The sequence below is a fragment of the Lactuca virosa genome, chromosome 4 (genome assembly GCF_052849685.1).
Source record: "Lactuca virosa cultivar CGN04683 chromosome 4, Lactuca_virosa_CGN04683_v6, whole genome shotgun sequence".
NCBI lineage: Eukaryota > Viridiplantae > Streptophyta > Magnoliopsida > Asterales > Asteraceae > Lactuca > Lactuca virosa.
The window spans coordinates 457,003,402-457,147,580 of NC_136429.1; positions in this window are offsets into that span (position 1 = coordinate 457,003,402).

The window sequence follows — 144,179 nt, forward strand, 5'->3', positions numbered from 1 at the left end:
GACAGCTGTTTGGATGGTGAAGGCATCGAAAGCAAGAGGAGGAGGATGACAGGTGAAGGGTGGGGTTGAAGGGTCAAAACGAAAGAGGCGTTGATATGTCTAGAGCAGTAAAGAGAGTTTTTTTTAAGGTTTTGAATAAAGTGTGCAGACCTTAGAAGACTCAAGCCCAAGTATGTACCATGAAGACCGCGCACAGATGTTTCTATGTCTGTGGACTTTTGAAAAACAAACAAGCTACAAACCCTTATGTCTACGCATGGTCTGCGTGGCGCAAACAAAAGAGGTCACGCAGATCTGCATATAAAAAAAACTAAAAGCCCCTTAATTTTTGTCAGTTTGCTTTGAAAATTTTGTTTTTTTTCTTTCACACACACAAAAACACAAGTACTTTATTTATTTTGCTTTTACCAAAGGAGTTTATATAGCTTGATTAACTCTTTGTATCTAATGTTTACAAGTGTTTTCTTGTCTCGTTATCCTCTGTCACACCCCAAAACCGGAACGGCGGAAACGTTCGGGGGTGGAGGACGTCAAGCTTAGTATCACGAGATATGTATATGGTAAGCAAGTAATGAACAACCATTTCATTTAGAAAGAAAGTGTTTACAAGGTGTGCGTTCACAAAATATAGACTTCATAAACAAATAACAAAACAAGACTTGAAGCTATAATGCTCCATCTACTGATTTCCCAGCACGAGCACCTGTCTAATAGTCTCCTGAGAATACAAGTTATTTGAAAGAGTTGATCAGCAATTAAGCTGGTGAGTTCATAAGATTTTAGTGATGTGAGTAAGCTGTAAAATGTGGTTGAAAATGTATATGTAAAAGTGGTGTAAGCTGTAAGTTCTGTTTTGAAAAGTTCGCCTGTTCCTCTAGAAAATCCTATATTTCCTACTTGAATGAAAGTTAAGTAAAATGACACTACAAGCCTTTCTATGGGTACTAAGTGGGTACAAGTTATATAAGTCTCGGAGTAAACAAACAATCGATTGTGCGCATCTGCCCTAAGCTCACAATCCAACGAGGAACAGAAAGTAAGGCGGATAGCACACATCCCATTGGTTGTTAGATCGTTGTCATATATAACCCTGGTGTATCCACTTGTTACTCATGGAGTTAATTGTAATGGTTCCTTTATATTTAATGAAAAGTTCTTTAAGAAAACCTATATTTCTTATAGTAAAAATGGTGACCACAGTGACTACTTTTATAATAGCTTAGTTTATACTGCTATATATAATCTATTATCGAATAGAAAGTTAATTGGATGAATTTTCCCTAAGCCCACAACCCAACGAGGAACAGGAAGTAAGGCGGAAAACAAACATTTAACTACCTATAGGGTATTAGTTTTATATATAAACATGGTGTATAAACTAAGGTATTATAGAGTTACTCACCTAAAGTCTTTAAAATTGTACCGGTTTAATAAAATGGATTAAACCCTATTCTGGGAAGTTTCTAGTTTTGTATACCAAAAGTACTGACTTTGGAAAGTATGTTTTGTACTAGAAAACCGTGCTCGACTCTGTGTCCTATAATCTGACCCATACCTGGTACCCTTATGATGACTTAATGTATACTAAGCATACATATATATAATCAGGTAGATAATAGATTGGGTGAATCTGTTCCAAGCCCACAACTCAACGAGGAACAGGAAATGAAGCGGAGAGCACACATCATATTAGCTGTCGGACCCTATTAGTATATATGTATCCTGTGATGTATTCACTAAGGAATCATAAGACTAGCATTATGGTCCTACCTTTAATCGTATCCTTCTACCACGACATCTTCTATTATGTGCTAGACTCGACTGATCCATCTGTCGATTGGTAAAAAGTATATTTTCCCTCGTTTATAACTCTAACATAGTTTGAGTCTAACTTTCAAGTGGTACCGTCACTTTATGAAAGTAATGGGAATTTTAAGTACACAACTGTCGTTTATAATGACATGCGGATGTACTAATAACCTAAAAACATAAGTGTTTTATTACGGTTATAATGTGAAAGCTAGAACCCTTACTATACGCTCTCCCTGTCAAGAGATTAGGGGAACCAAACACGACCTCTGCAAATTCTTGCAAGCCATGTAATTCACATTAAAGTATATGATCATGTATACCCAATATAACTATCACCTTTTGTTTAAAACAATGAGTTAGTGATTCATTGGTATAATTAGATCCTGTATGTGTGTTCTCATGCTATAGCAACTGTTAGAACAAAGTTCTATCAGGATCGATAGATTCTATGCAAGCTAATGATTAAGAACGTAATAAAGAACACGAGTATGGCTTTGAATATGTCGTATGATTAATGCTTCAACACCTCAGAAGAGCTCGATAAAGAACCTCGACCGTAGAGGTGTTTAGGGTTACAATAATAAACGTAATAATCAACAACGTATAATGCATACATGCATGCATATGTATAGTATAACCCTACTAGCTAATCTAGATAATCACGGATGGACAGGCCCAATCTGGATGCAAAACGTAAGGCCCAAGACGCAACATAAACGTACTCAACAATCTCCCCCTTTGCGTCTTTGGAGCTGAAACCTCAATTCTGTTGAACAACAGAAATCTTCTTCACAGTTTTAAACACCTTCGGTATGATGGCTAAAAAATGATAGCGAAATGTAATGTACCACCGAAGCATGTCTGTAAAATTCTTCTTGTCAGCCTCTGAATTCTGCTTGCACCGATGTATTATGTTGATGATGTGCTCCAAGCAGTCAGTAGAAAATAAGTGCTTATCTACCAGAGAAAACAAAAATCTGTGAGTTTCACCTTTGGCAAACATCACAGTGAGATTTGTTGAATCGATTTGGCCCATCTTCATCTTATTCACATCCCCTGGTTTGGTGTAGTCTTGACTGTTGGCTTTTTGTTCATAACCTTTGCTATCTCCTGATCCATAGTAGCAACTTCATGGATGTAGGAGGCCAACATTCTCTTCAAGTGTTCTAGAATAGGCTCATATTCCTTCGGATTAGTGAGCAGAATGTTGAACAGCAAAATCCAATCATGGGGATTGAGATTAGGAAGGTCTGCAAGAGAGATAGTCGACACTGTGTTTGCTGTACCACGAGTGAACTTGAAATTGACATTGATAAATCTCCCAGCAGGTGAAGGTTTGAGTACCTTGACTGTAGTGATTTTCTGCGCACTCCAAGTCAAGTATTGTGGTTGCCCATACTTCAGATAGAAGTCTATCAGCTCTCGATCAACCTTCGGATGAGGAAAAGGAACCTCAGCAGTTGAATCAAAATCGTGGAATGTAAACGCCTTTTTTGTAATTGGCATGTCAAACTGCGAGTCCTTTGAATTATCATAGTCAAATGAAGCAACAGGTTCCAACCAATAAACTGATGGAAACTCTATAGCTTGATTGACAAGTGCTTCTTTCGTCCATAAGGGAAACAAGGCCTTTTTGCAGTTCAAGGCTTCTTCTACTTCCTTGTTTCTCCTTTCCCTCTCCTCTGCTTCCTTCGCAACTTTCAAATTCTCATCCAGCTCTCGGTCTCTCTTCTTTCTTTGGAGAGCCTCAGCAATTGTTTCTTCCACATCACTTTCACTATCATCATTGATCTCCTTTCGCTTAGTTTGGGAAATAGAACCTGAAGCTACATTATCCTTCAGTTCGGTTGTGACTTTCGGTTGAGCACCTTCTGTCTTTACAATCACTTTCGGTTCAACAACATGAGCACCTTCTCCCCCTTGTTTCGGAGGGTTGAACCTCTCAGAAACACCCTTCATTTCATGCAGCATTGCAAGGGCAGGAAGCAGTTTAGTTGTGAGATGATTTCTGATGGTGAGAGTTAGAATGGGATCATGAGCACCAAGGAGATTGGTCAACATGTCCTTTACATATCCTGCACAGCTCTGAAACACAGACCGTTGAGTCTTTAATAAAGAAATCTCTTTTTCTGCTTGGGCTAGCTTCACCTTCTGGACTTCAATGGTAGAAGCTTGTTTGGCAAGATCTGCCTTCAAAGCACTTTCAGTTGCCAGGTCAGCGTGAAGAGAGGCAAAACGAGAATTCACTGAACTCAAGAGAGAAGCGTTCTCGGTTTGGAGAGATGAACACACAGCTTCAAACTTGGTGCTTTCTTCCTGAAGGGACTTAGAAAAGGAATACACAGAGGCTTGTACTTTCGCTGCGCTTGTATTAGCATGAGCTTTTAATGATTCAAGAAAAATCTGAGTTGTATGAACAATCTCAGTAACATCATGGGTTGCCTTTTTACAGGAAGAAGTAGACTCATCAATGGCTTTAGTAGATTTTTCAATTGCCGTTGTGTATTGTTCTATGGCAGTTTCCAGGAAAGCTTTAAGAACCACACCTCCATACGCCTTGCTGTCTTCAAGCAAACGATCCAGCTTTTCATGAATTTCCTGCAAGTGTTGGCTATTGATAGGAGCATCATTATCTTCATCAGTTAGAAGGCGATATGGACTGAAGTAGGTAGAGTCAAACTCATCATTCTCTCCACTGAGAGTAGCACCGGCATCAGTTGAGTTGGTAGGTGAAAGAGGTTTAGTGATGACTGGAGTGTCTGTTGCAGTAGTTGCCCCCGTATTAGATACGTTGACTCCCACTGTTGGATCAGGAATAGTGGTGGTGGTCGATTGTGAAATTATAGGAGGTGGTAATGGAGTTGTAGAAATTGGAATGGAAGTAATAGGTGGAGGTGGTGGTAAAGAATTTGTTTCTTGTGAAGTGATAGGTGGAGAAATAATAGGAACAGAGACAAGAACTGTCTGTTTCGGTGATTGCAGTGGGGTTGGAACTTTGTTATGAGGAGATTCGGTTGGAGTAGGAGAACGGGGAGGAGTGTTTCCTCTCGGTGAGTCTTGGCGAATTTCCTCTTCCTCATTTTCCTCTTCACGTTCTGAGCTGGGAGGAGTTGGACTTTTGGACCTTCTTGCCATCCTTTTGATCTTCTTCGGCTTGGAAGTATCCCCAGCATCAGACTTTCGCTTTGATGACTTAGAAGACTTAGATTTTCCTTCCTCAGTTGGCTCTTTCTTGGAAATCCTTTTCCCTCGGTTGTTAGGCTTATCCAATGCATCCAGGACTGCCTGCTGTTCTGGAGAAAGTACTCTCGGTCCAGTAGGAGTAAGTTTTCGATAGTCAGCCATGACGTGACTCTCGGCTGTGACACACTGATACATCGACTCAGGAATTGATCCATTGTGAGGAAACTTGAGAGGATCAGAGAGAATAATCTTCTTGGTATGAAACGTAGCAATCGACGCAACCAGGGCATCCTTTATCACAGGAATGTCCAAAGTGGTAATCGCCCTTCTTGTTATAAAAGTCCAAAAACGTCCACACGAAATCTCAGATTTCCTTGTAGAAGTGTTGAGACTCTGCACCACTTGAGACCAGATAATCGTCCCATAATCCAGATTGATACCGTTGTAAAGACCATAGAGAAGAGTTAGAAAAGCTTTGCTAGTACCATCTGATCCACCACTCCGCTCTGCCAAACTCTTAATGAGAAGAGTAAGCAATCCATTCCACTGTGATGGTAAACAAGTCTTCTTAACCTTTGTAATAGTAGTGAGCACATCCGTATACCCCATCTCGTAGAGCATCGAGAACAACTGAGACGTCGTGATAAAATCCAGCGAGATGATAGAGGAATCCACAACAAGATGCATTAACGAACAAAATCTCCCCTTTGAAATCGAAGCCTTCTTGTTATGTAATTGAAAGTAGATGCGTTCTTTGTTCTTGTCATACATGGCAGTAGAGTAGACCTGCGATAAGAGCGACATTGGAACTGCTTCAACCTGCGTTAGGGCTAAAACTAGCGGTGAATACTTCAAACATTCAACGACGTCCAGCATATATTGTGACAACCCGAAATTTCCATTCTGTACAACTTATCAAGTCAATAGAAGTCAAAACAGTTACTGCTAATTTTCAGACTTTTTGGAATAAGTTTGAGTATTTTAGGATTAACACTTTAGGAGATATCAGGAGAGAGGATGCCATAGGGTTTATTGTGCAACAATAAAGTCCCGACACATCAAAAGATTGGAGTTTACGGCCTAAACAATGGTGTTTACGACCGTAAACCCCAAGGAAGGGGGTATATAAGTGACACTTAGTCATTTATACCATTTTTTTCCACCTTTCAAGAACAAATCTCAAACTCTCTCAAGTATCATCCAAAGATTTCTCAAGATCTTCAATCTAGTAAGTGTTTCTAACCCTTTTAAGTTAGTATATCACTTAATCTAGTGTTTTAACACACTTCTATCCATGAAATCTTTCCAAAAGGTTCAATCTTCAAGTTTCACCAAGAACACCAAGAACACACACTAGTGTTCTTGGACTTTTAGCTCATTTCAAGCTTCTATATTGTAAGTACTTCTATCATAGAGTATCATAGAGCTTGTTATACTTCCATACAACAAGAAAACACCATTGAAACCCAAGATCAAAGGTGTTTACGGTCCAAGAACACCTTGGACCGTAAACCCTAATTTAGGGGCCAAAGTGACCCTAGTCCCTTCCTATGCCTTGGTAACTATCATAGATCCCTTCATTGATATGTTAAGGACTTGAAAACATCAAAATACCATAATCCATAGGGGTTTACAACCGTAAACCCAAAGGGAAATGGTCTTAGGATCGTAAACTCCATTTAGGAGTGAAATGGTGCCCTAACCTCTTCCATAAGCTTATACTTCAAGTGGAAACACTTCTAAGGACTTATAAGGCTTCAAATCAACAAATGGTCAAAGAAGTATGAGTTTACGGCCGTAAACACATGGGTTTACGACCGTAAACTCAATGAGTTGAGGTCACAAAACCGTAAACTCATGAAAGGGGTTCCCTTGAACCCTAAACTCAATAGCTTTGTCCTACAAAACTTAGATGCAATCCTTAGCACTTATAACACCTATATAAGGTGTTTAACATGTCCTAGGATGTCTTAACTTTGTTAATTACTTGTTTAAAGACTAATTGGATACATATATGTGTTGTATTAGATGTCTAAGCCCATAACTATTATTGGTATGTACTTGACCCGAGAGTAGCATGGTCCATTTGGGTTGCATATCATCAGGACAATTTGTTAGGATGGACTTTTGAGAGAAGGTTATTTATGGTTTATTAGTATATTATAGGTTATAATATATTAATATGAAATCATATGATTTAATTAGTATCGATCAAGAATTAATTTGGAATTAATTTAGTGATCAAAAGAGACTAATTAAATCTATGGGGACTAATTATGATAATTAGTTATATTTATATGTGTTGGGCTTATGATCCATGTTGGACCAAGTTTATGTATGGATACATAAAGAGTTGGGCCACATGAACCATGGATCATAAAACCCATGGGTATGGATTATGGGTTATACCCATGACCCTTGGAATCCTACATATAAATAGGTTACTCCATAGCCAAAATCACCACTTCTTTTCTTAGAGAAATATTGAGGTGTTTTGGTGCATGGAATTATCTCTCAAGAGCCACCTTTGTCCTAGGTGTGTTGTGATTCCATTTGAGACATTTCATACTATTGGTGCTAAGCTCTTCAGGCCAAATACATCAAGACTTCAAGCCACATAAAAGGTATGTTTCCCTAACTAGTATATTATATGGTTTATGTCTAATGCATGCTAGTTATAGGTTTAATGCCTTGGAAACCATTTGCATGTATAATAGAGAAAACATAGATCCAAGGTATTTAGGGTTGTATGTGCACCATAGGATGTTGTAGTATACTAAAACCCAACAGTGGTATCAGAGCCATGGGTTGTTTTCTATTATATTTGATGCAAATGTATTTTTTTTTCAAGTTGAAGGAAAAAAAAAAGAAAAAAAAACATGAAGTTTGTCAAATTTTATGATAATTACTTGATTTTATGAAAAACAAATTATTTATAAAATTTGAGTCACTTTACTACAAGAGTTGAATTAGGTCAATTTATTAAAAGATAGAATGATATGATTATTTTATTTGTTTTAAAAGTTTGATCTAAATGGTTTTAAGGAGTTACAAATTTTGTCATAAAATTTTGGAACTCAAAAGTTTTTTTTAAAGTTATGATCTTAAGAGTTTTGAAACTTCCATAAGTTATGGATGTGAAATGTCTCATTTATTAACTCTTTAGGTTATGAATTCCAAGAGTCTTCAAAGGATAATTGTCAAAGTTTCAAGATTTGTATTAGTTTATATGATTATCTAATTTCTTGAAAATTGTTGATGTGAATTATCTTTACTTATGAGTTTAATCGAGATCATAGAAAAATTATTTGATTATTGTGTTAATTGGAATATTTGATCTTAATGGTTTTTATGAACTCCATAACTTGTCCTCAAGTTATGGAAAGTGAAGAGTTTTTCTTTTTAAAGTGTCATTAAGTCTCATAGGTTATGAAAATAGAAGAGTCACTATTTTTAATGTCATCATTAAATGATTTAATGACTTCCATAACTTGTCCTCAAGTTATGGAACTTGAATTTTTTTTTCATTAAACCTTAATTAAACTCATAAGTTATGAAAAATCCAAGAGTTTTGAAAGGTTTCAAACTTGTCCTCAAGTTTTGGAATTTGTAAAGTTACCCCCCATGTATACTTTAATTCCAAACTAGACCTTAGAATTTTAAAAGTTTAAAATTCAACCCTTATACTATTATTATAATTTTAATTATATAGATATGTATAAGATAAAGTCGTCTTACCATTAGTAGGCCTCATTCACGAAGCCGGTCTATAAGGGGGGTATAAGGTTACTGCCTATAAAATGGCAGTTTAATGGGTGTTCACTCTCACTCACCGCTTCCTTGACCGGTGGAGGGTCGTTAGCCCAACAGGTAGGACAATGACTATAATTCTCCCTTCATTATAAGTATAATGATAAATACTAAGTAACTAAACACTTATAAATTCTCAATCTTAGTTACTTAGGAAAATGTGAATAAGGTGCTAATCCATGAAATTACACTTTGCACTTTGTTTAAGCTGTTAGTGGAGCGTGTGTGGTTAACCGGCACACTAACCTGGACTTAACAAGGTAGGCAAAGGGTAACTTAATGTTTATCATAGTATCGTTTGAGCGTGTGTGGTTAACCGGCACATCGATTGAGGGGTAAATATTAAGGGTACCAAGTATATTTGCATGGTTACCTCACACCTTGTTTTGTGATCCTCGGCATCCCAGTCACAAAACCTGAAGGGCACACTCGAGATTGAAACATGCCATTGAAAAGTTCAATGAATCTCAAAAGAATATAGGAGTTTCAAAACCAATTAAAACCTAATAATACATTTCGTTTATCTTGGTGGAAATTGGTGAATCGTCATTCACCTACCTTCAAATATTTTATAGCTTGGATTACGGCATCCCTCTTCCAAGTTATAAAATAGTTTGTTGGGTCCTAGCCTTAATATATCATATTGGGGGTTATATTAAGGACTTAAATCAACTTTACGTGAATTTCTCCCATTGTTGATGTCTGGTTTAGACAACAATGATCTTCCCAAACCAAGCTTTCCTAATGAATATGACTTCCCGAGTTTGGCTCATGGAAGTCATACTTCTATTCCTCCACCTCCTCCAATTATTCTCCCTAACCCACAAGTTCAAGGTCACTCAAGCCCTAATGGCAAGCAAGGTCTACGTGTGATCACATCTTAGAGATGAAGTCACATATTGAAAAGCCGGGAGAGTTGGGTGTCAAAGTCTTGAGAAAGTTGGATGTTCAATCACTTTCTAAGTCACATAGTGAGTTCCTTTGGGACTACTATGAAACAGACTATGACATGAACCTTAATGATCATATCTATTTGCTTGGTGCTGCTGAATCAACAATGATTTGGAACGATAGTAAAGCAAATTTGATTAGAAGATCAACTTCCCAAAAACTTTATGGACAGTGACAATGGTGACACTGGAAATCCAGAAAAAGCATTCTCTTCCCAATGGAAAAGGATTGGCCATAGTCAACCCGGTTGACCAAATGGTAAAGAGAAAGGCTAAGTCTGAGATAGTCCCATTACCAAAGGGTCCATATGTTTATTTTGCCAAAGGAAGGGGCGTTGATTGCAAAGCTGCCAAATTTACCTAAGGATGTTAAAGTCAATAAGTTTGACTCTACATCAGATGGAGCCCATTATCTAATTCTGTTAAGTTCTATTCTGAGATCATCATTACATGATGTGATTGGGTCACATGTTGATGTTTTAAGAATCAAAGAATAGAGAGAAATCTTAAAGGAAGTATATGCTGATTCTGATCGCGAAGGTGGATTTCGATCGCATCAGAATTTTGAGCAGTTGCTTAAGAAGTTATGATATATTGCTAAGGAATAGATAACAACAATTTTCCATGTGGATTGTAAGGATAAGTTTTTCCGCAAAGTTTTAAAATAAAAGAAAATTGTTTAATTTTATTTATTTGAAGTATCCTTACAATGGCATTTGTGGAAAATTGTTGCTTATATGATTCCACTGACAGCAATATTGGAAAATGGATTTGATTCTTTCATTTCTGGTAGTGTCTAAATTTACCAAATCAGGAAAGTTCCTCATCACCCAAGTTTCAATTGGACCGAAACTTGGAATCACGCAAGTTGAATAGTATGATGAATGAGAACTTTCAAGCATTGGAAAATCAAGACTAATTACTTGTTCACATGGACGTGTGAGTCAAATGAAGGACTAAAGGGATCGAGTACACATTCTTGTGCACTGGTCATGTCCACCACAAAGCTCGTTAAGACTATTTGATTTACTAAAGTTTAGTAAATATGGTTATACTTACAAGTTTAAGTATAATTCTGAAACATTGGAAAAGTCTCAATGTATGGCAGAACGAATGGGAAGAATCAAATTAGGCAGAAATATAAAAGTTTCTCAAATCTGAAATGATGGGAGAGTACTTTAGTATCATGTTTGTGATCATCTTAATGATTTAGAAATCATATCACAGTTAGTCCTCTAAAGGTCATCTTAGTGCATTCTTATGACTAAGAAGAGGAGTCATGAATTGTTGAAATGGTTAGATCAGGAAAATGAGTCATACTTCGTTCCAAAACAATTCTTAGAGTCATACTCCAAGATTGTAACTTGAGTGACATATCTTAAAGAAAGGTTTAAAACACTTGTCAAATGTAAGAGTAAAAGTGTCCTACTCTTGTACATTTGAAATTGGTAAGTTGTGATGTTTTGGATAAAAAAAAGACCAACTAAGGCCAATTGTGTGAAGTGTTTGTCTTGATAAAGAATCCGTACTATCTCTTGAATATTTGGCAAGATAGTCTTATATGTCAAGAGGATAGTGAGAGTCTTAAAGATCCTAAAAAGAATTTCAAGAACTAATCAAGAATAAAACCTGAGGTTCTTCATTAGCACACGACTTGAGGTTTATAACCTATCGTGTTGACATATTCTATGCCCATTCCAGTTAAAGTTGGCTTTGCATAGGAGTTCTGAAAGTTCTCAATTGGTTGCATAACAACTCGGAAGCAATGGCAGGCCTTGTACTGCCAGGTGGCAAGAAGTTAAGATTGCATAAGTTCAGTCCATATGAGTTTGGATTTGTCATTATCCTTGTCTTGTGACTATGGTTTTGACGATTCACATGGATAAGAACACATACACCATAAAATCTAAGGGTCATAAGGTTTCTCTCCGATTCATGAAAATGATGGTGAGGAAACACTTCCACCAAGTAGATTTGAAGCAGATGGCAAAAGGTCTAAACAATTGAGACTATGATTACGACATCCCTTTTCATAGTTCTGAAATTGTTTAGACACACATGCATGCTATCTAAGGAAAGGTGTATGATTTTGATAAAGTTTTATCAAAGCATCTCATATCAGAAATCTGAACTTTGGTAAGAAAGTAAATAAAGTATTGATTTCTAGAAGTCCAGCTGATTTCTGAGTACATGTCAAAGCTAGTGGGAGCATAAGTGTTATGCCAATAATCATCATGTTAGTGGGAGCATGATAATTATTGTTAGTGTTGCAAGTTAGCAATGTTAATTATAGAAAACAAAAGTTTCAATTCGTGAGGCTGCAGGGATTGAAAAGGTTGTTTTGCTATAATTAAGGGAGAGGATATACTTCATTTCAGTTCTAAAGGCTTAGATTGAGACCTTAATCATCTTTAGTCAAGAATATATATATGATTTTCATGTTGGATTGGTTCAACTTAAGGAAATTCTATATATTGTGTTCTCAAAATTCGATTATGATTACGGCACCCCTCTTCATAGTCAAATTTTGAAAACATGGCAAATAAAAATATTGTAGCAAAAGACTGGTCTAGAATCATGTCTTTATGTGAGACATCATGAATCGTGTACCATTTGCTTTGGGTACAGGATCGATTGCATGTGCTATAATATTTGTCATTTCTAAATTTTTCCAAATACCAAGAGGCATTAAGAAGGGAAATGGTCTAGAATTGGATATGACTAAAATGATTAAGCAATTGTCGAGGACAATCTAAGGTTTACCAAAGATTGGTTGCTCAGGGACAGTTGGAAGTATAATGCTAATTTTGGAAGGACCATATTGACATATTCTGAAAAGAGGCATCTCTTATTCAGAAGTGATAGTCAAAATGAGAATATGGAGTTGTCTCCATAGGTGGAAGTTATCTGTGTAAGATTAGAAAACTTAATGCAAGAAGCATGTCCAAAGAAATGTACTTTGAATATGAGACTTAGTTTCCATGGATTTGATCTCCATTGGAATACCTTATAATGACTGTTGACAAGTCTTTGTTACTTTGTACATATTCATTACAGGAGGGTCAGTGCATATAAGTTTAAAATCTAAACAGATTTCGATAAATGATAGGAATTTGAAATTCTCACATTTTTCGATAAGGATTTGGGAGTGTGAAATTAGAATCATTGAAATTATGTTCAATTGGTTTATTTCACAAAGTAAGGATCATAGACAAACATAGAGTGCATACATGGTGTATGGCTAAGCTATTGTTTAAGAAAAACATAGTGTACATGCTTGGAGCATGGGACAACTAGTGTTTTTAATTCAAGTATAAAGTTGATAAAACCGAAACAATGAATAATGAGTAATCAGTATGGTGATAAATAAAAGTGTTTATTTATATTCATAGGTTTTGATACCATATTTGATTCATTTATTCTTGTGTTTCACTTTGCATGTTTTGACTTCCAGAATAACTAAGTCGCTCTTCCTGAATGATTAACTTATTCAAACCATCCACAGTCGGTCATATGTTGGAAGTAGATATGAATCAAGACTGTCATGGGTTGGTTTGTAGAGGTCCAAATTGGTGGACAAAGTTGTGCTACAACACTCATGAGTACTCATAAGTTCTGAGTATTAGATTCAACCCGCGCTCATTTGAATCACTTCATGGATTTTATCACGAGTGATCATGAGACGAGAATATCTTATATTCTTCAAACCTAGAGATATGAGTTGGTTATACATTGATTGCACGAAAAAGCATTTGGTAACTCGATGTTATAAAACGTGACTTTGTGTATGATTCAACAAGTAGTAGAACAAGCAATATGAGTTGAAGTTTATCCATTCCTTTTACCTTCGGGATAAAAGCAATATATGTGGGCCCCTCGATGATTTAGCGATGACACATGTGAGTGCTTGGCCAAGCCAGGACTGATTTGATTTGTTCAAGCAGTCAGTCATCATAAATCGAAAATCAGGAAACAACAAATGGACAGAGAGAATGATTATAATCCATGTCTCAGTCCATATGATATCTAGAATGGAGGAATATATGATCCCTTATCTAATGGACGCGTCATTGATTTGTTCAGAGTTCGACAACGGCTTTAAGAGCTACGATTTCTAGTCGGGTTATGAAGTCGTACTTGCAATAATAGTTTAGACTTATCCAAGTGGGAGACTGTTGGATTAGATGTCTAAGCCTATAACTATTATTGGTATGTACTTGACCCGAGAGTAGCATGGTCCATTTGGGTTGCATATCATCAGGTCAATTTGTTAGGATGGACTTCTGAGAGAAGGTTATTTATGGTTTATTAGTATATTATAAGTTATAATATATTAATAGGAAATCATATGTTTTAATTAGTATCGATCAAGAATTAATTTGGAATTAATTTAGTGATCAAAAGAGACTAATTAAATCTATGGGGACTAATTATGATAATTAGTTATATTTATATGTGTTGGGCTTATGATCCATGTTGGACCAAGTTTATGTATGGATACATAAAGAGTTGGGCCACATGAACCATGGGTCATAAAACCCATGGGTATGGATTATGGGTTATACCCATGACCCTTGGAATCCTACATATAAATAGGTTACTCCATAGCCAAAATCACCACTTCTTTTCTTAGAGAAATATGGAGGTGTTTTGGTGCATGGAATTCTCTCTCAAGAGCCACCTTTGTCCTAGGTGTGTTGTGATTCCATTTGAGGCATTTCATACTATTGGTGCTAAGCTCTTAAGACCAAATACATCAAGACTTCAAGCCACATAAAAGGTATGTTTCCCTAACTAGTATATTATATGGTTTATGTCAAATGCATGCTAGTTATAGGTTTAATGCCTTGGAAACCATTTGCATGTATAATAGAGAAAACATAGATCCAAGGTATTTAGGGTTGTATGTGCACCATAGGATGTTGTAGTATACTAAAACCCAACAATATGTACTACTATATGTCAACTAGGATCATTGTGTGTGTTCAAGTCTTTCACTTGACACCTAGCAATCCTACTTCGTCAGTTCATCCAAACCACTCACTACAGGTGAGTTCATACCCCTAATTAACCTTTTAAGTGTTTTTAAATGTTCTTATTGGGGGGATACAAGTTGATCTATTATAGTTATTATATCAATCACATGTGATTAATAACTACCAAACAAGTGGTTTTCTTACTTTTCATCTGTTTTACTAAACTGTTTTACATCAAAATGTTTTACAAACTCTTTTACATAACAAATGCTTTTACTTAAACTCTTTTACACTTATATCCTATCAAATGCATGCCTATATATGTATAGTTATATAAGTAATGTTTAAAGGACTTAGAACGGCTAGCTCGCCTTGTTTCCTTTTCCTCGTTGGGATGTGGCTTTAGGGTATCGGTTATCCGTCCGAAGGTCGTCTAAATATTAGTTATATATCATGTATACATATATAGTCATAAAAGTTCCTTCCAGTCAATTCAATACCCTTGGATAGCAAGGGTATACATCTACAACATATTACTAGTAAGCTACAATAGGCGTAGTTTAGGAAGTTACTAATACTATTACTAGAATAACGAATCATACAATGAGTCAGTTCATTCAAGAGTCAATACAGCTAGTACACACAGTACATTACAATACAATACAGAGTGATGAGAAACAAAGCATACAGGCTAGACAGAGGGAGAACATATAATACAGCTAGCACATTCATTACATATACAGTTTTTCAGTTATGTGAGCCACGTACGGGGCATGGCACTACCTGCCATGATCGTTCATGTATCCAGAATCTCCTTAATTAGGGAGCGTATGAGTTTGCGTATAGCTATACTGGATTGACTATCCTACACCTTGCTGCTAGCTACAGTGAGACTTTCCAAGTCTACGGGTGCCAAATGTCATTTTTCTCCGACATCTTACATTGTCGCGTACTATAGTCGGTAGCAGGATACAGGCCGATCACATGGTACTTTAAATTATAGTTGATTTAAGGTAGTTAGTACAGAAATACTTATTCATTATAATACTATAGTACTATTTCATTTTCCCGTTGCATTCACTTTGTGATTTTCACACAATAGACAGAATTGCTAAAACTATATTTTTGATAAATGATAGCCAGATTTGGGAAAATACACATTCTTACAAGAGACACATACAGATACTAGATGCCTTGGTAGAAGGCTACTTTCAGTAGGAAACATAGGGTTTTCTAGGATATTCAAAACTTTTACATACTCACACTTCACATACTTACAAATACATTCTTACAAATACATTCTTACAAGTACAGACACTAAAATACTTATGATCTCACCAGCTTGAAAGCTGATACTCGCTTTTAAAATAACTTGTATCCTCAGGTCGTCAGTAGATAGGTACCGATGCAAGGTTTAGAGAAGATGGAGCTCGTTCAGGACTCATCTTTCATTTTGATTTATATTTTGGTGTCTATAAACTTGACAGAACACACTTGTATGAAATTATATTATAAATGCAATGGATGATGTTGTTGCTTGTTTACTACTTTGCATTGTTGTGATACTGTACATGACGTCCTCCACCCCAGAACGTTTCCGCCGCTCATAGGTTTTGGGGGTGTGACAGATTGGTATCAGAGCATTGTTTATAGTGAATATAGTATATCAACCCATGAAAGATATACTAACTATAAATACATTGGGATTAAAACACTCTGACCAAGAGTTTATGCTTTTAAGTAATAAAATATTTAAGTAAGTATACGTGCCTGCATTCATACTAAAATCAGTGTCACAACGACAAGAACAAAAGTATTACGATTGTTGAATATCACAAGTAAGCTTGGGGATGTATGGTCAGTCCTGGGAATGGCATAACCTGATCAACTATGCTGGTCCGAGGAGTGATTAGCCCATGCCGAAGAATGGTTGTGATGTGGCAACAAGTCTAAAAACTTACCAACACAACCACAAAGAAATACCATAGGGGTATTTGGTCTTACTGTAATTACTTATCTGAGAACTAAATAGATTTTTAGTAGTATGTCAATAGTCGTTTAGTGGATACACTAAAGTTATATGTACTAGGATGTCATAGACTTAGAATCTGTGAAATCTTTGCTTTATGTCCTGTCCTCATTGGGTTGGGGGCTTAGGGTTAGGGTCCCTTATTCGAAGGTCTATCCTATCCTAAATACACATAACTGGTATGCACAAAACAAGTATTAAAGCAACTGATAAAAATCATCTTATAATTATCCTAGTTAGTTCGTCTATTTAGTTATTTCTTATATCCCTTCTCTCGCGTAGATATCAAGGCTGGATTCTATCCCCACGGTGACCCGTACTTCCCAAACCAAGGCAATGCTGGATGGCTAGAGGAAGAACCAGAAGATGATCACCCAATCCCTTTGGATGATCACCATGCTGAAGGCTTTTCTAATGGTTCTGACTCGGAGCCGGAAGTCAACAACCAACCCCCAGCTGATCAAAACCCAAACCCTCGTCCAACATTTCAAGGACCCACACCCCTGTGGGCCACAAACTTGAATAGATGGAGTCAGAACAAGGTCAACCCATTCCCTACAATGGAGACCGAAGCTTCTACAACCTCACTGAGGGAGGTTCTGCTGACAGGGTCCTACCCATCATAGTTCGAAGGATTGCTCGGAACACAGATCAGGGTCGAGCAGCTATCGGCCGAGTCGTGGAGATCGATGCCAACTCTGGCGTTAACACAGTCCGGATTCGCCAGCTAGAATCTGCTCATGAAAGTATTCTGGTCCACAATGCAGCTCTTCAGAGGGAACTCACTGAAACCCGAGCTGAAGTCAGGGAACTTCGAGCTCAGCTAGCAAGATTTGATAGGTGCGTGAGAGACATAGAACGTCTTCTGTCGGAGTCAAGAACTAACTTTGGTAGTTCTCGTCGCCGATAGTTTCTCACCAACTTCTGTTTTGGATATAACCTAGTTAGTGTAAAAACTCTAGTATAATTTCCTATCCTTGTAAACATTAGAGCTGTTAAGGTCTTGATTAGGTTGTAGTTCTGTCAAAAATTTTCCCATCTTGGTTGATGTAAGACCTACTTCTAGGTCATTTTTCCCAAACTGGTTACATCTGTAATTCCAATATCTTTGACAGATATCTAATCTCACGGAAGTTATATCCAAATGCTTTCATACTTCAATCAATCATATTATTCATTTGTGTTGTTGGGCTATGGAGAGTTAGTCCATGAGTCATTCTCATCAATTCTCTCTAACTTATTCTTATCAATATCTTCATCGTTGTAAACTTATAGTTCAAAGATGCCTCCACGTAAATCAACAAGACGCAATCCTCCCGCACCAACACCACCTACTCCTCAGTTCGACACAGCAACCCTAAATGCTGCTGTAGCTGCAGCTGTGGCTACAACCATGGCTCACTATCATTCATCAGGTTCCACTGGAGGAGGAACCCCTGTTCAGTCTATTCAGGTCGAAGCCCCTGTGCACTCGAGAGAGTGCTCCTACAAGGACTTCACCAACGGTAAGCCATTGTCCTTCAAAGGGACTGGCGGAGTCATTACCCTCTCGCAATGGTTCGAGAAAACCGAATCGGTTTTCGAAATCTGCTCCTGCCCAGAGGAGAGCAAGGTCAAGTTTGCTGCTTGCACCTTTGAAACAAAAGCCCTAACATGGTGGAATAGCCATGTTAAGTCACTATCTCTTATAGTGGCAAATGCTATGGGTTGGGATACCTTGAAAGACCTCATGATTGAGGAGTACTGCCCGAGGGGCTAGATCTAGAAATTGGAGGAAGAACTGTGGAGCCTAACCATGAAGGGCTCCGACGTAGTAACTTATACCGCCAGATTCTGTGAACTGGTGGCCCTCTGTCCCAATATGGTTCATTCGGAGGGGAAAAAGATCGAGAGATATATATGGGGGCTAATGCCACCATACCAGGGGAATGTTTTGGCTTCCCACCCCACTACATTTGACAGTGCCAAGCGATTGGCACAGCGGCTCATAGACCACGGGGTCCGTACCCCGGCCGCAACAACGAACCTGGCCATCTCAAAACCCGCCAGAACCGCTGATTCCAAACGGAGGATTTGGGATGACAATAAAAAGAAGAAGGCTGCCAAGAAGCAACGGATCGTGGTAGTTCATGCTGCGATAGCACCTGCCACTGCTGCTGCTGCTGCTCCGGCAAAGCAGTACTCTGGAAGTTTGCCTAAGTGCAATCAGTGCAACTTCAACCACGTTGGGGCCTGTCGTGAAATGCAGTGCTCTAACTGCAACAGGAAGGGGCACACTGCCCGCTTCTGCAAGGCTCCAGCAAAACCAATCACCCAAGTCCCCGGAGCTGGTGTGGGCCAAGCTTGCTACATTTATGGCGATGTGGGCCACTACAAGAGGAACTGCCCGAAAGCAGGAAACGCCGGTGGAATGGCAAGAGTTCTGGCCATAGGCCACGAGGAAGCGATTGCCGACCCCACGGTGGTCACTGGTACGTTTCTCCTCGATAACTCTTATGCATGCATACTATTTGATAGTGGAGCAGAGAGGAGTTTCGTGAATCAAAAGTTTGCTCATTTACTTAAGCAAAATTCACGAGCACTTAAAGAACCGTTCACTGTAGAAATGGCTAACGGAAAGACAGAGAGCACTATCAGGGTATACATAGGGTTTACCTTAACTTTAGATAGCCATTCGTTTTCGATCGATCTTATGCCGGTCTCAATTAAAAGTTTCGACGTCATCATCAGCATGGATTGGTTGAGTCTTCATCGTGCCGACATCATGTGTTACGAAAAGGCTGTACGCCTAAATCTGTCGTCTGGCGAAACTCTAGTAGTATATGGCGACAAACCCGCACGAACCTTCGTATCATCTCGAGCATTCAAGCTCAGAAATTCTTGCGAAAGGAATGTCGCGCATTCCTTGCTCATGTGGTTGATGTGAGCCAAGAAACGAAACCTATTCAAAACATTCCAGTAGTACGCGACTTTCCCGACATCTTTCCAGAAGAACTTCCCGGATTACCTCCGCAACGTCAAGTCGAGTTCAGAATCGACTTAGTTCCAGGGGCTACTCCCGTAGCCAAATCGCCCTATCGTCTAGCACCTGCAGAGATGCAAGAACTGTCCTGTCAACTTAACGAACTGCTCAGCAGGGGCTTTATAAGACCAAGCTTCTCACCCTGGGGAGCTCCAGTCTTGTTCGTCAAGAAGAAAGACGGATCGTTTCGTATGTGCATCGACTACAGGGAGCTCAACAAACTGACCGTCAAAAATCGTTATCCTTTGCCTCGGATAGACGATTTATTCGATCAACTTCAAGGGGCGAATTTCTTTTCAAAAATTGACTTAAGATCCGGATATCACCAACTACGAGTGCTAGGGGAGGATGTTCCGAAGACAGCCTTCCGAACTCGTTATGGGCACTACGAATTCGTAGTGATGCCGTTCGAATTAACAAACGCGCCCGCTGTATTCATGGTCTTAATGAATAGGGTGTGTCGTCCTTACTTGGATCAGTTCGTCATCGTCTTCATCGATGACATACTTATCTACTCTCGTAGTAAGGAGGAGCATAGTCAACATCTGCGACAAGTCTTAGAAACCCTGCGTGCGGAGAAGCTTTATGCGAAGTTCTCGAAATGAGATTTTTGGATCCGACGAGTCGAATTCTTAGGGCACGTGGTTAGCGAAGAGGGTATACATGTGGACCCTTCCAAAATTAAAGCCATTGAGAGCTGGTCAGCATCGAAGACACCTACAGAAATTCGTCAATTTCTAGGCCTCGCTAGCTACTATCGCAGGTTCATTCAGAACTTCTCCTGTATAGCGAAACCTCTGACAACACTGACCCAGAAAGGCATGTCCTTTGACTGGGAAGAGAAACAGGAGAGAGCGTTCCAAACGCTCAAACGAGCCTTGTGCACCGCACCAATACTATCCCTCCCCGAAGGGATAGAAGACTTCGTTGTCTATTGCGACGCGTCAAACCAAGGGCTCGGATGTGTTCTGATGCAACGAGGTAAGGTCATCGCCTATGCCTCGAGACAGCTGAAAACACATGAGGTCAACTACACTACCCACGATCTTGAGCTAGGAGCAATTGTGTTTGCTCTGAAGATCTGGAGACACTACCTGTATGGCACAAAAGCACGATCTTTACAGACCACAAGAGCCTACATCACATATTCGACCAGAAGGAGCTCAACATGAGACAACGATGGTGGGTCGAGCTACTCAGTGATTACGAATGCGAAATTCGTTATCATCCGGGTAAAGCCAATGTAGTAGCTGACGGCCTAAGTCGGAAGGAATATTCTGGTCGTAGAGTCAAATCATTGACTATAAATACCCATTCACACCTGTCTACACAAATTAAGGAGGCTCAGCTCAACGCTTTGAAACCTGAACATGTGGCGGGTGAATCCCTGAGAGGAATGGATAAGAACATGGAGGTTAAGGGTGGCAGAGCTTTTTATTTCATGGATCGGATCTGGACCCCGAAACTTGGAGGTTTCCAAGACTTGGTCATGAACGAGGCGCATAACACTCGCTATTCCGTCCACCCGGGTTCAGATAAGATGTATCTGGATCTTAAAAAGTTATACTGGTGGCCTAACATGAAAGCAGAAATTGCTACCTTCGTAAGTAAATGCCTTACTTGCGCGAAGGTCAAGGTCGAGTACCAGAAACCCTCAGGCCTCCTACAACAACCTGAGATACCGGAATGGAAGTGGGAGCGGATCACTATGGATTTCATTACTAAGTTGCCCAAGACAACGGGTGGACTTGATACCATATGGGTCATCGTCGGCAAATTGACCAAGTCCGCACACTTCCTGCCTATCAAGGAAACAGACAAGATGGAGAAACTTACACGAACTTACATTAGGGAGATTGTACGACTGCACGGTGTTCCCATATCCATTATCTCGGACAGAGATAGTAGGTTCACTTCTAGGTTCTGGCAGTCGCTACAGAGTTCCTTAGGAACTAGGCTGGACATGAGTACAGCCTACCATCCGCAGACAGAAGGGCAAAGTGAGAGGACTATCCAAACCTTGGAAGATATGCTGCGAGCCTGTGTGATCGACTTTGGAAAAGCATGGGATACTCATTTACCCCTTGTCGAATTTTCCTACAATAACAGTTATCACACAAGCATAAAGGCTGCTCCATTCGAGGCCCTCTATGGCCGTAAGTGCAGATCCCCTCTGTGCTGGGCTGAGGTGGGTGATACCCAGTTAGCTAAAGGACGAGTTCCTGAAAGCACTCTCACAGGTCCGGAGATCATACGGGAAATGACGGAGAAGATCGTTCAGATCCGTGAACGATTGAAAGCCTCCAGAGACCGACAGAAAAGCTACGCTGATAAACGAAGGAAACCTTTGGAATTCCAGGTGGGCGACCGTGTTTTATTGAAGGTCTCACCCTGGAAGGGCTTGATATGCTTTGGAAAGCGTGGAAAGCTAAATCCAAGGTACATAGGGCCTTTCGAGATTCTCGCAAGAATCGGCCCTGTAGCTTACAAGCTTAACTTTCCACGCGAACTCAGTAACGTATATTTTACTTTCCACGCGAACTCAGTAACGTACATAGGGTCTGTCCGACGAGACTCTTGTAATCCCACTCGACGAGATCGAGATCAACTTCGTGGAAGAACCTGTAGAGATCATGGACCGGAAGGTCAAGCAAACGAAACAAAGCCGTATCCCGATAGTGAAGGTTCGCTGGAATGCCAAGCGAGGACCGGAATTCACTTGGGAGCGAGAGGATCAGATGAAACTGAAATATCCTCTTATTTTTACTTAGTTATTTGTAACTACTTATTTGCTTAACTTCTAATTTCGGGACGAAATTCCTTCTAAGGAGGGGATGATGTGACAACCCGAAATTTCCATTATGTACAACTTATCAAGTCAATAGAAGTCAAAACAGTTACTGCTAATTTTCAGACTTTTTGGAATAAGTTTGAGTATTTTAGGATTAATACTTTAGGAGATATCAGGAGAGAGGATACCATAGGGTTTATTGTGCAACAATAAAGTCCCGACACATCAAAATATTGGAGTTTACGGCCTAAACAATGGTGTTTACGGCCGTAAACCCCAAGGAAGGGGGTATATAAGTGACACTTAGTCATTTATACCATTTTTTTTCCACCTTTCAAGAACAAATCTCAAACTCTCTCAAGTATCATCCAAAGATTTCTCAAGATCTTCAATCTAGTAAGTGTTTCTAACCCTTTTAAGTTAGTATATCACTTAATCTAGTGTTTTAACACACTTCTATCCATGAAATCTTTCCAAAAGGTTCAATCTTCAAGTTTCACCAAGAACACACACTGGTGTTCTTGGACTTTTAGCTCATTTCAAGCTTCTATATTGTAAGTACTTCTATCATAGAGTATCATAGAGCTTGTTATACTTCCATACAACAAGAAAAAACCATTGAAACCCAAGATCAAAGGTGTTTACGGTCCAAGAACACCTTGGACCGTAAACCCTAATTTAGGGGCCAAAGTGACCCTAGTCCCTTCCTATGCCTTGGTAACTATCATAGATCCCTTCATTGATATGTTAAGGACTTGAAAACATCAAAATACCATAATCCATAGTGGTTTACGACCGTAAACCCAAAGGGAAATGGTCTTAGGACCATAAACTCCATTTAGGAGTGAAATGGTGCCCTAACCTCCTCCATAAGCTTATACTTCAAGTGGAAACACTTCTAAGGACTTATAAGGTTTCAAATCAACAAATGGTCAAAGAAGTATGAGTTTACGGCCGTAAACACATGGGTTTACGATCGTAAACTCAATGAGTTGAGGTCACAAAACCGTAAACTCATGAAAGGGGTTCCCTTGAACCCTAAACTCAATAGCTTTGTCCTACAAAACTTAGATGCAATCCTTAGCATTTATAACACCTATATAAGGTGTTTAACATGTCCTAGGATGTCTTAACTTTGTTAATTAGTTGTTTAAAGACTAATTGGATACATATATGTACTACTATATGTCAAATAGGATCATTGTGTGTGTTCAAGTCTTCACTTGACACCTAGCAATCCTACTTCGTCAGTTCATCCAAACCACTCACTACAGGTGAGTTCATACCCCTAATTAACCTTTTAAGTGTTTTTAAATGTTCTTATGGGGGGATACAAGTTGATCTATTATAGTTATTATATCAATCACATGTGATTAATAACTACCAAACAAGTGGTTTTCTTACTTTTCAACTGTTTTACTAAACTGTTTTACATCAAAATGTTTTACAAACTCTTTTACATAACAAATGCTTTTACTTAAACTCTTTTACACTTATATCCTATCAAATGCATGCCTATATATGTATAGTTATATAAGTAATGTTTAAAGGACTTAGAACGGCTAGCTCGCCTTGTTTCCTTTTCCTCGTTGGGATGTGGCTTTAGGGTATCGGTTATCCGTCCGAAGGTAGTCTAAATATTAGTTATATATCATGTATACATATATAGTCATAAAATTTCCTTCCAGTCAATTCAATACCCTTGGGTAGCAAGGGTATACATCCACATCATAATACTAGTAAGCTACAATAGGCGTAGTTTAGGAAGTTACTAATACTATTACTAGAATAACGAATCATATAATGAGTCAATACAGCTAGTACACACAGTACATTACAATACAATACAGAGTGATGAGAAACAAAGCATACAAGCTAGACAGAGGGAGAACATACAATACATCTATCACATTCATTACATATATAGTATTTCAATTATGTGAGCCACGTACGGGGCATGGCACTACCTGCCATGACCGTTCATGTATCCAGAATCTCCTTAATTGGGGAGCGTATGAGTTTGCGTATAGCTATACTGGATTGACTATCCTACACCTTGCTGCTAGCTATAGTGAGACTTTCCAAGTCTACGGGTGCCAAATGTCATTTTTCTCCGACACTTTACATTGTCGCGTACTATAGTCGGTAGCAGGATACATGCCGATCACATGGTACTTTAAATTATAGTTGATTTAAGGTAGTTAGTACAGAAATAGTTATTCATTATAATACTATAGTACTATTTCATTTTCCCATTGCATTCACTTTGTGATATTCACACAATAGACAGAATTGGTAAAACTATATTTTTGATAAATGATATCCAGATTTGGGAAAATACACATTCTTACAAGAGACACATACAGATACTAGATGCCTTGGTAGAAGGCTACTTTCAGTAGGAAACATAGGGTTTTCTAGGATATTCAAAACTTTTACATACTCACACTTCACATACTTACAAATACATTCTTACAAGTACAGACACTAAAATACTTATGATGATCTCACCAGCTTTAAAGCTGATACTCGCTTTCCAAATAACTTGTATCCTCAGGTTGTCAGTAGACAGGTACCGATGCAAGGTTTAGAGAATATGGAGTTCGTTCAAGACTCATCTTTCATTTTGATTTATATTTTGGTGTCTATAAACTTGACAAAACACACTTGTATGAAATTATATTATTAATGCAACGGATGATGTTGTTGCTTGTTTACTACTTTGCATTGTTGTGATACTGTACATGACGTCCTCCACCCCAGAACGTTTCCGCCGTTCATAGGTTTTGGGGGTGTGACATATATGAATCATACAGAAACGGGTTAAGTTCTATGATCATATTTTGATTGGGCTTGATCGTAAGCAATGTAGACGAAGCAGTCTGATGTTGCACGGAGGAAGAAGTCGCCATTGTTGATCGAAGAAGGAAGATGAATAGTTAAAACTTGTCTTGCAATTTGAGAGAATTTGTTGCTGGTAAAAGACAAATAAAACGAGAAACCCTTTATATACCATTGCCAGGAGAGAGAAAAATCATGATGATAATGACGCGATCACTAAAACGTCGCCTGAAAAAGTGCGATGTGACAGTGTGGTTACTCCTAGGTATACGTCAGCACGCATGGGTATAGAACCCGTTCAAATTCACGCGCCTAAATCTTATCCTTAATCGTCGTTTGAAATTCTGGATAACCCCTCTTTACTTCCATAGACAAACAGAGATCGAACCAATTAGTGACCAGAATGTGGAAAAATAAAATTTTCATGCATACGAGTGACAAATGATAAAGAAATAAAGCAAATGTGTATGGGATGTGAGTGGCATCTCATTATACGACAGAAAGCAGTGGATTCCGGGCAAGAATCGCTTCCTTCAAAGTCAAGAGAGACTTGAAGTGCTTGTGTGGTTTCCCGAAAAATACGATCAAGTGCTTATTGATAAACATTGAAAGGCTTCTTTTAATTGTTAGGCTTGGGGAAGCTTATCTTCAACCGAACTTCGAGTCTTAACATAAGACTGAACGTTGGAAGAAGTTCTTGTGAGACCGATGTGGTCTGTTGAACAAGTAGGTGAGATATAATTTAGAATGACTAAAGAGGATATAGAAATCTTAAAAAAATAAACTGGATCTTTATGGGAAGAAAAGCCTTGGTGTTAGACAATTTCATAAAAGATCACAAAAAAAAAAGATTTCAATAGGTAACTAGTAAGATCTTGAATGTAATAATTCACCGTCAATTCATTATTGGTGTTGGATGTTGGGTTTCACTCAGCACGTGGTATACGTATCTAAGATCATAAACACAGATTTTGTGCAACCATAAACCTCAGTGGTAAGGACCGAGAGTCTCAAGGGTTACAGTGGTGAACCGAAAGTAGATGGAGAATAGAAGGAAGGAGGTTAAAGAACCGAAAGTACCTTCTGCTATAAAGATATGACTAAGCAGACAAACTCTTAACTCATATGAGAAGAGTAAGGTAGCTCTAGACCGAGTTGATGTTAACAGCCTAATTGGGAAGAAACGATAGGTATAGATCGAATCATTAAGGCCTGCTCTAAGTCGTAGAGGCTTTGGTCAACATGCATCAGCATGCTTCTAGGGACCCTTAACTAGTTCTTATGTAAAAGATTGTACCTGCCTTGGCTCCAAATTCTGTTGTACTGGTACACTTGTGACCTAATAGAAAGAACAAACAAACACACCACACAAACAAAACAAACAAAACGAAAAATATTTTTGAAGATTTTCCTGAAAAATAATAAAAACAGAAATAGAAAATATTTTTGGATTTTTCAAATTTTCTGAAAAAGAATAAAAACAGAAAGATAAATTTTTTTTTGGAATTTTCGAAATTTTCTGAAAAAGAATAAAAACAGAAGGTAAAATAAATAAGTATAAACCATAGTAAAGATGAGAGAAAAGAAGTATACAACCGAAACCTTATCTTAAATGAGTGAAGCGAAATAGACCGAGCGTTCAGTTCATTTCGGTTCCTTAAAATTCCAGAGCCGAAATAGACCGATTGTTCGGTTCATTTCGGTTCCCGAAAATTATGGAGCTGAAATACACCGAGCGTTCGGTTCATTTCGGTTCTTTAAAATTCTAGAGCCGAAATAGACCGAGCGTTCGGTTCATTTCGGTTCCCGAAAATTTTGGAGCCGAAATAGACCGAGCGGTCGCTCCATTTCGCTTGTCTAACTTTTAATGCAAGATTTGAGGATTCGGTACCGACTCTGCTTCCATCATTCCCAGGCCTTGTAAAATTCTATTGAAACTTGCTTCAGGCAAGGCCTTAGTGAATATGTCAGCCAGTTGATCAGAGGATCGAACGAAATGCACTTCCACGTTCCCATTTTCTACATGATCCTTGATGAAATGATATCTAAGTGCAATGTGCTTAGTTTTTGAGTGTTGCACTGGATTGTGACAAATCCTTATTGCACTTTCTGAGTCACAATAGAGAGGAATCTTCTTCATACTCAGCCCGTAATCTCTCAGTTCACTTTGAATCCAAACCACTTGAGAAGTGCAAGATGCTGCAGCTATATACTCAGCTTTGGCTGTGGATAGTGAAACGCAGGTTTGCTTCTTGGACTGCCAGCTAACAAGTTTTCCGTCAAGAAATTGGCATCCACCGGTAGTGCTCTTTCTGTCCAGTCCACATCCTCCTAGATCAGCATCAGAAAAGGCTTGAATGAAGAAACTAGATCTTGCAGAATACCAAAGACTGAGAGATGAGGTTTGCTTCAGGTAACGTAATATATTCTTCACTGCCACCATGTGAGGTTCTCTTGGATTAGCTTGAAACCTAGCACGATAACAAACAAAAAACATAATATCCGGTCTACTAGCTGTTAGATACATAAGTGAACTTATCATTTGACGATATAGTGTTATGTCAACAATAGGTTTTTCTAGAGATGGTGTTAACTTAGTGCCAAATGCCATAGGAACCTTCACTTTTGAGTCACCCGTCATACCGAATTTTGTCAGTAATGTCTTTGTATAGACCTCCTGGTTGATAAATATACCTTCTGGTCCCTGTCTAATATTTAAACCAATGAAAAAAATAATTGGACCCATTGCGCTCATTTCAAATTTAGTCTCCATCAACTTCCTGAATTCAGCTGTTAAGCTAAGATTCGTAGAGCCGAAGATGATATCATCAACATAAATCTGAACAATCATTAGATGTTCACCTTCTTTCTTTCGGAAGAAGGTTGGGTCAACCGAACCTTTCTTAAATTTCGACATTTTAAAAAAGCGAGTTAGAGTTTCATACCAGGCTCACGGTGCTTGCTTTAATCCATAAACAGCTTTATCCAACACATAGCAATGATCAGGGTATCTCTCGTTCACAAACCCAGGCGGTTGCTCAACATAGACTGTTTCTTCTAATTCTCCATTCAAGAAGGCACATTTGACATCCATTTGGAAAACTTCAAAGTTTTTATGAGCAGCATATGCTAAGAAGATTCTAACTGATTCTAACCTAGCTACTGGAGCAAAGGTTTCTTCATAATCTATCCCTTCCTCTTGGCAATAACCTTTTACCACCAACCGAGCCTTGTTGCGAATGACATTCCCCTCTTTATCTAACTTATTCTTGAAGTCCCATTTCAAGCCAACCACAGAAGCATCCTTTGGTGTAGGAATTAGCCTCCAAACTCGGTTGCGTTCGAACTCATGAAGCTTATCTTGCATTGCTTGGACCCAATCAGAATGATCAAGTGCAGCATTTACAGTTTTCGGTTCAACCTTGGAAAGAAACGAATTAAACATATAAAATTCAACTTTAGAGAATAATGCAGTTTGTTTCGCTTTCAATTGAGAACGAGTAAGAACTTGTTCAGAAGATTCACCAATAATCTGCGTTTTAGGATGCTCTTCGGTCCATTTTGTTAACGGAGGATAGTTTGGATCATATGTTGGATCCAATTCAACATTCACTTCTACTTCAACTTCTGATAGATCACCCTCGCCTTCGTCAGTTGTACTCTCATTCTCTTTCTCCCCCTCGACTGGCGAAGTGTAATCTTTGTCAGCATCAGAATTTATATCCTCTGTGGGAGTTGGATTCTCCCCCTCGATCGAACTATTACTGGGTGGTTTTGGACCTGTATTTTCCCCTTCGGCTGTATCTTTATCAGTTGGAGAAGGATTTGAATTCTCCCCCTCGAAAGATACTTCGGTTGTCTTTGGTGGTGTAGAACTCTCCCCCTTGAATTGTGAGCCATTGCTAGGAGAGTCAGTTGAGGATTGAGCACCTGCAACTTTAGGAGGTTCGGTTTCCATATTACTGGCAGCTTCATCTATAATCTTTTTGAGATTATCAATTTGGTTATCTGCTGCTTTCGCCTCTGAGTGTGTCGCTTTCTCTGGTTCATCAACCAGCCGAATGTACTCTTCAAACAAGTTGGATATGGGAACCGAGACTTGTCCAGATTCTGGAAATATGTCACCTAAGTCACTTTCAGTTCTTTTAACTTTCTTCATGTAATTATCGTCAAAGGTGACATAATAGGTTTCTTCAATTTGTTTAGAGCGTTTATTCAACACTCTGTATGCTTTTGATGATAGCGAATAACCCAGAAAGATTCCCTCATCGGCTTTGACGTCAAACTTATTGCGGTTCTCTTTAGAATTGAAAATAAAGCACCTTGAACCGAATATGTGGAAAATTTTGACATTCGGTTTCCTATTATTTAAGATCTCATATGGAGTAATTGAGAATCTCTTGTTGAGCAAGGACCGATTCTGAGTGTAGCAAGCAGTTGCAATTGCATCAGCCCAGAAGTATAATGGAAGTGAAGCGAAACTGAGCATGGTTCTGGATGCTTCACATACAGATCGGTTTCGTCTTTCAACAATCCCATTCTGTTGTGGTGTATAAGGGGCCGAAAAATTGTGAGTGATCCCCTTGTCAGCCAGAAAGCCCTCAAAGTCTTTATTTTTGAATTCCAGACCGTTGTCACTTCTGATGTTTCTCACCGTCTTCCTTAGCTGTACCTCCACTTGCTTGATAAATGTCTTCAACTTGGGAGTTGCACCTGATTTCTGCTTAAGAAAGAAAACCCAGGTGAAGCGTGAAAAGTCATCTACAATTACAAGAATGTACTTACTACCAACGAAGCTTTCTATAGCCGAAGGTCCACATAAGTCGATGTGCAAGAGTTTAAGAGCTTCAATAATCTTTGTGTTGATTCGTGTGGGGTGGCTCTTTCTTCTTTGTTTGCCCATCTCACACGCTGCACACAGATGTTCCTTGTCGAACTTGAGAAGAGGGAGTCCTCGAACGTGATCACCAAGCACCAACTTATTAATGTCTTTGAAGTTCAGGTGCGATAATCGTCGATGCCATAACCAGCTTTTATCTGTGTTCGCCTTTGACAGCAAACAGATTGTTGGTTTCCCTCGTATGGAATTGAGATTTAGAGGATACATCTCTCCCTTGCGTTCAGATTTCAGCAGAACTTGCTTCGATTGCTTTTCGATTATCTTAGAGCCCTCATCATCGAATGATACCTTCAAACCGGTTCCCACGACTAATTGAGACACACTTATTAGATTATGTTGTAATCCTTCCACATATGCCACCTTTCTGATCGAGAAGTCTCCATTGGTTATCATACCGTATCCCTTGATTGTTCCATAAGAGTTATTTCCATACTTTACACACCCACCATCTTTCAGGGACCGAAACTCCCTCAGCTCTTCCTTCCTCCCTGTCATGTGACGCGAGCAGCCATTATCTATGTACCATTCATCATCAAACTGCTCGTCACTGATTACCTGCAAATTTAAGCAGATTTAGGAACCCAAAGTCTCTTGGGTCCTGGTGAGTCTTTCACAGAAAAAGGAATTACAGCAGAAATATCAACCAAATATGTTCTTTATACTAAAGTGGTTTGATCTTTTCTTTTAATGGTATACACCTTGATTTTAGTTTTATCTTGTGTAACTTTTGGTGCATTAGTTGGTGTGTTGTTAGATGGTTTATTATTTTTCTTTTGACTCCTAGGCTTAGCTGATGATTTCTTATTATCCAACTCAGAGTCTGGTGTTAGCTTTCCCTTTCCTTTGATGTCCTTCATTGAATTCGTTTTTCTTTGGGACTTGGAGGGACCGAAACTGGGTTTAGGACCGAAACTGGGTTTAGGACCGAAACTGGGTTTAGGACCGAAACTAGGTTTAGGACCGAAACTGGGTTTAGGACCGAAACTTGACTTTGGTCCGTAACCAGACTGGGGACCGAAAGTTGACTTTCGGTTCTGAGTGATGGTATTTGGACCGAAACTAGACTTTCGGTTCTGGGACTTGAAATAGTAGGAATTTGGACTGAAATTTTCCTTTAATTTTTCTTTTCCTTTGTCCGTTGATTCTTTCTTAGGAGGGACATATTTAGGATTTTGAGATTGCCAGTGACTCTTTCGCTCATTCAGATTCTTTGCATATATTTGATTTCTTAAGCATTTCTGTTCAGCTAGCTCCTTCTGCGATTTGTGGATATTGAAACTGGCCTTTGGCTTCTCCTTTTGAGTTTCAGTTGTCCTTTTTGGAACTTTCAATTCTTCCATTGTCTTGGTTGGAACTTTCGGTTCTTCCATTGGTTCTTCAGGGATTTCTTTGGTTCCACTTGTGCTTGGTTTGTCGAAACTCGAGGGTTTGTTGATGGGTTCAGCAACGTATCTTCCTTTAACCCTCCGTGAAGTCTGCTCAGACAATCCTATGGTTTCGTCTGCGTTGTCAATAGGGGCTGACCAGAAGTAGTCGTCGCACCCTTCAGCATTATCTTTGTCGACCAAGATTCTTAATTCTTCCGTTTGCCTTTGAGTGACCCCTGTAACTGCATAAACCTGATTTGGCACGGTTTGAACCTTTTGATAAACCATAGCCTTTTCTTTGAGTTTCTGTTTCTTGTCTTTAGACAGGCGAGCGAATTCAACCGAATTTTCATAAATTAGGGGTTTCTCATTCTCTGTTTCGCTCTTCATAAACTCAGAGCAATCAACCACGTCTTCTACTGAGATTTCACTCATCTCACTTTCCTCATCAAATTCAGACGTGTTTTCTAAGTTCATTTTATTTTTTGAAGTTAATTTGGCATTAGACAGATCAAATGATTGAATAGTGTCAGACTTAATTTTCAACCTATCATTTTCATCTAAAATATCTTTTAACATGCATTTGTGCTCCTTAGAATCGATGAAGGTTTCTATCTTGTCCAGTCCTATTTTGTAAGACATGGATGTCTCTTCTCATGACACTACTGATTCACATTCGGCTATGACCTCATCTTCCTTAAATTCAAGAAAGGGCAGAATCATCTTATGATTTTTCTTTCCTATCTCACAACTTAAATGCAATTGAGCAATATTAGTATATAAACCCTTAGCAATTAAACAAAATACATTCCTTTGTTTTAAAAACTTTAAATTGTCTCTTTGCAAATAAATACTTTCATCCCTAGCCCTAACTAACTCCGCTTCCTTCAGCTCAATCCACATCCTTCTCTCCTCACTTTTCGAAGACACCCTGCTGAGTTGGTCAGTTTGGTTAGAATTCGCCAAGCGAGTTTACATGAGACTACCACTTAAGTTAGAAAATTTAAATTTTAGTTCATTTAATTCTTCTTTATAATCTGTTATTGGAACTTTAAGTGATTCTAGGATGGATTGTACCTTTTTGATCAACCGATCGCAGTCGTTGATCTTCTCACTGACAGGCTTTGCTGCAAAACACTTGTCTTCAGTCAGGTTCGGTTCCCCACTTGCACTTTCGGTTGATGAACCGGCTGTGACAATTAAACACTTTCCAGCCGAACCTACTTCCTTTGCCACATAAGCCTTTCCATGAGCGGGCTTTCTCACCTCTTCATTTTCAGAGTCGGTTGACCAAACTTCAACGCCACCGAACTCGTCTTCATCAGCATTCTCCTGCACAATCAAGGCATTCATAGAACTGTTAGTCGCCTTATTTTTCTTGATTTCTTCCAACTTGCGCATATAGTACGCCTCATCATCTTCACCATCTCTTTTCTTAGCCATTTTTCTTAACATGCAATCTTTGGCAAAGTGGTTCTTGCCGTGACAGTAATTACAGTCGTATCCTGAGTCTCCTGCAAGCTTGCTCTCCTTCTTATCTTCATCATTTTGAGAGGAGATTTTCGCTTCATCCTTCACCTTCTCTGAGCTGTAACTTCCCTGCCAGTTTCGGTTCTTGTTGACTGGAAATTTTCTCCTTGCAAACTTCTTTGGATTGGTGACCATCATATCATACTCCTCGCTTGTAAGGTCACACTCAGACATATCAGACTCTTCTTCTTCTTCTGCAATACTTTTTCCTTTAGAGACAAGAGCCAACGATCCCACACCAGAAACCACTTTCGCTTCATTGGTTACTACACTTTCATGGGACTTAAGTATTCCCACAAGTTTCGCTAGCGAATAAGACTTAAACTGTTTATGCGCTTTCACAGTAGAAACCACAACCATCCATTCCGGTCTCAGCCCGTTCATGAAAGTCACTTTCTGCTCTATCAACTTCCTCTCTATTCCATGCTTGATCATCTTACTTAGGAGATGATTGAACCGATCGAAAGTCTGTATGAGCTTCTCGTCAGGTTTCTGTTCGAAAACTCCAAATTCTGACAGCAGCGAGGTTTGAATGGAATGTTCCAGATCTTCATCGGTCGAATAGAGTTCTTTCAACCTAACACAAATTTCTTTGGCCGTTGTGCATGAACCAACCAACCGAAAGGTGTCAGATTGCAAGGCGAATCTGATCATCCTCATGGCCTTCACGTTACACAGTAGCTTGTCTTTCTCATCCTGTGGCATCTTCTCTACATCCGTCACCAGCTTGTTATAATCCTTTTGGGACTTGACAGTAGTGTTCGTTCCTGAGTGAACAAACGGCCCAAGTGTGATAGCTTCCCAGATAAGATAGCCATTATCTTCAGATCCAACCACGTAGTCTTCAAAGTGATGTGCCCATACTTCGTAGTCTTGAGTGTAGAGAATGGGTATCCTGGTTGTAGATCCAATATTGTTTGAGATGTTGATGGGGTTTGTTTGCGAATCTTCGTGAGACATGGTGAGCTGCTAGAATCAAACTTGTAAACTTGAGATTAGGGTTTTATCAAAAACAGAGTTACCGTCGTTATGAAGATGACGGCTTCTATTTATACGATAAAAGCGGAAACCCTAAAGAATTCTGAATACAGAAGGAATTTGTATTGATCACATAGTCTCCTGCTCTGATACCAATTGTTAGAACAAAGTTCTATCAGGATCGATAGATTCTATGCAAGCTAATGATTAAGAACGTAATAAAGAACACGAGTATGGCTTTGAATATGTCGTATGATTACTGCTTCAACACCTCAGAAGAGCTCGATAAAGAACTTCGATTGTAGAGGTGTTTAGGGTTACAATAATAAACGTAATAATCAACAACGTATAATGCATACATGCATGCATATATATATATAGTATAACCCTACTAGCTAATCTAGATAATCACGGATGGACAGGCCCAATCTGGATGCAAAACGTAAGGCCCAAGACGCAACATAAACGGACTCAACAGTAACCTAACTTGTTTGTTATGTATGGTATTGTTCTGTATGGTATTGTTCGATTCTCTTCACTATTTGTTTGACTCTTGTATGAACTGACTCTTTGTGTGCTTCATTGTACTAGAAGTAATGAATAGCATTCTCCTAAACTATACCTATTATAGTTTACCAATGTTCTACTTGGACTGTTACTGAAAAGACTCATTTATCTACTAAGTTATGCTTGTACTTTAAAAACAGAGTTTTGTATAGCTAAAAAGTAACATAACTTTAAAAGAGTTTTGAAATGTTTTGACAACTTATAAGTGACATAAGTAACATTTTGAAAGATGTTTATAACAAACATTTACACAATTATCATTATGTTCAACTTGTATTCCCCCCCTTAAAATAGTTAAAATAGCTAAAAGATTCATTACGGGGTATGAACTCACCTGATGTGGGTGATTCAATCGGGTATGCGTGTAAGGATGAGAAGTTCCATGAATGAAGTCCCGAGACACAATAAGTCATAAATGACATATAGGGACACATTTTGACATGAATATAGTGTTTATAAACAACTATATGAAAGGAAACACCTTTCGGGACTAGGAAACACCTTGATTAAGTGTTGGAATCACATGTGATTCATCAAAGGGAAGTGAAATGGCACTAAAAGGTGTTTACGGTTTTGGGACCAACTCTATTTGAGTTTACGGTCGTAAACCCATGAGTTTACGGTCGTAAACCCATGAGTTTACGGACGTAAACTCATGGTACCCCTACCATTTTGTGATTTGAAGTCCTAAAAGTAATAATGAAGCATCCTATCTTCAAGTCTACGCCTTAGGAAGTGTTTGTGGCATCAATACACTCCTAAATGGAGTTTACGGCCCATGGACCACTTCTCCATGTGTTTACGGCCGTAAACCCATATGGATTATGGTCTTTTGATGTTTTCAAGTCCTAAGCACATCAAGGTTAAGATCTAAACTAGTTTACAAGGCTTGGTAGGGACTAAGGCACACATTGGCACCATTTTTAGGGTTTACGGTCCAAGAACATCTTGGACCGTAAACACCTTTGATCTTGACTTTCTTGGGTGTTTTCTTGATGTTTAGAAGTGTAACAAGGCTTATAATAGTCTAGGATAGAAGTACTTACAAGGTAGAAGCTTGAAAAGGTGCTAAAAGTCCAAGAACACTAGTGTGTGTTCTTGGTGTTCTTGGTGAAACTTGAAGATCTACACTTTTGGAATGATTTCACGGATGAAAGTGTGTAAGATCACTAGATTAAGTAATATATCAACTTATTAGGGCTAGAATCACTCACAAGTTGAAGATCTTGAAGAATTTTTGGATGATACTTGAGAGAGAATTGGGTTTGGATCTTGAATTTGTGAAAAAGTGATAAAATAACTAAGTCTCACTTATATAGTCATTATGGTTTACGGCCCTAATACTATTTGGGCCGTAAACTCCAAACTCTTGGAGTTTTTGGAACCTTAATGATGTATAATAAACACTAGGGCATCCTCTCTCCAGTCATCTCTTGAAGTACTTAACTTTAAAACACTCAAACTTATTCCAAAAAGTTTGAAAGTTAGTAGAAACAGTTTTGACTTCTATTGAAGTGGATGGTTGTACAGAATAGAAATTTTGGGTTGTCACATCATCCCCCGTTAGAAGGAATTTCGTCCCGAAATTAGCTTTCTTAGCAATACTACTTGGGGTTGCTCTCTTCTGATTGGCAGAATACTCACTCGTAGACTTGGCAACTTTGCCCTTCCGTTCATGATAGGATTCATACTTGGTCCATCTATCATTACCTCGTGTATACAAGTCGTATATAATTAGGGTTAGTAAGACGGTCGGATGTGCGACTCTGCCCCAGGTCCACAACCCAACGAGGAACAGGAGAAAAGGCGGAAACACACATACTAAGTCTGCGTAATCATAATCATATACCACCCTCGCGTATACACCAAATAGTAATAGGTGGGCTGTATCCGTCCATAGCCTTTGTGCTCGAACTTGGTCTGCTGGACGAGTGGTATTTCGTGACGGTCTGCGGACATCTGACGATAAGGCTTCGGAGAATAAAGTACTCTTCGCACGAGTACTGCGGGGTTTAGAATACAAAAGATAAAACTGAGGTTTAGGTCAGACTTTCGATACGAAGGACGAAAGTTTCGAGAACTTGCCGATCGAGGCGATAGAAACATATGAACTCAGTATGGTGAGGACCACGCCAATTCATGACGAATGAAAACCACGGACTCTTTACTGAATTAAGTTTTGGTCAAATGAAAGTAACGTCTGATAAACGACGATGTATCCCTGGTATGCTCGATACTGTAATCCTAGTATGTTCAACAAGGCACTCTTTGTAACTGTTCCCGTGTTTCTTGTTTTCTAATTGAAGTTAACACTCCTACGTATCGTACCGCTATGTGCGCATACATACGAACAAAAGTGTTCTACCAACTGGTGGGGATACTTTATACCATAATCCTCCCTGGTACCACTACTATCGCCCGTCATATACAAGTTATGAATATTTAAGATGAACCAGGCAGTCGACTGAGTATCTCTGCCTCAAATCCTCAACCAATTAAGGAAAGGGGACCTAAGCGGAGTCACTCACTCTAAGTCTGCAACACCTTAGTTGCGCACAACCCTGACGTATACGGTGAGCCATAATAGCTTCTCTAAGGGATCTTTTAGTTCTCTTGAATACTGTGACCTATTTCAACATGTGAGTTGTTATAGTTACTTTTAAGTGTTATCCCCCAATTTTAATCTTATATGAATAAAAATTAATTTTTAAAAGTAATTACTATTTCGAAAACGTACCACTACTCGTCGACGACTCCGGGGTAGATTCTCCTGCGGTGATCATCAGAATGCGTCCATCCGCGCCTGAGTTCCTGATTATCGGCCAGTCCCTCTGATTGTGTTCAGACTCACCACAGCCATAGCAGGCTTGGTTTTCTTCAGCTCCGGGGACTTGGGAGATCGGTTGAGCCGGTGCCCTGCAGTAACGGACTGTGTGTCCATTTCTGTGGCAGTTCAGACACTGCATTTCCCGACATACTCCAGTGTGGTGAAAGTTGCATTTTCCACACTTCAGAAGGTTTCCAACATATCGACTGGCAGGGGCTGAAGCAGTAGGTGTCGTAGCGGCGTACATAGTACTCGCTCGTTGTTCTTGCGGGGTGTCTTGTGTTGTTCGCTTCTTCATCCTCTTGTTCCCCGACTTCCGATTATAGTCCTCTTCCTTGGGCGGCTCGGGAATAGGGACTTTTACACCATGGCGGACTCCATGGTCGATGAGTCGTTGAGCCAGGCGTTTAGCACTATCGAACGTGGCTGGGTTAGAAGACATCACATTTCCTTGGGTCGGAGCAGTCAGACCCCAAATGTATCTTTCTATCTTCTTGCCCTCCGAGGTAATCATCTCGGGGCATAGAGCTGCTAGTTCGCTGAACCGGTCAGTGTAGGTCACTATGTCTGAGCCGACCATAGTGAGATCCCACAGCTCTTGTTCCAGTTTTTGAATCTCGCCTAACGGGCAGTATTCCTCCCGTATTAACTCTTTTAGGTTTTCCCAACCTATTGAGTTAGCCACTGATAGGGTCAGTGACTTAACATGGCTGTTCCACCATGTTAGGGCCTTGCCAGAGAAGGTGCAGGCAGCAAACTTCACCTTGCTTCCTTCTGGGCATAAACAGATTTTGAAGATCGCCTCTGTTTTCTCGAACCATTGCATGAGGGAAATGACTCCTTCAGTCCCTTTAAAGGACAATGGTTGGCATCTGGTGAAGTCCTTGTAGGAGAACTCTCCCTGGCACACCGGGACATCACCTTGAGTAGAATCAGTAGGCGTTTCACCTCCACCTGTACTGATGGAGTGATATTGAGCTATGGCTGTTGCCACAGCCGCGACCACTGCAGCGTTCAGAGTTGATGCATCGATTTGTGGAGAAGGTATTGGAGTTATCGGGGTAGCGTGTCTGGGTGATCTGCGAGGAGGCATCTTTGCTAAAAGAAAACAAAGATGAGACGGAATAAGTCTATAGCAATGGACACAAGCCGAAAGCTGAAAAGACAAGGTTATCCTAGTTCTGGATGTATCGGGTCCTGACTTCCACATGGTTCTAGAAATAATTCATAAAAGAGTCTATACCTAATAAACTCTATGAACTTGAAATAACTATCCTTGAATGAATATCTGTTTCCTGAATAACTATTACCAGCTGCATGTATGAAAATAATCTTAACAAATAATGTGAGCAGTGTTTCCACTCGCTCATTTAATTAACCAGATTATTATTTATTAGTGTGACGTGTAAGACGTTTTGGTTACTTCGGCTGATCCCTGTTTGCAAACTTCTCATGAACTTGTTCTTGTTCCTCCTGGACTCTTCTGTTGAATACTATGAGGAAGTGGTTACATCTATCTGGGCTTGTCGTGCGAGAATGAAAGTGACTAAAGAATCTATGAGCTTTAAGGTAACTTTATGGGGTGATCCTTACGGAATCCTCCTATAATTGTACAAGGTACACAAGTTTGTATATATATTTGAAGATTAAATAGGCCTTCGAATAAGTGATCCTACCCCAATACTACACCCTTAAGAGGAATGGATAGCGAAGTGTAGGCCACAGATTCTATGTCTATAAGATCCTGATTATATATAAAACTTTAGGAATATACCTTGTAAGATTATAGACTTATCCGCAAGGGTCTTTTAAGTTCTCACATAAGTTATTTATCTGGACTAAAATACTCCTATAGTATTTTAATGTAATGTACTTGGTATGTTCTAAACTTGTTATCGCGTTATAGTATCATAGAATACTCCTATAGTATTCTAACTCAAATGTACTTGTTCTGGTGTTCTCTTGACTGGTGTTCTGGTAAGTTTTAACACTGTTGCAACACCACATCATTCCCAAACACATGTCGGTCACATCTCGAATGAATATAGTTGATCAGGCTATATTGATCCTAGCTATGATTACATAACTGTTCAGGTTGACGACAGTGCCCAACCTTTAAATACTTTAGTTATGTTCTCCTCGTGACACCAGTTCTATTATGTACATGTATAAGCAAGTAGGTATATTTTTATAACTTGCAGTTATATTCTAAAATATATCATTATCCAGAGCACTTAAGCCCCATTGCATTTATAGTTGTATATCTTTTAGTGGTTGATATACTTAGTTCACTATAAACAATGCTCTGATACCAATCTGTCACACCCCAAAACCGGAACGGCGGAAACGTTCGGGGGTGGAGGACGTCATGTTTAGTATCACGTGATATGTATATGGTAAGCAAGTAATGAACAACCATTTCTTTTAGAAAGAAAGTGTTTACAAGGTGTGTGTTCACAAAACATAGACTTCATAAACAAATAACAAAACAAGACTTGAAGCTATAATGCTCCATCTACTGATTTCCCAGCACGAGCACCTGTCTAATAGTCTCCTGAGAATACAAGTTATTTGAAAGAGTTGATCAGCAATTAAATTGGTGAGTTCATAAGATTTTAGTGATGTGAGTAAGCTGTAAAATGTGGTTGAAAATGTATATGTAAAAGTGGTGTAAGCTGTAAGTTCTGTTTTGAAAAGTCCGCCTGTTCCTCTAGAAAATCCTATATTTCCTAGTTGAATGAAAGTTAAGTAAAATGCCACTACAAGCCTTTCTATGGGTACTAAGTGGGTACAAGTTATATAAGTCTCGGAGTAAACAAACAATCGATTGTGCGCATCTGCCCTAAGCTCACAATCCAACGAGGAACAGAAAGTAAGGCGGATAGCACACATCCCATTGGTTGTTAGATCGTTGTCATATATAACCCTGGTGTATCCACTTGTTACTCATGGAGTTAATTGTAATGGTTCCTTTATATTTAATGAAAAGTTCTTTAAGAAAACCTATATTTCTTATAGTAAAAATGGTGACCACAGTGACTACTTTTATAATAGCTTAGTTTATACTGCTATATATAATCTATTATCGAATAGAAAGTTAATTGGGTGAATCTGCCCTAAGCCCACAACCCAACGAGGAACAGGAAGTAAGGCGGAAAAAACACATTTAACTACCTATTGGGTATTAGTTTTATATATAAACATGGTGTATAAACTAAGGTATTATAGAGTTACTCACCTAAATCTTTAAAATTGTACCGGTTTAATAAAATGGATTAAACCCTTTTCTGGGAAGTTTCTAGTTTTGTATACCAAAAAGTACTGACTTTGGAAAGTATGTTTTGTACTTGAAAACCGTGCTCGACTCTGTGTCCTATAATCTGACCCATACCTGGTACCCTTATGATGATTTAATGTATACTAAGCATACATATTTATAGAATCGGGTAGATAATAGATTGGGTGAATCTGTTCCAAGCCCACAACCCAACGAGGAACAGGAAATAAAGCGGAGAGCACACATCCTATTAGCTGTCGGACCCTATTGGTATATATGTATCCTGTGATGTATTCATTAAGGAATCATAAGACTAGCATTATGGTCCTACCTTTAATCGTATCCTTCTACCAAGGCATCTTCTGTTATGTGCTAGACTCGACTGATCCATCTGTCGATTTGTAAAAAGTATATTTTCCCTCGTTTATAACTCTAACATAGTTTGAGTCCAACTTTCAAGTGGTACCGTCACTTTATGAAAGTAATGGGAATTTTAAGTACACAGCTGTCGTTTATAATTACATGCAGATGTACTAATAACCTAAAAACATAAATGTTTTATTACGGTTATAATGTGAAAGCTAGAACCCTTACTATACGCTCTCCCTGTCAAGAGATTAGGGGAACCAAACACGACCTCTGCAAATTCTTGCAAGCCATGTAATTCACATTAAAGTATATGATCATGTATACCCAATATAACTATCACCTTTTGTTTAAAATAATGAGTTAGTGATTCATTGGTATAATTAGATCATGTATGTGTGTTCTCATGCTATAGCAACCTAACTTGTTTGTTTTGTATGGTATTGTTCTGTATGGTATTGTTCGATTCTCTTCACTGTTTGTTTGACTCTTGTATGAACTGACTCTTTGTGTGCTTCATTGTACTAGAAGTAATGAATAGCATTCTCCTAAACTATACCTATTATAGTTTACCAATGTTCTACTTGGACTGTTACTGAAAAGACTCATTTATCTACTAAGTTATGCTTGTACTTTAAAAACAGAGTTTTGTATAGCTAAAAAGTAACATAACTTTAAAAGAGTTTTGAAATGTTTTGACAACTTATAAGTGACATAAGTAACATTTTGAAAGATGTTTATAACAACTATTTACACAATTATCATTGTGTTCAACTTGTATTCCCCCCTTAAAATAGTTAAAATCGCTAAAAGATTCATTACGGGGTATGAACTCACCTGATGTGGGTGATTCAATCGGGTATGCGTGTAAGGATGAGAAGTTCCACGAATGAAGTCCCGAGACACAATAAGTCCTAAATGACATATAGGGACACATTTTGACATGAATATAGTGTTTATAAACAACTATATGAAAGGAAACACCTTCCGGGACTAGGAAACACCTTGATTAAGTGTTGGAATCACATGTGATTCATCAAATGGTAGTGAAATGGCACTAAAAGGTGTTTACGGTTTTGGGACCAACTCCATTTGAGTTTACGGTCGTAAACCCATGAGTTTACGGCCGTAAACTCATGGTACCCCTACCATTTTGTGATTTGAAGTCCTAAAAGTCATAATGAAGCATCCTATCTTCAAGTCTAAGCCTTAGGAAGTGTTTGTGGCATCAATACACTCCTAAATGGAGTTTACGGCCCATGGACCACTTCTCCATGTGTTTACGGCCGTAAACCCATATAGATTATGGTCTTTTGATGTTTTCATGTCCTAAGCACATCAAGGTTAAGATCTAAACTAGTTTACAAGGCTTGGTAGGGACTAAGGCACACATTGGCACCATTTTTAGGGTTTACGGTCCAAGAACATCTTGGACCGTAAACACCTTTGATCTTGACTTTCTTGGGTGTTTTCTTGATTTTTAGAAGTGTAACAAGGCTTATAATACTCTAGGATAGAATTACTTACAAGGTAGAAGCTTGAAAAGGTGCTAAAAGTCCAAGAACACTAGTGTGTGTTCTTGGTGTTCTTGGTGAAACTTGAAGATCTACACTTTTGGAATGATTTCACGGATGAAAGTGTGTAAGATCACTAGATTAAGTAATATATCAACTTATTAGGGCTAGAATCACTCACAAGTTGAAGATCTTGAAGAATTTTTGGATGATACTTGAGAGAGAATTGGGTTTGGATCTTGAATTTGTGAAAAAGTGATAAAATAACTAAGTCTCACTTATATAGTCATTAGGGTTTACGGCCCTAATACCATTTGGGCTGTAAAATCCAAACTCTTGGAGTTTTTGGAACCTTAATGATGTATAATAAACACTAGGGCATCCTCTCTCCAGTCATCTCTTGAAGTACTTAACTTTAAAACACTCAAACTTATTCCAAAAAGTTTGAAAGTTAGTAGAAACAGTTTTGACTTCTATTGAAGTGGATGGTTGTACAGAATAGAAATTTCGGGTTGTCACATCCTCTCTCTCATGTCTACCCATTTTTTGCCTCTAGACGATCTGCATCTCTTCTTTCTGAAATTAGAAAGACTTGGGGTCATTAAGAATGTTCTGATTGCTTTGATTATAAAGGCAAAAGTCGGCATCAAGTCTTCTTCTTATTGACAATACCCTCTTTCTCCTCCATTCACTTTCATCGATGAAACACAATCATTGTCAATACAATGAGTCTTGCTTCCATCTACTGACCCATAATTAGGTAAAACCTCGACTTCCCTCTTGTTGAGTTTAGAAACTCGATGATTAATTACAAAGATTATAGCCTATTAACTCATAGGTTACAAAGACTAGATTTTTTTCTTCCATTTTTCTTGGTTAAGATGAAGCTTGGAATCCATCTGCAATACCTCAATGATTAAGGACATCTCATCTCTTTATATGTTGTGAATTGTGTTTTGTTTTGATCTATTTAATTATGTTTTTGTATTATTTTATAGATAATGTTGATGAGTAATATCTCGAAGAAAGGAAAATTATTTATGAGCCTTCAAATCAAAAGATCTTTAGTATCAGTTTTTATGATTCTCCTGAAAAAGGCTACACCCAGGTCTTTATGACTCTTCTGAAAAGTTGTATATTTTCTCTTTTAACTATTAATATGCTGACCATTTCTCACGTTATTATCTCTTTACCCTTTTGTCTTGTACCATTTTAAGTGAATTGATGGTGAATTTTAAATTCTAGACTGCAACATAACTTCATGATACAAAAGATAAACCACTTCTTTGATAAGTTTACATTGTTTATGATTCACGCCGATTTCACTTCAACTTGATTGAAACATCCCATTCTCTCATTTAATTTCTTCTCCACGCACCAATGATTAGGATATGTACCATAGCTTATCACACGCACCAATCCATTCTCTTAATACGTTCTTCTTTAGAATTTCATGATTCAGCGTATGAAACCAGATGCTGATGAGAATTTAAAAACTCTATGCTTATGGGTATATCACGTACCGTGATGTATTACACGCACCTACCCATTCTCTCCCAACAAATATTATATTAATGAAGTTGTATCTATCATACACTGATAAAACTTCGACATTCTTTGCCGATGGGTACATTTAAACACCAGAATGTATTACACGCATCATACCATTCTTATTCCTTTTTTATAATGAAAGAAGTTCATGATTCGGCATATCAAAGCACATGATGATGAGACTTCGCAATATTATGTAAGTGAATGATAGTATAAACACATGGTATGTTTGACAGTTGCAACTTTGATCCACTGATAATGCAACTCTGATATGTTGATCGCTTCTGCTAATAATACAACGTTGTTGATGTTAAATACGGGGAGAGATCATCATATACTAATACCCAATTCATTTTCTTAGGGGGGGACACTTTCAATACGCATTCATTCTCTTAGGGGGAGATAGTTTCAAAACACTAGAAAGTTCTTACTCTGAGGGGGAGCAAAAAAAAGGAAAAAGTTAAACTTTCAGTCTTACTCTCAAGGGGAGAAAATTCTGAAGAATTTATTAAATATTAGTTTTGACATCATCAGATAGGGGGAGATTGCAAGGTCACACCTTATGATCTAATGACTCAAACACATAACAAGCTGTCCACCAGCGCCAGCGCCAGCATCAGCTTGATCATCCAAAACATGATCCTAATAATCTTAGTGATCGTTTGTATATTAGGTAGATATACTCTGTAAATATAGAATAGATATTTGATCCGTAATCTTGGTGGTTAGGACCAGACCTTTACATAGATCGGAATATATCCCCAAAATAGTGGGATCGTCGTTTCTGTAATCGTATATAGTATACTAATACTATTAGGGTTAAACCCTAATAGAGCTTTGTGCCTCACTTTGTGTGATTCTTCTCTTTGTGTGAACCTTTTCTTAGTGAAAGTGTCTTTGTGATCATCCTTTTTCTTCTGTTCTTGTTTGCTCTTGTTTTGTTTGTTTGTTCTTCATTATTCATACTTGAGTGTATTCGATCGATACAAACCTTCATTTACAAATATTACATCTTGCTTGATCCGCTATATGTTGTACCTTGTCATCACCCACCCCAATACCATACAAAGTAGACTTATGCATATTAATTTTTAACCCTGACATCTTATAAAACTCCTCCAACACCTTCGCAATGTTACTAATCTCTAACTAAGACCGTTCTGAAACAAACACCACATCATCTGTGTACAAAAAGTAAGATATTCTAAAATCTCCACTTCCAATACACATCCCATGGATCAACTGACTATCCATGACATCCTTGATCAATATATGAAGCCCCTCCATTGCGAGTATAAGCAAGAAAGGAGAAAGTGGGTCACCCCGGTGCAACCCTCTCGCCAAAGAAAACTCACAAGTAGGGCTCCCATTTACTAGAGCAGAAGCCTTAGAAAACGCAAGACAAGCCTTAATCCACCTCATCCACATTTTACCAAACCTAAACTTGCTAAGAATAAAGTCTAGGTACTCCCAGCTGAAAAGTCATATGCCTTCTTGAAATCAATTTTAAATATCAACATCTTTGTCTATATTTTTGGCCCAAGATATCACCTCTGAAAGCATTAAAGGACCATAAGAATTTGTCTCCTTTTGACAAAGGCAGTTTGTTCACCCGACACCAAAGAATTGAGTTTTTGGAAGACAAGGATAAAACTCAAAGTTTTAGTGTTTGTGACAATTCCACAAACTCAAATTTTAAAGGGTATCACACCACAGTAGAATTCATTCATTTTTTCAGTTAGGTGGTTGATTGTGTAAGAGTTTTATCTAATTAATATGTTTATAATCTCTTTAAAAAGTTGGTGGTGTAACTAATGGTAAAAAAAGTTAAATATTAGAATGACTGATTTATTGTTAAAAACAATTATTATCAACAACAAAAAAAAAATGTAAAAGAAAGAAGGGTTATGAAATGTCAATACCTTATTGTTGGTATAATCTTTCCTAATAAATCAAGATCTTTTTGGCACATGTCCTCTCTCCTTCATTTGGACACATGACATTTTCTAGAAATTTTGAATTTCCCATTTTCCACTTGTCATTTTATTGTATTTTTCATTTTATTAAATTAAAATTACACATTTAATATGTAAGGTAATATATATGTACGGTATTTATTATAAAGGGTTTATATATGTAATGTATTCAATGTATTAAAGCCTCATTAATTCTAATAAATCAAAAACATTCTTATTTTTCTTATAAATTCAAACTTCTCAAATTGTTAAAATTTCATATTTAATTTTTTTTTTAAATAAACTCATGTAATACATGGGTCTCACACCTATTCGGCTTATAAACAAGCTGCAAACCAAAAAGAATTAGGGTATATTTGTAATTAAACTTTCAAATGTAAGTGGATTTTATCAAATTGTTACGTTGGAAAGATGGAAGATGGCAAGAAGCACATGTCTATTTCTTGATTTTTAGATGGCCAGCATGGAGCATTACTTAACCGTAGGATTATTTTAGGATTTTGGATTGTCATCATCGTATTTTTTTTAACCATAGGATTAATGTCTACACTCCAATCTTAGATTCAGACCAAATGCTTACTAAGAGCATCAGTAATGGGTTTTAATAAGAGTTGAATAGTTGATAACTAGAATTGAATATAATTTAAAAGGAGTAATGGGGTTTAATAAGAGTTGAATAGTTGATAACTAAAATTGAATATAATTTGAAAGGAATGTGAGTGATGATATAGATGAGAGTTGAATGGAAGGGTTATATATATATATATATATATATATATATATATATATATATATATATATATATATATATATATATATATATATATATATATATATATATATATCTGTGTGTGTGTGTGTATGTGTATATATATATACATACTAGTTTATAACCCGTGAGAACCATGTGTATAAAATTAATTAAACTTTCATATTAAAAAATAAAAATTATTAATCAATTATTTTAAATAAATTATTACTTAAAGAGATATTTTTTTAATTATATAAAATTATAATGTTGATTTAAATAAATATGTGAAATTATATCATCTTATAATTTGAATTAATTTTATTTTATTTTTTAATCTAATGTTATTAATTTAATATAATTAAAGTGAAAAAATTTAAAATGGAAAATCAATTATTAAGTTAATCTAATTAGTGTGAGAAATTTAAAATTTAAAATTTAAATTGGATAATTAATAGATTAACAAGTGGCATGATAGATGACATATAATACTAATGAGAAGTTCTAATATTATGACACTTGTTAATAGAAGAATAAACTTATTCATTTGTTAGAATAGGGATATATATATATATATATATATATATATATATATATATATATATATATATATATATATATATATATATATATATATAAATAAAATTAACCATATTTTTAAGTATTATATTGTTTATTGTATGATATTTTTCAGTGTCGTACTTTTTCATATAAATAGATAAAATGAAATATTTAAAAATAGAAACACGTTGAAAAAGAAATATATCCGTTAAAAATCTAATACAAACTAATTTGTATAAAATATTACATTAATTTAAAAATTACACGTTAATTTCGAATGGCATGTAAAAAAACGTTCCTAAATATGCTCCATTAAACCATGCTGAAGTGCATGATGTGTTTTGTTGTCACGAAGTTCAATGTTCCTTAAAATTTGATATTCAATTTCTTGGGTTAAAATATTACACAGTAATTTCACTATCATGTAAAAAAATTCCCAACAGGTACAAAGAAAGCCAAAAAAGCAGCTAAATTCACATAATCATCAAGTAGCCGACTCGATGAGATACTTGAAAAACATGTACTAGAGAATCAAAAATTTTATGAAAACTATCAAAGATCCGTGGATTTAAAATCGTGTTAAAAGAAGAAAAAATCAATTAAAAAGGAAAAATCAAGCATGAAGAGACGTCGATCATTTAACTGGATCTGAATACCATGTCGGAGGAGGAACGAGAGATTTGGATGAACTGTTGTGAAGAGGTCAAGATAAAATATAATTTGCAGATATCATTTTTTTTATTAATGAACTTTTAGGTTTCATATTTTTTAGTTAATGTATTTTTTAGGTATTAAATGTTTTAAAAATATAATGATGATGATATAGAAATTATTAAACTATATAGGGTTTAATGGGGTGTGGATTTTAAAGAGTAAAGTTGAATACAAAAATAAAATATTGATGTGTCAATCCATTGAACTCTTTAGGATGAAGGGAACGGTAACACTCTTAACACAATGGCACATCATTTTTTTCTGCCACATCATGTTTTTTTGTGACACCTAACTAACATTTTTCTCTTTGCATTTCATAAAGAGTGGTAGTTGGACAATTTAATAGGATTGATTTTGAGAGGGAAAAAGTTTAAACAAATAAATAAATATATAACAGCCAATCAAAGCACATCTTTTCGCAATTTCTCTCTCCTCTCTCCTCTCGTTATAGCCATAGTGACCCTTTCGTAGTGTTGTAGGTTTAATTCAGGAAAAAGCCAACAGGGGCACTTTAGGAAAGTTGCTTTTATTATTTCCGTTTCCCAATTTTAGAGTATGAGTCAAACTCTTTTTTTTGTATAAATATGCTACGTATATAGGTATTCATAATGAAGTATTTAGCAATAAAATTTTCTTTTCCACCAAGTAAATAACAACACCCGTTTTTTTTATTACCCTGTAATCGCCCATATTTCATCTTCTTCACTGTGCAGTTTTTCCTTCGTATTATGTTCTCTTTCTTTTGCAACAAGGTAGTATCATATTGATACCTTACACTTGGTATCAGAGCACAGAAGAGATAAAAAACCCAAACAATCATAGCCCCACCATGGAAGGACCGAAGATGCAATATCCTATCTTGACCCAAACCAACTATGTTTCATGGGCGATTAAGATGAAGGTGTTCATGCAAGCACATGAGGTGTGGGATGTTATTGAACCTAAAAATCCCCAAAATACGATTGGTGTTAAGAAGGATAAGATAGCTATGGCAGCAATTTACCAAGCCCTCCCGGAAGAAATCCTTTTGTCGATAGCGAAGAAGCCAACGACAATAGAGCTGTGGGAAACACTCAAGACTATGTATATGGGTGCAGATCAAGTTCGAAAATCAAAAGTTCAATTACTAAAGGCTGAATTCGAGATTCTTAGAATGAAAGAATCCAAAACGGTTGATCACTTTTCATCAAAAATCAGCAACATCCGTTCGTTAGGTGATACCGTGGACAAAGTATATGTGACAACCCGAACATTTTTGCCTTAAAAGTCAGTACAATCAACCTTAAGTCAGACTCGCTCCTGCTATCTTTTAGCACTGTTTAGAGTCTGTTTGAGTGCTCTAAGCCTAGTACATTCAAGGAATGAGTGTTAGGCAGTACCTGCTAGAGTCACTGTACAACATTCAAGCCTTAACCACCACCAAAAGGAGTTCACAGCCACAACACATGAGTTTACGGCCGTAAACTCATGGTTGGCTATAAACTCCCCCCGTAAGTATCATTTCCTTCACTTTTCTTTCATTCTTACACTTTCGACTCAAGAAACTTCTATTCTCTCTCAAGTATCATCGAGCCTTTCACTTTGATCTTCAAATATGTAAGTGATTTCTTCTTTTGTTTAGTTGATTCACTCATTGATCTAGTATCACACTATGATTTCATCCATGAAATCATTCCTTTTTGGTTAGATCACCAAGAACACCAAGAACACACACTAGTTCTTTGGGCCATATTCACCTCTTTTTAGCTTCCAAATCATAAGTATCCTTCCCATATACCTAATCTATATTAGAAGCTCTTGATTTCATCATTAAAACAACCACTTTACCATAAACATCAAGAGTTTACGGCCATGGAATCTCCCTTGGCCGTAAACTCATGTTTTGGTCCATGTTGGCCGCAAACCCTTCTCATATCCAAGCATTAGACCTTGAACCCCTAATGGATCATAAATAGGACCTTAAAACACCATCTTGTGCATGATGTTCATGAGTTTACGGCCGTAAACTCCTTGCTTGGCCGTAAAAACAAAGTGTTGGCCGTGAACACCCCCTTAGATCAATCACATGTGATTCAACACTTCATTTCAAGTGTTCCTAGTCCCTTAGGATTTTTCCTTGCATGTTAGTTGTTTAAAACACTAATTTCATGCCTATATATGCCATTATATGTCATTTAGGACTTGTTTGTTTCCCGAGAATTCATTCGTGGAACTTCTCATCCTTACGCGAGTCTTCATTTGAATCACCCACATAAGGTGAGTTCATGCCCCTACAATCAATCTTTTAAATATGTTTTAAATGCTTTTAAGGGGGGGGGGGAATACAAGTTGAACACAATGTTAATTGTGTAAATATTTACTTGGGATAACTATCATTTCAAAGAATTGCTTATGCCTTTACAAGTGGTCAAATCATTTCAAAAACTTTTTTAAAGTTATGTTACTTTATTGTTTATAAAACACCGTTTTTTAAAGTAGGATCATAACTAAGTAGATAAACGAGTCTTTCATTCAAGTCAGTAACAGTTCAATAAACATACTGGTAAACTATAATAGGTATAGTTTAGGGATTCAGGACATATTATAAAGAGAAACAGGGAGGAACATACTATAACAAGAATAGAAGGAAAACACGATAACAAGAACAAGATAACATTTATGTGAAACTACTTCACGGCTTAGCAATATAATTGTTAGGTCGCGTTTTGTAACCAGAGTCTCCTGGAGGGAGAGCATGATTTTGTGTATAGATCTATACGGGATTGACACCCCGCACCTTACTGCTAGCTACAGTTGGACTTCACGTCCAAGGGTGACAAATATCACATTCGTGTTGGCACCTTTACATTGCCAGCTTGATCGCGTGTTATATCAGTATGGTTACAACCACATCACATCTAAACCTTAATTAACTAGTTATTAAGGTCATTAGTGGACAGTTGTTGTTCTTTTCAACATTACTGTACATTTTCATTTTTCCTATTATATTCATTTAGAAAAGGACCTATAATGCTAACTTTATGATTCCTTATTTTATATTAACCTAATCCGGTAGACAGTAGAATGTGTGCTTTCCCCTTCATTTCCTGTTCCTTGTTTGGTTGTGGGCTTAGAGCAGATGCACCCAGCCTACTATCTATTCGATCTTAGTAATATATATTCCATATACACTAGGTAATCATAAGGAGTACCAGGTATGGGTCAGGTCTTAGTACACTAATTCAATACACCATCTCCAAGTATTAGAATACACTTTTTAGATAGAACATTTAGTAGGCTAAACTAGAAACTTGTCAACCAAAGGGTTTAATCCATTTTATTAAACCAATATAACTTAAAGGACCTTTAGTGGTTAATTCTATAATTCCTTAGTTTATACATCAGAGTTATATGTAATTAATATCCGATAGACAGTTGGATGTGTGCTTTCCGCCTTACTTCATGTTCCTTGTTTGGTTGTTGAATTAGGGCAGATTCACACAATTAACTATCCATTCGATATTAGATTATATATAGCTTGTATAAACTAAGTAATTATAGAAGGAACTATCGTGGTTACTATTTTTACTATAAGAAAAAAGGGTTTTCTTAAAGAATGTTTTCAACAATATAAAGAATGTTTTCATTAAATATAAAGGAACTATTACAGTTAACTCCGTGAGTACCAAATGAATACACCAGGGTTATATACATTGAAGATCTAACAAACAATGGGATGTGTAATTTCCGCCTCATTTCCTGTTCCTTGTTTGGTTGTGGGCTTAGGGCAGATTCACACAATCGATTGTTTGTTTGATCTGAATTCAATATAACTTGTATTCATTTAGCATTCATATAACGGATTGTAGAGCAATTTTCACTTTCTTTCATCATATCAGAAGATATAGGATCTTCTGAAGGAACTGGCGAACTTTTCTAAAAAGAACTTTTAACTTAACTTACATCACTAAATCTTATGAACTCACCAGCTTAAATGCTGATCTACGCTTTCAAAATAACTTGTATTCTCAGGAAACTAGTAGACAGGTACGCGCACTGGGATTCAGAAGATGGAGCATAGTAGCTTCATGTCTTGTTTTGTTATTTACTTTTGGATTCAGTCTTTTGTGAATCACTACTTGTAAACACTTTAATATTAATACAATGGTTTTTTACTACTTTGATTACTATGATACATGTGTTGTGATACTAAACATGACGTCCTCCGCCCCCGAACGTTTCCGCCATTCCGGTTTTGGGGTGTGACAGTATACGTGGTCAAGAAGATTCTACGATCCGTGACTTTCAAGTTTGTTCAAATTGCATCAACAATTGAACAATTTGCTGATCTTGATACGATGACAGTTTAATAAGCCATTGAAAGACTCAAAGCACACGAAGTACGTATTCAAGTACATCAAGAAGTAAACGAGAAGAAATTGTTCTTAACCCATGAAGAATGGTCATAAAGAAACAAGAAGCAATCGAAGAGAATCAAAGAACAAACAACTGAGTAATTCAGGAAACCGTGGGGGACGAGGAAGAGGCCGTGGAAGAGGTAATTAGAATAATTCAGGCCGTGGAAGAGGTAACCAGAATAATTCAGGTCATAGAAGAGGTGGAAATTACCATAATAGAGGAAGTCGTGGGCAAAACCAAGCTCCAAACCATGACAAATGCAAGATACAATGCTATAGTTTCCAAGAATACGAACATTATGCTTCTGAATGCAAGAACCCACGAAGAGAAAGGAATCAAGAAGCAAATCGAACTCGATAAGTCATTGATGCCAAACTAGCCCTATTACTTGCAGTTGTGAAGAGTGGATATTCTTAAGATGAAGTCATGCTAAATTTTGAAAAAATGATACCTCAATAAAAGGTTTTGTTAAATATGGGGATGGGTCTAGAGTTCGAATAGAAGGAAGGGGTTCTATTATTTTTAAATGCAAGAATGGTGAACATCGAGAACTCAATGAAGTATACTTTATACCAAAACCTTACAACAAAATTATTAGCTTGGGATAGTTAGCTTAAAATGGTGACAGAATCATCATGCACGGTACTTACCTCTGGGTTTACGATGAAAAGGAAAGATTATTAACGAAAGTCTACGCCTATACAAGATCACGCTTGAAGAAGAAGAGGTCATGTGTAAACTTGAAGAAACAATATAACCAACATGGTTATGGCATAATCGCTTGGGCCATGTAAGTTTTTCAGCCCTTCAACATATGTCTGATGCAAATATTGTGGAGGGACTACCCAAGATTGATAACCCCAACAACCTGTGTGAAGTATGTTTGGCTGCAAAACAAACACGGAAACCATACCCTGTGCAAACAACCTTTAGAGCAAAAGGAAGACTAGAACTCATGCATGGGGATCTTTGTGGTCCCATATTGCCAACCATACCAGCAGGGAACATGTACTTCATGTTGCTAGTTGATGACTACACTAGATCTTTGTGGTCATATTTGATGAAAAATAAGGAAGAAACATTACAAGTATTTAGAAATTTCAAAGTAAAATTCGAAGGGGAAACTGGTGAGAAGAAAATGGCCTAAACAATAAGCACTATACAACACCCTACTTCTCATAACAGAATGAAGTTATGGAACGACGCAATCACACCGTTGTAGAGATGATACGAAGTAGTTTAAAAAGCATGAAAGTACCTGATGTGTTATGGGATGAGGCAATGACTTATGAAATTTACATTCTCAATCGAGTAACCACTAAAGCTCTCAGAGATGGTACACCATATGAAGCATGGACCGGAAGAAAACCACGGATTGATCATATAAGAGTTTTTGGCTGCATTGCAAACATTTACGGTAACCAGAAGGCATTTAAGTAAATTAGAAGCGCGTAGCAAAAAGCTAGTACACTTTGGGGTAGAAAAAGGCACGAAAGGTTATAGATTTTTTGATCCTGATACATGATCCGTTTGAGTAAGTAGAAGATGTGATTTTTAAAGAAAATAAAACATGGGAAAGGGGGCAAGCAACAAAATTCAAACAAACATCAAATGAAATCTTCACCTTTGATATATTATATCTTGATGAAAACACCCCTGGAGATAGCGGGCAATATGGCAAAAACTCAAATAAAGACAATACTAATCTGGATAATGATATACCTAAAAGTCCGTATAATATTCCATCATGTCCCGAATCTTCCCATGAAAGTGCAACTAGCTCGACCTTGTCTACAAGCAATGTTCCAACCAAGTTTTGCATCTTGGTTAAAATATATGAAGATTGTAGTGAACTTTTGTTCTTACATGATGATGAGGAACCCTCATCTTACTCCATGGAAAAAGGAATTGATGAATGGGAAGATGCAATGAAGAGAGCTAAGTGTAATCGAGAAAAATAAAACCCAGAAGTTGGTAAAGTTTCCAAAAGGAAGAAAACCCATTGGTATCAAGTGAGTCTTCATGATAAAAAGAGATCCAAATGGAAATATCTTGAAGCACAAGGCGAGGTTAGTCGCAAAATGCTATGTACAAAAACATGGGGTTGATTTCGATGAAGTTTTCGCACTAGTGGCTATAATGGAAACTGTATGTATTTTACTTGCTTTGGCAGCCAAAAATGGTTGGATTGTACATCACCTTGATGTGAAATCAACCTTTCGTAATGGAGAATTAGAAGAAGAGGTTTATGTAACTCAGCTAGAGGGTTTTATAAACAAAGACAAGCCAAAATTAGTATACAAATTATCAAAGGCGTTTTACGGATTGCGACAATCTCCTAGAGCTGGGAACTCACGACTAGATAAATGTCTCAAAGACTTGGGTTTTGTAAGATGCCACAAGAGTATGTTGTCTACACAAGAAAGAAAAATGGAAATGTAATTATAATTGAAATTTATGTGGATGACTTAATTGTCAATGGAAATCGTATTGATGATGTAAAGTTGTTTAAACAACAAATAAGCAACAAGTTTGCATGATTTGCCTTGGGTTGTTATCGTATTACCTTGGGATTGAGGTAGGTAAACATAAGGATGGAATAACTTTAAAACAAACAACTTATGTGAAATCCATACTTGAAAAATCAGGTATGATTTATTGTAATCTGTGCAAATACCCACTGGATCCAAGACTGGAGCTAAGTAAAGATGAACAAGCAGAACTTGTTGATCTAACTTTTTATAGAAGTATAGTTGGTGGATTGAGATATTTGACACATACACGACAAGGCATCACTTTTTCAGTTGGAATGGTGAGTCGTTTCATGGAAAGACCAACTTCACAGCACCTACAAGTTGGGAAACATATTATAAGATACATAAAAGGAACAACTATATATGGTCTGGAATATGTAAGAAGCAATGAATAATATGGTGTCATAGGCTATATAGATAGCGATTTAGCTAGAGATGTGATTGACATGAGAAGTACATCAGGTATGGCATTTTATCTCAATGAGAACCTTGTTACATGGAACTCACAGAAGCAACATAGTTTGGCACTTTCATCCTGTGAAGTAGAATTTATGGCAGCTACAAGTGTCACATGTCAAGGAGTTTGGATAAGAAGATTGCTTGGAGAGTTAACCGAAAGAAGGATCAGCCCTATAGTGTTGTATGTTGACAACAAATCAGCTCTAGAACTGATGAAGAACCCGATGTTCCGTGGAAAAAGCGAGCATATAGACACGAAATACCACTTCATACGTAAATTGGTTGAGAAAGGAGATGTCATTGTGCAACATGTGGAACTACTGAACAACAGGCTGATATACTCACAAAATCTATGGCTAAAGTGAAGTTCGAAGAGATGGGAAGTTTATTAGGAGTGAAGAACATCTCGGTTCCTGAATTAGGAGGGAAAATGTAGGCGTAATTCAGACAAAAGCCCATATGGGCATTTTAGAAAAGTTGTTTTTCTTATTTTTGTTTCCCAGTTTAGAGTATGAGTCAAACTCTTTTTCTTTTAGTATAACTATACTACGTATATAGGTATTTAGAATGAAGTATGCAACAATAAAGTTTTCTTTTTCCAGCAAGTAAATCACAACTCTCCTTTTTCTTATTCCCCTGTAATCGCCCCTGTTGCATCTTCTTCATTGTGCAATTTTTCCTTCCCGGTCTATTCTCTTTCTTTTGCAACAAGGTAGTATCAGGTTGATACCTTACAAGCGCCCCCCTTAGCACAAGGCAGGGCGGTGTTTGGCGAGCGCTAGTAAACCTAGCGAGCTCATTAGCTCTCTGAAGCCTTAGAGTTCAATGGACTATTGATGCTCTAAGGAAATTGTATAAATCCATTTTTCCCTCTTTTATTTCCATCCGTTTCACAAATTCTCGGTCTCTACAAATAAATTTAAACTTCCCCTTCAATTTCCATGAACGTTCCATTGATTCGGGGAATACAACCAATGGTTCCGGAGAAAGGAATTTTTCCAGAGACAGGAGGAAAGCAGTAACCACGTTGATATAGTTCAACGGCAGCTGCACAATTTTATCTTGATGTTCTTGAATGCCTAGCTCCTTGGTTTTTAATAAAAGAAGCAATGTTACCATCAACTCTTTAATCATAATACGTAAACTACATATTTTGTTCAAAATGGGATTAAGAACTTTCAATCTATTAATTGAGGACACCGATGGGTAAAGTCCTTTGGTCTAACCACCAAGAGCTCTTTTTAGACTGCTATATAGAACTTTGAATTTTATAAAATCATTGTATTTTGAAATTTGTTCAGTAAACCTGAACAAACCTTTTTAGTATCTAAAAACCAAAACTTTTGATTTATTTTTTTTTAAATACAGACTTTAAATTGATTGGAAATTAATGTAATAGTGTAAAAAAATTAACCCTCGCCACCCCAGCTTGAAATAATGCCTTCTCTATACGTAAATCGCACCAACACCTAATAATAGACACCAAAATTTTAAAAAATAGTCAATTATTTTGTTTTTTTAACAAAGTAGGCCTTATCATATACCATTATTGATTTCTATCTACCCTGAGGATGAGGATGAGGCCTTGTTAAAAACTTTACATAGATTATAGCACCCTTTTTCTGTCTAAATTCAAAAAATTTAATCAAAAAGAAAATAAATTATTAGCTAAGAATATAAATCATTACAATGGAAAATACAAACAAACGCTTAGGTCCTTCCAACAATAAAACTCTCCAGCTCCACAAATTTTCCAAATCCTACACCCTTTTACCAACATGTATTCCTGCATAATAGTATTTTTGAGTTATGCACATAACCTTTAAAAAGAAGTTTAAATTTGCATCATATATCAGCAAGAAATATGTTGTTGTAAAAGCACATAAAGACCAAGTGGAATTATGTAATTGTTATATTTTCAAATGACAGTGTTTAAAATGGTATAAACTCAAAGTAGGATGTTGTGATTGCCACAATTTCTAAGTGTAGTGCCTTAAACTGAAATTAAAAGAAAGTAGGATGGTGCAATTGGAAAATTCTAAAAGTAAAATGCTTTAAAAATAAGTATAACTAAAAGTAGGATGGTTATTTGGTAGATTTTCGTACTGTTGGAGATTTCTGTAACAATATTGGGGCCCATTTAGCCCATTTAGCCCATGTAGTCTTGTTTTTTTTTTTTGAAACGGCATTTAGCCCATGTAGTCAACTATAGAAAGATACTTTTGGGCCTCACCAGGTCATCGGTTCGTAATCTACTTAATCCATCTCTGAAGAAGATTTAGAAACCTGTTCGAATGAAAAAAAATAACATGATTGATGATTGATGAAAGATAATATAAACACGTACAAACCCGTGGCATTTTTTTTTTATCTATAACAGATAACAGAAACATATTGTCTTCTATTGGGCATTTCCACAAAAAGTTCATGTGCACTTTCCTTCAGCTTATTAAAAGCATCTATAGACCAATTTTTCAACCGACATGTAGCCAATGTTACTGAAACACCGACATGTAGGGAGAACCGGTTCGGGTTTAAAGCAATAAACAAAAAATCATAGAAGCATATAACAGATGAAGAGTATAACTGAAGCATAAAAAAATGTGACAATCGATCAAACAAATCTCAAGCTGCTTGTACCCTAACCCAATAATTAACTTTGAATTCCAATTGTAATAGTTGAAGAAATCTTAAAAGCCAACATTTTACTATTAGACAAAACTACAACTACACCTGAAGCCCATGCCTTTGTTCAAGAACGGTTATGTATTCCAAAACATCAAAAAACAAACTACACTATAAAAAATGAAAGCGTCAATTTTCATAAAGGAGAGCAAATGATTAACCTGTACATCCAAGTCCAACCCGTTGTTTAGCGATGTTGGTTTATTTTATATCATTTGAGAACGTCCGAGTCTACCCATATACATTAACCAACAATCATCTACCAAGAGTATGACGAACCCTAGCCAATTGAAATTGGATTGAAACCAATGACACTTTGGAGAAAAAAACTAAAATTGACGAAAAGAAACGTACCACCAGGTGGGATAATTGACCATGAATAGTTTTAAGGAAGAGTTTAAGGCTAATAATTGACCAAAACTGGAGTTTTCGGCCAATGGAGGGTATACGGCCGTACACATGGTTTACGGCCGTAAACCCCTTTTGTGTTCGTGATTTGGGTCGATTTTTTTGGTGAAAATTAATGATTTCTAGTAGATATCAAGCATAGGGAGTAGATGCTTACTCTTAGGAGGCTTGAATAAGGTTTTTAACCACCAAGAACTAGTGTGTGTTCTTGGTGAGAGAGAAAATCTAGACAAATGATGAGATTAATGAGGTAGGAACATGGTTTTATTACTAGAAAAGAGATTGAAACACAATCACAGTGAAGAATCACTTACATTTTTGAGGATCCTTGAGCAAGCTCAATAATGATAGAGAGAGAGAGAGTAGAGAGAGAAAGTATTTGGAGTGTGTAAAGTGTGGAATGAAGGCCACTCATCCCTTATATAGGGGTGAGTTTTCGGCCAAGGGGTGGGGTGGGGGGTGTACGGCCGTAAACTCGAGTTTGCGGCCGTACACTCCTCTCGAAGGGGTGTTCGGATTTAATGTTGCGATATGACTTAGAAAAACTCGTTCTTAGACCCAAACCTTGATTGTACTAAGCTTCGGATATTCAGTTAGGCCCAAAATAATACTAACGAGAACCGAAATAAATTCAAATTGTATTTATTTTTAATTGGTTCGTACCAAAGAAATTTCGGGTTGTCACACCAAGGCAACATCGGATGTGGTTGTTGGTATGTTTCTATCCTTTATCTCAATTATTATATCTGTCTTATGCTTATCTGTAGTACCTATGAATAGGTACGTTCTTAGCAAACTCCTTGCCTGCGTTGGTTTTATTCGACTCGGGGGCGAGTCGGTCGTTCGTGTCTCAGACATTCAGCGGGGAGTTCAGAGTGCCTTTGGGCGAGCTAGAGTGTCCGTTGCGAGTCTCTATCGCTAACGAACACAAGATTTCTACTTCTTCAGTTTACCGAGGATGTGAGATGGAGATCTTCGGGATATCCTTCCCGATAGACTTGATTCCGATTCCCATGAGGGATGTATGCGTGATTGCGGGAATGGACTGGCTCAGTCGGTTCGGTGCCATGATTGATTGCGAGGGCCAACGAGTAGTGGTTCAAACCCCAAGTGGGGGAGGACTGGTTATTTATGGCGAGGGCACCAGAGTGGGATCAGGATTTTGTTCAGCCGCCAGGGATCGGCAGTACATTCAGCACGGGTGTGCGGGTTATCTAGCGTACGTGGTGGATATGCAGGTTAGGGATCAGACTTCAGTATTAGAGGTTCCGGTGATTCGAGAGTTTGCTGATGTGTTTCCGAAGGAGTTGCCAGGGATACCTCCAGAGCGGCAGGTCGAGTTTCGGATCGACCTGGTGCCAGGTGCGGCTTCTATTGCCAAGGCGTCGTACCGTTTGGCGCCGCCTGAGATGCAGGAGCTGTCATCTCAGTTGCAGGAACTGCTAGGCAAGCAGTTCATTCTTCGGAGCAGTTCTCCATGGGGAGCACCGATCCTCTTCGTCAGGAAGAAGGATGGTACGCACTGGATGTGCATTGATTATAGGGAGTTGAACAAGTTAACGGTGAAGAACCGTTATCCACTCTCGAGGATAGACGATCTATTTGATCAGTTACAGGGTGCATCTTGGTTTTCCAAGATTGATTTGAGATCAAGGTATCATCAGGTTCGGGTCAGAGAGGAGGACGTGGAGAAGACCGCGTTTCGGACTCGATATGGTCATTACGAGTTCGTGGTGATGCCATTTGGACTCACCAACGTGCCAGCAGTATTTATGGATCTGATGAATTGAGTCTGCAGACCGATGCTAGATCGCTCGGTCATTGTGTTTATTGATGATATCTTGGTATATTCCAAGACCCGAGAGCAGCACGAGGAGCACCTCAGGGAATTGTTGGGAATTCTAAGACGAGAATGGCTGTATGCCAAGTTCTCGAAATGTGAGTTTTGGTTACGAGAGGTTCAATTCCTCGGACACCTCGTCAACCAGGAGGGGATCTTGGTCGACCCGACCAAAATCGAGGCAGTTATGCAGTGGGAGGTGTCGAGGTCTCCTTCAGATATCAGGAGTTTCCTGGGATTAGCAGGGTACTACCGGAGATTCATTCGAGATTTCTCCATGATTGCAGTACCCCTCACTCATCTAACGAGGAAGGGGGAGGATTTTCGGTGGGGCCCCGAGCAGCAGAGGGCATTTGATACCCTCCGTCGGCGATTATGCGAGGCTCCAGTCTTGACCCTCACGGAGGGAGTGGAGGAATTTGTGGTCTTCTGTGGTGCATCCATCACGGGAATGGGATCTGTTCTTATGCAGAGGGGACGGGTTATAGCGTGTGCCTCGCGGCAGTTGAAGCCGCACGAGACGAGATACCCTACTCATGATGTAGAGTTGGGAGCAGTGGTATTCGCTCTTAAGATCTAGAGGCATTACCTTTATGGGGTTCGTTGTAGCTTATACACGTACCACAAGAGTTTGAGACACATTATGGATCAGCCCAACCTGAATATGAGGCAGTGTAGGTGGCTGGATGTAGTTAAGGACTACGATTGTGAGATCCTTTACCACCCGGGTAAAGCGAATGTGGTCACAGACGCGCTGAGCCGCAAATCAGCAGGACCTTCTTCTGCGGTGGCATGTATGAGGATATCAGTGGATTCCCCACTTGTGAGTTTGATCAGGGAAGCTCAGGCAGAGGGCATGCGGCGTGAAAATTGGAAGCTGGTAAGGATTAAGGGTGAGAACACCCGGTTTGTGCAGGATAGCCGTGGGTTGTTGACCCGTTGCGGGCGGGTCTGGGTTCCGATGTCCGGCGGGGTCCAACAGGTTGTTCTGGAGGAGGCTCATAATTCTCGTTTCTCCATTCACCCGGGAGCCACCAAGATGTATCGAAATTTACGGTTGAGTTATTCGTGGCCATGTATGAAGCGAGACATCGCATGATATGTCAAGAGGTGCTTGACCTGCAGGATGGTCAAGGCCGAGCATCAGAGGCCGCATGGCAGGTTGCAGCCTCTGGAGGTTCCCATGTGGAAATGGGAGCAGATCACGATGGATTTCATCACCAAGTTGCCGAGGACGGCCAAGGGTCGACGCTATATGGGTCATCGTGGATCGATTGACCAAGAGTGCCCACTTTTTAGCTATACGGGAGAGTTCGTCAGTAGAGAAATTGGCCGAGGTATATATCTGCGAGATCGTTGGTCGCCATGGGGTACCAGTTTCTATCGTTTCAGATCGCGATGTTCGGTTCGCCTCCCATTTCTGGCAAAAGTTCCACAAGGAATTGGGCACGCAGCTGCACTTCAGTACAGCCTATCATCCGCAGACTGACGGCCAGAGTGAGCGGACTATACAAACTCTCAAGGATATGTTGAGAGCCTGCGTTATTGACTTCGGTGGGAGCTGGGACTCCTACCTACCGCTTGCAGAGTTTTGCTACAACAACAGCTTCCACTCCAGCATAGGTGCCCCACCCTTCGAGCTGTTATATGGGCGGAGATATCGCACCCCAGTTTGTTGGGGTGAAGTTGGTCACAGGGTGATGGGCCGAACCAAGATGGTTCTGCAGACTAGTGAGAGGATTCATCAGATTAGACAGCGACTGTAGACCACACAGAGTTGGTAAAAGAGCTACGCCGACCGGCACCGATCTGAGTTGGAATTTCAGGTTGGTGATATGGTACTCCTGAAGGTTTCACCCTGGAAGGGTGTCATTTGCTTTAGAAAGAGGGGGAAATTAGGTCCCTGCTTCATTGGGCCATTCAGGGTTATTTCCAGGGTTGGCAAGGTGGCATATAGGTTGGAGCTCCCGAAAGAACCGAGTCAGATCCACAACACTTTCCACGTTTCGCAATTGTGGAAGTGCATCCTGGATGAGGATGCTATAGTTTCGTTGGATGACATTCAGGTCGATGAGCGCTTGAACTACGTGGAGAGACCGGTGGCCATTCTCGAGAGGAAGGTGGAGATCCTACGAAGCAAGGAAGTGCCTTTGGTAAAGGTACAATGGGAACATCAGAGGGGATCTAAGTGGACTTGGGAACTAGAGTCTGAAATGTGAGAGCACTACCCAAATCCTTTCGCTACATCCGACTTCGAGGATGAAGTCTAGGTCAAGTGAGGGAGAGTTGTAACGCCCCGAACCTTGCTGGTATATCTTGAAAACCCCTCTTCCTTTTATTAGTTGTCACTGTTGGTCTTTGGAGTTGGTTGTGTTGGGTCGCGAGGAGTATAAGGACTAAAGTTGCAACGTTGGGACTTGAAGGAGTACGCTGAGCGTACATAAGGGTACGCTAAGCGTACTAGGCGCGCCCTAGTACGCTCGGTGTACTTATGTCCGATTAAAACCCTAATATTCAGGGTTGAGGGCTATATAAGCATCCATATGACTCATTCTTTGCTCATCCTTAGCCTCTATACCTCAGAAAACGTTCCAAACCCTAGAGTGTGTGAAGAAATGTGAGTTAGTGTGCATTTTGAACCTTGGAAGTGAAGACATTGCACCAAGGAGCTAGAGGAGGAAAGCAAGGCTATAGATCTGAGGTTGTATTGTGCCATTGAAGCTCCAGAAGGTAAAAAGCTTGAAACTTTGTGCTTACTAGTTATAGATCTAGACATCTAACTTTATGAAAGTCTTTTGTCCCAAGAATCCCCAAGATGGTGCATGTGATGTCTTAGATGAAATGAGTTGTCCTTTTAGACCATAGGAGGGGTCTTAAGTGATAAAAATCAGTTCCCAACAGTTAAGCTTGTCCCATGCATGAAGTGAGAAGGTCTTAATTGGTTAAGACCATGAGTAAGGACTTTCTAGACGTCCAAAGTGATAAAGTCTGGAACTTTATGGTCCCCTGGCATATTTAGTCGATGGATATGGAGTTTGGGCTTAAGAGCTTAAGCCATTAAGCACTTATTAGGGTTTTGGTAAAACCCCGCGTACGCCCAACATACGAGGTCAACTCTCCCGATGGCAGTCAACGTAGAACGGCTTTACGCCCAGCGTAACCAGAGAGGTACACCCCGCGTACGCTCTCTGTTGGGCTCATGATAAATGGGCTTAGCGTTTATGGGCTAAATGGATTTGGGATTTTGTTGGGCGCAACAAATAGGATATTTTGGGCCAGGTTATGATAGGGGATCATGAGGTTAGGCCCAATAAGGAGGTTGGGCCCAATTTGGTAAATTGGGCCAATATTGGACTTTTGAGTATGGACCTTCAAGATAAGGACTTGGTGTTGGGCCTTGGCCCGACAAAAAGAAATGGACTTTATGAATTATATGGACACTTAGCCAAGGGAGTGATGGCGGGTAATAACCTAGTATTTATTTTGTGTGTCAGCTCGGGATTTCCAGTGAGGCAGCGGTTAGGATTCCAGCTTTTCGGCACTTCGAGTCAGGTGAGTTTTCCTCACTATACTCAAGGGTCTAAGGAACCAAGGCCGGCCCTTTGAATTGTTATTGGTTACGTTATGTTAGTATGATTTGTTAGATCGGTATCCTAGAGGGTAGGATGATATTATATGATATGTGGTATGATTTGGTAGATCAGTTTGTTGTCTATAGACTGTTATGGGATTATCTGTTATATATGCACATGTTTGTTATTGGTTGAGGATTATCTGCTTTATGCGAAAGCCAGTAGACCTGGGCATTCCAACCTGTTGGTTGTAGGCCTGGAGTATTCCATCTCGAGGATGACTGGACTCATAGTATGTGGGCATGCCGACCTGTTGGTTGTGGGCCTGGGGTATTCCATCTCGGGGATGATTAGACCCAAAGTATGCTGTTTATGGTTATTTTTGTATTGAGTGGGTATGGGTATTTTGAGGAACTCACTAAGCTTTCGGGCTTACCGTTTCAGTTTATTGTTTTAGGTACATCAGGGGATCGCGGCAAGGCAAGGGCGTGATCGTACAGCTCCTCACATTTTGTTTAGGTTTCTGGGAAAACTCTGATAAAGACTATTTTGAAAACAAAGATTTGTAATAACTCTTGGATTTTTAATGTGTTGAAAAGTAAAAATTTGGTTTAAATTTTTATGGGTGTTACAAAGACCCGGGGGTTAGCCCTAGGCATTGTATGCTAGTATGTTATTCCGGACCAAGGTCCGATGTCGGGGCAAGCCCGAGGAATGTTCCATGTTAGATTATGCTTGTTGTCTCCGTGATACTTGTATGTGCCTTGTAGGGGGTGAGTGTGGGCGAGGTCCCGTATCTTACCACTAGCTGAATATGGATGGGGTTCCGTATCTCGTTATTAGCAGAGTAGGGGCGGGGCCCGAGATAGGCAAGAAGTAAGTGTAGGCGGAGGCCCGTATCTCACTATCAGCAAAAGCGTGGATGGGGTTCCATGACTCATCTGTAGCAGGACAGGGGTGGGGCCCAAAGTAGGCGAGGCCTTAAAACGGGAATATAATAGTGTATGTTTGTTTTATGTATTAGGATTGATGAGAATAATATTCTCTAAGATCGATAGACTCAAACAGATATCAATAAGACAATAACAAGTAATAGAAAACGATAAACACCACGATGAATCAAACGAGTGTCGAATGATTAATATGCTCCACCTCAGAAGAATTCAATGAGAATTGCTATTGTAGAGGTGTGGTAGGGTTACAGCACAAGATCTAGTCAAATAATTATCAAGAAGCATGCTTAATATAATGCATGCATGCACTATATATATATATATATATATATATATATATATATATACTAAACCCTAAAAACAAAGCACGGCTGGACAGGCCCAAACGAGTATACAAATGGACCTATGAGCTAAGCCTAATGATGCAACCTATTAGACTCAACAATCTCCCCTTTTGCGTTAATTGGGGCGAGAGATGAAGTTGGTTGAGCGAGTGTGCTTTTCTTCACTGTCTTGAATAACATCGGTATGATGGCAAGAAGAGTTTGGCGAAAAGTAATGTACCACCGAAGCATATCCGTAAAGCTCTTCTTATCACTTTCACGGTTGTGTTTACACCTCTGTATAATGTCAAGATTGTGCTCCAGACATGAAGTGGAGAACAGGTGCTTATCGTCGAGAGCATATACGAATTTTTGACCTTCGCCTCGAGAGAACATGACGGTGTGATATTTTAAATCAATTTTGCCCAACCGCATTCTATTCACATCACCCGTTTTCCCAACCAGTTTGATAGTTGGCTTCATCCTTAAGATGCTTGCAATCTCTTGATCCATCTTTGCAACCTCATGAATGTAAGAGGCTAACATTCGCTTGATATGGTCAATAATGGGCTCATACTACAGTGGATCAGATAGCAAAATGTTGTTGAGAAGGACCCAATCATGTGGATTCAGATTCGGCAAATCAGCCAAATAGATCATATGGACCGAATTGTCAGATCCTCGGGTCACTTTGAATTTAACATTTAAAAACGAACCCGCAGGAGTCAGTTTCAATACCTTAACTGATGTAATCTTTTGATCGCTCCACGTCAGGTATTGTGGTTGAGAGAATTCAAGATAGTAATTGAGTAGATCTCGATCAACCTTCGGATCAGGAGAAGGAACATTGGCAGATGAATCGAAACAGTGAAATACAAAGGCTTTTCGGGTGATAGGCATGTCAAATTGAGAATCCTTTGTATTGTCTCAGTCAAAAGAAACGGCTGGTTCAAGCCAATGAGTGCTAGGGACTCAATCGCTTCCTTGATTAATTTATCCAATGACCACAATGGAAAGAGAGCTTGGCTGCAAACCAAGGTGCCATGAGTATCATTACCCTTCAGTTTAGTGGTGACGTTCAGAATTGTAGTTGGGAGGTTTTTGCTAATCTTCTCCCCTTGTTGCGGAGTAACAATCGGCTCCGTAACACCCTTAATTCGGCTCAGAAGTTCAAGAGCAGGAAGTAACTTCTCAGTTAGGTGGTTTCGAACTGAGAGAGTTAGAACCGAATCATGGGAATTGACCAGATTGGAGAGAATGGCGAAGACCTTAGAAACACAACATTGGATGACAGCTCGCTCTGTCTTTAGGGAATCAATCTCCTTATTCGCCTGGGTTAGCTGAACAGACTGAACTTCAAGCAAAGTAGTTTTGCGAGCAAGTTCATCCATAATTTTGTTATCCATTGCAAGGTCAGCTTGGAGTTTGTCAAGACGACTAGTGACCGAAGATAGAAAATCAGTTTGATCAGTTTGAAGAGTCTTGCGTACCAAATCAAAATTTTCTTTCTCAGCCTGAAAAGTCTTTGAAAGCGACTCAATAGCAGTGTTAACTTTGTTGGCATTAGCCTCTCCGACTCTTTGAAGAGATTCCAGAAAAATCTTTGAGTCAGAAATAAGAGTGGCTACCTCCTCTGTTGCTTTCTTACATGATCGAGTAGAGGCATCCACCGCCTCAGCTGCCTTCTGGATCGATACATCATGTTTTTTAAGTGAAGTTTCAATTAGGGATTGGATAGCAACATCGGAATAAGCTGTGGTAGAGGAAGAGGAAGATGAAGCGAGCAGCTTGTCAAGTTTTTCATTCAGATCCTTTAAGTTTCGCTTTGTAACAAGACCATCATCATCAACATCACTCTGAACCCGATAGGGACTATAGTAGAATGACTCGCAGTCGACATCATCTCCACCGAGAACTGGAAAAGATTCTATGGAAGGGAATGGGGAAAGAGGTTTGGAGGTGACAGGGGTTCCGGGTCCTGAGGTAGGTGCCCCCATATCAGATACGTTGACACGAACCGGAGGTTCGGGTGTGTTGGTTGTTGTTGAAGTTGCTTGATTGAAGATCGGTGTAGGAAGAGGTGCAGTGGAGGTAGGTTGAGAAGAAGCAGATGGTGGAAGTGGTGCAATGGAAATAGGTACTGTAGTATGAGATGGAGAAGTAGGAGGAGTTGGAATTGAGTCATTAAGTGGTACCTCGGGAGATGGTGAACATGGAGGCGTATCTCCTCTCGGTGATCCTTCAAGGTGAGCATCTTCGCCTTCGGTAGATTTCTCTTGATCGTGATCGGAAGGAACATAATCCGAATCACTAGGCGAAGCTTCCTTTGGTTTCTTAGCCATCTTCTTTAACTTTTTCTTCTTTTTCACAGAGGGAGCTGCTATTTCAGTCTTACGCTTTTTAGGCGTAGGAGCTTTGGAGGATTGTCCTTCTTTCTCCTATTTCTTTTGATTAGGCTTCTTCCCACGTTTTGCTGGCCTGTTAGCTCATCAAGGGATTTATGCATCTCAGGAGTGAGTTGTCTTGGTCCTGAAGAATGAAGCTTTTTGTATTCCCTGATCACCTTGCTTTCGGCAGACACACACTGATACATTGATTCAGGAATTCAGCCAACAAACAAGAACTTAGTCGGATCAGAGACGATGATCTTGGTGGTGTGGAAGGTGATAATTGACGATCTCAGTGCATAAGCCATGATAGGAACATCAAACTTCTCAATGGCCCGTTGAGTGATGAGGGCCCAAAATCTGCCACAAGAGATTTCAGAGTGTCGAGAAGAGGAATTGAGGCTTTGTACCAGTTGGGACCATAAAATGGATCCATAGTCTAAGTTGATGCCGTGATAAAGACCATAGAGTAAGGTCATGACCGCCTTGCTAGCTCCGTCGGACCCAGCAAGCCTTTCAGCAAATGCCTTAAAAAGAAGGGTAAATAATCCGTTCCACTGTGATGGAAGGCACGATTTCTTGAACTTGGTCACCGTTGTAGAAGTTCAGTGTACCCCATATCATAGAACATAGTGAACAACTGAGTCGTAGATATGGAATCAGGATGAACCAAGGAATCATCAGAAGCTAGCCCTAACAGGGAGCAAAATCGTACTCTAGAGACGGAAGTTTTGTGATTGAAAATCTCAAATAAAATATACTCCTTGCTCTTGTCATACAATGCCGTTGTATACACTTGAGAAAGCAAAGACAACGGAATTGATTCCACCTTCGTCATAGCGATCACAAGTGGTGAATATTTGAGGCATTCAACCACTTGGAGCATATAGGGATTATAACGAAAAGGATTCAGATCGATAAGCAGGTTCTGGTTGGGCTTGATGGTCAACAGAGTGGATGAGGCAGGTTGTTCATGAACAGATGAAGATTCAGCCATTGTTGCAGGTGTGAACAAGAAGATGAATAGTGGAAATTCGCCGGTGTGTTCTTGAGAGAGTTTGGAAGAGGTAAAGTGGTACAAGGGTACAAGGGATGTGAGAAAACCTTATACACCATTTCCAAGAGAGAGAAAGAACCCGTATTAATGATGTGACGATCTTCTGAATCGGCGCCTGAAAAAGCGCCATTTGATAGCTGTGTTTCCCTAAGAAGACGTCACCAAGCGTGATGTTAGGAACTGTTTCAAATTCACGCACCCGTTGCAAATCTCATCCAATGACTCGGTTTGAAATCTTATCTTGTTACCGCCTTTTCAACTTTGAAAACTTTTCAAATTCCTTTTCAAACTGTGGTAAACCCTTTTGCTTCATATAAGGCTGGCAAGGTTCACACCTGAACATAGTGTACCACCATAGCATTTACAACCGAAACATCAAATCTGAAAAATTGCCATTAGTACCACGAACAAGAATTGGGAAAATCATAAAGATCTTCGTGCAAGAGTGTGCCAATAGAAAAGAAATAAAGCAAAGGATTTGTGGGATTTAAGTGATGTCTATTTAGACACGAAACTGTGGATCCCGGGCACGAATCGCTTCCTTCAAAGTCAAGAGAGACTTAGAAGTGTCTGTGTGGTTTCCCGTTGAAATACGATCAAATGTTTATTAAAAAATATTGAAAGGTTTCTTTTCAAATTCAAGCTATAAGGGGTGGCTTAGCTTCAACCGAACTTCAGTACTTGACATAAGACCAAAGGTGGGATGAAGAACTTGTGAGACCAGTGTAGCCTATTAAACAAGTAGGTTAGATAATATATTCAGCGACTTAGTGATTTTTATGTTGAAATCTTAAAAAAAAAAACAGGATCTTTTGGGAAGAAATGTCTTGGTGTTAGACAATTTCATAAAAGATCACACAAGAATAAAACGATTTCAAGGTATAGATCATTAAAGTGGTTTCGTTAATTCATGGGTGAAAAACTAGAACTTTGGAGTGTTCACCGTCAATTCGTTTAAGGCATTGGATTTTGTGTCTCACTTAGCACGTGGTGAAACGAAACTAAGATCATCAACACAGATGTTGTGTAACCATAAACCTTAGTGGTAAATGCTGAGAGTCTCAAGGGTTACGATTATGAACCGAAATGATATGGAGAAATAATAATAGGAGGTTAAAGAACCGAAAGTACCTCTGCTAATAAAGAAGGACCAAGCAGATAACTCTTAACACAATGTGAGAAGAGTAAGGTAGCTCATGACTTGAGTGATCTTATCAGCCTAATTGGGAAGAAACGATTTGTATGTATCGAATCAGTAAGGCTTTACTCAAAGTCTTGGAGGCTTCGGTCGACATGCAACAACATGCTTCTAGGGACACTTAGCTAGTACAAAGATAAAGAGTATTATACCTACCCCAGCTCCATCACGTAAGTGCATCTGTGATACTGAAGTATAATATTTTTGAAATTTTCGAATTATTCAAGAAAAGAAAAGAAAAATAATTAAACTAAGTAAAAAGAAAATATTTTTGTTGATTTTAGTAATTCTGAAAAAGAAGAAAAACAGAAAAGAAAAATATTTTTGGATTATTATTTTTTTCTAAAAAAATATATAAATACAGAAAAGAAAAATATTTTTGGATTTTGGATAATTAATTGAAAACATAAAGTAGAGTAAGCAAAAGATATACATAGTATACAAAGGATATGTAAGTTGCAAACCATAAGATGAAACAATCGCTCGCTTTGAAAATTATAAGAGGCGAAATAGACCGAGCCTTTTGGTTCATTTCGGTTCCCGAAAAATCAGGAGCCAAATAGACCGAGCGTTTGGTTCATTTCGGTTGTTAGAAAATTTGGAGAAAGTGAAAGCAAAAGTTACACTTAAGGAAATAAGTGTGGTTTTGGAACTGACTCAGCTGCCATCATTCTTATGCCTTGTATTATTTTATTAAACGATGCTTCAGGTAAGGCCTTAGTAAAGATGTCAGCCAATTGATCAGAGAACCGAACGAAGTGAATTTCAACATTCCCATCTTCTACGTGATCTTTGATAAAGTGATATCTCAGTGCTATGTGTTTTGTCTTGGAATGCTGCACTGGATTATGACAAATCCTGATGGCGCTTTTAGAATCGCAATAAAGAGGAATCTTCTTCATTTTCAGGCCATAATCTCTTAATTGGCTTTGGATCCAAATGACCTGGGAAGTGCAAGATGCTGCAGCAATATATTGAGCTTCGGCTGTAGAGAGTGAAACACATGTTTGTTTCTTGGACTGCCAGCTGACGAGTTTGCCATCCAGGAATTGACATCCGCCTGTAGTGCTCTTTAGATCCAAACCGCATCCTCCAAGATCAGCATCAGAGAATGCTTGAACGAAAAATCCTGATTTAGCCGGATACCATAGACCGAGAGATGAAGTTCGCTTCAAATATCTGAAGATGTTCTTAACAGCCACCATATGAGGTTCGCGTGGATTAGCTTGGAACCTGGCACAATAACAAACAGAAAACATAATATCCGGTCTACTGGCTGTTAGATACATCAAAGACCCTATCATTTGCCGATAGAGAGTCATATCAACAACCAGTTTCTCTAAAGATGGTGTTAACTTCGTTCCAAATGCCGTAGGAACCTTTACTTTGGAATCTCCCATCATGCCAAACTTACCCAGTAGGGTCTTCGTGTAAGCCTCCTGATTGATAAATATACCTTCGGGTCCCTGTATAATATTCAAGCCAAGGAAAAAGCTAATTGGACCCATTGAGCTCATCTCAAACTTAGTCTCCATCAACTTCCTGAATTTAGTTGTTAGGCTAGGATTCGTGGAACCGAAGATGATATCATCGACATAAATTTGGACGATCATTAAGTGGTTACCCTCTTTCTTGCGAAAGAAGGTTGGGTCAACCGAACCTTGTTTCAACTTGGATATTTTTAGAAATCGAGTAAGGGTTTCATACCAGGCTCTAGGAGCTTGCTTCAAACCATAGACAGATTTATCCAGAATATAGCAATGATCAGGATACCTTTCGTTCACGAAACCCGGTGGTTGTTGTTGAAACATAAAGTGACCCTCTTAACTTAGTCTAGCGCAGCCCACAAGGATCCGCAGTCAAGCTCTCATCAGCAACCTCATCCGAAGTCATCTATCCAACCGCAGTCTTACTTACTTTACTTAGTTTAATTTTATCTATCTTTTCTGTAATACTCTTTATTGTACAGTATGCCTTGCATGGCTACTCTTAGAGAATGGATCAAATGTAATTCTTGAGACTCTATATATAGAGCTCACTCTTTCAATCAACACATCTATCAATCTAAACTATCTTCAAGTATATCAATTACATTTCCCTTACGCATCTCATATCTTTCTTACTCTCTAAATCCTCTCGAACCAAACTGATAATTACTTCTCTTCGGAGCAAGTCATTCGTGACTTTATCACTAAGCTTGATCTCACTTACTAACTTTGTTTGAATGCATTCTATGTTATGAATCAACTTATGTGTTTACTTGATATATCACATGTTGTCATTTATACTTTCTTACATTTCCGCAACTAACTATCTAACTATCTAACTCGTTAACTTATTATTGTTGAGCTTTTTAGATCCTTTGAGATTAACTAATTCCGCAACTATACTTGTTTTAACATTTGTTCAAGTGTGTCTCAAGTTTTTCTCTCAACAATTGGTATCAGAGCCATAGTGGTTGCTTTTTGAAAAACAAAACTCTGATTTTCAAAGGGCCTTCTATACCACTGAAGCTCATTTCTTTAAAAAAAAAAAGGAAAAATGGCACAAGCCTTTTCTCTGAATGTTTCCAACAGTGTTGGTGGTTCAAATCGAGCTCCAATATTGGTGGCAAATGAATACCATCACTGGTCTCAAAGAATGGAAAGATACTTAAGGAGACTTGGTAGAGATGTATGGCGATCTGTTGAAGAAGGACCACATGTCCCTGTTCTTAAACCTGTTCAAACTGATGGCTTCACAGCCAGACTAGGAAGAGGACACCTAGTCTTGAATCGTCCCACCAAAGATGATCTCGATAAAATGGAAAATGATGCGGTTGCTTTTTATAAAATCTCTTGTGGAAATCTGGGATGTTCTCAAGAACTTGTATGAAGGCTCAGAACAAGCTCAAGATAAGAAACTTACAACTACACTCAATGAATTCAACAACTTCAAAGCTCATACTGGCGAAAGTTTAGAAGACTCTTTCAAAAGGTTCAATCTGATAGTCACTAAGTTATCAAATGCTGGCACCATCCGTAGTAACCATGAAACAAACCTTCAATTTCTCAACGGGTTGGGAAGACATTGGACTACTGCTAAGATGATAGTTCAAGGAGATAGAAAGATTCATTCCCTGTCTCTCTACAAGCTCTATGGGGAATTGCAAGCACCAGAATCCACTGTACTCAAAGACTGTGCTGACTTCGGAGGACCACTTTCTCTTGTAGCATAAGCTCCTCATAATCAATGTTACTCTCCCTCGTATGACACTACACCGTAGTCATACGAAGCCGACTCAGAGTATGATGATGAAGAAGAATTTCAGAAGGCTATTGCTCTTGTTAGTAAACAGTTCAACCGGCTACCACCTCCCTCTTTTCGCAAAAATCATCAATTCAACAAATCTAATTTCAGCCGTAACTTCAACCCACAAAACAATCATTCTCATTATCCTAAAATTTCCCACCCACCACCACAATCTCAAAACACTCAATCAATGGAGGCACCGCAGTCCATTCAAACCTCTGACTCCGGTACTCCTTCAGAAGTAAAAAGTGATGTTGTAGTATGTCGCAAGTGCAACAAAGAGAATCATTTTGCAAAGGATTGCAAATCTAATGTGGTGAAAGACAGAGCATTCTACCTTAGAATGGCTCAAGAACTGGAGGAAAAGGAAAATGCTAGGGCATATGTGGCCCATGTCAAAAGAGACCATCATGTTTGGTCATCCGGAGATGAAGATGAAACCATCATCAATATCAAAGGAAAAGGCAAGATCTACATGCTAGCAACTGCTGATGATGATGGGTCTACAAAGCTGGCAAGGAACTACTGCTACATGGCAAAGGATGGAACTCTAAGCATTGTCGACCAGGTAAAACTCATGATCTAAACTCTAAACTATAACATGCATGACTGTCAACCTTTCATAGACAATCTTAATGACACATGTGCTGCCGTCCTTACAGACTACAACAAAGCCTTAGATGAGAAGAACATAGCATCCCAAGAGATGTTTCATGTGAGAGGACGACTGGACAACACAAGACTCAAAATGGCCATGTTAGAAAGAGATTTAGAGTTAGAAAAAGATGCAAGAATGTTGAGTGAAACACAACTAGAGATAGCTTTGAACCAAAGAGATTTAGCTCAGAGTGAGATTGTACGCTTATATCTATTAATAGAAAAATTGTTCAATGAAAGTGAAGCTATTGAAAATTTGGTTAATAATGGAACTGTGGACAATACATACAATTGGGGTTGGTCCAATGGATATCCTACCGCAGAGGATTCCTCACCCCGGTTTAACAAAGATCGACTTTATGTCCCTTCGGACTGAGAATTTCATTTTCCAGTCAATGACAAGACTTTTCCCGAAGATATCAGAACCCACTTCGGTAGACTTCATAATCTAAGTAATAATTGTGTCATTGAGGAAATTGTGCCTGAGGTTTTGGATCACACATGTGATCAAACTCCTATCTGTGGCACAATCAACTCAAATTCTCAGACCTCATCTGTTGTTAATGAAGAAATTGTCATAGAAATCCCCAAAGTCTTACATGACTTTCCACCTTTGTCCTCAGACCGTAGTGCCCCTCACTGCAGTCATGATCCACAGAAAAATCCCACTCCAATCACAACTCAGACTTACGCTACGGTAGCTAAGTCTTCCTTACCAAAGCCCACAATAAAAACCTCTGTGACTCTTCAGCCAATTCATCATGAACTACCCATAGAAAATTTTGAAGTAGGTCAATGCTCTCAAAACCCTGAATCTTCAAGTTCTGATGAGTCAAGCCGTCGTTGTCAAAATTTTTCAAAGGTTTCCATGAAACCGTAGTTGAACACTAACGACTGCGGTTCTCCAAAAAATTTAGCAAAAAAGGCTTTCAAAGAGAATATTCGATCTTGAGGCACAAATCGACAAACCTTTTCTAAAAATAAAAGACATATCAGATTTTCAAAATCTAAGAGTCCAGAAAAGTTTGTTTTTGCTCACTATTTTTCGAAAAACGCTCCCATCAAGAAAAAATGCAAAAAGGAATGTGCAGTTTTAACATCCATTCCTAATTCGTCTGACAAAACCCAAAAGAAAGAAAAGTCTTTTTGAAGCAATGGTTTTCAAATCTATTCCTCAGAAGACCCAAAATGGAAGGGTATCTTACCCACTCCAACACTTTTAAAATCACATCAAAATTTCAACAAGTGGAAGGACGTTTTACCAAATCCTAGAAAAAGGTCCAAGGTTTCATCACGTGCTAAATCTTCTTCAAAAGAAACTTTTTCAAATTCCAACAGCACACATGTCAGATCTTACCAACCTCGGACCAGTCACAAAACTACTACACCCTTCCGACCGCTGACCAAACAAAGTGCCAAAACAAAAGAAAAAATTTCAGCTTGTCAATGTCAATGTAGTTGTCAGAAAAGGTTAGCTCATGTCAAAATTGTTCCTTTTCAGAAACCTCGTAACTTTTCAAAAAGGCACAACACTCCAAAAACTCACAAACACCCAGGACTGTGATTAAAAGTTGACACGAAACCAGTCCCTGCAACCTCGTTTCATGCATCAATCAGAAACTCATCTGTTGTCCCAGGCTCCAAACTAGTTTGGATGCCTAAACTAACCGTGTATATTTCATGCCTTGTGCAAGGAGGAACAAGAAGAAGAATGGTTAATCGACAGTGCCTGCTCCTTGCACATAACTGGAAGGTTAGAATACCTTCGAGATTTCAGGCCAATTAGCAACGGTGGAAATGTCACATTCGGGAACAATGCGAATGGGATAATCCAAGGTTATGGAGTTCTCACTACGGGAAACTTCTCTATTCAAAAGGTTGCTTATGCAGAAGGCCTTAAACACAACCTCATCAGTGTTGGTCAACTATGTAAAGCAGTTATGATTCCTATCCAAAGCAGTATCCGAAGTCAGCTGGCTATGGCACCACAAGCTCGATCATCTCAACTTCAGATACATTAACAATTTGGTCACCGGAGAACTAGTCAGAGGTCTTCCAATCCTCAATTTCAGCAATGATACTCTTTGTCTTGCATGTGAGTGTGGAAAACAATTCAAGGCAAGTCACCTCACGGTGATTGACTCCTCAGTTTCTGAACCATTGGAACTCTTACACATTGATCTCTGCGGTCCATCTACCGTAGCCAGTCTTCATCACAAAAAATACATACTGGTTATAGTGGATGACTTCACACGATTCACATGGGTCTTCTCTCTTCGCCTCAAGTCAGAAACACCGCAGGTGTTGATCAACTTCATCAAGGAAATTGAACTTCAGATCAAGTTACCAGTTAGACGTATCCAAAGTGATAATGGAACCGAGTTTACTAACCATATTCTAAATAGTTTCTTGGTTTCCAAAGGAATTTCTCACAACTTCTCAGCTCCTTACACACCACAGCAAAATGAGGTAGTAGAATGAAGGAACCGCACTCTAGTAGAAGCTGCCAGATCTATGCTCAACTTTGCGCACCTTCCTCTCTACTTTTGGGCCGAAGCAGTGGCCACAACCTGTTTTGTCCAAAATCGAAGCATTATGTGCAAACGTCTCAACAAAACACCGTATGAGGGCCTTCACAAGCGCAAGCCAAATGTCCGATTTTTTTCATATATTTGGGTGTAGATGCTTTGTAATCAACAACAGAGATCACCTCAACAAATTCGCACTAAAGTCTGATGAAGGCATATTCCTTGGCTACTCCACTAACAAGGTTGCTTATCGAGTTCTCATTAGATGCACAAGGTTGATAACTGAAAGCTTCGATGTGAAATTTGATGACTATCACATCCGCAACACCGCTCCATCAACCGAAACTACAGCAGTTCTAGAAAGTGATATTCCCGCCTCTTCGGGTCCATTAAATCTAGTTGAAGTAAACTATGACGATCTCTTCGATCCGGTGGATACAACCAAGTTATCCGAAGTTCTTGTGTCTCTAGAAGCTCAGCAGCAGCATGCTGATGTATCTGGTCCAACATTGTCCGAAGAAGTATCAATAAATACTTCCACCTCGCCGGTTGAGGGGGAAAACTCTACTTCGGACCATACAACAACCATCGAGGTTCCAGTACTAGAAGATGAAGCTCCAATCCGCAGGAAGTTTCAACCATCAAACGTTTCTTCGAATTCGGATGATGAAAAAATAGAAAACATTGACACAAGAACAGATTCAAGGATCTTCACTCTCCCATCCACAATCCAGGAGGAACCTTCGCAGGTTCAAGGCGAACTCCCTTCTACACTCCAGGGGGAATGTTCACCTTCTGCCCAAGAAAACTCTGATCCCTCCTTCCCAGTTCAAGACAATTCAGCAGGATGTTCTCAAGTCTAGGGGGAACTGCCGTCTCCAACCGTAGAGTCTTTCGATATTGAAGACATTCCCTCCACCACAGCTGCTGATCATCTTCAACCCCGTCTTCATGTATGGACGAGAGAGCACCCACCAGGTCAAATTATCGGCAACCCACCCACAGGAATCCAGACTCGATCATCCAAGGACTTATCCGATCACTGTCACTACGCAGCGTTTCTGTCCTCGATCGAGCCCCGAACGATCAAAGAAGCATTACTTGAACCAGATTGGATATCCGCAATGCAAGAAGAGCTAGAAGAATTCAAAAGGAACAAGGTATGGCAGCTCGTTCCAAAACCGCAAGGCCACACCATTGTTGGCACTAGATGGCTGTACAAGAATAAGTTGGATGAATCCGGTGCGGTCGTCAGAAACAAGGCAAGACTAGTTGCCAAAGGATACAGTCGACTTGAAGGCATTGACTATGATGAAACGTATGCTCCAGTAGCACGAATGGAAGCCATCCGGATCTTCTTTGCATACACAGTGCACAAGAACATCAAGGTTCATCAAATGGATGTGAAAAGTGGTTTTCTCAACGGCGAGTTAAAGGAGGAGGTTTATCTTCAGCAACCTCCGGGGTTCTAAAGTCTTGAATTCCCAGACCACTGCTACAAGCTTGAAAAAGCAGTCTACGGTCTAATACAAGCCCCAAGAGCATGGTACGAGACTCTCTCTGAATTTCTTGTCTTGTCCGGGTACAAACGAGGAGTGATTGATCCCACTTTATTTAGAAAAGCAAATGGTGATCATCTAATGCGTGTACAAATATATATGGATGATATCATTTTCGGCTCAACAGATCAAAAGATGGTGAATGAATTTGCTAAGCTCATGACCAACAAGTTCCAAATGAGCATGAATAGAGAGATTAACTTCTTTCTAGGACTTCAAGTGAAACAAGTCCCTCAAGGGATATTCATTCATCAAGAGAAATACACCTCAGAACTGTTAAAGAAATATTCAATGGACAACTGTTCTTCGGCTAAGGTCCCCATGGCCTTCGGATATAAGATATCTGCTAATCCCTCAGGCGAATCTGTTGATCACAAGACTTATAGAGGTATCATTTGCTCTTTGATGTACCTCACCGCAAGCCTACCAGATATAGTCTTTGCAACGGGTTTATATGCAAGGTACCAGGCTGACTCAAAAATGTCACACATGACCGCAGCCAAGCAAATCCTACGGTACTTAAAGGGTAGCAAAACTCTTGGATTATGGTACCTCGCAGGAAACGACTTTAGCCTTCAAGCATTCACAGATGCGGATCATGTCGGGTGTAAACTTTATCGCAAAAGCACCTTAGGTGGATGTCAATTTCTGGGTGGAAGACTCGTCATCTGGTCATCAAGGAAACAAAATTGTGTATCATTATCTACCGCAAAAGCTGAATATGTGGCCGCAGCCAGCTGTTGTTCACAAGTCTTATGGATGAAAACACAACTATTGGACTACGGATACAGAATGCTGCGGATAGCAATCTATTGTGACTCTGAAAGTGCTATAGCGATTTCTCACAATCCAATACAGCACTCAAACACCAAGCATATTGAACTACGATATCACTTCATCAAAGACCACATCATGAAAGGTAACATTGAACTAATTTTTGTCCATACTCATGAAGAGATTGCTGATGTATTCACAAAGGCACTTGACTCTTCAAAACTCAATAGTTTCTTACAAATGTTAGGAATGATGACTCCGGACCCACAATTCTTTTTGAATTGATAGGTACCGCAGACCATCCTTGGTCTCTGTTGCGGTCCTAGTTGAATTTATCTATGAAAGATGGTTTTGATATATCCTATGTACCGCAACCATATATCATACTTATACTTCAATGGTCCTTACTGTTTGTTATTACTAATCTTTGTTCAAGTGCTCCTCTCAGTTCTTCTACCGCAGTCATCCATCCGACGACAAATGATCCATCCACAATGAAGTTTCAATCTGCAGTCACTGTCTCAATCTGCAGTCACCTTAATTGATTTTCAAACTGTTATTTAAAAAAAATATATTAAAAAAAACATGGTGTGCTATTTAATGATCCTTCATTGAATAGAGAAAACATTAAAAAAAACATTCTTTGTGTAACTGTCTTATTCTTTTTGAATAAACATCGTGTCAGACCTATTTTAGGTATGATGACAAAAAGAGAGATTTCCCAAAATCAAATCCTTTTTAATCTGTCTCTTCCTATTACCCTAAAACGTCTAATCTGTTTCAACTTCCCTTTACCCAACGGTTTAATCTCTCCCTAACCACACGTTCTCCAGACGTGGTTTTGAGCCTGACATTTCATTAAATGCAAACCCTTTTTAGTAAATCTCAAAAACAAAAAAAATACAGATTTAATCCTTTTTCTTAATCTGTGGCTGAGATTATCTCTCTTAATCCAAGAAAAACACCCAAACGTTTTACCCAAATTCACTTAGGGTAAAATCATTTCCCGCTCCAATACACCACTATAAAACCCTCTTCTTCTTCCTCAAGAAAAGTTTACACTTTCTGAACTTCAAACCTTTCTCTTGCACTCGATTTTTCTCTTGCAAAGCTTCTTCAACCTCCTACAATGGTGAAATCAGGCATCTCCAAGAAACACTCGAAGGCATCTGGATCAGTAAACCCTACTGGTTCAGACTCTGCTTCAAGACATCCAACTCCTACGATTGGATCAAGCAATTTCATGGTTGTGTTCGGAGAGCATTCCTTCTACAATGCTCCAACAAAGTTGATGATCAAGTTTTTGTCCAATCACCTACTGTTTGGACCCTTCGATTCGTTCACAGATGTGGTTCCTCTTTCAACTTTATTCAAATGTGCCTTCTCAGCATATCGACCACTCGAGAATCCTCAAGAAGTGCATCTGAACCTAGTTAACGATTCTTTGGTCATTCTGACTAAAGAAAAGTTTCTCACTGCCATCAACCTCCTTGTTCATCCTTTAATAAAGGTTTTCACTCCAAGCATGGCAGACATCCTCTCTGCACTTTACCAGATGGGATATCAAAAGAAGATCAAAGGAATTGGAGAATTCAAGAAAAATCAACTGCCTGTGGTTTGGCAATTTGTTTGCCACTTTGTGATCCGCAGTCTGTCCGGCAGAACCGGAGGCACGGATAATATGGGACTCAAGCTCCTAGAGTTAGTGTGGAGTATCTTCACTGGCCATGACGTCAACTATGGTCAGATACTATGGGACGACTTCTTACAATATATTCCAAAGGAAAGCCCAAGAGAGAACCCTACCGAACTCACGTTTGCAAGGTTCTGGTCTCTATGCATCTCAGATCTCCATGCGGATGTAGGACTTAGCATGGGCAACGACATCACTCTCTTTGTCACCAAATATCTCAAAAGGTACAATCCCTCATCTGATCAATCTTTTTTTGGACCCATTAGAAGACTACCAGCCCACATTCTCTCTACTCTTGGTCTTGAAACTGCTGATGTCTCAGACCATATTCAGGCTACGGAAGGTATTGCCCCATACCTTCCTACCCCGCCTCTACAAACCACACCCGCACTCATTGTCCCTGGTAGTACCACAGCTCCATCTTCCACCACTCTATCAAACGTGTCTTTATCACAAAGACGCAAGAAGTTAGCCTCACCTCATCAAGGCCCCCGCCACACCAAGAAACAAGGCACTCCTAAGAAAAAGGATGCTCCCAAACAAGCTAATCCTTCAAAGAAAAGAAAGATCCTCCCAACTGTACAAACAACTGACAAACCAAGCAAACATCAATCTCCCTCTCCCTTTAGTAGTGATTCTGATGAGGACGATCAACCCATCTCAATCCTCAAGAAAAGAAAAACCAATCCCACAGGCCAAATACATGACCGGACTGATGCCACAGCCTCTCAAAAGGCTCTGGTAGTCCTTGGGGTGGCCGCACACCCATTCGATACCACTATCGAATACCATTCAGACACAAAAAGTGTGTCTGTTTCACCGCAACGTGGAGACTCCCCCCAGCTCACTCCCAAGGGGATGGAATTGGTTCCTGCCCTAAGGTCTCCAGGGCTTCCCGTGTACATTTCTTTTCCCCTAAGGAGTTGAACTCCATCCTTTTGTCTGTAACCCAAACACTTCAAACACCTTCCCAACCGCAGGGCGATTCCTCAGCCCTTGCCAGAACTGAGCCGAGGCCAGACTTAACCCTAGGTCAAGGAGACCGAGGAAGCTCAGGAAATCCTACTCTGCTTACATCTTTTACAGGTGGTTTAGGCACGGTAAGCACCAATGTGCAAGGATCCGTGAACCCGAGGGACAAGTCGGTGCGATACCAAGGAATTGACGAAATTGACCTCAATGATTCTTGGAGCAAGTATCAACCATCAAATGAAGCCGAAGCCAAGAAATACGCTGCTTTCCATAGGGCATTCCAAGCAAGAAAGGCACTACAAACAAAGCAGCTTCAACATAAACAACAAGAAATCCAATCCGTAGCGAAGTATTGGGCAGACGCAATCAATAATGCCAATACCGTTTCTACTATCTGCAAAGTTCAAGCTTTGATGGACAACATGGCTGATACAATCCGCAAAGCTCAAGATACGACTGCTGATCAAACTCCTTCAAAGCCCCCTCCATCTCCAACTGCCAAATACTCTCAAGATGCAGGCACCGAAATAGAAGTCAGCTCTACTCCCACCTTTGGTTTTGATGACGTTGATCTACATGAGGTTAATCAGCCTAATCCTTCGGATGATGACCTCATGATGTTTGATGAAGAAGAGGAATCGAGTGGTTCTCAACACTCAACCTGTAAGCCCAAGGAGAAAAAGAAAAAGAAGAAGATGGCCATTTCAAGAAAAGAATTCCTAAGTCTACAATCCAAAGTAGATCAAATTCTTGCCGCAGTCAAGTCACCTCAACTGCAATCAGAAGACCATCCGGTACCGCAGTCCTTGATCGAAAGGATTGAAAGATTGGAGACTAGGGAACGTCTAGCGGCTGAGAGAATTTCTCTCAAAGTAGAAATGGGAATACGGTCCCTCGACAACAATCGCCAAGCAGATCACAAGGAATTCATGGCTGCTGCGGAGTGCCTCATCTCTGAGGTATCCGCAATCAAAGACAATCTGCAAACAGCCATTGCGGACCAATCCTCTCTTTCCCATTGCTTATGAGTCACATTGCTTATGAGTCCACTATCTCAGTCCTTCATGCAACCATTAATAGACTCCAACGATCCCTATCTTCAAATTTCCATGGTCCTGAAATTCTCCAACTCACAAAAGAGATTCATCGGCTTCTCTTCAACACCGCCATCCCAGAAAATCAGCAACTGGCTAATGTTCTTAAAGCTCAATTTAAGGAGGTGTGTGCCAGGGTCGATGGTCTCAAACAATGGCTTGAGGAGGCTCTGGGTCTGAACTCCTCAAGAGGGGGAAGTGAAGAAGACCATCATGAAGAAGAACACTATGAAGAAGATCATCAATCCAAAAGTGCTTCTCAGAAAATTCCTTCACCGCAACCGTCACCGCAACCATCTCCTCACAAGAGTCCAAGCAATCAGTCTCCTCCACCGCAACAAAAAATCGTTCCCTCTCCTGAAAGACCTGAGACTCCCCCTCACTTCAAGAATCTAGCGGATCACATGTCATCTCCAAGCTTAAATGACTCTCCCGTCACCACACAGAAGAAAGCTGACTGGAAAGCAGCTAAATTTGCTGAGCTCATATGGAGAGAATGCGGTTTCGACACTGTCATGGATGATTCCTTGATAAACTCTTGGATCAATCCCCACCGCAGACTGCTGGACGATGACTACAAACCATATCTCACCTATGCTGAACCCCCTCCTGATGGCTATTAGGATGTTCCAATCTCCCCAAATGCTAAATACTTCACAGTATTTGAGCAGTTTGACCATAGCCTACCAGATCACAAAAGACTGCCCATGGAATTCGAGAGACTCAATAGATTCTATGCCAAACATGCCTCTTCCATAGAGAAAATCTGGTCTAATGACAGACCATCTGCAGTAAAGAACTTCAAGCCCCGAAAATTCATGAAAGCTGACTTCATCTAATACACACTCACAAGAAGGAATCAGGACTATGTCTGCACCCAAGCTGACTTCCCCTGTATGAACCCAGAAGAAGTCTTTCTTATAGCAAAGGTGTTCCAAAACAAGTGTGAAAAGTATCCTAAAATGAAGATAACACTTGAAAGGGCAAGCATTTTTTTGAAGGAAACCGTCTGCGACTTCGCAAAGATTGATGCGGACATCCACCCAACCCTTGCCAAGAAGTTCGATCTACCACCACTAGATCCTGCACCAATGCCTACCGAAGGCTATCAAGAAAGATCCCTAGGTGCAACAAACTTCCCTGAACTTGGAGTCATCTTCAAAAGGAAGATCGATCAGGTAAAATACTTCATTCCCATGATCTCCATGAATCGTCTTACAAGGAAGCAGCTTGAAATATGTCAAACCGCAATAGAAAAATCAAAACACATGACTGCCGAAGCCAGGTTCGAGATTTTAAGAAGGATCACCTGGTTGGAAAATATCAGGAAGTTTTGGTGGATTCTGATCAAGTTCCTTAAACTTGATAAGTGAAGAAAAAGTTAAAGAGGTCACTTAGGGGGAAATTGTTGAAACATAAAGTTACCCTCTTAACTTAGTCTACCGCAGCCCACAAGGATCCGCAGTCAAGCTTTCATCAGCAGCCTCATCCTAAGTCATTTATCCAACCACAGTCTTACTTACTTTACTTAGTTTAATTTTATCTATCTTTTATGTAATACTCTCTATTGTCCAGTATGCCTTGCATGGCTACTCTTAGAGATTGGATCAAATGTAATTCTTGAGACTCTATATATAGAGCTCACTCTTTCAATCAACACATCTATTAATCTGAACTATCTTTAAGTATATCAATTACATTTCTCTTACGCATCTCATATCTTTCTTACTCTCTAAATCCTCTCGAACCTAACTGATAATTACTTTTCTTCGGAGCAAGTCATTCGTGACTTTATCCCTAAGCTTGATCTCACTTACTAACTTGGTTTGAAAGCATTCCATGTTATGAATCAACTTATGTGTTTACTTGATATATCACCTATTGTCATTTATACTTTCTTACATTTCTGCAACTAACTGTCTAACTATCTAACTCGTTAACTTATTATTGTTGTGCTTTTTAGATCCTTTGAGATTAACTAATTCCGCAAATATACTTGTTCTAACGTTTTTTCAAGTGTGTCTCAAGTTTTTCTCTCAACAGTTGCTCAATATATACAGTCTCCTCTAGTTCTCTATTCAGGAAGGCACACTTGACATCCATTTGAAACACCTCAAAGTTTTTGTGTGCAGCATATGCCAGAAAGATTCGCACTGATTCTAACCTTGCTACAGGAGCGAAAGTCTCTTCATAGTCTATCCCTTCTTCCTGACAATATCCCTTCACCGCCAACCTAGCTTTGTTGCGAATTACATTTCCCTCTTTGTCTTCTTGAAAACCCCTTTTAATCCAACTACAAATGCATCCTTTGGTGTGGGAATGAATCTCCAAACTCAATTTCGCTCAAACTCATGGAGTTCGTCTTGCATAGCTTGTACCCAATCAGAGTGATCGAGTGCAATATTAACCGTTTTCGGTTCTATTTTCGAGACGAATGAATTAAACATGCAAAATTCTACTTGAGAGAACAGAGTAGTTTGCTTTGCTTTTATTTGAGACCGAGTAAGAACTCCCTCAGATGATTCACCGATTACTTGAGTTTTGGATGATCTCTTGTCCATTTTGTGAGAGGATGGTACTTTGGATCATAGGCAGGATCTAATTCGGCATTTATTTCCTCTTCCAATTCTGATTGAGTATCCGAATCATGATTCGTATTATGATTCTCCCCCTCGAATGATGAGACGGTTTCAACATCAGGTTCAGAATGCTCCCCTTCGAATGGAACTTCATGGGTCTTTGCTGGTGATGGATTTTCCCTTTGGAAAGACGAATCAGAATTATCTGATGTGGATGAACTCTCCCCCTAGAATATAGAACTTTCTTTTGGAGGTTCGCTTGGACTTGGTTGTTCGGTTGGTCCTTGATGTTCGCTTTCCATTTGTTTTGCTGCTTCATCGATAATTTTCTTCAAGTCGCCGATCTTGTTGTCAGCTGCCATTGTCTCAGAATGAATTGCTCTCTCTGGTTCATCAAAGAGTAACATGTACTCTTCAAATAGATTGGAAATTGGAACCGAGACTTGACCTGATTTTGGAAAGATTTCCTCCGTTGGTCCTTTACGTGATTGAAGTTTCTTCACGTAATCATCATCAAAGGTGACATAATATGTTTCCTCAATTTTCTTTGAACGTTTATTCAGAACCCTATTTGCCTTTGAGTTAGTGAGTAACCAAGAAAAATCCCTTCATCTGCTTTTACATGGAACTTGTTTCGGTTCTCTTTGGAATTGAAAATATAGCCCCTTGAACCGAACACATGGAAGAACTTGACATTTGGCTTACGATTATTCAAGATTTCGTATGGAGTGTTGGAAAATCGCTTATTGAGGAAGGATCGGTTCTGGGTATAGCAGGCAACAACTATTGCATCAGCCTTGAAGTATAAAGGTAAGGAGGCGAAGCTGAGCATGGTTCGGGTTGCTTCACACAAAGAGCGGTTTCTCCTTTCAACTATGCCGTTCTGTTGTGGAGTGTAGGGAGCAGAGAAGTTGTGAAACACTCCCTTATTAACAAGAAATTCTTCGAACTCTTCATTTTTGAATTCCAACCCATTGTCACTTCGGACATTTCTAACCACCTTTCGCAGTTGAAGCTCCACTTGCTTTATAAATTCTTTGAGCTTTGGATTCGCCTCTGATTTTACCACCGATGCTTTCAATTGCTGAAGGACCACACAAGTCGATGTGCAGAAGTTCAAGTGGTTCGATGATCTTTGTGTTAACACGTGTGGGATGACTCTTTCGGCCTTGCCTTCTCATCTCGCATGCAGCGCACAAGTGTTCCTTATCAAATTTGAGAAGTGGAAGTCCTCATACATGATCACCGATAACCAACTTGTTGATATCCTTAAATTTGAGATGTGAGAGCCTTCGGTGCCATAGCCAACTTTCGTCAGAGTGTGCTTTCGTTAAAAGACATACAACTGGCTTTCCTCGAATTGGGTTAAGATTTAGAGGATACATTTCGCCTTTTCGCTTGGACTTTAACAGGATAGTCTTTGTATTCTTTTCAACAATCTCCGAACCTTCATCATCGAACGAAACCTTCAAGCCAGTTCCCACAACCAGTTGAGAGACACTGATGAGATTGTGCTACAATCCCTCTACATATGCTACCTTCTGGATTTAGAATTCAACGTTTGTGATCATTCTGTAACCTTTGATCGTGCCATATGAATTATTCATGTATTTGACACATCCACCATCCTTAAGGGCCCGAAACTCCCTTAGTTCTTCCCTCCTTCCTATCATGTGACGTGAGTAGCCACTATCAATGTACCATTCTTCGTCAATCTGCTCGTTACTTATAACCTGCAGAAATCAAACTGATTTAGGAACCCAAAGTTTCTTGGGTCCTTGTGAGCCTTTTACAGGATAGGGAATTGCAACAGAAAGATCAACCAAATATGTTCTTTTTATTAAAGTGGTTTCATCTTTTCTTTTGACAGTAAATACCTTGATTTTATTGTTTTCTTGTTTTGGTTTATTTGAATCAGACTGCTTATTTTTGTTTTGATTCTCATTTAAACTAGTCTTTAGATTCCTACGGTTAGCTGACGTTTTCTTGGCATGAACTTTAGAGTGCGAGACCCGCTTTCCCTTTCCTTTGATATCCTTGACTAGGTTCGGCTTTGGTTGTTGATGAGGATGATGGGTTTTAGAACCGGAACTGGTCTTTCGGTTCTTATCACTGCTTGATTCGGCACCAAAACTATTTCTTCGGTTCGTTTGACTGCAAGACTGACAGTGAGTGCATGGACCTTTGTTTGTCTGAGGGCTTACTTTCTCCTGTGGATTCGATACCTTTTCTCTGTGAATGTGATTAGCGTTTTGAGAATTCCAAAATTGCTTTCTCTCTTTGAGATTCTTCTGGTACCTTCTGTTCCTTTGACATGTTTGCTCAGCAAGTTGCTTTTGAGATTTGTGAATGTTTGCTTTTGGTTTCGGTTTATCTTTATGAGCTTCGCTTGGAGATGATTCTCTTGATTCCTTTACCGGTTTGCCTTGAATTTCTTTAGTATCGCTTGTACTTGGTTTATCAAAGCTTGAAGGCTTGCTAAGAGGTTCAGCCACATATCTACCTTTGACTCTCCATGAGGTTTGCTCCGACATACCTACTGTTTCATCTACATTGTCAATGGGAGATGACCAGAAAAAAATATCACACCCATCAACGTTGTCTTCATCTACCAAAGAAGTTAGCTCAACTGTTTGCTTCTTGGTAACTCCAATGGTGGCATATACTTGATTCGGTACTGTTTGCACCTTTTTATATACAACCGCCTTTTCTTTATGGACTTTGGACTTGTCCTTGGACATACGAGCGAACTCAACTGAGTTTTCAGATATGAGTGGTTTTGCCGGTTTGGGTTCGCTTTTGAGGAATTCAGAGCAGTCAACCTCATCCTCTATAGAAATTTCACTCATATCACTGTCCTTATCAAATTCAGAAGAATTTTCCACATTCATCTTATTTTCTGAACTTAATTTGGCACTCAATGAGTCAAATTTGTGCATGATTTCGGTCTTTATTTTTAATTTGTCATTTTCGTCCAATAAATTCCTAAGCATGTCCTTATGGTCTTTGGACATAATAAAGGACTCAACTTTGTCCAGATCAATCTTGTAAGAATCCGAAACCTCATCAGATGATACAATGGATTCACAATTATAGCAATCAACGTCAACTTCATCCTCCTTTAATTCAAGAAATGGCAAAATCATTTTGTGAACCTTTTTGCCAATATCACAATTTAAATGTAACTGAGTAATATTAGTGTAAAGACGTTTAGCAATCAAAAAAAAATGTTCCTTTGTTTTGAAAATGTCAAATTGTCACGTTGCAAATATATCAACTCATCTCTCGTGCTAACTAAGTCTAACTTCGTGTTCTCTATCCCCATCCTTCGCTCCTCACTCTTGGATCACACCCTGCTAATTTGATCTGTCAGGTTAGCATTTGTGAGGCGTGTTTGCATTAGACTTCCACTTAAACAAGAAATTTTTAATTTTAATTCGTTTAATTCCTTTGCATAGTTTGTTACAGGTATTTTAAGTGATTCGAGAATGGATTGTACCTTCTTGATCAATTGATTGCAGTCGTTGATCCTTTCGCTCACAGGTTTGGAAGCAAAGCACTTATCTTCCTTCTGATTCGCGTCATCATACTATCCTTCGGTTGTGTAGCCCCTCATTTGTGACACTCCAACTGTCACCATCAACATCTCCCAGCAAACTCAGTACTATCTTCTTTCGCCACAAATGCCCTGCCATGCGTGGTTTTACGTACTTCTTCATCTTCAGAGTTTGTAGACCAGACCTCTATGCCATCGAAGTCATCATCAACAACGTTCTCCTACACAATCAAAGCATTCATAGAATTTTTAGAGGCTTTCTTTTTCTTTATCTCCTCCAGCTAGCACGTATGGTATGCTTCATCATCTTCACCCTCCTTCTTCTCTGATAGTTTCCTTAACATGCAATCTTTGGCAAACTGGTTTTTGCCATGGCAGAAGTTGCAATCGTATCCGGAGTCTCCTACGAGTTTGCCCTCCTTCTTCTCTTCTTCTTTCTGAGGATTATTTTTGATCTCCTCTTTCGCATTTTCTGAGCTGTAGTCTCCCTGCCAGTTTCGGTTCTTGGCAACAGGGAACTCTTTGCGAGCAAACCGCTTCGGGTTGGAAACCATCATTGCATACTCTTCGCTTGTCAGATCACATTCTGACATTTCTGACTCTTCTTCATCTTCTGCCACATTCTTCGCCTTAGAGAGAAGGGCCAATGATCCCACACTAGACACCACTTTCACTTCCTTTGTCACAACACTTTCATGAGACTTGAGAATACCCACCGTCTTCGCCAATGAATAGGTTTTAAACTGCTTATGAGCCTTCACAGTTGATACCACAGCCATCCATTCGGGTCTTAAGCCATTAAAAAATGTGACCTTCTGTTCGATCACTTCTCTTCCAATACCGTGCTTGATCATCTTGCTCAAAAGATGGTTGAAACAATCTAATGCCTGAATAAGTTTTTCATCTGGCTTTTGTTGGAAAGCATCGAACTCAGAGAGCAATAGAGTTTGGATAGAATGTTCTAGGTCCTCATCAGTGGAATACAGCTCTTTAAGTCTATCCTAGATCTGTTTTGCCGTGGTGCATGGGCTTACCAAACGAAAAGTATCAGACTGTAAAGCAAATCTGATCATTCTCATGGCTTTAACATTACACAACAACTTATCTTTTTTGTCTTGAGGAATCTTGTCCACATCAGTCAAGAGTTTGTTGTACTCCTTTTGAGTCTTAATGGTTCTGTTTGTTCCAGAATGAACAAAAGGGCCCAATGTTATTGCTTCCCAGATAAGATAACCATTGTCTTCGGAACCAACAACATAGTCCTCAAAGTGATGCGTCCAAACTTCATAATCTTGAGTGTATAGAATCGGGATTCTGGTTGTGGATCCAATGTTGTTAGAGATATTGATCGGATTGGTTTGTGAATCATCGTGAGACATGATGACCTTTTTCAGATATCTGCGAAGAATCAGACTTGTAAAGATTGAATTAGGGTTTTATCAAAAGCAAGAAACAACGTCAATGAAGAGATGACGGCTCCTACAGATTCGATAAAAACGGAAACCCTAAAAAGATTCTTCCAACAGAAGAGATACGTATGTATTACACGGTCTCCTGCTCTGATACCAATTGATGAGAATAATATTCTCTAAGATCGATAGATTCAAACAGATATCAATAAGACAATAACATGTGATAGAAAACGACAAACACCACGATGAATCAAATGAGTGTCGAATGATTAATATGCTCCACCTCAGAAGAATTCAATGAGAATTGCTACTATAGAGGTGTGCTAGGGTTACAGCACAAGATCTAGTCAAATAATTATCAAGAAGCATGCTTAATATAATGCATGCATGCACTATATATATATATATATATATATATATATATATATATATATATATATATATATATATATATATATATATATATATATATATATATATATATATACTAAACCCTAAAAACAAAACACGGCTGGACAGGCCTAGACGAGTATACAAATGGACCTAAGAGCTAAGCCCAATGATGCAACCTCTTAGACTCAACAAGCATGTTATATAATTGTATATGTATAGCAGGCAGGGCCCAGAGACAGGCGGGGCCTAAGAAAACAAATATGTATACCGAGCGGGGCTCGATGCCAGGCAGGGCCTGATACCGGGCGATGCCCGATGCCGGAGTGAGTCTGATGTCGGCCAAGTCCCGATGCAGCGTGCGGGGTCCAGTATGTGGTTATGTGTATGGTATGTGGTAGGTTGGGGAACTCACTAAGCTCTGTACTTATGGTTTTCAGTTTTGGTTTCAGGTACTTCCGGTAGCGGAGGGAAGAGCTCGGGTTGATCGCATTGCACACACCATTTGTTCAGCCTGGGATGTTTGACTTTGATATTTGATATGGAACTCTGATAATAATGTTTTGGAATACTGTGACTCATGTTTTGATGGAATGATTTGATAACTTATGGTTTTATTAATGATTTAAAAACAAAATTTTTGGTCATGATTTTTTTGGGATGTTTCAAGTTGGTATCAGAGCCTGGTTTGAGGGATTCGGGCACACTCTCGGGTGTGTGTGGACTCAAACTGAGGACTTGGTATGAAAATTTTCAAAAGAAAATCATTTTTATAAAAAGAGCTTTGAGAAAAAGAAAAGAATTTTTGAAAAGAGAAAAGAACTTTGAAAAGAGAAAAGGGTGTGGTGCATGCAATCAGCCGAGCTCAAGTAAGTTCTCCCAAATTACCTATACATGTTGTTTAGTTATGACATGCTTATGAGAACTGCATGCTAGATTAGTGTTGGATTAGTGTCTAAGTCCATAACTATTTTGGTATGTACTTGACCCGATTATGAGCATGGTCCTTTTGGGTTGCCTTCACCATAGCAATATATAGGATGAATTAAGGAGAGAAAGGTTTAATTATGATTTATTAATATATTATAAGAATAATATATTAAAGGGGAAATCATAATGTTTAATTAATATTAGTCAAGAATTAATTAAGGATTAATTTTGTGGCTAAAAGAGATTAATTAAACTTAGGGGACTGGATTTGTAATTATAAGATAATTACAATTAGGCTATGGATTACCTAATAATATATAGGTTGGACGAATTCTATGGGGATGCCCATTAGAAATCGCCCAAGGGATATGTTAAAGGAATCCATAGGCTGCTTAGGGCTTAAGCAGTCAGATTAGGGTTTCCTAGCTGAAAACCCTAATAGCCTACCTATATAAAGGAACCCTATGGCCCCAAAAACGTGGTGAATGAATTCCCTTAGTGTTTCTGGACGTTTTGGGTGCCTCTCCTTCTTCTCTCTTCATCCAAGTTGCTTAGTGGTGTTTGTGACTCCATTAGAGGTGCAACACTTGAGGCACTAAGCTTTCTGAAGCCAAGGATTAGATTGTTATTGCTATATAACAATCAAAGGTTAGATCTAAACCCTATTTTATGTTAATATGATTAATTGTATGCTAGATCTAGGGTTTATAGCTTTGGATATTCAATTGCATGTTCATTAGACAAACTAGATCCAAAAGCTATTAGGGTTTGCATGTACACCATAGGAATGATGTATTGCTCAAAACCCATCAATTAGGACTAAGGATCTAGGAGGATGCTTTACGTGCCTGTTATATGTGTATGAGCTTCATGAGTTGCATGCTAGTATAGATTTCTGACTCGAAGATAGAACAATATGATTGGATTATATGGTTAGTTTCCCATTATCTGAATGTTGCTTGCTTTGTGCTTTGTGGGGCTCTTAGCAATGTGAGCTAATTATTAAGTGAATATGCTAAGGCACATGTGGCGCAGGCTGGATAATCTCAGAGTGATGGAATTGACCCTAGTGCGCAGCTCTTGTCTGAGTCCAACCGTTCTAGGGATGAGTCTTTCACTCGAAGGATTATCTGATCTCTGTTGCATGTGGCTATATTCATGAGGTAGTTAGTTGACATTGGTAGGAAGTTCTTCAGCAGCTGAGGATGGGGTGAGTCTGTGATTACCCTAGGGCAAGCCTAGGATGAGTTTAGTGCTGGGAGCAGTGTTAGTAGAAGGGACTTGGTGGAGTCAAGGCAATTCTTGAGGAAAGTATGAATAGATGTGGAAGGTAGTATGCGCCCATAATACTGAAAGCAGAGGATCCGTACTCGATTCAAGAAGGGTTGAGATGAAAACAGGGAACTTGTAGTGCGTGTGTGTGATCCCTTAGTAGTGATGAGTATTCTAATGGTTGTTATGGTATGTTTGTAGCATGGTGATGCTACGGGGTAGACCAGTTGGCGGATCAGGCGCTGGTGAGGGATCAAGCTCGGGTTTAGGAGCCAGTCAGCTCGAGGAGCAGATGAAAGAGTTTGTGTCGGCTGAGATTACGTGCGGTATACTGGACCAGAATCCTTTGATATTCGGTACTGTCAAGAAGGGTATATTAGAGATTTTGGATGAGAGGTTGGGATCCTTCTGTGCTGAGATGGTGGCCTTGATGGGGGCGCGTACGCTGACTTTTCGGGAGTTCAGAGCTTGTGGAGCTCCCGATTACCATCGGGCTCGGGACCGCATCACTAGCAGCAGATGGTTGGCTGATGTCGCCAACGCCTTTCGTTCTATCCGATGTCCCGAGGGGGACAAGGTCCGACTTGCCTCCTGTCTTCTGAAAGACAAAGCACATGATTGGTGGGAGGAGGTTGGACATGCTATTGGGGATGATGTCGCGTTGGACGCGATGACATGGAGTGACTTCTCGGCCAGGTTCAAGGTTGAGTTTGCACTGGTGATCGAGGTACACCAATTAGCACACGAGTTCCAAGATTTACGGCAGACGACTGAGACTGTGGCGCAGATTACCGCCAAGTTCAGGGAGAGGGCCCTTCTCGTCCCGCGATATGCGGCAGATAAGGAGATGAAAAAGGCCTGATATCATCAGATGTTGAGGAGCGACATCAGGCAGTTTGTGAGCAGGTCCAGCTACAAGATGTTGGACGATATGATTACTCGAGCCAAGGAAAGGGAGATTGATTTGGAGACAGAGAGGATGTAACGCCCCGAATCTCGGGTATTAATTTTATGGCCTTAATTTTCATAGTTTGCATGATCTACCCGACAAGTTGGATGCCCTGACTCGTCGAGTAGAAGCGGGTTTGGCCACGTGTTTAAGTGACCTACTTATCGAGTCCAGGTTAGGACTCGACAAGTAGAAGCTGGAGGATGAAACCCTAATTTCCGGGGTTTTGCACCCTATTTAAAGGGTCATTAGCCTTCCTTACAGCCTATTGAGAGTACAGAAAACCCTAATCCATGTGTGTGCTCCATTTTGTGTTAATTAAGCTTTGGAAGGTGGATCTTAGTGAGAGGAGCTTGGAGACCAAGTAGCTTGAAGCAAGGAATGTGTGTGGATATTAAATTTGCCTCAATTTAGCATTAATTGAAGGTATCAAGTCGTTACCTTGACTTTCTTTCCTTCTAGATCTCATTTTTTTGAAGATTAGGGCTTTTATAGCATTTTATGTAGCAATTCCTGAGTATGAGCTAGGATCTAAAGTTGAAACTCCAGATCTGAGCTCACCTTGGTCTTTGTAACGCCCGTAGATTCGGGCTAGTCAATTTAGAGAGGATAAGCATCAAAAATGAGTTATTGATGGAATATTTATTTAAAAGGAGTAATCTTAACCAAGTGGCAGTACATGTTACAAGGGATCCGTACATATAAAGAACGCCGAAATCCGAGTTATAACGAAGAAGTTATGGCTCGTCGAAGTTTTACGGCAAAACCGGCACGACACCGGGAGACGTAAATAGTGAATTTACGATAGAGGACTTTTTGGTCTTACTGATCTAAACAAAAGTTGTAGAATACGTTAAACCGAGAGCGTGCATAAAAAGATCGCCCCAATCTGACTTCGTATGAGAATGTTATGAATTTTCTAGGATTTGGCATGGCAGTGCATGACCCGAAACTCAAATTTTAGATCGAGCGGTTTTTGGCCTACGTGACCTAAATGAGAGTTGAAGATCTCATTAATAGGAAGTCAGAGTCCGTATGAAAGAGTTACGAAATTTTCGCGGTCATTTAACAATATAATCTCCTCCAACAGTTAAATTTAAGATCTGTCGAGAATTAGCCGACAGATTCAAAATGAAAGTTGTAGATCTTATTTTTGCCTATGCGTGGTTATAAATAACGTCAAAAATGGAGCTCGTATGCGAAAGTTACGGATTTTAGAAGTCGGAAGAGTGTTGTGCGAAAATGGGTGACGTGGCACAATCTTGGCCATTGCTTTCTCCCCAAGTCTTGCCACCAGATGGTGACATGTGGCACCAAGTTCAGCCATATTTCACCCTATAAATAGAACCTCTCCCACCCTCGTTTTCTTCACACCTTTCCCATTCTTTCTTCTCTCTAAACATCCCAAAACTCCCCTAGCGCTAGAAGAAAGCCCCGGAGTGCTCGATGGATCTGAGAAGAAGAGCTTTCGGCTCGGAAGTTCTGCCCCTACAAAGCCCGACTTCTAGCCAAACCTCCTCGTAGGTAAGATACGCCTACCTAATTTTTAATATAGCTTTTATTTAAATATAGTAACGTTATTAGGACCTTAGAATATTTATTTGAGCTATTATTATGGGTTATATAAGTGTCGTTGAACATTACATTAAACTCTAGTGGAAATGATACCAGGTTTTTTCAACGGAAATTTGTTTTAAAGTAAATGAAGTGTTGTCCGAGTACCGAGTCACCACCTTTGCAGGTGAGTGCATAGTACCTTTCATGAACATGATTTTAATACAAGTATTGATTGAAGTATTAATTATATGTTTATGTGCGAGTTAATTAATGTTGCCTGAAATATGTGTGAAAGAACATACCTGATTATATATGATGATTTAGGATAAAGAGTAAACCTAAATTAATTATGTGGAATATTGGGTAGTATTGAGTACGAGTGAGTTATACTCAAAGAATAGAACTTTAGTACATGTCATTGATCCGGGAGCATGCATTAGACATAGTCATTGTCCCTAGTCTGAGAGTATGGATTGGACATAGTCAACCGTCATTAATCTGGGAGTATGGATTAAGACATAGTCAGTTGTCCTTAGTCCGGGAGTATGGATTAAGACATAGTCAGTCGTTCTCAGTCCGGGAGTATGGGTAGGACATAGTCATTCGTCGTTAACCTGGGACAATGTATTTACAGATAGACACTTGTCCCTAATCCGAGAGTATGGAATGGGCACAATTATTGATCTGAGAGCATGAATTAGATCCGAGAGTATGGGTTAAGTAACAGGTAAAATTTAAGGTCCGAGAGTATGGATAGTCTCGTTGTAAGGATTAACGGGGTGGGGTAAGAGTTGCTTATATATATATATATATATATATATATATATATATATATATATATATATATATATATATATATATATATATATATATATATATATATATATATATATATATATATATATATATATATATATATATATATATATATATATATATATATATATATGGTGAAATTATATATTTTGTGAGTTCTAAATTATCTATATGATATAACATTGTGGGATTGAAATCCCTGTGTACTCATCAGGTTTCCCAACCTGACCCACTCTAGCTTATTTTTATCACAGGTATCGATACGAAGTTACATTACACTGAGAGATTAAAGAGATGTAGATTACTAGTGTAAATGAATGTAAGTTCTGTTTATGCTTATGTTTCTGTATTGACGATGACATCCCAAATGTTTTAAAATGAATAAAAATACATTTCTTCGGAAATGTTTTGATAACGTATTTATCATGTTTTACTGGGAACAAATTCTGCAACATTTTCACTAAAAGAGGTACTCTGATTTTTATAAAGCATAAACAAAATCGGTCTTTTCTGGCCGTGAAAATGGGGATGTCACAGTTTGTATCAGAGCATTAGTTTAAGCGAACTAGGAATATGGATTTATTTCTAGACTTAAACTTAGAATGCTAAGCAATGATTGTGAGGAGTGTGTCTAATAAAATTTAGGTAATTCACCTGAATAGACACAAACACTAGCTTATTTAGGGAAAATACCTATCATGCTTTTTTGTGCTAAATGATTTATGATTTGCATTATATGATCGGATCTATGGTCTGTTGCTGACCGAATCTGGAAACTTTATGTGTTCAGGTTTCTAAACGTTTAATTACAGTATTAGAAGTGGCATATAACTTTTTGGAGTGATAGGGAGATTTACACGTCGATCGTAAATAAAATCTTTCCTATCTTAATTCTCGTCATTACACACCGAACATATGAATTGGTGTATTGATCGAAATGGCAAGAACCCGAAGTGGAGTCGGGAACGCGAACGGAAACAAGAATCAACCTCCAGTGATTGAGCACATACCTGTTGTGGTAGCCACTCCTGAGCCCATCACGATGACCGGAGTACAGGCGATGATCCAAATGATGTTGGATCGTCAAATGGAGGAAACCAGACGTTTTCTTCAATAGAATCAAGAGGAAGCTACAATACCAATCGAACAACCCAAACTGAATGATGGGCAGTCGGAAGGAGGGAACTACATGTTGGGTTTTAAGCATTCTAACACTCCTAAGTGTACATGTAACCCTAAATACCTTGGATCTATGTTTTCTCTATTATACATGCAAATATGAATTTTCCAAGGTATTGTTCTAACTAGCATAATATAAAGTACACATAATATAAATTCTAGTAGAATTACATACCTCTTTGTTGGTGCTTGATTCCATGTAGCTTGAGAGCCTAGTGCCCCAAATGTAACACCTCAAATGGTTCACACAACATCAAATGCACTTGGAATAACCATGAGAGAAATCATCACTTCATGAAATCGGCTTGCCCTCACTACACACACATGGTGGCCGATTTTGACAAGAATGATATGATTATATAGTGTGACACATTTAGGGTAAACCCTAATTGTCATGGCTTTCCATTTCCTTGGATCCATGGGTTCAAATACACCATGGAGCATCCATGGAGCATCCTATGGGTTTTAGCCCAACTTGATAATCCATGGAGCATTAGCCCACTATATAAGTATGGATGATTTACACAATCAACCCATATATTTAATTAGTCTTCTTGTGATCACTTAATTAATTCTAGAATAATTCTTGATCAATACTAATTCAATAATCTTTATTAATATATTAGAACTTGTAATATATTAATAAACCTTAAGTGTTATTTCTCTCATTTTAGTCTATCCAAATGCATGATGCCATGCAAACCAAATGGACCATGCCGGGTCGGGTCAAGTATATACCAATTATAGTTATGGAGTTAGAAACTAATCCAACAGTCTCCTACTTGGATAAGTCTAAAACTATTATTGCAAGTACGACTTCATAACCCGACTAGCAATCGTAGCTCTCAAAAGCCGCTGTCGAACTCTGAACAAATCAATGACGCATCCATTAGATAAGTGAGCATATATTACTCCATTCTACATATCATATGGACTGAGACATGGATTATAATCATTCTCTCTGTCCATTTGTTGTTTCCCGATTTCCGATTCATGACGACTGACTAATTGAACAAATCAAATCAGTCCAGGCCCGGCCGAGCACTTACGTTTTGTCATCACTAAATCATCGAGGGACCCACAGATATCGCTTTTATCCCTTTGAGGGTAAAAGGAATGGATAAACTTTGACTCATATGCTTGTACTGACTACTTGTTGAATCATACACAAAGGCACGTTTTATAACATCGAGTTACCAATGAGTTTTCGTGCAATCAATGTATAACCAACTCATAGTCAACAACTCATATCTCTAGGTTTGAAGAATATAAGATATTATCGTCTCACGATTCACTCGTGATAAAATCCATGAAGTGAATCCAAATGAGTGTCGGTTGAATCCAATACTCAGGCCTTATGAGTACTCATGAATGTTGCAGCAACCATTGCTATGTCTAATGCACATTAGACAAATCATACAAGCCAAATTCATGACAGTCTTGATTCATATCTACTTCCAACATATGACCGACTGTGGATGGTTTGAATAACTTAGTTATTCGGGAAGTCAAAACATGCAAAGTGAAACACAAGAATAATACTAATCCTATTCGGGTGTAAATAAAAACAACTTTTATCTAAGCACCATATTGATTACTCATTATTTATGTTTCGATTTATCAACTTTATACTTGAATTAAAACAATAGTCATGCCATGCTCCAAGCATGCACACTATGTTCGTCCAAACAATAGCTATGCCATACTCCAAGTATGCATACTATGTTTACATGTGGTCCTCTCTTTATGAAACAGATCGATTGACAACATTTTAATGATGCTCATTTCACAATTCCAAATCCTTATTGTAAATGTAAGAATACCAAACTCTTGCCATTTACTATAATTTGTTAGATTCTAAACTTATATGCAATGATCCTCTTGTAATGAATATGCACACAAGTCACAAAGACTTGGCAACAGACATTACAAAGTATTTCCAATGGAAAGCAATTCCATGGAAATGAAGTCTCAAATTCAAAGTACATTCATTTGAACATTCTTCTTGCATTAAGTTCCCTAATCTTACACAGATTCAAAGAATAACTTCCACCTATGGAAACAATTCCGTATTCCCAGTTTGACCATCACTTTTGAACAAGAGTTGCCTCTTTTCAAAATATGTCAATAGGGTCCTTACTCTATACTTCTAATTGTCCATGAGCAACCAATCTTTGGTAAACCTCAGATTGTCCTCGTCAATTTGCTTAATCATTTTAGTCATTTCCAGTTCTATTCCTTTTTCCATCTTAATGCCCTACGCATTTGGAAAATTTAGAGCGGACTATAGCACATGCAATCGAACCTATACCCGAAGCATATAGGACACGATTCATGCTATAAATTTTTATTTGTCATATTCTCACAATTTAAACTATGAAGAGGTATGTCGTAATCGTAATCGAATTTTGAGAACGCAACATATAAAGAATTTCCTTATGTTGAACCATTCCAACATAAGATTCTTATATATCCTTGACTAAAGTAGATTAAAATCTCAATCTAAGCTTGTAGAATTGGAATGAAGTATAAAATCCTCTCCCTTAATTATAGCAAAACAACTTTTCAAACTGAATTGAAACTTTTGTTTTCTATAATTAACATTGCTAACCTGCAACACTTAACATAATAATCATGCTCCCACTAACATGATGATTATTAGCATAACACTTATGCTCCCACTAGCTCTGACATGTATCCAGAAATCAGCTGGACTTCTAGAAATCAATACTTTATTGACTTTCTTACCAAAGTTTAGATTTCTGATACGAGATTGCTTTGATAAGACTTTATCAAAATCATACACCTATACTTAGATAGCTCACTTGTGTGTCTAAACAATTATGAAGAGGGATGCCATAATCATAATGTTTAGACCTTTTGTCATTCTCACAATTGCTATCTACTCAAAATCTACTTAGTGAAAGAGTTTCCTCACCATCATTTTCATGAATCAGAGAGAAACCTTATGACAGTTAGATTTTTATGGTGCAAGTGTTCCTATCCATGTGAATTTTTCACAACCATAATCACAAGACAAGGTTAGTGACAAAACCAAATTCAAATGGACTAAACTTGTTTAATCTTAATTTCTTGCCACCTGGTAGCACAATGCCCACCATTGCTTCCGGGTTGTTATGCAAACAATTGAGAACTCATAGAACTCAAAAGCATAGTCAACTTTTACTGGAATAGACACAGAAATGAGAATATGTCAACACGATAGGTTACAGACCTCAAATGGTGGGCTAGTGATTAACAAAACTCTTGATTAGTTCTTGAAACCATGTCAAGATCTTTTAAGACTCCCACTGTCCTCTTGACATATAAGATTCTCTTGTCAAGAACCATTCTTGGACAAAACAAATATTCAAGAGTTAGTATGGATTCTTGTCAAGTTAAACACTTCACACAATTGGTCTAAGTTGGTCTTTGTTTTATCCAAAACATCACAACTTACCAATTTCAAATGTACAAGAACAAGAAACATCTTACTCTACATTTGACAAGTGTTATGAACTTTCTAAAGATTAAGTCACTCAAGGATCAATCTTGGAGTATGACTCTAAGATTTGATTTTGGAACGAAGTATGATTTATCTTTTGATTTAACAATTTCCACAATTCACGATTCCTCTGCTTAGCCAACAAATACACTAAGGTGTCCTTAGAGGATCAATTGTCATATGGTTCCATAATCACTAAGATAATCATAAAACAAAATACACAAGTACTCTCCCATCTCTTCAGATTGGAGAAACTTTTATCTTTCTGCCTTATTTGATTCTTCTTATTCATTCTGCCATATATTGAAACTTTTCCAATGTTTCAGAATTACACTTAAACTTGTAAGCATAATCATATTTACTAAACTTTAGTAAATCATAACGAATAATCTTATTAGCCTTTGTGGTGGACCTGACCAGCACACAACCAAGTGTACCTAATCCTTTAGTCCTTCACTTAACTCACACATACATGTGAACAAGGACTTAGTCTTAATTTCCCAAAGATGAAAATTCTCATTCATCACACAATACAACTTGCATGATTCCAAGTTTCTATCCAACTGAAACTTGGGTGATGAGAATCTTTCCTTATTTGGTAAATTATGACACTACCACAAATGAAGAATCAAATCTATTTCCTAATATTGCTTATCAATGGAAACATATAAACAACAATTTTTCACAAATGCCATTGTAAGGATACTTAAAATAAATAAAACAAAAATTTTTCTTTTATTTTAAAACTTGCGGGAAAAACTTATCCTTACAATGCAAATTCATATGAAAACTTTGTTGGTATCTATTCCTAAGCAATATCTCATAACTCTTATGCAGTGGCTCAAAATTCTGGTCATCGAACCATGCGATCAGAATCAGCACACCTTTTCTTTAAGCTTCCTTTGATTCTTTAAAAACATCAAAATGTAATTACATTACATCATGTATTAAGAATCTCCAAAAGAGACTTAATAGAGTTAGATAACGGACTTTACCTGAAGTAGAGTCAAACTTTTGACTTTACCATCCTTATGAGGTTTTAGGTAAATTTGGCAGCTTCGCAACCAATGCCCCTCCTATTGGCAATAAAAACATATGGACTTTTTGGAAATGGTACACGAGACTATCACAGACTTAGCCTTTCTCTTTACCATTAGGTCAAACGACTTGACCATGGCCGATCCCTTTCCATTGGGAAGAGAAAGTTTTTCTGGACTTTCAATGTTACCATTATCAATGTCCAAATAGGTTTGGGAAGTAGATCTTCCAATCTAATTTGCTTTACCAATGCTCTAAATCATTGCTGATTTAGCAGCACCAAGCAAATAGATAAGATCATTACAGGTTCATGTCGTGATCTGTCATCAGTTAGTGACTGAAGAACCAAGTCAACAGCCAGCTACCTCGAGACTTCGACACATGACTCTCCCGGCTTGTCAATATGTGACTTAATCTCCAAGACCTAAGCACATATAGACTTTGTATGCCAATAGGGATTGAGTGACTTAGAACTATTCAAGTCTTGAAACTTGTGGGATAGGGAGAATTATCGAAGGAGGTGGAGGAAATGAAGTATGATTTCCAGTCCCATTAGTACTCAATAAAGGGATTAGTCTTTCACCTTGATTGCCTTTTGGGATATCATCTTCATTAGGAAGCTTGTTCCTAAAATTTGGGAAGACCATAGTTGTCTAGACTAGACATCTATAATGGAGAAATTCAAGTTAGTTGATTTAAAGTCCTTAATATAACACCCAATATGAAATATTAAGGCTAGGACCCAACAACCTATTTATAACAGGAAGAGGGATGCCGTAATCCATGTTATAAAATAGTTGAAGGTAGGTAAATGACGATTTACCAATTTCCACCATGAAAAATGAAATATAATTAAGTTTTAATTGGATTTGAAACTCCTAGATCTTTTGAGATACATTGAACTTTCAATGGCATGTTTGAATCTCGATTGTGCCCTCTCATGTTTGTGACTGGGATGCCGAGGATCACAAATAAGGTGTGAATAACCATGCAAATTGACTTGGTACCCTTAACTTTATCACCTAATCGATGTGTCGGTTAACCACACACGCTCCATCGATCTATAATAAAGTCAAGTTACCCTTTGCCACTCTTACAAGTCCTTATTAGTGTGCCGGTTAACCACACACGCTCCACTAACGATTTGGTAAGGTACAAAGTGTAATTTCATGAGTTAGCACCTATTTCACATTTTCCTAAGTAACTAAGATTGGGAATTTATAAGTGTTTAGTTACTTAGTATTTATCATTATACTTTTAATGAAGGGAGAATTATAGTCATTTCCTACCCGTTCGGCTAACGACCCTCCACCAGTCAAGGAAGCGGTGGGTGAGAGTGGACACCCATTAAACTGCCATTTTATAGGCAGTAACCTTATACCCCCTTATAGACCGGCTTCGTGAATGAGGCCTACTAACGGTAAGATTGACTTCACTCTTATACGTATATATAATCATTAACTTTTAATATTATAATAGTATAAGGGTGTATTTTAAACATTTAAAATACTTTGTGGTTTAATCTATTAATTAAACTATACTATTAATTTAATTAAACTTAAACCATGTCTTTATAGAATTATTAACTCTTTAATTAATTTAATGAAGTCCATAAAGTTTGAATTTTAACCTTTTAAAATTCTAGGGTTTGGAATTAAAGTGTACATGGGGGGTGACTTTACAAATTCCAAAACTTGAGGGAAAGTTTTGAAACTATTCAAAACCTTTCATATTCATAACTTATGAGTTTAATGTACATTAAAATGAAGACTCTTCATTTTATTTAACTCCTTATTCTTTAATGACATCTTTTAAAGAAGTGACTCTTTAACATCCATAACTTGAGGACAAGTTATGAAGTCATAAAACCATTTAATGAAAAAGACTATTCAATTTTATGTAACCTATGACACCTTTTATGAGTTTTAAGATTCATAAATATGACTTTTCATATAACTTGAAGACAAGTTATAAAAACATATTTTATGAACTAACTCTAGATTAATTTGGATTGAAAACACATTATCACATAATTTTTCTGTTAATCTAAACAACTCATATGAACAAGGAAACATAAAACTCTTGGTAATCCATAATTTGAGGACAAGTTATGGACTCCATAAAATTTCATTGAAATCAAAAATTATACTAACAAACAATTTGCACATAATTCCTATGATGTACCAAAACTCATAAGCATGAACATTCATAATCAACATTTTTCAAGAATTACATAAACACATATAAAACTTGAAACTTGATAATAGTCATTTGAAATGGGTTAACACAATCATTACCACTTTGAAAAACAGATTCTACAAGTCCAAAGCAGTTTGGGATAATGATTCTAGCCTATTTCCAGCAACAAAATCCGGAAAACTGCCCAACACGCACCTACTCATCGAGTGCATGATCCTACTCGACGAGTAGGATGAATTTGGTCATGGACTCGTGGAGTCCTCCCCATGAACTCGGCGAGTCCAGTCGAACAGTGAGCAGTTTTTCGATTTTTCAAGCAGTTTGCATCAAGTATACAGAAAACAATCCTAGGCTCTGATACCACTGTTGGGTTTTGAGCATTCTAACACTCCTAAGTATACATGCAACCCTAAATACCTTGGATCTATGTTTTCTCTATTATACATGCAAATATGAATTTTCCAAGGTATTGTTCTAACTAGCATAGTATAAAGTACACATAATATAAATTCTAGTAGAATTACATACCTCTTTGTTGGTAGCTTGATTCCATGTAGCTTGAGAGCCTAGTGCCCCAAATGTGACACCTCAAATGGTTCACACAACATCGAATGCACTTGGAATAACCATGAGAGAAATCATCACTTCATGAAATCAGCTTGCCCTCACTACACACACATGGTGGCCGATTTTGACAAGAATGATATGATTATATAGTGTGACACATTTAGGGTAAACCCTAATTGTCATGGCTTTCCATTTCCTTGGATCCATGGGTTCAAATACACCATGGAGCATCCTATGGGTTTTAGCCCAACTTGATAATCAATGGAGCATTAGCCCACTATATAAGTATGGATGATTTACACAATCAACCCATATATTTAATTAGTCTTCTTGTGATCACTTAATTAATTCTAGAATAATTCTTGATCAATACTAATTAAATAATCTTTATTAATATATTAGAACTTATAATATATTAATAAACCTTAAGTGTTATTTCGCTCATTTTAGTCTATCCAAATGCATGATGCCATGCAACCCAAATGGACCATGTCGGGTCGGGTCAAGTATATACCAATTATAGTTATGGACTTAGACACTAATCCAACACTACAGTGGGACCATTGGTCAAGCCAACCCACCAATAGTTCGACGAAACAACCAAGATGGCGGAGACGAGAGGAACGGATGCAAGTACAAGGATTTTCTAACTTGCAAGCCATCGAATTTCACTGGAAAGGAAGATCCGATCAGAGTTATGGATTGGATACCGGAGATGGAGTTGGCCTTCATGATGTGTGGATGCAGAGGCAAGTTACATACCACATTTGCAGTATGTCAGTTCCGAGGAGGCGTTGTGCGCTGGTGGAACACCCTGGGGAAGACTTTAAGCCCCAATAAGCCCCTGCAACTGACTTGGGTAGAGTTTTTGGTGCATTTCAAGCGCAAGTATTGCTCAGCCCAAAACTTGCTCGAGCTAGAGAACCAATTCCTAACTTTGAAGAAAGGGAGCATGTGCATCGATGAATACACCAACAACTTCACGGAAAAAATGGAGTTTGCTTTGCGCCTTGTCCCAGACGAGCTAACAAAAGTCTACAAGTACGTAAAGGGACTTCCCTGGGAGTATGTGGTGCCGGTACGTCAGGCACCTAGTCTAGAGGCAGCTATCTGGGCTACCAAGTCTGTTGATGATATGATCAAGGGAAGAGCCGCCAGCACGGTTGAAGTTGGCGATAAGAGAAAGTTTGAAGGATCCACAAGGTCCGACGAGAAGAGAAAATTCTCAAAGTATGGAGAAGGAGCACAATGGTGTGACAAGTGCAGAAGGAAGCACATTGGGAGATGCTCTAAAGAGATGACCTGCTTCAAATGCAGGAAGACTGGTCATTATACCAGCGAATGCACAACCAAGATAGACGTTTGCTTTAGGTGTGGTGAAGAAGGACACTACAAGCAAAATTGCCCAAGGAGAGAAGAAGCTGCAAAGCCAAATGTGCCACCAAAACCGAAGGCAAGAGCATTCCATATGATCCTAGACGAAGCAGCTGACAATGCAAGGAATCAGGAGTGAGGATGGATTTCCGAAGATCAAGTTATAGTATCTTACGGTGTAGCCTATCAGGAGTGAGGATGGATTCCAGGTTGTAATCATCCTAAGAGGGAGATAATTGTAACGCCCGCAGATTCGGGCTTGTCAATTTAGAGACAATAAGCATCAAAAATGATTTATTTATGGAATATTTTTTTGAAGGAGCAATCTTAACCAAGTGGTAATATATGTTACAAGGGTTCCGTACATATAAAGAACACCGAAATTTGAGTTATAACGAACAAGTTATGGTATGTCGAAGTTTTACGGCAAAACCGGCACGGCACCGGGAGACGTAAATAGTGAATTTATGATAGAGGACTTTTTGGCCTTAGTGATCTAAACAAAAGTTGTAGTATACGTTAAACCTAGAGCGTGCATAAAAAGAACACCCAAATCTGACTTCGTATGAGGAAGTTATGAATTTTCTAAGATTTGGCATGGCAGTGCACGGCCCGAAACTCAAATTTTTGATCGAGCGGTTTTTGGCCTACGTGACCTAAATGAGATATGAAGATCTCATTAATAGGAAGTCACCGATAAAAAGACAGACAAAAACGGAGTCCGTATGAAAGAGTTACGAATTTTTCGCCTATGCGTGGATATAAATAACGTCAAAAACAGAGCTCTTATGAAAGTTGTATATCTTATTTTTGCCTATGCGTGGATATAAATAACGTCAAAAACAGAGCTCTTATGCGAAAGTTACAGATTTTAGAAGTCGGAAGAGTGTTGTGCGAAAATGGGTGACGTGGCACAATCTTGCCCATTGCTTTCTCCCTAAGTCTTGCCACCAGATGGTGACATGTGGCACCAAGTTCAGCCATATTTCACCCTATAAATAGAACCTCTCCCATCCTCGTTGTCTTCACACCTTTCCCATTATTTCTTCTCTCTACACTCTCTCTAAACCTCCCAAAACTCCCCTAGCGCTAGAAGAAATCCCCGAAGCGCTCGACGGCTCCCAGAAGAAGAGCTTTCAGCTTGGAAGTTCTGCCCCTACAGAGCCCGACTTCTAGCCAAACCCCCTCGTAGGTACGATACGCCTACCTAATTTTTAATATAGCTTTTATTTAAATATAGTAACACTATTAGGAGCTTATAATAATTATTTGAGCTATTATTATGGGTTACATAAGTGTCGTTATAATATCTTTTTAACCACTCGCGGTACAGAGAATCCGGTTTGAAGGGCCACCTGGGTTGTTGGATTTCAGAAGTGCTATATGCCAAAATGATCCTGCCCTCTGGTGTTTCATGTCTGGCCCCTGTCTGTACATAGTGGGTGCAGAGTATTGTTTAACGCTTATATAATAGTAATAATAGGTAGACTATTAATTAGTCTCATTGAACATTAGACTAAACTCTAGTGGAAATGATACTAGGTTTTGTCAACGGAAATTTGTTTTAAAGTAACCGAAGTATTGTCCGAGTACCGAGTCACCACCTTTGCAGGTGAGTGCACAGTCCCTTTCATGAACATGATTTTAATACAAGTATTGATTGAAGTATTAATTATATGTTTATGTGCGAGTTAATTGATGTTGCATGAAATATGTGTTAAAGAACATACCTGATTATATATGATGATTTAGGATAAAGAGTAAACCTAAATTGATTATGAGGAATATTGGGTAGTATTTTCTTACGAGTACGAGTGAGTTATACTCAGAGAATAGAACTTTAGTATATGTCATTGACCCGGGAGCATGGATTAGACATAGTCATTGTCCCTAGTCCGAGATTATGGATTGGTCATAGTCAACTGTCATTAATCTGGGAGTATGGATTAAGACATAGTCAGTCGTCCTCAGTCTGGGAGTATGGATAGGACATAGTCATTCGTCATTAATCCGGGAGAATGGATTTACACATAGACACTTGTCCCTAATCCGAGAGTATGGAATGGGCACAATTATTGATCCGAGAGCATGAATTAGATCCGAGAGTATGGGTTAAGTAACAGGTAAAATTTAAGGTCCGAGAGTGTGGATAGTCTCGTTGTAAGGATTAACGGGGTGGGGTAAGAGTTGCTTATATATATATATATATATATATATATATATATATATATATATATATATATATATATATATATATATATATATATATATATATATATGGTGAAATTGTATATTTTGTGAGTTCTAAATTATATATATGATATAACATTGTGGGATTGAAATCCCTGTGTACTCACCAGGTTTCCCAACCTGACGCACTAAAGCTTATTTTTATCACAGGTGTCGATACGAAGTTACATTACACTGAGAGATTAAAGAGATGTAGATCACTAGTGTAAATGAATGTAAGTTCTGTTTATGCTTATGTTTCTGTATTGACGATTACATCCCAAATGTTTTAAAATGAATAAAAATACATTTCTTCGGAAATGTTTTGATAACGTATTTATCATGTTTTACTGGGAACAAATTCCGCAACATTTTCACTAAAAGAGGTACTCTGATTTTTATAAAGCATAAACAAAATCGGTACTTTCTGGCCGTGAAAATGGGGATGCCACAGTCTTTAAGTCCATAAAGTTTGCAGCTTTAGCAAGTATAAACCCTTCCTTATGAGTTAAACCCCATTTCAAGCTTGGATTTGATGTTCTAAGTCCTAAGAGCCTTGCATGCACGTAAAGTTTGCAACTTTAAGTGATAAACATGCCTTGGGAAGCTTGATCTGCAATATGGAGCCTTTGAATGGCTTAAAAGACATCTAAATTAAGAAAGGTCCGAACGGACTCGGCGAGTTGCTTGGCAAACTCGGCGAGTCCGATGAACATTGTCGTGTAAGGACTTCTGCAGGGACTCGACAAGTCAGTAGGGTGACTCGGCAAGTCAGCTAGAGTTTCCTCGAATTTTGGACATGCATAAACTCGACGAGTTGCAGGGAAACTCGACGAATCAATAGGGGATTTCACGACTACTCGAGTTCCTGAAGGACTGGACGAGTCAGTGAACTACACACGACTAGTCGGGTCAACATGGACTGTTGACCTTGACCATTGACTTTGACTTTGACCAAGGATTGACTAGTTGACTTCTGGGGCATTTTGGGAAAATTGGAAAATTATGAATATGGTTCTATGGTGAATATAGGAGGTAGAGTTTGTGGTGGTTTAAGGCACCAAGGCACCAAGGGCGTCCCGTTGGATATGATATGCTACCAGTTGGTAGTATGTTGAGTATGAGTTAGTGATGCATGCTAGTTGCTATGCCAGTTAGGTGGATCTATAGGACTACTTGTAGCATTATGTGATTATCTGTATGCGCATTAGTTGTGTTACATGTCGACATATTATGTGGGATGGGTTGAGGTGATACTACTCTGTGCGGTAACCAACAAATCTGGGAGCATTCCAGATATGAGTTGAGGGAGACTCATACTGTGGGGTCGATGGCAATCCAGATGTGAGTTGTGGGCCCGAAAGGCAATCCAGACTCATACTGTGGGCCCAGGGGTAATCCGGTCTGTAAAGTTGTGGACCCAGTATACGTGTTATGTGCAGTGTATCGGTATTTTGGGGGAACTAACTAAGCTTTCGGGCTTATATTTTCAGTTTATTGTTTCAGGTACATCAGGGGATCGCGACAAGGCTAAGGCGTGATCGTACAGCTCCTCATTTTTTGTTTATGTTTCTGGGAAAACACTGATATTATACATTTTGAAAACAAATTTGTAATGATTTAATGGTTTTGGAATGTTTTTAAAAGTTCAAATTTGGCATGAATTTTATGGGTGTTATAGAGGAAGAGGAATTCGGATGAGATTTAGGTAGCCACAGATTCGGGCAAGAGGCCCAAGGGGTCACATATGAGATCGAGGGATTTTCAGGGCCGCAGCCGTTGTGGTGTAACACCCCGTTTATTAAATAAATAAATTTATAGTAGCCCTAAAACTAATAATTATATAGCAAGGTGTTGGTCTCGAGGAGCTAATTGTCACAATTTGAGAAGTCGGGGGTTAAAAGTGTAAGTTTCGGATTAGTTTCGTAAATAATTATGAAAGCAGGGACTACTTGGTAAATTATTGAGACTTAATTTGAAGAGATTTTGGAGGCTCAGGGGCTAAAGAGTAAATTTTGGACCTAAGTTGAAAGGGTTTTGGTTGAGGAGGGGCCATTTGGTAACATAAGGACTTCAATTGAAAACAATTTGTAGAGGGAGGGGTTGCAAGGTAAATTTCGGACTTAATTTGTAAAGGATGTCAGGAGGCAGGGTTTAAATGGTAAGTTATGGATCTGTTTTGAAAGAAAAGTGAAAAGGAGGGGCTAATGTTGTCATTATGGGGTGATGTTTCATGGGAGCTAGGTATATAACCCTAGCACCACCGGTTATCAAACCCTAACCCTAATGCAAACACCAGCCGCCACCCTTATGCCTCCCTCTTCTAGCAGCCGTCACCTCCCAACATCCGGCCACCACCATCGTCTTCAAGGTCCCAAACTCCCTCGTGTTCATTCTACCATCAGGAAACAGAGTTGTGGGAGTTGTTGTCGCCGTTGCATGTTAGACAACTCTCCATTCATCGCCGCCAGTCTCCTCGCCATTTCTTAGCACCACCGAACAGTCGCCACTACGCCATCCCCAGTGAAGACTATGTCGTCATAAGCGCTGTTGTTCCACCGCTGCCATTTTCCGAGCGGTTACGTTGCCACCACTTCAACAGCTGTTCCACCGCCATCTCCGCCGTTGTTGCAGCCTGTGTTGCTGCTGTTGTCGCCGCCCACCACAGGTGGGTGCTAGGTTCGCTTTTCGAGGAAGGGATGCTGGTGTGTGTGGCTGCTTGACTGGGAACCAAAAGAAATAACCACCACCACCGTGAGGTGGTGGCTGCCATCCCAAAACCATTGATGTCACCGCCGTGAGCCAACAGGTGGGTGGCTAGAGTGTATACTGCAATCTGAAGTGTGTGTATGTGTGTTTTGTGTGGCTGGAAAACCAAGGAAGCCACCACCACCACCGTGAGGTGGTGGCTGTAACCATGTACCACCGTCGGCCACCACAAGTGTGGTTGTGTGAGTGTGTTTATCTTAGTGTGTGTGGGTTTATTTCAACTTATTTCATTGTATAAGTATAATTAGTGACTATTATATTAAAGAAAACTCATAACCACCATCGTAAGGTGGTGTCTGCCGCCACCAGCCGCCGTGTTGGGTGGCGGTGTGCTTGTTTGTGTTTGGATTTCGTTTGGGATGTTTGGAAAAATGGGCTAGTACCATAACCACCACCATGAGCCGCCATTGACCACCACTACGCGAGGTGGTAGTGGGTGGTGCCCGATTAATAAAACCCTAGTGGTCCTAATGAAACCCCAATGGATCTAAAGACTTAGCTTTTGGGCCTATAGGGTTGTGATTGGGTTGGAAACCCTAATTAGGGTTTAGAAAACCCTAATTTTAGATATATATGTTATGGGTTGTCAGGACCCGCATTTTGGATGACCGGATTGGGATCATGTATTAAGCCCGACCACACTTTATGATTGACCTAGTAGATTGATGGAGTTAATGGATTAAGTCCTTAATGGGTTAAGTGAGAAACACTTAACCCTAATCGTCATTTTATGTGAAACCCTAATTTCGGTTGGGCCTTAAGTTAGGCTTTCCTATTGGGCTTTAGTGATTGGGATAATAATGGGCCATCCAAGAACAAGCAAAATGGACTAGAATAATTTAATGGGTTTTAGGGTAAGGCCCATGTAAGGGGTTTGGGCCAAATTTGGAAAATCGGGCCATAACTGGGCCTTGATGATTATGATATATTGGAACATTGTAATGGCACATGTTTGGACTGGAATAAATGGTTGGGCCTTAGGGAAAGACCATGAAGAGGTTTGGGCCCAATTTGGAAAATTGGGCCATATGTTGGGCTTTGACTCATAGTTGACTTTTGGGCCTTTGGATTGAGCCTTGGGCTTGAATCAAGTTAAGTTAGGGGTAGAGTAGCCTTTTACCCCCAAGCATGGACTATTGGATATGTGTTGGAACCCAATGATTAATTGGGTGTTATTTTGATGTGATGGTTCGGGAACCTGTCATCCAGCAGCTAGAGTTTTGTCTGTGGGACTTCAGCAGTGTGAGGTGAGTTACCTTCCAGTAGAAGTGGGTCTAAGGCCACAATGCTGACCTACTAGCATGAGTTGTTGGATAGATGATTGTCTTTGTGATAATTATCTGGCATGCTGTTATGTGTTATGTGTGTGCTAGGACGCTCTATTATATATGATAGTAGTAGTAGGGGGAAATAGTTCCCGGATACCGGTTGAAAGATACTGAAGGGGTAGTCAAAACCCATGCATGCCTAGCAGTATGTTTATGTTTATTTTATGTTATTATGTGATAGTGGTAGAGGTGCAATAGTCCCTAGTTACCGGTTGAATGATATCGAAGGCAGTTACCGGTTGAAAGATACCGAAGGCAGTTACCGGTTGAAAGATATCAAAGGGGTAGTCAAAACGCATGCATGCCTAGCAGTATGTTTATGTTTATGTTATGTTATTATGTGATAGTGGTAGGGGGTGCAATAGTCCCCAGTTACCGGTTGAAAGATACCGAAGGCAGTTACCGGCTGAAAGATACCGAAGGCAGTTACCGGTTGAATGATACCGAAGGGGTAGTCAAAACCCATGCACGCCTAGCAGTATGTTTATGTTATGTTATTATGTGATAGTGGTAGGGGGTGTAATAGTCCCCAGTTACCGGTTGAAAGATACCGAAGGCAGATACCGGTTGAAAGATACCGAAGGCAGTTACCGGTTGAAAGATACTAAAGGCAGTTACCGGTTGAAAGATACCGAAAGGGTAGGCCAGCACCCTGATATGCTTGGCAGTATGTGTGTTGTATGGTATGTGGTATGATGCAGGAACTCACTAAGCTTCATGCTTACGGTTTACTGTTTTAGTTTCAGGTACTTCGTTTTCAAAGGAAATGAGTCGGCTTGATCACAGAGCATCACACTGTGTTTTCCGCAAATGAGATCTTTGGGATTACACTCTGATATTGTTTTATGTTAATATGTTTTGATTATTTACATTTTTGGTTTTGACATGGGATGTTAATATGGATGTTTCTATACTAATTGGTTTTATAATAATCTAATTAAAAATGAAATTTTTGGTCTATAATTTTTGGTCTAATTGGTTTTGGCTCTTTTTCACTTATATCTTCATCTATGCTTGCTTGTTGTCACTTTTGGGCCATTTCCAAAGCCATGTCCGAGATTTGAGCTCTTGGTGGAGTAAGGACTTCAAATATGGGCACTCTTGAGCTTTAGAAGCTCAAATTTGTCACCTTTATTCAGCCATGGCCCTATTCCATACCTTAGGTCTCCATTTTAGTTTGGTTTTGGTGTTTTAGCTTCATAACACCATGCATGCACGTAAAGTTAGCAACTTTACGTGTTATGCTGGCCTAAGGAGTCCAGATCTGTGAGTTTGTGGCACTAGAATCAATTTGAATCGACTGAATGAGTTTGGGCTTGGGGGACTCGGCAAGTTGGATATCCTACTCGGCGAGTCGGATCGTAACCCTCTACTTGTCTGACCTTAGACCAACCCAGTGAGTCTTGGCGATGACTCAGTGAGTTGGTTAAGGATCCTGGTGTATGTAAGACTATGGAACTCGTCGAGTTCAAGGACGTATGTGACGAGTTGCCCGGAAATGTCCTGATGATGCGATAGGAAGAACTCGACGAGTTGTGGAAGCACTCGTCGAGTTGAGTCGAGACTTTGGAGTGTTCTGTTATTTAGAACTCGGCGAGTCTGTGGAAAGGCTCGACAAGTTGACTCGGTTTATTACGAGTCTGAATGGCATAGGAACTCGACGAGTTAGGAAGTAACTCGACGAGTAGGGTCGACTAGGACTTGACCTTGACTTTGATTTTGACCAGAGTATTGACTTTAACCAGGGGTAAAATGGTCATTTTACCTTAAGCAAGATTGTCAGATTTTTAACTGAGTATTATTGTATAGTGATAGCCGGGGAGACGTGGAAGCAGCCATCAGAGATTCCTCACACACGAGTTTAGCATCCAGTTTGAGAGGTGAGTTTCCTTTAGTAGGAACGGGTCTAAGGCACTAAGGTCGGCCCGTATATGTGATATGATAGTAGCTGAGTGTGGACAGAGCCCGAATCTCATAGTAGCCGAGTGTGGGCGGGGCCCGAATCTTGTAGTATTGGATTATAGATATGTGCCTACTTGATAGAGTTAGAGATACTTGTTGTCTGTGTGATACTTGTATGTATGTCAGTAGCTGAGCGTGGGCGGGGCCCGAATCTCAAAGCAGCAGAGTGTGGGCAGGGCCCGAATCTCCTAGACGGTGGAGTGTGGGCGGGGCCCAAATCTCCTAGACAGCAGAGTGTGGGCGGGGCCCGAATCTCCTAAACAGCAGAGTGTGGGCGGGGCCCGAATCTCCATGAGAGTGGGCGGGGCCCGTGTCTCCTAGTTGCATGTTACGTGTATGGTATATGGTAGTTTGGGGAGACTCACTAATCTTCGTGCTTACTGTTTTCGGTTTTGGTTTCAGGTACTTCCGGTAGCAAGGGGAAGAGCCCGGGATGATTGCAGCGCACACACCATTAGTTCAGCCTGGGATGTTTTAGACTCTGATATTGCATTACATGATGTTGATACAATATTCGATATGGGATTTGAGATACATAACTTATGGTTTTCATAATGATGTTTGATGAATCATGGTTTTCTTTAATAATTAAAAACGAAAATTTTGGACTATATTTTTGGGATGTTTCAAGTTGGTATCAGAGCCTTGGTTTGAGGGATTCGGGCACACTGACGGGAGTGTCTGAACGCAAACTAACATGGTATAAAAATTTTCAAAAGAAAATCATTTTTACAAAAAGGATTTTCAAATGAGAAAAAGAACTTTAAAAAGAGAAAAAGGGTGTGGTGCATGCAATGAACCGAGCTCAAGTAAGTACTCCCAAATTACCCATACAAGTTTATGTTATGATATGTGTATCAGCTTTATGATAACTGCATGCTAGTTTAGGACTAAGGATCTAGGGAGGATGCCTTATGTGCCTGTTATATGTATCTTAGCTTTATGAACCGCATGCTAGTACATATTAGTCAGTGATGGTTTGAATGTGATATGCTTGATTATGTTTACTTGATGCTCGAATGTTGCTTGCTTTTTTTCTTTTAGGAGTTCTAGTTATCTTTTACTAACTAGTGAACGAATATGTTAAGTTACATATTGCAAGGACTAGATAATTTTAGAAGGTTAGGTTTAGCCTTATTTCGCAGCTCTCATTTGAGTCTAACCATTGTAAGGTAAAACATCTCATTCGAAGAATTATCTAGTCTTAGTGATATGTAATGGTATTCGCGAGCTAGTTAGGAGGAGATAGCAAGAAATTCTTATGCAGCTGATGGTGGAGACTGGATAGGTGATTACCCTAGGGCAAGCCTAGGATGAGAGTAGCAGAGAGCAGTAGCAGTAGAAGGGACTTGGTGGAGTCAAGGCAGTACTTGAGGAAAATACGGATAGATGTAGAAGGTAGTTTGGGCCCGTACTACTGAAAGTAGAGGATCCGTACTCGAATCAAGGAAAGCCGAGATGAATCCGGGAAACTTCTAGTATGTTAGATTCCTCGAGTTATGATGAGTATTCTGATGTTTGTTATGTTGTATTTTCATAATGGTGGTGTTATGTACCAGACCAGTCGGCAGTTCAGGCGCCGGTGAGGGATCAGGCTCGGGCTCAGGAGCCGGGCAGCTAGATGAGCAGACGAGGGAGTTCATTTCGTCTAAGATCACGCCCAGTATCCTGGATCAGACTCCTGTGATATTTGGCACGATCAAGGAGGGTATTTTGGAGCTCTTGGATGAGAGATTGAGTGCATTTCGCACCGAGGTAACGGCCATGATGGGGTCGCGCACACTGACATTCAGGGAGTTCAGAGCTTGTGGAGCTCCCGATTACCATGGGGGTCGGGACCCCATTGCGAGCACGAGGTGGTTGCATGATGTCGCCAACGCATTCCGCACCAGCAGATGTCCCGAATGGGACAAGGTTCGACTTGCGTCCTGTCTTCTGAAGGACACGACACGTGATTGGTGGGAGGAGGTTGGGCATGCAGTGGGTAACGTTGCCCTTGACACCATGACCTAGGCTGACTTCTTAGCTAGGTTCAGATCCGAGTTTGCACCTGTGATAGAGGTTCAGCAGCTAGCTAGGGAGTTCCAGGATTTACGACAAACGACTGAGACAGTGGCGGAGATTACCGCCAAGTTCAGGGAGAGGGCCCTTCTCATTCCACAATATGTGGCAGACGAGGAGATGAAAAAGGCCCGATACCACGAGATGTTGAGGAGTGATATCAGACAGTTTGTGATCCGCTCCAGCTGCAAGACGTTGGAGGATATGATAGCGAGGGCTCGTGAGAGAGAGATTGATTTAGAGATGGAAAGGAAGAGGAAGCTGGAGGTGGAGGTGGCGTCTGGCATGGAGGGCTCGGGCAAAAAGCCCAAGGTAGATTCCCGAGGGAAGGGCCAGCAGGGTCGAGGCCACTACAGAAAGTGTGGCAGGGGGCACGAGGGACCGTGCAGAGTGGGTAGTTCGGGCAACTTCAAGTGCGGCCGAACTGGACATGTCAGCAGGGATTGTATTGCTACCACCACCACCACACCATCTGATCGGATTTGCTTCCAGTGCAATCAGAGGGGATACAAAAGGTCCCAGTGTCCAAGTTTAGTAACAGTTGGACAGGCGGTGCACCCGCTCCTGCTACGTTGAGGATTACAGATGGCCGGTAGGGCCATGAAGATGCGCCAGTGGCGAAGAGTAGAGCTTTCCAGTTGACATCAGAGGAGGCCCGTGCAGCTCCGGACGTCGTTACGGGTATATATCTTCTCCTTATCTCTTTATTATTATTGATTGTTGCTTATGTTTATGTGTTTTGTTTTAGGATCATTCTTAGTGAACGATATATCAGCTTTGGTATTGTTTGACTCGGGTGCTACCCGATCTTTTGTGTCGCTCGCACTCAGCAACCGATTCGCAGGGGCTCCAGGGGAGCTGGATTGCCTACTTGATGTAGAGATAGCAGATGATAGGAATGTTCGGGTCGCGAGGGTTTACCGCGGATGTACTTTATAGTTGTTTTATGAGCACTTTTCAGTAGATCTAGTCCCTATTCTCTTAACAGGGAATAAGGTTATAGTTGGTATAGATTGGCTGAGCCCTAACGGGACGGTGATCGACTGCGGGCAGCAGCTAGTCAGGGTTCGGACTCCTAGTGGGGGAGGATTAGTGATTCAGGGTGAGAGACCACAGGGTGGACCGACTTTATGTTTAGCAGCAAGGGCTAGGCGCTATCTTCATCAGGGTTGCACAGGTTATATCACCTACGTTATGGATACCCGGGATAAGGGTAAGGCAGCAGTGCATGATGTACCGGTGGTACGGTAATACCCAGATGTGTTCCCAGAGGATTTACCTGGGGTACCTCCTGAGAGTCAGGTGAGTTTAGGATTGACCTGGTCCCAGGTGCGGCTCTGATAGCCAAAGCACCGTATCGGTTGGCTCCTCCCGAGATGCAGGAATTGTCTATGCAACTGCAGGAGCTGCTAGACAAGGGATTTATCAGGCCGAGCAGTTCGCCATGAGGATCCCCGATCATGTTTGTGAAGAAGAAGGAGGGGTCACATCGCATGTGCATAAATTACCGGGAGCTGAACAAGGTAACGGTGAAGAACCGTTACCCACTCCCGAGGATAGATGATTTGTTTGACCAGCTACATGGGGCATCTTGGTTCTCCAAGATTGATCTGCGGTCGGGTTATCACCAGATGCGAGTCAGGGACGAGGATGTTCAGAAGACAACTTTTAAGACTCGCTATGGTCATTATGAGTTTGTGGTGATGCCGTTTGGGCTCACTAATGCTCCTGCCGCGTTCATAGACCTCATGAACCGCATATGTAGACCGGTGCTGGATCGGTCTGTAATAGTTTTCACAGATAATATATTGGTTTATTCCAAGTCTCAGGAGCAACATGGGGAGTACTTGAGGGAGGTGCTGGAGACATTGAGGAGGGAGAGACTTTTCGCAAAGTTCTCCAAGTGCGAGTTCTAGTTGCGCGAGGTGCAGTTTTTGGGGCAAATTCTCAACCAGAAGGGTATTCTGGTCGATCCGGCTAAGATTGAGGTCGTGATGCAGTGGGAGATACCGAAGTCTCCATCTGAGATTCGGAGTTTTCTTGGTTTGGTCGGTTACTACCGGAAATTCATCCAGGATTTCTCCAAGATTGTTGTTCCACCGACCCGACTGACCAAGAAGTCAGTGGCATTCTGTTGGGGGCCTGAGCAGCAGGCAGCCTTCGAGACTCTCAGACAGCGGTTATACGAGGCACCGATTCTGACCTTGCCGGAGGGAGTCGACGACTTTGTAGTTTACTGTGACGCTTCGATCACAGGGATGGGAGCGGTTTTGATGCAATGAGGTCACGTGATAGCTTACGCTTCAAGGAAGTTGAAGCCTCACGAGGCTAACTATTTGACGCACGATTTAGAGCTCGAAGCTATGGTTTTTGCCCTCAAGATTTGGCGGCATTACCTCTATGGGGTCCGTTGTACCATTTTCACGTACCACCAGAGTTTGAGGTACCTCATGGATCAGCCAAATCTGAACATGAGGCTGCATCGGTGGTTAGATGTGGTGAAGGACTATGATTGTGAGATCCTTTACCACCCGGGCAAGGCCAACATGGTGGCCGATGCCTTGAGTCGCAAGGTGATAGCGGCTCCGATACAGGATATATGTCTGAGGATGATGGTGATTACTCCATTATTGGAGCAGATCCGAGTGGCGCAGGTTGAGGGTATGAAAGAAGAGCGCTTGAAGTGTGAGCGGATCATAGGCCAGGTGGCTTAATTTGATTATGACAGTCGTGTGTTGTTGACCCTGCATGGGAGGTTTTGGGTTCCATACTAGGGCGGAGTACGACAGGTCCATAAGTCGAGGTTCTCCAGCCATCCTCGGGCGACGAATATGTATCGGGATCTTCGCCCTGATTATTGGTGGCCCTGCATGAAGCGGGACATAGCATGGTTCGTGGAGAGGTGCTTGACTTGTAGGATAGTCAAGGATGAACACCAGCGACCGCACGGAAAGATGCAGCTGTTAGAGGTTCCTTTGTGGAAACGGGAAGATATCACTATGGATTTCATCACAAAGCTCCCCAACACTGAACGTGGAGTGGATTCGATATGGTCATCGAGGATCAGTTGACCAAGAGTGCTCATTTCATCCCGATTCAGGAGAGCATCTTCGCCGAGAAGCTGCCCGAGATTTATGTACGAGAGGTGGTGGCACGCCATGGAGTGCTAGTGTTGGTTGTTTCAGATCGGGATGTCTGATTTACTTCCAGATTCTGGAAGCGGTTTCACGACGAGATGGGTACTCGTTTGCATTTCAGTACCGCTTTCCACTCTCAGATAGACGGACAGAGCGAGAGGATGATCCAAACTCTCAAGGACATTCTACGCATATGTGTTTTGGATTTCGGTGGCAGTTGGGATAGGTATCTTGTGTTAGTGGAATTTTCGTATAACAACAGTTACCACTTTAGCATAGACTGACCTCCCTTTGAGATGCTTTACAGGAGGAAGTGTAGGACCCCTATCTGTTGGGGCGAGGTCGGTCAGAGAGTGATGGGGAGAATTGAGGTAGTACTCAAGACCACAGAGATGATCCAGCAGGTCCGTAGCAGACTCCAGACTGCTCAGATTCGGCAGGAAAGTTATGCCGACAAGCGCCTGTCAGACCTTGAGTTCCAGGTGGGGGATATGGTACTCATGAAGGTTTTACCTTGGAAAGGAGTCATCCGGTTCAGGAAGAGGGGAAAGTTGGGCCCCAGGTACATCGGTACGTTTAGGGTTATGGTCCGGGTGGGCCAGGTTGCATATCGATTGGATCTGCCAGCCGAGCTCAGCCAGATCCACAATACATTTCATGTCTCTCAGTTGCGGAAGTGTTTAGTTGATGATACCGCGGTTGTGCCTTTGGAGGACGTTTAGGTGGACGACCGCCTGAATTACATTGAGAGACCCATTGGGATTTTAGATCAGTAGACGAAGACCTTGAGGAACAAGGTGGTCCGATTAGTGAAGGTGCAGTGGTAGCATCGCAAGGGTTCATAGTGTATGTGGGAGCCCAAGGAGGCGATGAGGGAGCACTACCCAGAGTTGTTTTCACGCACAACAAACTTCGAGGATGAAGTCTGAGACAAGTGGGGGAGAATTGTAGCGTCTGGTTCCCGGTATGCATTTAATTTATTTATTTATTCATTTTGGAAGAGCAACTCGACGAGTTGGTGGCCCTAACTCGTCAAGTAGAGGGCATATTATACGCGGGTTTTAAGTAACCTACTCGGCGAGTCAGGAGCTTGACTCGACGAGTAGGGCTACCAGGATGAAACCCTAATTTTCAGGGTTTACTACATATTTAAGCATCTTATCTAGCCTCCACTCCAGTCTCTATCACCTCCAAACCCTACTCTCGAAACCCTAATCAACCTTGTGTGTTCTTGAGCTATTTTCTTGCCATTTTGTGATTTGAAGCTAGAAGAAGGAAGGAAAGGCTAGAAGATCCAAGGAGAAGGCAGAAGAGCTAGATCTTGGGTTGCATTTCAGACTTGTTAGAGGTATAAAGCTTGTACCTCGGCTCCTTTTCACTTATATCTTAATCTATGCTTGCTTGTCACTTTTGGGCCATTTCCAAGGCCATGTCCGAGATTTGAGCTCTTGGTGGAGTAAGGACTTCAAATCTGGGCACTCTTGAGCTTTAGAAACTCAAATTTGTCATCTTTATTCAGCCATGGCCCTAATACATACCTTAGGTCTCCATTTTAGTTTGGTTTTGGTGTTTTAGCTTCATAACACCATGCATGCACGTAAAGTTAGCAACTTTACGTGTCATGCTGGCCTAAGGAGTCCAAATATGTGAGTTTGTGGCATTAGAATCTATTTGAAATACTGAATGAGTTTAGGCTTGAGGGGACTCGGCGAGTTGGATATCCTACTCGGCGAGTCGGATCATAACCCTCTACTTGTCTGACGTTGGACCAACCCAGTGAGTCTTGGAGATGACTCAGTGAGTTATTCAAGGATCCTGGTGTATCGAAGACTATGGAACTCATCGAGTTCAATGACGCACCCGACAAGTTTCCCGGAAATGTCCCGATAATGCGATAGGAAGAACTCGAGGAGTTGTGAAAGAACTCGTCGAGTTGACTCGAGACTTCAGAGTGTTTTGGTATTTAGAACTCGACGAGTCTGTGGAAAGGCTTGACGATTTGACTCAGTTTATTACGAGTCTGATTGGCATAGGAACTCGACGAGTTAGGAAGTAGCTCGACGAGTAGGGTCGACTGGGAGTTGACCTTGACTTTGACTTTGACCAGAGTGTTGACTTTGACTAGGGGTAAAATGGTCATTTTACCTTAAGCAAGACTGTTAGATTTTTGACTGGGTATTATTGTATAGTGATAGTCGGGGAGACGTGGGAGCAGCCATCAGAGATTCCTCACAAACGAGTTCAGCATCCAGGTTGAGAGGTGAGTTTCCTTCAATAGGAACGGGTCTAAGGCACCAAGGTCGGCCCGTATATATGATATGATAGTAGTTGAGTGTGGACGGGGCCCGAATCTCAAGGTATCCGAGTGTGGGCGGGGCCCGAATCTCGTAGTATTGGATTATAGATATGTGCCTACTTGATAGAGTTAGAGATACTTGTTGTATGTGTGATACTTCTATGCATTTCAGTAGCTGAGTGTAGGCGGGGCCCGAATCTCAGAGCAGCGGAGTGTGGGTGGGGCCCGAATCTCCTAGACAGCAGAGTGTAGGATGGGCCCGAATCTCCTAGACAGCGGAGTGTGGGCGGGGCCCGGATCTCCTAGACATCGGAGTGTGGGCAGGGCCCAAATCTCCTAGACAGCGGAATGTGGGCAGCGCCCGAATCTCCATGAGAGTGGACGGGGCCTGTGTCTCCTAGTTTCATGTTACCTGTATGATATGTGGTAGTTTGGGGAGACTCACTAAACTTCGTGCTTATAGTTTTCAGTTCTGGTTTCAGGTACTTCTGGTAGCAAGGGGAAGAGCTCGGGAGGATTGCAGCACACACACCATTAGTTCAGCATGGGATGTGTTAGACTCTAATATTTTATTACATGATGTTGATACAGTATTTGATATGGGATTTGAGATACATAGCTTATGGTTTTCATAATGATGTCTGATGAATTATGGTTTTCTTTAATAATTAAAAATGAAATTTTTGGACTGTATTTTTGGGATGTTTCAATGTAGTAGCTGCGACAAGTGTGATTGGAACTCAGGAAGTGTTCTGCTAGTCTTCAAGAGTGGTTCGGATTCAATAATGTTGGTTTTGGATCTCTAGCAGTGATAAGCGTTGGTTGCCAGTAAATTGAGCATGGGATGATAAGAAGGATTGGGAATCCTTTCCAAGCTGCGAGCTGTAAGGAGCTAGATGAATCAAAGTGGGGGAGAACCCTCCAAGTATTCAGGAGCAGAGGTAAGTATGAAACTGGGGTGAGTTCCCCATGTTGTTGAGAAACAAAGCAGCCCAAGTAACTGTTTGGATAGAGGTGCGCGTGAGTAGGGAGTTTGGGAAACTTCCCAACAATGAATTTGCGTATTCACGATAGTGGATAGCTGGTTTGGGAAACCAAGATGGAGAATCACCAGCAGGACTCTAGTGAGTCAGGATGTTAGACTGTGTGAATGTCCGACATGGAATGTTTCGGGTTGATAGTCAATGGTTGAGACGGCATGAGAGTGTTGTAAGTGTTGGGTTTTGTGTACTATAACACTCCTATGGTGCACATACAACCCTAATAGCTTTGAATCTAAGTTTTCTCTAGTTATATATGCAACAAAAAATTCCAAAGCTTGAAACCTACAACTAGCATACAATTTGACATATGAATCATAAAAGTAGGTTAGAAGATTACCTCTTTGTTGTAGCTTGTAGGAATTGGTCTTTCAAGAGCCTAGCACCTCAAGTGTGATGCCTCAAATGTGTTATAACAAACCAAGAACAAGAGGAGGAACTTGAGAGAGAGGTTTGGAGACACAAAAATCGTCTAGAGCTTCTTGGAATCACTAGTCCTGATTTTTGGCTTAGGGGTTACATTTATATAGTGTAGAATCCAAGAATTAAGCCCTAATCCACTTCCTTGGACCTTAATCCAATAATCCATATGATAAGCCCTTTAGACTAACTCTTCATGGAGTCTTACATGAACTTAGTCCATTACTAATCAATATGGATTGTTATCCCAAACTATATATATATATATATATATATATATATATATATATATATATATATATATATATATATATATATATATATATATATATATATATATATATATATATATATATATATATATCACTGATTTACACAATCAGTCCCCGTTAATTTAATTAGTTTCTTTTGATCACTAAATTAATTCTTGATCAATACTAATTAAATAATATGATTTCTCAATTAATATATTATACTTATAATATATTAATAAAGCACATTAACCTCTTTCTCAAATATCCATCCTATCAAATTGTTCCAGAGTGTTACAACCCAAATAGACCATGCTTGTATCGGGTCAAGTACATACAATTATAGTTATGGTCTTAGACATCTAATCCAACAATGTCCCACTTGGATAAGTCTAATAACTATAACTGCAAGTACGACTTCAAAATCCGATTAGCAATCGTAGCTCTCAAAAAGACCGTTGTCGACCTCTGATCTTATTAGCAACGCGTCCATAAGATAAGGGATCATATATTTCTCCATTCTATATATCGTATGAACTGAGACATGGATTATAATCATTCTCTCTGTTCATGTGTTGTTTCCCGATTTCCGATTTATGACGACCGACTAATTGAACAAATCAAATCAGTCCAGGCTTGGCCAAGTGCTTAGGGTTGTCATTACTAAATCCTAGAGGGGCCTCTTAAGGTAAAAGGAATGGATAAACTTCAACTCATGTTCTTGCTCTATTTACTCATCAAATCACACATAATAATGCGTTTTATAACACCAAGTTACTGGTGCGTTTTCACATCATCAATGTGCAACCGATTTATAAACTGCAACTCATATCTCTCCGTTTCAAGAATATAAGATATCATCGTATCATGATCACTCATGATGAAAACCATGAAGTGATTCAAATGAACGTGGGTTTAATCCAATACTCAAATCTTATTACAAGAGTACTCATGAATACTGCACCAAACTTGTGTTATGTCTAAACACCTTTAGACAATCTACAGACCCATTCATGACAGTCTAGCTTCAATACCTACTTCCAAAGTATGATCGACTATGGATAGTTTGAATAAACTAGTTATTCTGGAAGTCAAAACATGCAAAGTGAAACACAAGAATAATTGAATCCAGTTATGGCATCAAAACGTTTGAATATAAATAAAACACCTTTTATTTAATCACCATATTGATTAAACATTATTCATTGTTTAATGTTTCGATTTAATCAACTTAATACATGAATTAAAACAATAGTTATCCCATGCTTCAAGCATGCACACTATGTTTGCCTATGGTCCTTTCTTTGTGAAATAGATCAATTGAAAAACATTTCCAATGATGCTCATTTCACAATTCCAAATCCTTATCACAAGTGTAAGAATACAAAATTCGTGCCACTATTAGAATATGTTAGATTCTGAACTATCATGCAATGATCCTTTTGTAATGTCAATGCACCAAAGTCACAGTGACTTTGACAATGATATTACAAAGTATTCCACTGAAGATAGTTGAAGGGTTTTGAGCATTCTAACACTCCTAAGGTGTACATGAAACCATAGAAACCTTGGATCTATGTTTTACTATGATACATGCAAATTTGTTTTCCAAGGTTCTTAACCTAACTAGCATGGCATGGGGAACTTTTAATCATAACGCTAGTAAGAAAAACATACCTTTTGTTGTTTGGATTCCTTGAGACCCTTGTGAGCCTAGCACCTCAAGTGTGATGCCTCAAATGTCTCACACAACACCACAACACTTGGAATAACCTTGATAGAAGTTCACAAACACTCAAAATTCGGCTAGCCCTCTTGTATTTGCTTGTAGTTCCGATTTTGCTAGTCTAGGGGTCTTTATATAGTTGTGGCACAAGTAGGGTTACACCACGTAAACCCTAATTGTCATGGCTTTCCATATTCCATGATCCATGGGTTTTTAACCTCCATGGACTACCCATGGAGCACCTTATGGGTTTTAGCCCAATCCATACAAACCATGGATCATTAGCCCACTATACAAGAATAGATGATTTACACAATCAACCCCATATATTTAATTAGTCTCTTTTTGATCACTTAATTAATTCCAAATTAATTCTTTGATCAATACTAATTAAATAATATTATTAATATATTAGAACTTATAATATATTAATAATCCTTAAGTGTCCTTTCTCATTTAGTCTATCCAAGTGTTGCAATGCCATGCAACCCAAATGAACCATGCTAACCGGGTCAAGTACATTCCAGGAATAGTTATGAACTTATATACCTAATCCAGCAGTCTCCCACTTGGATAAGTCTAACAACTATAACTGCAAGAATGACTTCAGGAACCGATCAGCAATCGTAGCTCTTTCAAAGTCTCGCGGAACTGAGATGATGATGATACGCCATATAAGATAAGTGATCATATAATCCTCTGTTCTAGATATCAGCCGGACAAATACATGGAACAATGTCTTACTGATTGTCCAACAGTTTGTTTCCCGATTTCCGATTTGTTTGACATAGAACTTAATTGAACACATCAACTTAGTTCTGATCGGGCCCGGTACATGGGTCAACACAAAATCATCGAGGGGCTCATATATCGCTTCTAATTCAAGAAGGCACAGATAAACTTCGACTCATATGCTTGTTCTACTACTTGTTGAATCATACACAAAGGCACGTTTTATAACAACGAGTTACCAATGCATTGTTGTACAATCAATGTATAACTAACTCATAGGCAACAAATCATATCTCTAGATTTGAAGACTTATATGATATTACCGTTTCACGATCACTCGAGATAAATTCCATGAAGTGATACAAGTGAGCGTGGGTTGAATCCAATACTCAGAACTTATGAGTACTCATGAGTGTTGTAGCAACACTTTGCTATGTTCAACATCTTAGACATCTACAAGCCAACTCATGACAGCCTTGATTCATATCTACTTCCAACATATGACCGACTGTGGAAAATTTGAATAATATGATATACCATAACATAATTATTCTGGAAGTCAAAACATGCAAAATGAAACGATAGTAAACGATTGACAAAAGATAGCAATAGTTTACTCATAAATAAATAACTACTTTTATTCATCATCAAATGTCAATTACACTTTACACATTTCAAAGCTATCTAACTACTAAAATTAATATCATCCTTCAGCCCTATGCGCCTTGCATGATGGAGATGCTTAACCCTACCCAGTCCCTTCGTGAGGGGATCTGTTGGGTTCTCATCCGATGATACCCTCTTTGCCACGATGAGTCCTTCTTCTATTTGATGTCTGATGAAATGGTATTTTCTGTCGATGTGTCTGGATCTCCCGTGATCCATTGGTTCCTTGGCTAAGGCAACTACAGTTTCACTATCATAGAAAATCTCTATAGGATCCTTTATAGTTGGTACAACTCCAAGGTCTCCAATGAAGTTCTTTAGCCATATAGCCTCCTTCGCTGCCTCACTTGCTGCTATATACTCTGATTCGCGAGTTGAATCAGCCACTGTCTCCTGCTTGGAACTTTTCCAAGTAACTGCTCCTCCGTTTAAGGTAAAGACCCAGCCTGACTGAGAGCGGAAATTATCCCTATCAGTCTGGAAGCTAGCATCACTATACCCTACTACTCTCAAGTCATCATTCCCACCGAGGGTAAGGACCCAGTCCTTAGTCCTTCGCATGTACTTGAGAATGTTCATTACCGCAGTCCAGTGAGCCTTGCCAGGGTTCCCCTGATATCTGCTGACCATGCTCAATGCAAAGGCCACATCAGGATGACTACAAGTCATAGAATACATGATCGAGCCTACAGCAGAAGCATACGATACTCGACTCGTCTCTGCTATCTCATCCTCTGTACTCAGGCTCTAAGTCTTACTCAGTCTGGCGTTACTCTGGATCGGTAACTCTCCTTTCTTGGAATTCTGCATGCTGAACATATTCATCACCTTCTCCAAGTAGGTACTCTAACTAAGTCCAATTAGTCGTTTACTCCTGTCTCTCAGAATCCTTATCCCTAAGATATAGGCAACTTCTCCAAGGTCCTTCATAGCGAAACACTTCCCAAGCCAGGACTTCACTTCCTACAGAGTTGGGATGTCATTTCCTATGAGTAGTATGTCATCCACATATAATACCAAAAAGCTAACTGTACTCCCACTAGCCTTGACATATACACAAGATTCATCTTCACTCCTCGAAAAGACAAACTCTTTGACTTTCTCATCGAAACAAAGATTCCATCTGCGAGGTGCTTGCTTTAATCCATAGATGGATTTCTCAAGCTTAGACACTCTATTAGGGTACTCTGTACTGACAAAACCCTCTGGCTGACACATGTAAACATCCTCAGCCAACATTCCATTAAGGAAAGCGGTTTTGACATCCATTTGCCATATTTCATAATCATGTAATGCAGCAATGGTTAACATAACCCTAATAGACTTAATCTTCGCTACTGGTGAAAAGGTCTCATCATAATCAACTCCCGGAGTTTGAGAAAAGCCCTTTGCAACCAGTCGCGCATTATAAGTGTGTACATTACCATCCATGTCGGTCTTCTTCTTGAAGATCCATTTGCACCCGACTGTCTTACGACCTGGTACATTGTCAACCAAGTTTGAAACTTGATTGTCATACATGGATTGTATCTTGCTGTCCATAGCCTCTTTCCATTTAGCAGCCTTAGGGCCTGTCATGGCTTCCGTGTAACTGTTAGGTTCATCCAGACTTACCAGTGTGCTATCACTGATAAGTGTATCACCTTATGCAGTAATATGGAAACCATAGTAATGCTCAGGTGCATTCCTAACTCTCGTGGAACGCCTCAGAGGTACAGACTCTTCTGTTGGATCAACAAGAGTTTCCTCCTCAGGTTGATTGCTAGGGTTTGAGGTTCCTTTCACCACTTGACTCTTGAATTTCTTCAAGGTCAATTTGCCTCCCACTGTTTCCTTGGCTCATGAATTCTCTCTCGCGAAAGACTCCTCTCCTTGCTACAAAGGCCACATTGTCTCTGTGGGTAGGCAATGAAAATACACCTCTCACTTCGAGGTTCGAGCTTATCGTGAGACTCGCGCCTCACGAAATCCTTGCAACCCCAAATCTTGATGTGGTCCAAATTAGGAACTTTTCCGGTCCACATCTCATGAGGTGTTTTGGCAACCTTCTTTCTAGGGACTGGATTAAGGATATGGGTGGCAGTTTCTAAGCCATACCCCCAAAAAGAGATTGGTAGCGAAGCTCGACTCATCATGGAACGAACCATATCTAACAAGGTTCGATTGCGCCTCTCAGCCTCACCATTAAGCTGTGGTGTCCTGGGAGGTGTCAATTATGAGATAATCCCACAATCTTAAGATAGTCATGGAACTGTGTACTAAGATACTCACCACCTCGATCTGATCGAAGCATCTTAATGTTCCTGCCCAACTGATTCTCCACTTCCTGTTTAAACTCCTTGAACTTTTCAAAGGTTTCTGACTTATGCTTGATTAAGTAGACATATCCATATCTACTAAAATCATCAGTAAAAGTCACATAGTAGCGGTTAGCATCTCTTGTGGCGGTTCTGAAGGGTCCACACACATCAGTATGTATGAGATCCAACAAACCCTCACCCCTAGCACAAGTACCAGTGAAGGTGACTTTGTCATTTTCCCAAGCAAACAATATTCACAACTATCATCTGATTTTAGGTCAAATGACTCCAAGACTCCATCCTTTTGCAGTTGGCCTATGTGTTTCTTGCTTACATGTGCAAGACTACAATGCCATAATGATGCTTTATCCAAGCTAGTGGAAGAATCGATACACAACATATTATTTCCTAGGTTATCAACAACCGACACAGTTTCATACACACCATCACAAGGTAATGCTTTAAAATAAATAAAATTGTTAAAGAAAGCATTAATACCACCACATTCATTATCAAATGAAAAGGTAAAACCTTGTTTGTACAAACCATGAAAGGAAATAATATTTCTCGCCATTTCGGACAAGTAACAACATTTATTCAAATCTAACACTAACCCACTACTTAGCAACAAAGAATAAACTCTAATCTTGGTGACAGGTGAAGCTTTCCTACTCCCCATGATCAAGTTTATCTTCCCATGCTCCACATTCTCACTTCTTCTTAGTCCCTACAAATTAGTACATATGTGAATACCACAACCTGTGTCAAGGACCCAAGAATTAGAATGGGAAGAGTTATTAGACAATATAGTGCATATACCTGCATAGTTGGGTTTTACTTTCCCATCCTTAACATCTTGCAGGTACTTTGGGCAGTTTCACTTCCAGTATCACTTTTCATGGCAATAGAAACATTCAGCCTCTTTAGGGTTGGCAGAAGGAGTGACGAAACCTTTCTTGGTTCCACTTGAAGAGGAGCCATCAAGGGACTTTCCCTTGGTACCCTTCGAAGGGCTCTTCCTCTTCTTTCCTTTTCCTTGCTCGAATGCCAAGACAGGGTACGCGGTAGGAGTAGGAGTAGTAACAACCGACTTACTTTTAAGACCACTTTCCGCGGTCTTCAAGAGTCCTTGAAGTTTGCTGAATGTAACTTCCTACTTGTTCATGGGGTATGTCATTCGGAATTGATCATAACACGAAGGTAAGGAGTGCAAAATGATGTCAATTGCCAACTCCTCGGGGAAGTTCACATTCAGTTTCAGCAAACGGTCCACATACCTTTGCATTTTCTGCATGTGGCTCGTGATGGGTTCACCATCCTTCATCCGGGTTGTTATCATGTAGGAGATGATTTCATATCGTTCTTGACGAGCACTCTGATGGTAGCGGTCCATCAAATCCTGGTGCATCTCAAAAGGATAGTAGTCATCATAGGACTTTTGGAGCTCGACTGTCATTGTGGCCAACATGATACATGTCACTTTGGTAGCATCACTCTTATCTGCCTGGTATTCAGCGATCTCCTCAGGAGTAGCAGACGACTCAAGTTCCTTAAGCTCCTTGTCGAGGACATATTCCTTGTCCTCATACCGAGTGACCATCATGATATTCCTGATCCAATCCATAAAGTTGGATCCACCGAAGATGACTCTCCCACAAAGGTTCATGAGAGAAAAGGAGCTAGTAGGGTTTGAGCCAGAAGCAGCATTGTTGGAAGACATTGAAAATAAGAAAAACAAGTTTAGATTAGATATAAAGATAGTCCTTAATAAGACACCCAAATATAATATTAAGGCTAGGACCCAACACAATATCTTATAACTTAGAATAGTGATGCCGTAATCCAAGCTTAAAAATATTTGAAGGTAGGTGAATGACGATTCACCAATTTCCACCATGAAAAACGGAATAAATTATTAGGTTTTAATTGGTTTTGAAACTCCTAGATTCTTTGAGATTCATTAAACTTTTTAATGGCATGTTTCAATCTCGAGTGTGCCCTTCATGTTTTGTGACTGGGATGCCGAGGATCACAAAACAAGGTGTGAAGTAACCATGCAAAATACTTGGTACCCTTAATGTTTATCACTCAATCGATGTGTTGGTTAACCACACGCGCTCCATCGACCTATGATAAACCTTAAGCCACCCTTTTCCTACCTTGTTAAGTCCAGGTTAGTGTGCCGGTTAACCACACACGCTCCACTAACGACTTAATCAAAGTGCAAAGTGTAATTTCATGGATTAGCACCTTATTCACATTTTCCTAAAGTAACTAAGATTAGGAATTTATAAAAAAACATTTAGTTACTTTACATTCATCATACTTTAAATGAGGATTTAAAGTCCTTGTCTTACCCGTTCGGCTAACGACCCTCCACCGGTCAAGGAAGTGGTGGGTGAGAGTGGACACCCATTAAGCTGCCATTTTATAGGCAGCAACCTTATACCCCCCTTATAGATCGGCTTCGTGAATGAGGCCACTAATGGTAAAACGACTTGTTCTTATACATATATAATTATTATTAAAATTATAATGTTATAAAGTATAAGGGTTAAATTTTAACTTTTAAAATTTCAGGGGTTGGAACTAAAGTTTTTAAAGTGACTTTACATGTTCTAAAACTTGAGGGCAAGTTTTGTAACTTTCAAAACTTTTCATCTTTCATAATTTATGTGTTAAATGGTTTATTAAAATGAGAGACGTTTCATTTTATGTAACCTATGTGTTTCATAATAGACTTTAAAAGAGTGACTTTTGGTAATCCATAACTTGAGGACAAATTATGGATTCCATTAAAACACATAATGATCAAGAATTAAACTAACAAACAAGTTACAAATAATTCCTATGATCTTCTAAACTCATAAGTTCATGAACATGCATATCAACAATTTCAAGAATCATAAATAAACCATATAAAACTTGAAATTTTGATAATAGCCATTGAAAATGGATTAGCATAACTATTACACCATCTAAAACAAGTTTTATAAGACCAAAACAGTTTAGGGTAATGTTTCAAGTCCATTTCCAACAACAAAACTCGAAAAACTACACTCTGGGCATTTTACTCGTCGAGTGCATGAACCTACTCGAAGAGTAGGATGATTTTAGGCATGGACTCGTCGATTCCCCCCATGGACTCGGCGAGTTCATCCAACAGATTGCATATTTTTCGACTTTTTTAACAATTTGCATCAAGTATCAAATAAACAAGCCTAGGCTCTGATACCACTGAAGGGTTTTGAGCATTCTAACACTCCTAAGGTGTACATGCAACCCTATAAACCTTGGATCTATGTTTTACTATGATACATGCAAATTTGTTTTCCAAGGTTCTTAACCTAACTAGCATGGCATGGGGAACTTTTAATCATAAAGCTAGTAAGAAAAACATACCTTTTGTTGTTTGGATTCCTTGAGAACCTTGTGAGCCTAGACCTCAAGTGTGATGCCTCAAATGTCTCACACAACACCACAACACTTGGAATAACCTTGAGAGAAGTTCACAAACACTCAAAATTTGGCTAGCCCTCTTGTACTTGATTGTGGTGCCGATTTTGCTAGTCTAGGGGTCTTTATATAGTTGTGGCACAAGTAGGATTACACCATGTAAACCCTAATTGTCATGGCTTTCCATATTCCATGATCCATGGGTTTGTAACCTCCATAGACTACCCATGGAGCACTTTATGGGTTTTAGCCCAATCCATACACACCATGGATCATTAGCCCACCATACAAGAATAGATGATTTACACAGTCAACCCCATATATTTAATTAGTCTCTTTTTGATCACTTAATTAATTCCAAATTAATTCTTTGATCAATACTAATTAAATAATATTATTAATATATTAGAACTTATAATATATTAATAATCCTTTAATGTCCTTTCTCATTTAGTGTATCCAAGTGTTGCAATGCCATGCAACCCAAATGGACCATGCTAACCGGGTCAAGTACATTCCAGGAATACTTATGAACTTAGACACCTAATCCAACAATAATTACAAGACAATTCCACAGATACAAAGTCTCACATTCAAAGTACATTCCTTTGAACATCTTTCTTGTATAAAAGTTTCTAGCTTACACATATATTCTTAATATCCAACTCCCATTATGGAAACATTTCCATATTTTCCATATGAAAACTCATTCTTAATAGAATCATATCTATTTATAATAATGTCAATACGGTTCATACATTACTATACTTCCAACTGTCCATAAGCAACCAATCTTTGGCGAATCTTGGATTGTTCTTAACAGTTGTCTAACAACTTTAGTCATATCTGGTTCTATTCCCATTTCCATCTTAATGCCCTAGGCATTCAGAAATTTTGGAACATATAAATATTATAGCATATGCAATCGATCCTATACCCGAAGCATATGGGACACGATTGATAATATCTTACATAAAGACATGATACTTTTATGTAACATCCCAAGTCCAGGTATACCTTGTAACCCTTGATCTTTTGAGTACTTGTCCATTTTAGTCCCTTTTTTAGAAAAGGTGGTGAATGAGTACGCGGGGCATACGCAAGTGTACGCACAGCGTACTCATATGCGTGCATTTGACGCGGAACCCACCTAGTATGCTGGGCATACCAGGGGGTACGATGGGCGTACTAGCCCATAGTGAAAACCCTAATTTAGGGTGAGTCCCCTATATAAAGGATATGACGGCCTCATTCCTAGCCACCATTCTCAGACAACAAACCCTCCTAAACCCTAGCCTTCGTTCTTAGAGCTTGTGAGTGCATTTGAGAGCCTTGAGAGTCTTGATGTGTTCTTGAAGTGAAGGAGAAGCTTTAGAGAAGAAGGAGTGAAAGTCCAGGCCCTTGGATCTGAGCATACCTATGTTGGGAGCTTCACATAGAGGTATAAAGCTTCAAGCTTTCTCACTTTTTTGTTTTGTGCATCATGGTAGAGTAATTTAGGGTTTTGTCCCAAAAGTTGGAGACTTTATGTCATATTGTGCTTTAGAGACTATGATCAACCCCCTTTGAGTGTATTTAGTGGTGAAGTGTCATAAAAATGCAGTCTTGGACCTTAGAATCAAGCCATGCATGAGATATGAGCTTTTTGAGTTAAGAGAGCGGAATTTTGTGTGTTTGTGACCATATTAGCCATGCAAAGGCTTAAATTCACTAACTTTATGGATTAAGGGCTATTAGGGAGTTCAGATCTGTAATATGAGCCAAGGTCTTAACTGATTAAGACCAAATGAGTGAGAAGAGTGAAATTGGGACGTACGTTGGGCGTAATCCCAGTACGCGCAGCGTAGGGGTCGAGCATCCCCGATGCCTGAATGGCAGCAGAGTACGCCCAACGTAGAATGTTGGTACACGCAACGTACTCCCTGCCGTTGACGTTTGGTTGACTTTTAGTGTTTGGTTAATTTGTGGACAATTATGGCTATGGAGGGGTAAAATGGTCTTTTACCCTTCTGTGAGTTGTAGAAAGGTTAGTTTAGCTTCTTGAGAGGCGTGAGTAATTAGGGATAATTGTCGTATGTGTTAGGCGGAGGCTAGACCGGTGATTTGAGTTCGAGATTATCTGATTTCTTGCGAGGTGATTCTTCTCACTATACTTACCATGAGTGGTATCTTTGTGTGACTGAGATGTTTTATGTGCTTATCTATGTAACGTGATATTCTGCATTATGTCTTTGTGATTTATGCTAAGTATTGTTACCATGAGCTTGTTGAGTTAAGACCGGAGGGTCCACCCGAGTCGTGGGACCGAAGGGTCTCCACTGGTACACATTGACCGGAGGGTCGTATTTAGTTAGCCTTGAGTGGCTAATGTGATGTGTGTGGTATTTTGGGGAACTCACTAAGCTTCGTGCTTACCGTGTTATGTGTTATGTGTTTCAAGTACTTCTCAGGATCACGGGAACGCGCCGACTTGATTGTACACACATCAGAGATTAAGTTATGCTTTGAGAGGATCCTGGAGTTGTGATATATATATATATATATATATATATATATATATATATATATATATATATATATATATATATATACCGTTTTTAAACATGTGATTTGATACTGTGACACTTTTTTGATTTTTGAATTTAGACAAATGTGTTTTTAAATTGAAAATTTTGGTTTGAAAATTTACGGTGTTACAAGTTGGTATCAGAGCCTTGGTTTAAGGGATTCAGATGAACCTTCGGGTATGTTTGGACTCAAACTGAGGATTTGAGAAAAAATTTCAAAAGAAATGATTTTTCTAAAACGAGAAAGAGTTTTAAGAGAAAACGAGTTGGAGCGATGTGTACAATCTGCCAGAGCCCGAACGGTGATTTCCCAAAATACCCTTACTTTTGTGTTATGAGATGTTTATGAGATATTTTATTAGAATTGCATGCTAGGGAGAAGGCTAGGTATTTCATATTTTAGGGCTAGAGTTGCCTGATTTGTGATGGCTTAGCCTAGGAGACGCTTTTGATCAGTGTTATCTGTTATTTGCTCTGAGTATGTGTTGAGTTCCGAGTCGGGAGATAATCTAGGAAAAGATACCTAGATGAGCTTGAGAGGGGTCTACTGAGAGAGTAGTCTGTGATTCGTGAGGTATAGAGTATTTGCGAAATGGGATCCTAGGAGGAGGACTTGGGTGACTACAGGTTGGTGTGGAAGGTAGTATTGGGCCCGTACTACTGAAAGCATCGGGTATGTATACAATCCAAGTAAGAATCCTTAGGATGCTAAGGAACAAGTAGGGATGAGTGGTCGAGTGTGAGTATGCTCGAGCGAGTCTCTGATGAATTTATGTTGTGTTTCAGAGACATCATGGTGGGTACACGCCACACCCCAGAGAGCTGTAGAGTTAGCGATGATGAGATTCGTAGGATGATTCACAAAGAGGTGGCCGCAACCATACGAGAGGCTATTCTGGAGATGTTTGGGTCTATTAAGACCACTTTGATCGAGACGTTTGACGAGCGATATGCTATAGTTACTGAGGCAGCTGCTGCTGCAGCCACCGTAGCTGTCGCTGCTGCCAGGCCATAGGGAGGTGTCTCGTTGATGTACCGGGAGTTCAGCAACACGAAGCCACCAGATATTGATGGGACTCAAGATCTGATTGCTGCAATGAGATGGATATCTGATATCAAGGGGTGTTTCTACACTTGTTTATGCCCAGAGCATTTGAGGGTACGGTTCGCGCTGAACCAGCTTCGCTTGGGAGCGAAGGGCTGGTGGAAGTTTGTGACGGCCAGTTTTGCTCCTGCATAGCACACTGCAGTGACATGGGAGAGGTTTACTACGATGTTCCGAGATGAGTATGTTCCCCTGATGGAGAGGGAACGGTTGGCCCAATAGTTTTTGTCTCTCAAGTAGAAGACAGAGTCGGTGACTGAGATTACACGGATGTTTCACGAGAGGGCGATGTTATGCCCTGAGCATGTGTTGACTGAGTAGGCACACATGAGCCGATATTTGAACATTCTGAGGAGGGATATTCAAGAGTTCGTGGCGAACTCGTCTTATCGGACATTTGCTGAGCTTCAGGAAAATGCCAAGAGGAGGGAGATCGAGTTGGAGACTCAGGCCAAGGAGGAGGCGGAGTCTCAGGGGAGACACCGAAGGCCGGCGCAGTCGCAGCCGGCAGCAAAGCATGCTAAGCCTGCTGATTTGAGGAATGGGGGCCATAAGGGCCGCACTTGTGGAAAGTACAGCAAGAGTCACGAGGGTTCGTGCCGAGCGGGGATTTGCTACAAATGTGGCAAGGAGGGGCATATCGCGAAGGATTGCCCCAAGGGGTTTGTAGTTTGCTTCCACTACAACCAGACTGGCCACCAGAAGGCCGAGTGCCCCCAGCTTCGCCATGGATCAGCACAGGGATCTGCACCTGCTGCTTTGCGTGCTATTGGTAGTCATCCAATGAAGGTCGAGGTTCTGAGGGCTAGTGGAAGAGCTTTTCAGCTGAAACCGGAGGAGATCCGCGCAACACATGATGTAGTGGCTTGTACGTATTTCCTTATTTATTTATTTTGAGATTTATTGTGCTTATTATGTGCTATATTTAGGTACATTTATTGTGAGTTCTGTACCTGCTTTAGTGTTATTTGACTCGGGTGCGAGTCGATCCTTCGTTTCTTTAGCTTTTAGTCGTCACATCAGTATCCGACGTGAGGAGTTGAGTCGACCTTTGAGGGTTTCTATAGATGATGATCATGCGGTTTTCGCCACTGATGTGTTCCGAGGATGTGTGCTGGAGATTTTTGGTGTCGAGTTTCCGATTGATCTGGTACCGATTGCGATGGGTGATTTCTGTGTTATCGTGGGCATGTATTGGTTCAGCCATTTTGGAGCCATGATCGACTGCGAGCGTCAGTTGGTGACTATACGAGACCCCATTGGGGGAGTGCTTACAGTGTATGGCGAGGGTACCAGATCTGGGTCAGCCTTCTGCTCTGCTGCCAGGGCAAGGCAGAGTTTACAGCAGGGTTGTATGGGCTTCTTGGCGTACGTGATGGATACGCGGATTGTTTCAGAGAGGCCGAGTTCTATCTCCGAGGTTCCTATAGTGTGTGAGTTCCCGGATGTGTTTCCAGAGGAGTTACCAGGTGTGCCTCCCGAGAGGCAGGTGGAGTTCCGGATTGATTTAGTTTCAGGCACGGCGCCTATTGCTAAGGCACCTTATCGCCTTGCGCCACCAGAGATGCAGGAGTTATCCTTACAGCTCCAGGAGCTACTGGGGAAGGGATTTATCAGACCGAGTAGCTCGCCGTAGGGAGCGCCGATCCTTTTTGTCAAGAAAAAGAATGGTCCACACTGGATGTGTATTGATTACCGGGAGTTGAACAAGCTGACATTCAAGAACCGTTATCCACTTCCGAGGATTGATGATTTGTTCGATCAATTACAGGGGGCATCTTGGTTTTCCAAGATTGATTTGATATCTTGATATCACCAGATGAGAGTATGCGAGGAGGATAGTCAGAAGACGGCCTTTAGAACTCGTTATGGACATTACTAGTTTGTGGTGATGCCTTTCGGACTCACCAACGCACCTGCAACGTTCATGGACCTCATGAACCGGGTGTCCAGGCCTATATTGGATCGATCGGTGATCATGTTCATCGACTATATCTTAGTGTATTCGAGATCCAGAGAGTAGCATGAGGAGCATCTGCGAGAGGTTCTTGGGGTACTGAGGTCGGAGAGGTTGTATGCCAAATTCTCCAAGTGTAATTTCTGGTTACGAAAGGTCCAGTTCCTGGGACATCTCGTTAATCAGAATAGGATATTGGTCGATCCGGCCAAGATTGAGGTGGTTATGCGATGGGAGGTGCCGAGATCCCCATCCGAGATTAGGAGTTTTCTGGGATTGGCCGGCTACTATCGGAGATTTATCAAAGATTTCTTCAATATTGCGGTTCCTCTCACCAGACTGACCCGGAAGGGCATTACTTTTGTTTGGGGGCCTGAGCAGCAGGCATCATTCGAGACTCTTCACTAGAGATTGTGCGAAGCTTAAGTGTTAGCCCTTCCGGAGGGAGTGGAGGACTTCGTAGTCTATTATGATGCGTCTATTTCAGGGATGGGTGCAGTATTGATGCAGAGGGTCATGTGATAACATATGCATCGAGGCAGCTGAAGCCTCATCAGATGATGTATCCCACCCATGATTTGGAGTTAGGGGCAGTGGTGTTCTCCCTCAAGATTTGGCGCCACTATCTCTATGGTGTCCGGTGTACCATATACACGGACCATAAGAGCCTGAAATACATGATGGATCAGCCCAACCTGAATATGAGACATAGGAAATGGTTGGATGTAGTGAAGGACTACGACTGTAAGATCTTATATCACCCAAGCAAGGTTAATATGGTAGCCGATGCCTTGAGTCACAGAGCCAAGAGCGCTCCGATCCGAGAATGTGTATATGAGGATGACAGTGATGACTCCAGTCTTAGATACCATCCGTGAGGCTCAGGTGGAGGCTATGAGACTGGAGAACCGCAAGAGAGAGCATGTGATTGGGGAGGTTTCCGAGTTTGTGACGAACAGTCGTGGGCTTATGACCTTCCATGGGTGGATTTAGGTGTCCTATACAGGTGGATCTCACCGTATATTGTTGGAGGAGGCACATAGATCGAGATTCTCGATCCACCCAGGGGCCACTAAGATGTATTTGGACCTGAAGAGAGACTATTGGTGGCCCTGTATGAAGAGGGACGTGGCATGGGTTGTAGAGAGGTGTTTGACCTGTCGTCGGGTTAAGGTGGAGCACCAACGACCACATGGTCCATTGCAGCCTCTGGAGATTCCCCAGTGGAAGTGGGAAAAGATTTCTATGGACTTTATCACCAAGTTACCGAGGACTACGCGTGGAGCTGACGCGATTTAGGTGATTGTGGACCGGCTGACGATGAGCGCTCACTTCCTCACTATTAGTGAGAGTTCTTCTGCAGAGAGACTGTCCGAGATTTATGTGAGAGAGGTGGTAGATAGGCATAGAGTGTCGACCTCGATAGTATCAGATCGAGACGTGCACTTTACTTCCAGGTTCTAGAAGAAATTTCATGAGGAGCTGGTTACTCGATTACATTTCAGTACCGCATACCATCTGCAGACAGACAGGCATAGCGAGTGGACGATTCATACGCTTGAGGACATGTTGTGTGCATGTGTTATGGACTTCGGAGGAAGTTGGGATACTTATTTTCCCTTAGCCGAGTTTCTTACAACAACAGCCATCATTCGAGTATTGGTATGCCTCCCTTTGAGCTTCTTTATGGGAGGAGGTGTCGGACTCCCATTTGTTGGGGTGAGGTAGGGCAACGAGTGATGGGTGGCACTGAGATAGTGCTGAAGACGACTAAGCAGATTCAGCAGGTCAGACAGAGGTTACTGACGGCCCAGATGCGCTAGAAGAGTTATGCAGACAGGAGACGATCTGAGCTAGAGTTCCAGGTCGGAGATTTTGTCCTCCTGAAGGTATCCCCTTGGAAAGTGGTGACCCGATTCAGGAAACGGGGAAAGTTAGGGCCCCGATACATCGGTCCTTTCAGAGTGACCGCCAGAGTGGGTAAGGTAGCCTACCGGTTGGAGCTACCTGTGGAGTTGAACCAGATTCATAGCACCTTCCACATGTCCCAACTAAGGAAGTGTGCAGCCGATGAGACGGCAGTGGTACCCCTAGAGGACATTCAGGTGGATGCGAGCCTGAACTACATTGAGAAATCGATTGTTATCGTGGATCAAAAGGTGAAAGTTCTGAGGAACAAAGTGGTGCCCCTGGTTCAGGTTCAGTGGCAGCATCGGAGAGGGTCCAAGTTGACTTGGGAGCTGGAGTCAGAGATGCGGGAGCAGCATCTAGAGTTATTTAGGGATCATGACTTCGAGGGCGAAGTCTGATCCTAGTGGGGGAGAATTGTAACATCCCAAGTCCAGGTATACCTTGTAACCCTTGATCTTTTGAGTACTTGTCCATTTTAGTCCCTTTTTGAGAAAAGGTGGTGAATGAGTACGTGGGGCGTACGCGAGTGTACGCTCAACGTACTCATATGTGTGCATTTGACGCGGAAGCCACCTAGTATGCTGGGCGTACTAGGCCAGAAGTGAAAACCCTAATTTATGGTGAGTACCCTATATAAAGGATATGATGGCCTCATTCCTGGCCACCATTCTCAGACAACAAACCCTACTAAACCCTAGCCTTCGTTCTTAGAGCTTATGAGTGCATTTGAGAGCCTTGAGAGTCTTGGTGTGTTCTTGAAGTGAAGGAGAAGCTTTGGAGAAGAATGAGTGTGAGTCCAGGCTCTTGGATCTGAGCATACCAATGTTGGCAGCTTCACATAGAGGTATAAAGCTTCAAGCTTTTTCACTTTTTCGTTTTGTGCATCATGGTAGAGTAATTTAGGGTTTTGTCCCAAAATTTGGAGACTTTATGAGATATTGTACTCCAGAGACTATGATCAAGCCCCTTTGAGTGTATTTAGTGGTGAGGTGTCATAAAAATCCAGTCTTGGACGTTGGAATCAAGCCATGCATGAGATATGAGCTTTTCGAGATAAGAGAGTGGATGTTTTGTGTGTTTTTGACCATATCAGCCATGAAAAGGCTTAAAGACACTGACTTTATGGATTAAGAGCTATTAGGGAGTCCAGATCTGTGATATGAGCCAAGGTCTTAACTGATTAAGAACAAATGAGTGAGAAAAGTGAAACTGGGACGTATACTAGGCGTAATCCCGGTACGCGCAGCGTAGGGTCGGGCATCCCCGATGCCTGCATAGCAGCAGAGTACGCCCAGCGTAGAAAGCTGGTACACATAGCGTACCCCCTGTCGTTGATTTTTTGGTTGACTTTTAGGGTTTGGTCAATTCGTGGACAATTATGGCCATGGAGGGGTAAAATGGTATGTTACCCTTCTGTGAGTTGTAGAAGGGTTAGTTTAGCTTCTTGAGAGCCGTGATTAATTAGGGATAATTATTGTATGTGTTAGGCGGAGGCTAGACCGGTGATTTGAGTTCGAGATTATCCAATTTCTTATGTAGTAAGTCTTCTCACTATACTTACCATGAGTGGTATCTTTGTGTGACTGAGATGTTTTATGTGCTTATCTGTGTAATGTGATATTTTGCATTATGTCTTTGTGATTTATGCTGAGTATTGTTACCATGAGCTTATTGAGTTAGGACCGGAGGGTCCACCCGAGTTGTCGGACCGGAGGGTCTCCACCGGAACATATTGACTGGAGGGTCGTATTTAGTTAGTCTCGAGTGGCTAATGTGATGCGTGTGGTATTTTAGGGAACCCACTAAGCTTCGTGCTTACCGTCTTATGTGTTATGTGTTTCAAGTACTTCTCAGGATCACAGGAAGGCGCCGGCTTGATTGTACACACATCAGAGATTGAGTTATGTTTTGAGAGGATCCTGGAGTTGTGATATATATATATATATATATATATATATATATATATATATATATATATATATATATATATATATATATATATATACATATAGTTTTGGAACATGTGATTTGATATTGTGACGCTTTTGTGATTTTTGAATTTAGACAAATGTGTTGTTAAATTGAAACTTTTGGTTTGAAAATTCACGGTGTTATACTTTACCAATATCTTGCTAACCCTATATAATTACCTTATGCTGAATCATTTCAACATGATATTCATGTATGCTCATGACTAAATTCTATTAAAATCTCAATATAAGCTTTTAGAGATAAAATGAAGTATAAGTTCCTCTCCCTTAATTATAGCAAAACAACTTTTCAAACTGTACAACTTTGCAAACTTATGTTTTCTATAATTAATATTGCTATCTTGCAACATTTATCATAATGATTATGCTCCCAATCGCATAATAATTACTAGCATAACACTTATGCTCCCACTAGCTTTGACATGTACCCAGAAATCCACTGGGCTTCTAGAAATCAATACTTGTTGACTTTCTTACCAAAGTTCATATTTCTGATATGAGATGCTTTGATAAGTCTTTATCTAGGCTTCTCAACTCATACACCTTTCCTTAGATAGCTCACATGTGTGTAAACAATTTTAGAACTTACAACAATAAGTCTCAAATGTTTAAACTATTTTCCATTTCTCACAATTTGAACTATGAAGAGGGATGTTGTAATCATAATTTAATTTGAGAATGCAAATATCACAATTGCTAACTCTTTAAATCTACTTAGTGATAGCGTTTCTTCACAATCATTTTCATGAATTGGAGAGAAACCTTTGTCACTTAGATTAATGGTGTATGTGTTCCTATTCATATGAATTTGTCATAACCATAATCATAAGACAAGGTTAGTAACAAATCTAAACTTATATGGACAATTTCTTTAAACATAATTTTAAAGTAGGGATTGCTTATGTAAATATTAAGGCATTGCTTCAATCCAAGTACCAAAACTATCAACCTTCCAAACTTATTTTGGGCAAAACTACAAAAAAAAAAAAAAAGCAATCCAATGACTAAAATTCTCAACCTCCTAAACTTATTGTGGCCAAAACCTAAAGTATGTAAAATTGTGGCCTAAACCTAAAGTATATAAAGTTTATTATTTTAGACAAAATTTGCCAAAATGTTGAAAATATTGTGGTCAATATCTTAAATGTCTAAACTTACTGTTGTTAAAATCTATGTGCTTATATATATATATATATATATATATATATATATATATATATATATATATATATATATATTTATATTTTATGGGCTTACACGTCTGATGTGACTAAAAGAAAAGGGATAATAACCTGTGAGGGTAATTACCTTTTAGTTTTGTTCACGTTTAGATAATTATATTTTTTTGTATACATTTGACCATTTAACTTGTTAAATATGTGAATATATTTAACAAGTTAAATGGTCAAATATATACAAAAAAAGAAAATAGTCTAAAAGTGAACAATTTTTTTTACAAATTTCTTAATTTTTTTTATAATTTCTTACAACATTTTTATGATATTTTTTCACATTTTTTTTACAAATTTCTTAAAAGTTTTTATAATTTCCTACAACATTTTTATGATATTTTTTTTTCTTATAGGTTTTCTAATACAATGTTTTAAACTTTGCTTATAATTTTTTTTTCAACTTTTTTTATACTTTTATATAATTTTAATACAAGTTCTTTTAAACCAAATATTTTATAAATGTTTTAAAATTCTCTTACAAGTTTTTTACTTGTTTTTTTACATTTTCATATAATTTTTATATAACTTTCATATATTTATTTCTAAACTTTCTTTACAATATTTTTAAAGTGTTTCACAGATTTTGTATGACAATTTAATATTTTTTTTATAACATTTTAAAATACGTTCGTAAAATACTAGTTTAAAACGTTGTATTAAAAAAAATTAAAAGTTTATAAACTTCTAAGTAAAAAGCATTAAAAGTTGGAATAATTTTAAAATATTTACATTATATTGATTTTTTTTTGTTTTTTTATTTGGTAAGTAATATTTTCTTTTTTAATTTTTAAAAGACCCTCCATACTTATTATTACATATTTAATTTATTTAATTTTATTGTTAGATGCTATTTACTTTAAAAATGTTGTATATGCTTCAAAACAGAAGAAAAAAATATAAGAGGCTATATAAAATATTTCACAAAACAAAAACATATGTATTCATTAAAAGTAAAGTTTAAAATTGATAAATATTCAATTAATATTTAGGAAATTATAGATATTTTAATAATAACGTTTGAAAAAATAATACAAACATATATGAAAAA